Source organism: Lepus europaeus, chromosome 3 (assembly GCF_033115175.1).
Source record: "Lepus europaeus isolate LE1 chromosome 3, mLepTim1.pri, whole genome shotgun sequence".
Classification (NCBI taxonomy): Eukaryota; Metazoa; Chordata; class Mammalia; order Lagomorpha; family Leporidae; genus Lepus; species Lepus europaeus.
In genome coordinates, this window is record NC_084829.1 from 36360200 (window position 1) to 36471753 (window position 111554).

General features: G+C 47.2%; 3 protein-coding genes across 3 annotated transcripts; 1 reads left to right on the plus strand and 2 right to left on the minus strand.

The window, feature by feature from the left end:
• Positions 1–6506: 6506 nt before the first annotated feature.
• On the minus strand, positions 6507–8003 carry CLPS (colipase). Its single transcript, XM_062187466.1, has 3 exons — positions 7920–8003; positions 7086–7208; positions 6507–6623 (listed from the first exon to the last, which is right to left on the minus strand). The coding sequence occupies exons 1-3, from the start codon at positions 8001–8003 to the stop codon at positions 6507–6509; spliced, it is 324 nt and encodes a 107-aa protein (XP_062043450.1).
• Positions 8004–18375: 10372 nt separating this feature from the next.
• Positions 18376–31307, plus strand: LHFPL5 (LHFPL tetraspan subfamily member 5). Its single transcript, XM_062187467.1, has 3 exons — positions 18376–18787; positions 24687–24923; positions 31274–31307. The coding sequence occupies exons 1-3, from the start codon at positions 18376–18378 to the stop codon at positions 31282–31284; spliced, it is 660 nt and encodes a 219-aa protein (XP_062043451.1). The 3' UTR covers positions 31285–31307.
• A 10258-nt stretch (positions 31308–41565) lies between these two features.
• SRPK1 (SRSF protein kinase 1) lies at positions 41566–109878 on the minus strand. The gene is given in 16 exon segments (XM_062186017.1): positions 41566–43982; positions 45712–45804; positions 49547–49616; positions 59389–59496; positions 61709–61809; positions 62193–62621; positions 62982–63195; positions 63625–63650; positions 65309–65474; positions 66678–66784; positions 75204–75291; positions 75842–75929; positions 78566–78674; positions 79471–79589; positions 109293–109770; positions 109773–109878. Coding segments are annotated over 16 exon segments (2487 nt in total). The 3' UTR covers positions 41566–43797.
• Positions 109879–111554: the final 1676 nt, after the last annotated feature.

Below are 111554 nucleotides of genomic sequence, written 5' to 3' on the forward strand. Positions count from 1 at the left end.
GCCAAATGAAGCTAGGGAGGGGCTACCGGCATGGAGGTGGGAGGAGAGGCCGCAGGTTCCATCAGGGTGCTCTGGGGTACCCAGGAAAGGTCCCAGGAGGGGCAGAGGAGAATGGCAATGCCAGGACACGGGGTCCTCGCGTGCTCTGCCCTTCTGTGTGCAGCACCTACGACACGCGAGGACTTCAGCCCTAGGACTGTGAATAGCATCTGTCAAAGAGAGCAGAAAGATCCCTGCGTTCCCAGAAGCGAGGCTGCAGCAGGGTGGGAGAGACAATCACAGACAACAGAGAAGGGAACTGCAGAGCCAGGAGGAAGCAGCTCCTGGGCACTGCTCTCGCTGGCGCTCAGGAAGGCTTCAGCCTGAGGCAGGAGGTGGCAGGGAGCTCTGGACAGATGGCCAGGTGCACATGCCCTGGCCCAGGTGAGCTGTCAGTTCAAGGCAGCCGGGGAGTGACATTGTGGGAACTACCTTTCTAAAAGTTCTGATAGGAAGGGGTGGGGGTGGGGTGACAGTGGGGAGGTGAGGGGGCTGGCGGTGGTCCTGGCCAGGGTGGAGGCAAGGGGGCTGGGGCAGGCCATTGCCAATCCAGTCCGCCTTTATTTTCCTTAAAATCTTGTGTAATAGACATAAATAGTATGAAGAATCGGCCTGAATAATACCATACATATAATAGGTAAAAATTACCTAAAGCAGCCACATCTCGAGTCCTGGTAGAAATCACTGACTTGATGCAAATAGCCTCATTACCAGCACCAGAACAAGCCACAGTGTGTTTCCAGAAGGCCCCCCCCAGGCTGGCCCCAGTCGCCGGCCGAGGTGACACTCTCCTGGCCCCCTCTGGACTGTGACTCTCAAGTTCATAGAGTGGAATCTCACAGTTCGTCTTTCTTGACTCTAGTTTCTTGTGCTCAACTTTTTGTCCGTGTCTCCCTCTCCTCTCCCTAGAGCGAGGCTTGTCTAACAGCACAGGCACTAGCCAAGTGCAGTGGCTTACGTTGGAATGAATTAAAATCCAACAGCGCTTAAAATTCAGCTCCCCAGCGGCAGGTGGGGGCCGGATGATCGTAGCAGGGAATGGCCCTCGGGATTCTGTCTGCCGCCGGCTCTGCAGTCAGCTCCCGCCAGCGCCCTCTTTGTTCCCGCCTGCACCTCCGTGCCTGGAACAGCGCCTGCCACACAATAGGTGCGCGGTGCTTGCTGGCTGGGTGACAGGGACACGAGCGGGGCCTTTGGCGTTGCGCTGGGTGTGCGGGGCTTTGAGGGAGAGAAGACCAATTTCCGCAGCACCAAGAACGGTGTAAGTGCCCTGGGCGTGCCAGAAGGACTCTCTCTCTCGGAGACTCGGAGGGCTAACCTCTGAGACATGGTTAGTGCTCTTCCCCACCCGTACCGACGCCGCCGGGTCCCCGGCTAGAGGCGGCCGAGGCCAGCGGGACTGGGGGCGCGGGTGTGGGCGCGGGCGTGCGGGCTGGCGGTGGAACCCGGCTTCGCGGTCTCCCTCCAGAACATCAATCAGATCTGCGTCCGGAGCAGCAGGTGCAAGAGCGGGTGCTGCCGCCGGGCGCCCGAATTCTGCGAGTCGTACTGCAGCAGGAGGGGGTCCGAGGGCAACCTGTGCCACACGCAGGTGGGTGGCGGCCTCTGCGGGGACCCGGGCAGGAAGGGCGGGCAGGCGGCGGGACCCGGAGCCAGGAGCGTTCTGCGGGGCTGCCCGGCTCTGACTGCGCGGCCGGGGAGTGGTGCGCCCCTTCTCCTTGTGGGTTCCCGTCCTCTAGGAGGCGTCCTGGCCGCTCAGTAAACGGGCGCCTCTGGCCCTGCGGCAGCCTCGACCCCCTCAACCAGGCCCTGGAGCGCTGCGTGGCCCCAGGTGGTCCCACCTGCAGATGCACCCGGGCCACCTGCCAGTTCTGAGCTCCGAGCTGGATGTGCAGAGTGGAGCTAGTGTTTGTTTGGAAGTAGCTTATCAACTTGGGAACACAGCAGGTCGGGTAGAGGGAGGGAGCTGGCAGTGCCCTGAGCCGTGCTAGGGGTCAGCCTGGGGGGTTGAACAGGGCCAGAGCTGGGCAAGGGATAGCGGAGGCCTTTATCCCGAAGCTGCGCACTGTGGGCCAATAGATAGGCCTTGGGACTGGGCTAAGGTGGACACAAGCGCTGCCCCTAGGGCTGAGGGGAGAGCAGCTGGCAAGGTCAAGGTGAAGGTCAACGTGCTGTGTTTGCCCAGATGTTCTCAGGCCTCTATAACGAGTGCCCCTGCCAGCTCAACCTGACTTGCGTATTTCCGAAGAATCAGAAATCCTTTCACATCATCTACGGCCGTTGTCAGAAGATGGCAAAGAAGAAGCAGACTAAGAGAGGGTTCTTCTAATGCCCCACCCAGAACTGCGGTTCCTGTCCCTGGCCCCCAGGATCTCTGCCAATGGGGAGGGATGGTGCTGTCATTGAAATAAAGAGTTCTCAACGTTTGCTGCCGGCAGAGCTGGGGCCTGGGGCTGGGCTGGGCATGGTACAGGCAGCTGGGGAGCGGGGGCGGGGGCAGGGAGGGGGCTGCGGCTGGAAGGTGGAGGGAAGATGACGCAAGAGGGACAGCACCGTTGGGCTCGGGGTCTTTCTCCTGTTGGGCATGAGTGAGAGTGCCCCAGAGGAGGATGGGGTCCAAACCCATCTCTGGGTCCCTCTCACTCCATCCGCCGCCTCTGAAAGCCGGGTTTACACCCAATCTCTCGGTTTCCCTGACCATAAATTTCAGAAATGTGCAAGAAGATCATAAACCCAGAGAACTGCTGCTGTTTACTGGGCACTTGGAGATGCTGGGGCATTCTCCACTACACACACACACACACACACACACGATTGCATGTACTCCATTCCGTACCACACACACACACACACACAGACGCACGATCGCATGTACTCCGCAGTGGCCCTGTGAGGGCAGCCATTGTGGTCTCGGTTTTCACGGGGAAGCTGAGAGATGGAGCAGCTTGCTCGAGCTCCCACCGCTCAGGAACGATGAGTCTGACTGTTCTGGCCGGGCAGGAAGAGCAGGAAGGGATGAGACGGAAAGAAGAGCCACGGAAAGAGAGGTCGGTGCCTGCCGCTGCAAACTGGGTATCTGTTTGGGGGATTGCATCTGAAATATACGAGGAACTCACACAACACAACAGCGAGAAAAAAAAAGGGAATAACCAGATTTAAAAACGGGCAAAAGACATTTCTCCAAAAGACATGAAAGTAGTCAACAGATCAATTCAAAGGAGCCCAACATCACTAATCATTGGGGAAATGCAAATCAAAACCACAGTGAGATGTCAACTTAGACTCATTGGGATGACTTTTTAAAAATTTATTTATTTATTTGAAAGTCAGAGTAACAGAGACAAATGGAAGGAGAGAGAGAGAGAGAGAGAGCGAGCGTTTCCAACCTCTGGTTCCCTCGGTTCACTCTTACCTGGCTACATTCTTCTGGGTATGTACCCAGAAGAGGGATTGCTGACTCATGGGCAGTCCTTTTTATTTTTTAAAGATTTATTTATTTATTTGAGAGGCAGAGTTACAGAGACAGCGAGGGAGACACAGAGAGAGATCTTCCATCTGTTGGTTCACTCCCCAAATGCCCAGAATGGTCGGAGCTCAGCTGACCTGAAGCCGGAATCAAGAACTTTTTTCTGGGTCTCCTCCATGGATGCAGGGGCCCAAGCACTTGGACCCTCCTCTGCTGCTTTCCCAGGCCATTAGCAGGGAGCTGGAATGGAAGAGGAGCAGCTGGGACACGAACCAGTGCCCCTATGGGATGCTGGTGCTGCAGGCGGAGGCTTAGCTCACTGTGCCACAGTGCCGGCCCCACAAGCTTTTTTTGAAGTACCCTTGGATGACCCATCCTTGCCTCAGAGCCCGAGACCTCTGCTAGGTCGAGGCAGTAAAGGCTGTCCTGGGTGACGGACACTGCCGCCTGCTCTCCCAACAGCCACTGCCCCTTCCTTGCCAACTAAACCCCAATGGTGTTTGGGCGGCAGCATGCCCAGCCACTAGATGGGGTCATAGTCAGTCTCAGCCACCGTGCCATCCCATTCCATGGCTTTCCCAGCCTCCCTTGTGGCTGGCAGTGGGGAGATGACCCAGATCTAGCCACTGAGATCTGGAGCGAGGTGTGCCTGGAGGTTTTGGGAAATGAGGAAGACCTGCAGGAGGACCGCTCTGCTCCCCCTCCTCCTGCCCTCCCTGTCCCACTGCAGGCTTCCTTAGAACATGGTGGGAAGACAGGCTACGCGGGGACATGCTGCTAAGGCCAAGGATACTGCAGAACCAAACCGCCAGCACTTCCTAGCTGTGGACATCATGATTCATGAGAAATACACGGCCCTATTTGTTTAAGTTGTAATTCTTTGGGTTTTCTGCTCTGTACCGCTGACTACAGTCCTAACTCATAAAGCCGTGGTTACTCGGTTGACTCACTGCTCACAGAACTACGGAATCTCGGGGCTGCTGTGTGGCGTAGTGGGTGCAACTGTCGCCTGAGACGCCGGCATCCTATATGGGTGCCAGTTCATGTCCTGGCTGCTTCACTTCCCATCCAGCTCCCTGCTAATGCACCTGGGAAAGCGGTAGAAGGTGGCCCAAGTGCTTGGGCCCCAGCACCCATATGGGAGACCCAGATGGAGTTCCTGGCTCCTGGCTTTGGCCTGGCCCAACCCTGGCTGTTGTGGCCAATTGGGGAGTAAATCAACAGATGGAAAACTTCTCTTTATGTCTCTCCCTCTGTAACTCTGCCTTTCAAATAAATAAATTAATTTTTTTTTAATTTTTTTATTTTTGACAGGCAGAGTGGACAGTGAGAGAGAGACAGAGAGAAAGGTCTTCCTTTTTGCCATTGGTTCACCCTCCAATGGCCGCCGCTGTAGTGCGCTGCGGCCGGCGCACCGCGCTGATCCGATGGCAGGAGCCAGGTGCTTATCCTGGTCTCCCCTGGGGTGCAGAGCCCAAACACTTGGGCCATCCTCCACTGCACTCCCTGGCCACAGCAGAGAGCTGGCCTGGAAGAGGGGCAACCGGGACAGGATCGGTGCCCCGACCGGGACTAGAACCCGGTGTGCCGGCGCCGCAAGGCGGAGGATTAGCCTGTTGAGCCACGGCGCCGGCCCTAAATTAATTAAATATTTTTTAAAAAGGAAAAAACTACTGAATCCTGAGTGGGAAGGCATACAGGTTTCATTCAATCCACTAGCCCCACTCCTGTGTGATCTCTGCCCCAGCACTCCCCGCCGAGGGGTCAGCAGGCTTCTGCTTGCACACCATGATGACGGGGACCTTAGTACTGCCACAGGGGGTATGCAAATTCTGCATAAGCCCAAATTAACGTCAATTTAATTTCCACCCACTTTTCCTCGTGTGAATAATTGGGAAAGAACAGAGAATCATGTGAGGTACAGGAGATGGAGTTGGATGGCTGTAGTACCAACTTTTTATTTTTTTAAAGATTTGTTTTACTTATTTGAAAGGGAAAGTTAGAGAGACAAAGAGAGACAAAGAGAAAGAGAGATCTTCCATCTGCTGGTTCACTCCCCAAATGGCCACAATGGCCAGGACTAGGGCAGGCTGAAGCCCAGAGCCTGCAACTCCAGCTGGGTTTCCCACATGGGTGGCAGGGGACCAAGCACTTGGGCCACTTTCTACTGCTTTAGCAGGTGGTTAGCAGGGAGCTGGACCACAAGTGGAGCAGCCGGGACTCAAGTTGGTGCCCATGTGGGATGCTGGTGGCACAGGCGGAGGTTTAGCCCACTGTGCCACAGTGCCACCCCAGACTTTTTCTAGTTATACAGCGTAAGCAGATTCCCTACCCTCTCTGAAACTTAGTCTTTATCTATAAAATTGACATGGTAAATCCTCCCTCCTGGGATCATTGTGAGGCTACCTGCCGAGTGAGTAAACCCACAGCAATTGTGAGTGAGTGGTACAACCCTGTAACTTAGACTGTGTCGTCTCTCCATCACACCCAACAGCTGGGCCCAGCAAAGAGATCCAGGACAGGGCCCTGGTAAGTTCTCATGCACATGATGACCGTGGCCATTATGACTCCATGACGACAGACAGGTGTGTGTGTGTGTACGTGTGCGTGCACACCTGCTTGTCTTCCTGAGAACTCAGAGGGCCAGGGGCCATCCTAGGGGGAGGGGCTGCTCCCCAGAATTGGAGAGGCTCCCAGCCCTGCCTGGCCTGCCCAGCAACCTGGTCTCCAGTCTCCCACCTGTTTGGCCACATCCTCTGGCCCAGGTGCATCCGTCATTTGCGTGTGGCCTGCCCAGGCGGGCAAGGTGCGGTGGAGCAAGAAGGAAGACACTGGCTCACAAGAACCACAGGAGGCTGGAGGGTTTGCACGAGGACTTTAATCGCCAGCAGCTCGATTTGGTCTTGGAGGTGCTGGTTAGGGAGGTGGCCAGTTGTGAGCCGAGGTGCCCTGGCTAGATGCAGGGGGCCTCTGGGGGCGGGCGGGGCTCAGTCTCTGGAGGTCAAACATCAAGGCAGACGCCAAAGTTGGTGTTGGTGATGGAGCCCACGATGGACTTGTCTGCCTCGCAGGTCAGGCCGCGCTCACAGGGACACTTGTAGTAGACGCCGTAGATGGTCTGCGCAGGCGCAGGTGGAGCCCCGGAGCCCCGAGTCAGGGCTGGGTCACCTGCCCGCCCCACCCCACCCCACCCTGCTCACCTCCCCTAGCTGCTGGGCTCCTCAGCGCTGCTTCTCCTGGCCTCCTCTCTTGAGGGGCAGTGTGGTTCTGGGCTCCTCTCCGTGGCTCGGGTGCCCTTACTAATGTAGTCTCTCTGGGGTGCCTCTCTCTGCCCACCCATGAAATGGGGATAGCAAAGCCCTGCCCACTCCCATCTCACCGGCCAGCTGTGAGGGCGAGGGGAGATGATGGCATGGGACAGGGCTGTGACGCCGGTGGACAGTCCTGCCTTTCGTCCCCTCAACATCTGGGGTCCAGGTGGACTGTCCTCCCTGATCCCGACCCCAGGCCTCCAGGGCCGTCATCCTTGGTGGGGGGCGCCCGCCTGCCACCGCATGCCTCCCAGCCTCCCGGCACGCACCTGGGGCGAACACTCGCTGTTTTCGCTGGCCTTGGGTGCGCAGCGGGCCAGACCCAGAGCGCTCGAGTGGTGGCAGCAGCCGCTCTTGCACTGGGCGCTGTTCAAGCAGAGCTCACCCTCCTCCTGCGGGGCGGGTGACAGTCAGCCCAGGACCCCCGCCCCGCACTCCCGAGGCCAGCCGCAGACTGGGGCCAGTGTTCCCAGCAGTGTGACCCAGGGGCGGAGGAGCAGCCCTGGGCTGGGAGGGGGACCCGGCAGTTCCAGTAGCGGCTGCACTACCAAATGCTGACCCCGCGTAAGCCACTGCCCCGAGGCCTCTCGCGAACGTGCGTGGGGACCTCTCCGGGACCCACAGTCCTTGAGGAATTGGGGAAAGCTGAGGATCCCCCTCCGCCCCCACAGCCTTGCATGTGGAACTCAGGGGGTCCTGGGCCCTCCAAGCTCGGATGTCAAGAACCTTTGGACTCGGTGGGTGACCCCGCAGGGCTTCTTTCTCTGTGACCTTGACCTCCGTGGCTAGGGCCCTGGGAAGGGCAGGATCTGGAGCTTGCTGGCCTGGGTTCCAGTCCCAGCTATGTGGCTCCAGGCAGGCTGCTTGACCTCCTGGCCCTGTCCAGGACGGGTTGGTGATAACTGTCTCTATGGCACTTGGAAGATCAGATGAATCCACCTTCCTGGGCACCGAGAACTGTGTCTGGTGCCCCTGCAGTACAGGCGCCCCTGCAGGCCAGCAGCTGGGGCCATTGGCGGAGCTTTTTAAACCCCTTGACTTCCTGAGCTTGTGAATTCCTTACCTGGGGACTGAGATGGCTCCTCCCCTAAAGACCCTCTTACCAGGTTGATAATGATTCCCCGGGGGCCAGGGGCTGCGTAGGCCACTGCGAGGGCCACAAGCAGCAGGACAAGGACCTTCTCCATGGTGAGTGGGACAGCGTGTGTGAGCCGCAGCTGGCAGGTCAGATGGCTGAAGACCTTGCCAGCTGGGGTGTTGGGGCCTTAAAAGGGGCCCTGCCCCCATGTGACCCACCTTCTGCATCCCATAGGGCCCTCCGTGAGCAGAGACACAGCTGTGGCCAATCTGCTCGGGTCCTGATAAGGTCCCAGACCGACCCCTGGTGGCGTGTGTGTGCATGTGTGATTGCTGAGTGCGTGAACCCTCGACACTTCTGCCTGTTGTCAGCTCTGAGAGTTACCAGCCGGGCAAATCGTCTACCTGTCAGGCTCTCGGTCTCCTTGTCACTCAGCTAAGGAGACTTTCAGGAGCTGTGAGGGCAGAATTAGCATGCATGTATTGCCACTGTGAGTGTTATACATAGAGAACTGTAAAATTCTGTTTCTATTCTGTATCGCCGTACCTATAATGTTTGGAAGACGGACTGGTCCACGTAAGCATGGGGTAACTTCTAGCTGCCCCAGCGCTGTGCTAGGCAGGGCAGAGACTGGGGAGAGACAAGGTGCCAAGGCCTCCTTACATTTCGTGTCCTAGCACCTCTCTTGTCTCACGCTGGTGCAAGCCCTGGCTTTGGCCCCATGCACACCCAGGTGAGGAGTCCAGCCTCCCCCAGCCTTCTCTGCAGCCCCCTTGAGGGATTCTAGGGCAGCCCCGGGTCCTGGGGCTGCCCAGCTCTGCAACCCGTGGCCAGGGTGTGTGTGTTCTCACTCTGGTGTACCTGTTGCTACCTGCACGAGTGATTTGGGAGTCTTAGAGGGGCCTTCTTGGAACTTCTCTCCCCTTTCCTTCCTGCCTCACTTAATACCAGCAATTCCAGCATCAAGCCTCATCCCTTCAGGTAAGCTTCCCCCCCTCGTGTCCTCACCCAAGGCCACGTGTGGGCAGGAGCAGGCTGAGAGTGAGGTCTCGTGAGCCTCGGGGGCACCAGGGGCTGAAGGCTGGGAAGGGCACAGGTGTCTGAGTGTGTTTAGGCGTGGGAACAGAGCAGCTTTCGCTGAAGCATTGGTCCTGGCAGCCAGAGGCCTCCCATTCTTCCTCTCCTAGCCCAGGTGGTGCAAGATAGCTCCACGCTGAGGCCCCAGAGGGGTTACCTTGAATACAGCTTTGATCCAGACCAATCTGTCTTCCACACTTGGCATTCAGTCTCTCCAGGGCCTTGGACAAGTTATTTAAGCCTTGTAAGCTCCTGGAGCCCCAGTTTCCTTATCTTCTTGGCGGGGGGAAGGGGGAATGAAAGCTTCTGCTTGGTAAGATTAGAATTGAGTGAGACTACATGTGTGGGGCCCCGTGGCAGCGCCTGCATGAAGTAGGTGCTTAGCCACGTGATCACACCCCCAGCTCCTCACCCTCACTTCCCCAGAGTGTGGAATAGGAGGGAATAGCTGGAGATCGTCAGAAAGCAAGAAACCCATCTGGTTCCAGACCTGCAGAAATACCATAGGTACAGGAACACCCTCCTCTCTCTTTTAGGGAACTCAGTGTTTGTAATCATTTCCCCTCTGAGCTCCTTCTACTCCCTCATTCTCTTTCCTGGACCTGCTGCCCCTCCTGGGAGGTGAGCTGCAGAGAGGGCCATCACTGCCCCTTCCCACAGTCAAGACAAGCAGTGGGGGAAGGCTGTTCCCACCTGTGAGTGGCGCCTTGATCATGCATCCGTCCTATCCAGCTTCCCAGAGGAGAAAGACTGGGGTTTTCTTCCCTGCAAACAAAGAGTGCAGCAAAAATGGACAGGTCTACATAATCGCAAGATATAAGCAAGAATTAAGTACTTGTTTCAAAACCTGATAAGGTTTAACCAACCCCTCCCCAAACTAAAGAGAGATTTGCTTTGGATTCTTTTCCTTAAAAGAGAGAGAGAGAGAGAGAGAGAGAGAGAGAGAGAGAGAGCGCCACGGTTTGATTCCAGCATGCAACCATCTGAGTTGAACACAGGTTGTGACTCCATTTACATGAAGCTCAAGATGGAGCAAAACTAACACAGATGGGGCCAGCGCTGTAGTGGGGCATAGTGGGCTAAGCTCTGCCTGCAGCACCCATCCCATATGGACACTGGTTCAAGTCGTTGCTGCTCCTCTTCTGATCCAGCTCTCTGCTATGGCCTGGGAAAGCAGTAGAAGATGGCCCAAGTCCTTGGGCCCCTGCACCCATGTGGGAGACCTGGAAGAAGCTCCTGGCTCCAGGCTTCGGATACACTCAGCTCCGGCCATTGTAGCTATTTGGGGATTGAACCAGAGGATGGAAGACCTTTCTCTCTGTCTCTCCTCCTCTCTGTCTGTAACTCTACCTCTCAGATAAATAAATAAAATCTTAAAAAAAAAACTAACACAGGTGATGTGATGGAGTCTGGGGAGTGGTGACCCCCGGGAGGGATACTGGTGAAGAGGGTGCAGGAGGGAGCCTTCTAGAATGCTGGTGATGTTCTGAATCTTGATCTGGAGAATTGATAACTTCTATAAGAGCCCATCTAGCTGTGCTGTTGAGATTTGAGTGTCTTACTCTAGGTCGTGCAGTTACTGTGCCTCAAAAGGAAAGAGCAAGGTTCTCCCTGGGGTGTGTGGTATCATGCGCCTTGCTGAGCGGCACAAAGGCCCAGTGGCTAGGGAGCCCCATCTGCCTTCTTCAAAATCTGCCCCAGATGCACAGGGCGAGCCTCTTGCAGCCATCTGTGCATCTGAGCTCACGCTAAATGAGCCGTCTGCACTCCCCACCGGCGTGGACTGGACAAGGGGCAGACATCTGACCAAGGCGCCTCTCCCGGGACACAGTCTTGTGTGCAACAGGCCTCCTTCAAGTTCACCTGAAACTTGGGGCCAGGTTTTCTGCATGCTGATGCAGACAGAGAAAGCGGCTGTGCAGAGAGGAGGGAGGACGGGCCGGCAGTCACGGAGAAGCACCAGCAGCCAGGCCCGATGTCTTGGGTGGCTTTGCAGAACTTGGTTGTACCCACGCAGCCTCCCCTCCCCCTGGCTGGAAGCCTTCCTGCCTTTTGGGGGCCAGAAACCCTCCCATATTCCTCCAGTATCTCTCCTGTGTTAAGTCACAAACACAGACATCTCAGTTCAGGCTCACAGCCCTGAGCCAGGGTCAAATGTGTGACAAGACTGAGATCAAAGCCGAGAGCAGACCGGCAGTCCACTCCAGGTTCAAGTTCCCCCCTTGGCAGGCTCAAGCTGATGCACCATGTGTTCTCCAACCCCTGCCCGTGGCCTGCACTGGCTGCGGCTCTGGGATGGACGGCGCCACCTGCGCCTCGTAGAACGGGCACTTTTCCAAACACAGGTCAGGTTTCTTTACCAAAGGAGTGGGAACGGCTCTGGGCAGACAGCAGTCAATTCATTTTAGTTGCCCAGCTCACTAACGCCCTTCTTCCCAGCTACAGGTTGGATTCCAGCTACAGGTTGACTTGGGTAACTGTAGGACCCCCAGATCTCCCTTGCTGTGTCTGTCACCAAAAATCACAGAACGCTGTGGCCACTCTCACTCAGCCAGGTGAAGACTTTTCCTGGCGGGATTGAGTCTGAGCCAGGGGCCTGGAACATTCCTGGACATTGATATGGATGTTTCTGCTATTGTCCAAAAACACTAGAAGAAACTGGCCCAGGCTCTTACACCCTCATATAAATTCCACGCTCTGCCGGCCTTGTTACAGACACACCTGGGAGGAGCACCCTTTTCTCCCACTATGCATCACGGCGATGAGCCAAGGCACCCTGGGTGTAGGTTCTCCTGATAAATGCTTTGGGCAGCTGGATCAGCTTGGCATTTAGTACTTCTTTCTCTGAGATGCCAACCGGCCCCATCTTGGGAAGGTTTGGGTCACTCCTTTGTGCAATTCTCCTGCCACTGCTGTTGGGCAATTTCAGGCCCAGGTTAGGGGGCCATGAAACCATCACAACACCTTCCAGGCGCTCTGAAGATCCAGCCTCCGTCGGCTTGGGCAAGGGTGGGAAGCGAGGCAGTGACTCTCAGATCATCATCCTCAACACTCAGCTTCAAAGCCTCCCGTGCCCCCTGCCACTGTCCTGACCTGGACCGGGTCCAGTGAGGAGTAGAGCTCTGTGGCTTCAAGGCCGTGGTGGGAGGATCTCGACAATCTTCTGGGCCCTTGATGCCTGCTTGTCCTGCCTCATCCTCTGTTCCTGCTGAAACTATGGCTGCTGAAACCGGCGCTCTGTTCTCTTGGTACCGTGCATCCTTGCAGCTGGCCGACCTCTGCTTGAAGTCCGTTTTTCTGTATGGACCATCCCTACTCTCTCCCAGTTTCCCTTCAAAGACATTGCAGATTTTTGTAAGGTCAAAACCACCAGGTTTGTAAGACCAATATGATAGGGCAATGGCCCGAAGTCTCATCTGTCACTGCCCCAGCTCGAAGCCCAGGATCTCTGTGTCACATCACAGAGTTTGCTCACATAGCTCAGTAACCTTAGCCTTGGGGCTGGCGTTTGGCACAGCAGCTAAGCTGCTTGTATCCCATATTTGAGTCCCTGCTACTCCACTTCTGATCCAGGTTTCTGTTAACATTCACCCTGCAAGGCAGCAGATGATGGTCCAAGCAGGCAAATTCCTGCCACTCTGGTGGGAGACTCTGAATGAGTTCCAGGTTCCTGACTTGGCCTGGCCCAGCCCCTGTTGTTGCTGGTATTTGGGGGAGTGACTCGGTGGCTGGAAGATCTCCTTATGTCTCTCTTCCTTTCAAATTAAATTAAACATTTTTTACCTTAGAGGCTAAATTGGAAAGTTATTGACCGTCAAAGAGAGAAGAAAAGAGAGTAAGATATATAAATGTAAACATGACACAGCGATGAAGACAATATGCGTAGATGCCAGAGTCCTCGTGCCCGCACACAAGGTCTGGCTGTGGAACGGACTTGGGACCCTCCCCTCTTTCCCCCATCCCACGTTCCCTTTGCCCTGGGCCTCCGTCTCTGTTGGTTAGCATTCTTCGTGCCATACAGTGACCCACACCTTTCCCGAGCTATCTGAGCCCCTCATGGTCCTACTCCTGTGTTGGGATACTGAAGTCGTCCATTCATTTTTCCTTCCTTCCATTATTTTTCGCTCTGGACATGGTGGTAATGAGAGGCAGCTCAGGTAACTCCTGAGTCCCACACATACTCCTCCGTGCCCCCTCTGCATGACAGCTCCCCACCAACATTCGTAACCCCTCCTTCTAAGGCTAGAATCTATTCGACACAGTGAATTCGTTCTTCTGAGAACACAGTTCTATGTGCTTTGACGAATATACACATTGTGTAGCCACCATCACAATCAAGGTGCAGAGCACACCGTAACCCTAAGAAATCCCTTCATACTGCCCCTTTGCAGTCCATCTCACCACCCTGTGGTTTAGCCTTTTCCATATGTAACACAGATTCAATCACAGTGTGCAGGTTCTTTGACGGTGTGGCTTCTTTTACTTAGCGTAATACATTTGGGATCAGGGAACTGCATGATGCTGCAGTTACTCAGTAGTTTGTTACTTCTGTATTTAAAGAATGATTTCGTTGTTTGAAAGACAGAGTGACAGAGAGAGGAAGATACAGAGAGAAAGATCTCCCATCACTGCTTCACTCCCCAAGTGGCCACAACAACCAGCTCTGAGCCAGGCTGAAGCCAGGAGCCATGAACTCCATCCAGGTCTCCCACGTGAGTGGCAGGGGCTCACTACGTGGGCCATCTTCTGCTGTCTTCCCAGACACATTAGCAGGAAGCTGGACCACAGCAGAGTAGCCGAACTCAAATTGGCACTCCAAATACAGGATGCTGGTGCTGGAAGCGGTAGCTTATCCCATTGCGCCACAACACCTGCCCCAGTTTGTTACTTTATGCTGCTCAGTAGTACTCCACTGTATCAAAGGAACCGCAGTATTTTTATCCCTTCACTAGCTGAAGGATAGTCAGATTGTTGCTGTAAAGTTTTGGGAAATTAGGAAGAAAGCTGCTATACACATTAGTGTGTGCACAATCCATGTTTTTCTGTGAACATAAGTTCTCATTTCTCTGAGACAAACAGGTAGGAGAGAAAAGGCTGAGCCGTACGACAAATGTTTGTTTTGATTTCCAAGAGACAATCACAAAGCGTTCTAAGGTGACTGAGCCGATATGTATTGATACCAGCAACATTAGCAATATAGGAGTTCCAGTTGTTCCATGTCAGTTGTTTTAAGTTAGCCTTTTTAGGTAGACATAATAATGTATCATTGTGGCTTAATTTGCATTTCCCTACTGGCTAATGTTGAGTATTTTTTCATATTTGCCATCCAAATATTTTCCTTGATAAAGTATTTGTACAGATCTTTTGCCCATTAAATAATTGGTTTTTTCCCCTTTATTTGAGTTTCGAGAGCTAAGAATATTATATGGGTGGACTCCAGGTTTGTCTGTGTTGGGGTACTGACTGAGGCTCACCAGCACTCAGAGTGAGTTGTCCTGTTCCACGGACAACCCCCTCCACAGCAGCAGCTCTCTGGAGAACACTCCCATGGGACCCAAGGACCCAAATACTCTGGTTTTGCCCCTAATCTTTGGGCTCCGTCCACGTGCCTTGTTCCCCAACTCACCTAATGCGCCAAACTTGCTTTGTCCGAGGTGCTGATCATCCTGCTGGTCCATGAGCCGCTGCCGACAAAGTGGGATAGCAGGTGTATTAGTTTCCTAAGGCTGCTGTAATGAATTACTCCAAACTCAGTGGCTTGAACAACAAAAATCTGCTCTCTTACAACCTGGAGACAAGAAGTAGGAATCAAGGTGTCAGCAGGGCTTTGCTCCCTACAGAGGACCTAGGGGAGAATCCATCCCATGCCTCTTTTGGTTTCTGGTGGTTGCTGGCTTCCTTGGCTATGGACACCTCCCTCCAATCGCTGCCTTCATGGTTCTGTCTCCTTTTCTTCTATGTCTGTCTTCTCTGTGGATCTCTTATAAGAACACTTGTCATTGGGTTTAGCGCACACTCAGATAATCTGGTAGGATCTCCTTATCGAAAGATCTTTAGCTTAATTACATTCTCAAATAATTTTTCCAAAGAGTTACAGGTCCTGGGATTTAGGGTGTATATCTTTTGGGGCTAGATCGTCATAACACCTGAAGTTCTGCCTTCCAGGCCATAGCAGAGAACTAGATCAGAAGTGGAGCAGCCAGGACTCAAACCTGCGGCCATATGGGATGTCGGCATTGCAGGAGGTGGCTTTACCTGCTATGCCACAGCGCTGGTCCCATAATATTGTTTATATTTATTATTTGTGGGGTTTGAGGGAGAACAGAGACTTTGGCTTAGCTCTTTCTAGCATTGTATACTTTTAGCTCAAGAGTCATGGACCTGAGGTGAGGATTTTACCAGTTACTGAGGTGATCTTATGCAATCACTTGGGAACGTGGGATGGTTTCAAGACCTTGCAGTTCATCAATCTCATACTCTCTGAATCTTTGTAAAAATGATCCTATGGGGGCTGGCACTGTGACACAGTGGGTTAATCCACTGCCAGCTGTGCCAGAATCCCATATGGGTGCTCGTTCGAGTCCCGGCTGCCTCACTTCTGATCCAGCTCCCTGCTAATGCACCTGGGAGAGTGGCAGAAGATGGTCCAAGTGCTTGGGCCCCTGCACCCATGTGGGAGACCTGGATGAAGCTCCTGGCTCCTGGCTTCGGACTGACCCAGCCCCGGCTGATGTGGCCATTTGAGGAGTGAACCAGCAGATGGAAGCTGTCTCTCTCAGTCTCTGTCTCTCCATCTCTCTCTCTGTAACTCTGTCTGTTGAATAAAATAAATAAATATTTAAAAATAAAAAATGGTCCTATGTCCATAGCAACCAGGCTTCACAGACGCTTTGCGGCAGATCACATCAGGGTCTGGAATTTCATTTTATTCCTTGAATAAATCCAGACACTGGAGCTTATCTGGGCCATCGTAAGCAGGCATCCCATTCAGTGTTCCTGATTTCTTCATTCCCTTTAAGGCTATCTAGAGCCCAAACCACTCAGTTCCCCAAACTTGACCTTCAGATGGCTCGTGGTCCTTTGTTCACAGCTGATACCTGATGAGCTGTTTCTGCTCTGGGTACCATGCATAGGCTGCTGTCTTCCCAGTTCTGAACATAAACAGGAGTCTTAAAGCTCTTTGCATAGCCTGGAACCCCCTTTCTGGTGCCAATATATGGGTTAGAGAGGGCTTTTTGGTGCCAACAGCCAAAGCCCACTTAGGCTAATGAAAGCAAAAGGAAAGGAAATAGAAGGCTATTGAGTGGGTCACAGAGCTGTCTGAGGTGGGACAGGAATCAAGGTGGCTGAGTGGAAGGAGCACATGGATTGTTTCTTGATAAGCAACACCCTCCCCCCATGTCAATTCAGATTCCCTAGGGAGACAGGGATGCCCCAGCTAGGATCACGCACCCAGTCCTTTCTCTAGGGTCTGCCTGTCCTGAGACTGTCTTCTCCCCACAACCTTGGGGAAGCTATACCAGGCAAACAAATAAGCATTGTCCACCCACTCTTAAGAGGAAGATTCAGGCCCTGCTCTGGGGGAGCTCCCAGTCTGATGGTGGAGACAAGGCTTTGTTCTGGATGAACTTCCGGGCTGATGGTGAGGGTTGGTCACAAAGCTAAAGAGGAGACTGAAAAGGAGGAGCAAACACAGGAAATGGTACAAATATGTTCAAGGCAGGGTTGTTTTTAAAGACTGGAAATGCCAAAAACACATCAAGGAAGAAGTTGTTAGATAATTATGGTATGTTCCTACTCTGCATCACTCTACAACATCGTTATACAATAGCTAAAATCATGTTTTTGAAAAGAATAATGTGAAAAAATACTGATGGTATAATGCTAAGTGAAAAAAATTGTATACAAAATTTATAGACATTAACATCCAACTGTGTAAAGCAGTGTGCATAGAAGAATGAAGATGCAACAAAATGTTAACACAAGTCATAAAAATAAAAATCGACATTTTAAAATGCTTTGATATGTGAAACCCTGGGTTCAACATTTTACATGTTCTGTTACCTAACCTTATATGATAGATACTCTTATCACCCTCAAAAGAGAAAGAAATGAGGCTCTGGAAAATTATGTCCATGGATGGTTACTTAGCTAGCAACTGCTTGGCCCAAACTCAGCTCTGGCTAAGGCCTAAGTCCATATTTGTGAGATGATCTTGTCTCTCTTTCACTCTTAATGTTATGAAAAATTTTCATTTTTTTAATGTATACATTCCTCAATTTTTCTAGCTCTCTATTGTAGGCATATATTTGTAAAATCAAGAGAAATATGTATCTTTCAAAGTGACAAAGGGAATTACTCAACAAAGACATATAAACCAGGGGAGAAAGGCATTGTATTGACGAAGAGTGTGTGCTCAGGCCCAGGAGGGCTCGGACAGGATGTTCTTTGCTGTGCTTTGTAGTTGCTTCTGGCGTCAGGATCAGAATGCATATCTTACTTGTACTACATGCCCAAGGTTTTCACAAAGGTCCCGGAAATGTGTGTTATGAAAAAAAATGCATGAACTGCAAAGGGTTTTTTTTGCAGCAAAACAAACCTGGGTTGTAATCCATTTCCCATGACTTGTTTGCATGCTATTCGTGCTATATACATAAACAGCTCGCTGTCTTTGAAGGCAGGGGCCCTGTGCTTTGGGATTCAATAGTTCTAGCTTGGGTAACCTATGAGTGACAGGTAAGGATGCGAAAGCAGGGAACCGCAAGGGACAACCAGCAAAGAGTTTGCAGGCCTCGCGGGTGGTGGGGTGGGGGCGAGAAAGGGCGAGAGGGAGCCCCGGAGAGCGAGGCGGGGATGTGGGCGGCGCTTCTGTGCGGGGGATGTGGTTTTGCGGCTGGGAGGAGCCGAGAGGGGGAAATGTGACAGCCGCAGCCCCGCCTTGAGAAGCAAGGTCCGGACTCCCAGGGCACAGGGCGGGCGGCTGGAGGGCGACGTTCAGGTCTTGACGGCCGCACGCCCCACCCCTGCCGTCCACCCCGGCCCCGCCCCGGCGCCCAAGCGCTGGCCGCGGTGCTGAAACTCGGTCTCCGCGCTGGGCGGCCGAGGGGGCGGGGCTCCCCGGAGCGCTGAGCTGGGAAAGGGGAGGGGGCAGGGCGGCGCCTCTGGCCGGAAACCTTGGCGGTTGCAGAGAAGGCCGGAGGCACCAGACAGGCCTGGCTAGAGCCGGCGCAGGCCACCGGCCAACGTTCCCCGACGAAGCCAAGGTTGTCCGTGTCCCTGGCCAACCTCTTCCTCCCACTTTGGAGAGACCTTCCCCTTGGGCCCTGACCTCAGCCTTCTCCCCAAAACTCGGTTGAGGAGCCACCCACCGTGGGGGCCTCCAACAGCAAAGGCGCGCCCACACGATGGTGAAGCTACTGCCGGCCCAGGAGGCAGCCAAGATCTACCACACCAACTACGTGCGCAACGCGCGCGCCGTGGGCGTGATGTGGGGCACGCTCACCATCTGCTTCTCGGTGCTGGTCATGGCCCTGTTCATCCAGCCCTACTGGATCGGAGACAGCGTCAGCACACCGCAGGCAGGCTACTTCGGACTCTTCTCCTACTGCGTGGGCAACGTGCTGTCCTCCGAGCTCATCTGCAAGGGAGGCCCGCTGGATTTCTCCTCCATCCCCTCCAGAGCCTTCAAGACCGCCATGTTCTTTGTGGCCTTGGCCATGTTCCTCATCATTGGCTCTATCATCTGCTTCAGCTTGTTCTTCGTCTGCAACACGGCCACTGTGTACAAAATCTGCGCGTGGATGCAGCTGGCTGCGGGTGAGCGGGGCTGGGGGGCTGGGGGAAGGCAGGGGCCCCCATGGTGCTCCTCTGTCTTGTAGCCTAGCCGTGCTCCGTGCTTTATGGGAGATTCTGAGGAGCAGAGGATCTTGGGATGGCTGAGACAGAAAGGACCCTAGAGATCAAACTGTTCCACCCGCTCATCTTACCGATGAAGTTCAGAGCCCAGAGGGGGAAAGCGACTTGCCTGGGAGTACAGGCCATCTAGGCCACCACACCAGGGGTTCTTGCAGCTCTGAGAGTGAGGAAGAGGGAAGCTCCGTGGTCCGCTATGTGGGCAGAGGACCAAACCCCAGGTGAACAGAGATGTCAAACCCTGTCTCAGTGCCCTCATCTGTCACTTCTGGGCGATATTCTTTCTCCTTGAACAGTGCCCGGACACCGGTTCCCACTCCTTCCTTTCCACCCCGAACTGCTCTTCGGGAAGGTGCCAAGGTTAGCCTTGATTTTGAAGTGTGACTTCACGCCGAGTGTGGCTTCTGCTGCGGGAACTTGTGTCTGAAGTCTGCTCACTCTCTGTGGAGTCTTGAGTCTGTGTTCCCTGCTCCGAGGATTCCATACTTGAGGCGGCAAATGCAGTGATGCTCGGAGCTGCAGGGAGGCTGTGCAGGTTATTTAAAACTCCACAGACTAGGAGGTCATTGTGGTGCTCTGGGCAAGGCCTTTCCTACCCTTCTTCCTGTTTCTGGCCCCAGGCAGGCCTCTTGGTCCTTGGGCCAGCTAGTCTTGCTCTCCTCTGGGGCCCAAGGAGAGGCCCAAGACCTTGTCCTGCAGTCTTTGGTTTCTCAGTCCTTGCCCACCCCGGTTTTTCACAGATTGTCCATGCTGGTGACAGGAGCAGTGCTGGGGCCTGGAGGCTACAGGGAAACCATCACAAGGGCACTGGGTAGAGTGAGAAGCTGAGTAATAGGTGGGAAAAAAACCCGAATCTGAATCCCAGACCACCAAGCACACAGGACCAGGCTGCAGAGTTGGAGGGGACCCTGGAGAGCTGCTCCCTGACTCTAGATGAGGACTCTGGGGGCTAAGAGAGAGGATCTGACTTGGCCAAGGCTGTGTCAGAGCAGCTGGCAACGGAGGACGCCGTGGTGCGGGTCCTGGGAAACTCGATGTATTCCGTGCGCGAACCTGATGAGGAGGAGCCTCATCCCAGCGCAGCGAGGTGCCGGCTCCTGTGTTTGACCGAGGCGGCTTCTGGGGGCTGAGACGAGCGACAGACTTGATTCCCACACTTGCACTAAGGCCACTCCCCTGGCTTCAGAGCTGCCCCCAGACCCTCCCACTATCTCCTCCTCCTCTCTAGTTTCCTTGTGGATTACAAGAGGTCAGGGCAGGTGTGAGTCAAGTCATGGTGGGCAGAGAGGAGAAAGAAGGGGGAATAAAGATTGAAGAGCAGTGGCCGGCGCCGTGGCTTAACAGGCTAATCTTCTACCTTGCGGCGCCGGCACACCGGGTTCTAGTCCCGGTTGGGGCGCCGGATTCTATCCCGGTTGCCCCTCTTCCAGGCCAGCTCTCTGCTATGGCCCGGGAAGGCAGTGGAGGATGGCCCAAGTCCTTGGGCCCTGCACCCGCATGGGAGACCAGGAGAAGCACCTGGCTCCTGGCTTTGGATCAGCAAGATGCGCCGGCTGCAGCGGCCATTGGAGGGTGAACCAACGGCAAAAAGGAAGACCTTTCTCTCTGTCTCTCTCTCTCACTATCCACTCTGCCTGTCAAAAATAAATAAAATAAAAAAATAAAAGATTGAAGAGCAGAATGGATCCTGCCGCACTGGACAGCTGGCCCTCCCATCAGGGCCCTCACACCACGGCTGTGGGGTGCTGGAGACTCACCCTCCCATCCTCAATGCTGTGCCCCTGCTCCCCACCCCACCTCCGAACATTCTGCAACAGGTGTCATTGCTGAGCAGGCCTGGGTCATTTGAGTCAGACCTATCTGGGTCACGGACCTGGAGACACTGATAACAGAGGTGGCCAGGTGCCATCCCATGAAACATTTATACCGGGGGCAGGCAAAGGTGGTGTCACGTTCCATCGCGCTGAGCTGGGAAGGGAGGATGAGCCCGAGGGAGGAAGAGGGGGGGTGTGCCCCACAGCCAGCAGCTGGGAGAGGCATCCACCTGAGGAGCCCCAGACCGGTTAGCTCAGGTTAGCTCATCGTTGTCAAGAAGCCCAGGAGCGAGGAGGGGGTGGGGCGGGGCGGAGAGTAGGCCTGGTGACGGGAGCATCACTGTGGGGCTGTTGCTAACAATATGAATAGAGGTTCTGGAAGCCGGGGGGTGCTCTCAGCCCCTCGCAGCAGAGGGAGAGCAAAATTACCTGTGATCTCTGGGTCTTGGTGACCTCAGGTGTTAGTCACTTTGGGCTGCTGGAACGAACTATCATCAACAGGGGGCTTAAGCAACAGAGCCTAATTTCTCACAGTTCTAGAAGCAGGGAGCCCGAGACCAGGCTGCCAGCTGTCGGGCTCTGGTGAGAGCCTCCGTCCCGGTTGCAGACTGCTGACGTCTTACATGGTGGCAAGAGGGTGAGAAGGCTCCCGGGGTCCCTTCTATGAAGCCACAGTCCCACCCTCCGAAGGCCTCGTCCTCTGATGCCATCGCAGGGGCCGTTAGGATGTCAACGTCAGAATTTTGGCGGATGTAGGCCGGCGCCGTGGCCCAACAGGCTAATCCTCCGCCTTGCGGTGCCGGCACACCGGGTTCTAGTCCCGGTTGGGGCGCCAGATTCTATCCCGGTTGCCCCTCTTCCAGGCCAGCTCTCTGCTGTGGCCAGGGAGTGCAGTGGAGGATGGCCCAAGTGCTTGGGCCCTGCACCCCATGGGAGACCAGGATAAGCCCCTGGCTCCTGCCATCGGATCAGCGCAGTGCGCCGGCCGCAGCGCACCAGCCACGGCAGCCATTGGAGGGTGAACCAACGGCAAAGGAAGACCTTTCTCTCTGTCTCTCTCTCTCTCTCACTGTCCACTCTGCCTGTCAAAAAAAAAAAAAAAAAAAAAAAAAAAGAATTTTGGCGGGTGAAACACTGAGTCTATCGTACGTCCTCTACAGGATGTGGCAGCTCTCTGCCTTCTCCCTAGGATCCTTATGAGGTCATGCGTGTCAAACCCCTTGCCCGGCACATAGTAGGTGCTCAGTTAATGTGAAAAACACAGAACATGCTTGAGCATTCAGGCTGGGAAGCGACGCCACGGTAGCGAACAGCTCCCAAGCTCCCAAGCTCCAAGGGGCTTAAAGCACAGGCCTGCCTCGTGTTTATGGCACACAACCACTAGCATTAGCTGTCCTGGGCTACAGTCATTGCAGAGGACATTCCAGAAGGTCTCCTGCCAGCAGTTAAAGGAGGCCAGGAAGTCCCCATATTTCTGCTCATGCCTTATTGGCAAAGGAAGTCATGTGGCTGTGCCCAACCCCAAGGGAAGGGGTGGGGAGCACCATCCTGCCAAGCACCTGGTGTGCTTGTGAGCAGGGCTAGTGATACCCACACCCTCTGAGGTGGCTTCTCTCTGACTACTGTGCCGGTAATAATAGCAAGGACTGACACTGCTTGGCTGCTCGTGGTGTGCGAGACACCGCAGTAAATGTTTTCTACACAGGCTCACACTCAGTTCTCACAAGCCTGCTGGGAGTTAGGCACTGGTCTGTCTTACAGATGAGAGAATGGGGATCAGAAAGGATGCGTGAATTGGCCCCAGAACACCACGCTGGTCTCTATTGAGAGCCCTGAGGGACCCCAGTGTGCCCAGAGCCAGGGTTGGGGGGATGGGTGGGCTGCTCACAGGGGCTGTGGCGCCCCCAGGGACAGCTTGTCTCCAAGCCAGAGGCCCTGGGCCTTTTTGGGAAGCCCTACGGGGAGATGCTATGAAAGGGGAAAGGAGCAGAGGGTGGGGGATGTGCATGGTGGGCCGGTGGGCTGACATGAAGGGCGGCTCCTGCGCCTGCACCTGCTTGGAGCCCCTGCAGATGCGAGGCGCCATGCCTGCCCTGGGGGGCTGGTCTCACACCACGTGGGGAAGCGCCTGGCTATATAGGTCTACCGAAAAGCTGTGGGAAGGGTCCCTTTCGCTCACCCTGCTTATCTTCCTGAAACTCTTCTCAGTTTGTCAAGAAGTCAGATGTCGCTCCTGAACACACCCAGCCCTTTGGAGCGATGTCACTCTGGGTGTGGCAGAATAAACTTGAACATCAGGGAAGTCAGAGGGGGCTCAAGCCTCGGCTCTGCTTAGCTGAAGGACTGAGTGAGTTGCTTGGTTTCTCGGAGCTCTCAGTTTTCTACTCTGTAAAGTGAGGACATTAGAATCTGCCTTACTTTGCAGGACTGTTGACCGGTCCAGATGGTACATGAAGTAGTTTTTTTCTTTTAAAGGTTTATTTATTTATTTGAGAGGTAGAGTTAGAGACTAAGAGAGGGAGAGACAGAGAGAAAGGTCTTCCATCCGCTGGTTCACTCCCCAGGTGGACACAACAGCTGGGGCTGAGCCCATCTGAAGCCAGGAGCCAGGAGCTTCTTCCGGTCTCTCACGTGGGTACAGGGGCCCTTGTACTTGGGCCATCCTCTGCTGCTTTCCCAGGCCATCAGCAGGGAGCTGCATTGGAAGTGGAGCAATTGGGACACAAACCAGCACCCACATGGGATGCCAGAACCACAAGCAGAGGCTTAACCTACTACTCCACAGCGCCCCCGAGGCATTCCCAGGGCCAGAGCTGTGGCCTATCAGGTAAAGCTGCCACCTGCGGTGCTGGCATGTCACATGGGCACCGGTTCGAGTTCCAGCTGCTCCACTTCCAATACAGCTCTCTGCTGTGGCCTGGGAAAGCAGTAGAGGATGACCCAAGTCCTTGGGTCCCTGCACCTGCATGGAAAACCCAGAAGAGGGGCTGGCGCTGTGGCGTAGCAGGTAAAGCCGCCACCTGCAGTGCCACCTATGGGCACTGGTTGGAGTCCCAGCTGCTCCTCTTCCAATCCAGCTCTCTGTTATAGCCTGGGAAAGCAGTGGAAGATGGCTCAAATGCTTGGACCCCTGCACCCACATGGGAGACCCGGAGGAAGCTCCTGGCTCCTGGCTTCAGATCGGCGCAGCTCCGGCCATTGCAGCCAACTGGGGAGTGAACCAGCAGATGGAAGACCTCTCTCTCTCTCTCTCTCTCTCTCTCTCCCTCTCTGTAACTCTGCCTTTCAAATAATAAATAAATAAATCTTAGGGGAAAAAAGGGCATTCCCAACCCTGACCTGAGAATAAGGATTTTAAATTTTGCCAGAGCTTCTTAGCTTCAAGGAAGTGTGGGCAGTGGCTCTGCACTGCACTGAGGGGGGGGGGGGGGGACCTGCTTGAGTGAAAAGCTCAGGAAGGCGGCAGCCAGGGGCGGGGCTGGAGAGCCTTCCCGTGTCCCCTGACTCCAAGATGCCTGAGTTCTAGAGCATCTCCTGTGCTATGTACCGGGAAAAGGCAAAATACAGCTACTCCAACCACGGCCTGATGCTTTCTTATTATGCTTACTTCTGAGATGTTGGACCAGGACCAAATGTACATCGAGAGACAATGTCCCAGGGCTGGGACCAGAGTCTGGGGGGCTTGGAAGCCAGGCGAGGCAGTGCCTCACTGAGTCCAGGGTGAAGAACATGGCCAGCGGCCTGCCAGGCCACCCTGCTGTCACAGCAGATCCGCCCTGGGCCACGGAGCTCAGCTCTCCGCACCTGCCCCTAACTGCTGGGTCCCAGGGCCCCCCTGGGAGTCTCCCTACTGTGTTCTATGGAAGGCCAGTAGGAGCCGCATCTTATGCGCGTCCAGGCTGTTAACGCGCGATACAGCAGTCCAGGGTGGACGGGGAGCTGGGTGTAACCAGCCTTCATAGCAGCTGCCACCCCTCTTGTCCCCTCAGCCACGGGCCTGATGATTGGCTGTCTGGTCTACCCCGACGGCTGGGACTCCAGCGAGGTGCGGCGCATGTGTGGAGAACAGACGGGCAAGTACACGCTGGGCCACTGCACCATCCGCTGGGCCTTCATGCTGGCCATCCTCAGTATCGGCGACGCCCTCATCCTCTCCTTCCTGGCGTTCGTGCTGGGCTACCGGCAGGACAAGCTCCTCCCCGACGACTACAAGGCAGATGGGAAAGGTAATCCGCCCTCTTCCACGGCAGGGTCCCTGCGTGCCGACGGGCATGCGGGGAGAGCTCTCGGGCAGTCCCCTGTGTCTCCTGGCTGCGGGCTGGAGACACCAGAACCAACCAGTTACAGCCCTGTGCTTCCCGAGGATAAAGACCAGGGGTGGTTGGCCGGCGCCATGGCTCAACAGGCTAATCCTCCGCCTTGCGGTGCCGGCACACCGGGTTCTAGTCCCGGTCGGGGCACCGATCCTGTCCCGGTTGCCCCTCTTCCAGGCCAGCTCTCTGCTGTGGCCTGGGAAGGCAGTGGAGGATGGCCCAAGTCCTTGGGCCCTGCACCCCATGGGAGACCAGGAGAAGCACCTGGCTCCTGCCATCGGATCAGCGCGGTGCGCTGGCCCCAGCGCGCGGGCCGCGGCGGCCATTGGAGGGTGAACCAACAGCAATGGAAGACCTTTCTCTCTGTCTCTCTCTCTCACTGTCCACTCTGCCTGTCAAAAAAAAAGAAAGAAAGAAAGAAAGAAAGACCAGGGGTGGGGGGCTGCAGGCAGTGGATGACAGGGTGCCAGGAGGCCTGTGTGTGCCCCAGGGGGGTCCGCCCAGCCCTGCTCTCTCAGAGTCTTCAGGGGCAAGAGCCCTCACCCAGCCTGGGGAGGAAGCAGGCGCTGGGGTGGGCCTTGAAGTAGAATGGGGAGTTTGCCCAGAGGGGACAGCAGGGGTGCGTTGTTGGGGGAGGGAGAGGAAGCCCAGTGGGCACACCCAGGGAAGGTGCAGAAGTGGCAGCTCCTGGAGTGCATGGTGGGGGCCTGAGCGCCCCTGTGGATTCCTGGGGGTCCGCCCTGTTTCAATTCCCTTTCATCCAAAACCCAAGCCACCAGTCAGAAAGGCCAACTCCAGCCGACCCTCCCGGCACCGCCCTGCCTGCTCCCTGTTGACTCCCTTTTTCTAGGTCAGTGGCAAAGGAATTGCCTGAAGGAGCTGGGGCAAGAAGTCTCATCAACAGAGTTTCTGGAGCATCTGCACGAGCAGAGTGACAGGAAGCTGGTTCTCAGGGGCCCCTTCTGTTTAATCCTTCCGGCTCCCTGTGAGGTCCGGTTGGAGCTGGGGGTTCCAGGACCCAGCAGGAGCTCTCAGAGGCATTTTGTCTTGCTGTCAGGCCCAAGGCAGGACCACCCCTGAATCTGTCTGGATGCCTGCATGGGGCATTTTCTACCTATTTGAAGTCTTTCTTTTTTCATTTTTTAGTTTTTCTTTAGAGACAGAGAACGCAAGCACTCCCATCCATTGGTGACTCCCTTAAATGTTCACGGTAGCTGGGGCTGGGCTGGGTGGAAACTGGCCGGAAGCTAGAAGCAGGGAGCTGGGAAATTGCAGGAACCCAAGCGCTTGAGTCATCCCTGCTGCCTCCCAGGGTCTGCATTAACAGAAAGCTGGCGTCAGGAGCCAGGGCTGGCACTTTGATGTGGTGCCTTAGCCACTGTGTTAAATGTCTACCACATCTTTATTTATTGAAAGGCAGAATTACAGACAAAGTGGGGGAGAGGGGCTGGTGCTGTGGCATAGCAGGTTAATGCCCAGGCCTGAAGCTCTGGCATCTCATATGGGCACCAATTCTAGTCCTGGCTGCTCCACTTCCGATCCAGCTCTCTGCTATGGCCTGGGAAAGCAGTGGAAGATGGCCCAAGTCCTTGGCCCCTGCTCCCATGTGGGAGACCCGGAGGAAGCTCCTGGCTCCTGGCTTCGGATCGGCGCAGCTCTGGCCGTTGCGGCCAATTGGGGAGTGAGCCATCAGATGGAAGACCTCTCTCTCTCTCTCTCTCTCTCTCTACCTCTCCTCTCTCTGTGTAACTATTTAAAATAAATAATCTTTTTTTTTTTAAGAGTGTGGGGGGGAGAGAGAGAGACAGATTCTCTCTTTGCTGGTTCGCCTCTTCCCCCCACCCCTCCAATGGCTGCAATGGTCTGAAGTCAGGAGCCAGGAGCTTCCTCTAGGTCTCCCACGTGGGTGCAGAGGTCCAAGCACTTGGGCCATCATCCACTGCTTTCCCAGGCCATAGCAGAGAGCTGGATTGGAAGTGGAGCAGCTGGGGCTTGAACCACACCTTATGGGATGCCAGCATTGAAGGAGGCGGCTTTACCAGCTATGCCACAGTGCTGGACCCCATGTAAATCCTCTTTAAGATGCATTTACATAAAGAGATGGTTTTGTTCCTTTGACGTTCTCTGTATTTGTCAGTGCATTTTCCCTCTGCCTTCATCTCCCATGCACTCTGTCCTGTCTTCTCTGGAAGGAAATCCTTTCTCTGTGTACTTTAGTTCCTTCCCTGTTGTACAGCGCTTGTTCTATTATTTTTTGCTTGTGACCTTTAAGGAAACACCTACATAACCTTTTTGCAGCCAGAAAGTTACTAAGTACAGGTTGCTTTTCTTCTCTCAAAGAACACAGTTGGTTTCAGGAAAGTCAGTTGGAGTCTGACTTTCAGGAAAGTCCGATGAGGGGACTCACACTTGTACCTGTGAGCAAGGCTCTGCTCTCGCATTCATTGCTTCGAGCTACAATAGTGGAAGTGACAGAGCAGGGCCAGGGTTCCCCTTTGCACAGGAAAGAACCCAGAGGTAAAGTGACTTGGAAGAACACCACAGTACCAGCCCCAACTTCAGAAATTTTCTAGAAAGAAATCAAAGATGTTAACAAATGGGAAGACATCCCATGTTCATGGATAGCAAGACTTAATATTGTTAAGTTGGCCATCACTCCTCAAACTGATCTACAGATTCTACATAAGCCCTATCAAAATCCCAGCTGGATTTTTGGAGAAATTAACAAGATGACCCTAGAATAAAACAGAGACACAAGAGACCCAGAAGAGTTCAAACAATTTTGAAAGGCAAAGTTGGAGAACTCATATTTTTTCAGTTTCAAAACTTACTACAAAGCTACGGTAATCAAGATAATATGTTGCCAGCATCAAGATAGACATCCAGCTCAGTGCAATAGAACTGAGAGTCCAGAAATCAACTCAAACAATTGTGGTCAATTGATTTTCTTTCCTTTTTTATTTAGTTGAGAGGCAGAGAGAAAAAGAGAGGTCCTTTATCCACTGGTTCACTCCACAGATGGCTGCAACATCTCGGCTGGAGCTGAGCCCATCTGAGGCCAGGAACTAAGAGCTTCTGCTGGGTCTCCCATGTGGGTGCAGGGGCCTAAGGACTTGGGCCATCCTCCACTGCTTTCACAGGCCATAGCAGAGAGCTGGATCAGAAATGGAGTAGCTGGGACTCAAACCGGCGCCCATATGGAATGCTGGCACTGCAGGCAGCGGCTTTACCTGCCATGCCACAGTGCCAGCCGCCCCCCCGCCCCGGTTGATTTTCAAAAAGGGTATCAAGTTTGTTCAATGAGGTAAGAGTAGTCTTTTCAATAACCATATTGTACAAGTGGAAGAATGTAGTTGGGGGTGCTGGTACTGTGGCGTAGCAGGTAAAGCTACCGCCTGCAATGCTTGTTTCCCATATGGGTGTCAGTTCCAGACCCGGCTGTTCCACTTCTGATCCAGCTCCTGCTAATGTGCCTGGGAAAGCAGTGCACCCTAAAGCCCCTGCACCCACGTGGGAGACCTGAAAGAAGCGCCAGGCTCTTGGCACAGCCCCATATGTTGCAGCCATTTAGGGAGTGAAACAGTGGATAGAAGGTACCCCTCTCTCTGTCTCTGTTTCTCTCTTTCTGTAACTCTGCCTTCAAAAAAAAAAAAATCTTAAGAAAAAAAATGAAATTGGACTCTTAACCAAACCACATACAAAAATTAACTCAAAATTGATCAAAGACCTAAATATAAGATATGCTACTATAAAAATCTTTGAAAGAAACAGCTGTATAAATATTTGTGAACTTGAATTGGGAAATTGTTTTTTAATTTATTTATTTGAAAGGCAGAGTTACAGAGAGGCAGAGAGAGAGAGAGAGAGAGAGAGAGGTCTCTCATCTACAGGTTCACTCCCCAAATGGCCACAATGGCCAGAGCTGGGCCAATCTGAAGCCAGGAGCCAGGAACTTCTTCCAGGTCTCCCATGTGGACACAGGGTCCCAAGGACTTGGGCCATCATCCGCTGATTTCCCAGGTCATAGCAGAGAGCTGGATCAGAAGTGGAGCAGACGGGACTCAAACCAGTGCCCATATGGGATGCCGGCACTATAGGTGGTGGCTTTACCTGCTAAGCCACAGCGCTGGCCCCAGGCAAAGTCTTAGATATGACACCTACTGCACAGACAACCAAAGGAAAAAATAGATAAACTGAATTTCATCAAAATTTTAAAAATTGTATTACAAAGAACACCAAAAAAGAAAGTGAAAAGAGAATTGTATCTATGGAATACATGAAATCTATTCTCTTTATAGTAATAAAAATTTTCAGAAAATAACTCACAGGTTGGGAAAATTTTCAAATAGTAATCTGATAAGGTACTAGTACTCAGAAAATACTAAGGACTATGGTCCGGGGGGTGGGTGTTGTGGTGCAGCAGGGGAAGCTGCCACTTGGGGTGCTCGCACCCCACGCATATCAGAGTGCCTGGTCCAAGTCCTGGCTGCCCTGCTTCAGTCCAGCTTCCTCCTAAGGTGCCTCCTGGGGGGCAGCAGTGATGGCTCAAGTCCTTGAGACCCTGCCACACACATGGGAGACCCAGAGGGAGTTCCAGCTTTTGTCCTCCACCTGGCCCAGCCCTGATTCTTGTAGGCATTTGGAAAGTGAACCAGTGTGTGGAAGATCTCTCTCTCTAGTTCTCTTTCACCCTCTGTCTGCCTTTTCAGTGAGATGAAAATAAGTAATTTTATAAAAGAACTACACCTTTACCATAAAGATGAATACTCCAATTTTAAAACCAGGCAAAGGATTGGAATAGATATTTCTCCAAAGAAGATATAAATGGCCCAAATAGCACATGAAAGAATGTTCAATAGCATTCATCATTAGGAAGAAGCTGATCGAAACCACATTGAGCTACAACTTCACACCCACCAGGTTGACTGGAATGAAACGGTGAACAGTAACAAGTGCTTGTGAGCACCTGGAAAAACAAACCTTAAAGAAAAGCAGCCCTGGAGTCCCTCAGAGCTAATCACAGAGTTATTATGTGACCCAGTACTTCCATTCCGCTGCACAAAAACTGCTACACCAATGTCCACAGCAACGTAATAGCCAAAAAGGGAAAACAACGCCAAGGCCATCATCTGCCGAACGGATACACGACGTGTGTGCAGAGATAGTCCAGAAGTTCCTCATCTTTTTTTTTTTTTTAAGATTTATTTGTTTATTTATTTATTTGAAAGTCAGAGTTAAACACAGAGAAAAGGAGAGGCAGAGAGAGAGAGAGAGAGAGAGAGAGAGAGAGAGAGAGGTCTTCAATCTGTTGGTTCACTCCCCAGTTGGCCACAACAGTCGGAGCTGTGCTGATCCGAAGCCAGGAGCTTCTTCCGGGTCTCCCACGTGGGTGCAGGGGCCCAAGGGCTTGGGCCATCTTCTACTGCTTTCCCAGGCCATAGCAGAGAGCTGGAACGGAAGTAGGGCAGCTGGGACTCGAACCGGTGCCAGTGTGGGATGCTGGCACTGTAGGTGGTGGCTTTACCCGCTATGCCACAGCACCGGCCCAAGTTCCTCATCTTTTATTTCTGTTTGTGATCTTTTTGAAGAACCTTTGTGTATCCACTCGATGAAGACTATTTATTCCTAAGCAGTAAAGAGGAATGAAATGCTGACAATTTCCTACAATGTAGATGAGCCTTGAAAACAAGGTAAAGAAGCCAGATACAACAGACTGGTTTCCATTTGTGTGCCTTGGATTCCGTTTACTTAAAATGTCCAGGACAGACCAGGACATGGAGCCGGAGGGCAGATCACTCAGGAGTTCCTGGCTGGGAGGAGGGCGCAGTTGAGGGGGACCGCTGATGGGCACAGGGCTTCTTTTGTGTATGTGTGGGACGGATGAAGATGTTTCAGGAGCGCGCAGTAGTACATGTGCTGGAAACTGCGGAGTGGCTCACTTTAAATGGGTAAAAGTGATGTTGGGGAAGTAGATTTATGTGAAGGAAACATGAAAGACTGTGTTGGGAACTTGCCAACGCGTGCATGCTCCGGGTGAGTGGGTGAGTAACGAGGTACTTCTGGGCAGGCGGCCACTCCACCCCCTGCCCCGGGGCAGGTGCCCACAGCACTGGCGGCACAACTTGGGTTAAAGATGGCCCCCTTGGAGCAGTCACACCGCACAGGATTTCAAGCCGATAAAAGGAAGAAGTGCAAGGAATGTGATGGCGCTGGGGGATGGGCAGGCTTGGTTATAAACACACACGTGTTCTCTTTCCTTACAGAGGAAGTGTGAAGCCGCTGGAGCTGGAGGGCGGTGAGTGATCCCACTGCAGGGTGGGCTGCGCGCCTGTGGGAGGCCGGGCTCGCCCCTCCCTGAGGGACCCTGTCCCCCGGGCTGGGCTGCAGGGGACAGCATCTCCAGGAGGGCGGAGCCTGGAGTTCTGTGACCTCTGGATGCAGCTCCTGAGCCTTGAGGGGTGGAGGGCAGAGGGGAGGGAGGAAGTAACGGACAGCGGGGCAGGGAGTTGGGTTTCAGAAGCTCATCTTCTGAGGGGCCCTGCGCAAGTGGGGCAGCACCGTCTGTGGGTGGCAGCGTTGTCATCTGGACCCTGGTGTTCAGAAAGAATGTTATGTGATTTGCAAGAAACATACCAGAAACCCCGGTAAAGCAGCAGATAAACGTGCTAGAGAGGAAAACAGTCAGCAAAGGCAGGCTAGGATGACTGTGCTGAGCGGGACGTTTCAGCCCCTGCGTCCTAGGTCTCGGGGTGGGGGCAGGAAGGAGAACGGTGCGTCCAGGTTTAATGTCCGCTTCCGCAGAAAGCACAGCGTGTTCATTTCTTTATTATCCCTTAGTTGCTGAAAAGTGGTTTAACAGGAACGATAAGGAATACATTAAGAAGAAAAGAGCCCCCCCACCCCACAGCGTCCCTTCCCTGGGGCTGGCACTCCGCAGGGGGGAGGGGTGTGTTAGCTCCACTCCAACCATTTTCTTTCTTTTTTTTTTTTTTTTTTTTTTGACAGATAGAGATAGACAGTGAGAGAGAGAGAGAGAGAGAGAGAGACAGAGGGAGACAGAGAGACAGAGAGAAAGGTCTTCCTTCCGTTGGTTCACCTCCCAAATGGCCGCTACAGCCAGCGCTGCACCGATCTGAAGCCAGGAGCCAGGTGCTTCTCCTGGTCTCCCATGGGGTGCAGGGCCCAAGCACTTGGGCCATCCTCCACTGCCCTCCCGGGCCACAGCAGAGAGCTGGACTGGAAGAGGAGCAACCGGGACTAGAACCCAGCGCCCATGTGGGATGCCGGCGCTGCAGGCTGAGGATTAACCCAGTGAGCCATGGCGCTGGCCCAATGCCCCACGTTTATTGGAGCTGGCGCCCAGGCTCCCGTGTGCAGGCATCTGGGCGTCTTGTCAAAGGCGGATTCTGATTCAGTCACTAGAGCGCTTTCCCGGGCGTTGCGCTTCTAACCAGCTCCCAGGAGCAAAGGGAAAAACTGAGTAGCAAAGGAAAAAACTTTCCCCCTCAAGCTTCTGCAGTGCTCCTTGTGAATATTTTTTTAAAAAATAATTTTTTGAGAGGCAGAGAGAGAGTGAGGTCCGTCTGTTGGTTCCCTCCCCAAATGCTCACAACATCTATGCTTGGCTCTAGATGAAGTCAGGAGCCCAGGCATTCAATTCAGGCCTTCCATGGGGTGGCAGGGAGCCAATCACTTGAGCCATGGCCTGCTGCCCCCTGGCCTGCATGAGCAGGAAGCTGGAGCCAGGTATGGAACCAGGCACTCTGATGGCAATGAGGGCATCCTAACCCCCAGGCGATGTCTGTCTCTACTAAAGTTTTGTAAATCCACACGTTCCATAGCCTGGTATATTCTCAGCCCCTAAGCAAGCCCTTGGCTATTTGATGTTTAGGATTGTTGTCGTGGACGGTAACTTTTCCACTCAGAAGTGGAACTGCTGAATCAGAGGGCAGCCACATCTCTGTGGCTGCCTTTTGTTTTTCCTCGCTGTTTTAGGAGACACGGAGACACGGGCTGTGAATACTCTTGCACATGAATGGGGAAATTGCCATAGCTTGGTAGAATGTGAGCATATATGGCTTTTTCTGTTAAACATCATTATTGGCTTTTTTAAAAGATTTATTTATTTACTTGACAGGTAGAGTTACAGACAGTGAGAGAGAGGACAGAGGGAAAGGTTTTCCATCGTTGTTCACCCCCCAAATGGCCACAACGGCAAGTGGCAATGGTTCAAGTCCTCGCACCTCAAGTTTTTTTTTTTTTTTTTTAATATTCTAAAAATTTATTTGAAAGGCAGAGTTACAGAAAGGCAGAGGCAGAGAGAGGGAGAGAGAGAGGGAGAGATAGAGATAGAGATAGTGAGAGTGTCTTCCATCTGCTGGTTCACTCCCCAAATGGCCTCAATGGCTGGAGCTACTATGATCTGAAGCCAGGAGCCAGGAGCTTCTTCTGGGTCTTCCCATGTAGGTGCAGGGCCCCAAGCACTTAGGCCATCTTCCACTGCTTTCCCAGGCCATAGCAGAGAGCTGGAGCAGAAGCGGAGCAGCCGGGACCTGAATTGGCACCCATACGGGATGCTGGCTCTGAGGCATCGGCTTTACCCACTACACCACAATACCAGCCCCGACACCTCCACTTCTGATCCAGCTCCCTGCTAATGCTCCTGGGAGTGGTAGATGATGGCCCAAGTACTTGGACCCCTGCCACTCACATGGGAGACCTCGATGGAGTTCCTGGCCTCTGGGTTCATTGCGGTCTAGCCATGGCTGTGGCAGGCACGTGGGGGTGTGAATCAGTGGATGAAAGAGTCTCTCTCTCTGCCTTTCAAATAAATGACTAAATCTGTTTTTCAAACGTCAAATTGTATAATCTTGCCATCTGTTGTTTTCTCTTAAACCACAGGTCACCCATGTTTCGGACAATGGAAAATTCGGGAATGTAGCTCATCAGAGGTCAGCAGCTTCCTTCCAAGCCTCCTCTTCCTGCGGTCGGCAGCTCGGCCTGACGTGTGAAGCCTTTCATTCCAGGCTTCGAGCGTGCGGGATCCCGGGACCCCTCCCGGGGCAGCAGTCTCTCCTAGCCCCTCACCCAGCAAGTCGCTTCATCCTCAGGTGGCCTGTCCTCTATAAAGAGAGGGTTGGATGGGGGCCTTCCTGACAGACTGGCCAGGGCGGCGCCCCTGACAGCTTGCGGAAGTCCCCGCCGGCTCCACGAGGGCTGCCGTGGACAGAGGCGGTGAGGAGTAAGGAGCGCCATCGCTTCTCCCTTCTCACACTGTTTTCTCATTGCTGCTCAGAGAGGGGGAAGGAGTGGAGAGGCTACTGGAATCTGAACCCGTGCACGTATTTGGGAGTCTAACAAAGCCCGGGTGAACGTGGGGTCTGCTGCCTCTTGAGGGGTGGGCGTTTGGCTCCGTGGGTAAGAAGCATCCATGGGTGTGATACTTGAGACGACAGCATCACATACGGGAGCGCCTGGGTTCAAATCCTGGCTCTGCTTCTGGCTCCAGCTCCCTGCCACTGCGCTCCCTGGGGGGCAGCAGGTGCCGGCTCGCGTACTTGGGTCCCCGTCATCCTCATGTGACACCCAGATTGAGTTCTTGGCTCCTGGTTTCAGCCTGGCCCAGGCCAGCTGCTGTGGGCATCTGGGGAATGAACCAGCAGATGGCAGATGTCTGTACATCTGCTTCTGTCTCTCTGCCTTGGAAGTAAATAAATACTTTTAAAAAACTCTAACAAGGGGCTTGCGCTGTGGCGTAGAGGGTAAAGCCGCCACCTGCAGTGCCAGCATCCCATGTGGGCGCTGGTTTGAGTCCCAGCCGCTCCACTTCCAATACAGCTCTCTGCTGTGGCCTGGGAAAGCAGTAGAAGATGGTCTAAGTGCTTGGGCTCCTGTACCCGCTTGGGAGACCCAGAAGAAGCTCCTGGCTCCTGGCTTCGGATCGGCACAGCTGTGGCCATTGCGGCCAACTGGGGAGTGAACCAGTGGATGGAAGACCTCTCTTTCTCTCTGCCTCTCCTTCTCTTTCTGTATAACTCTGACTTTCAAATAAATAAATCTTTAAAAAAAAAAAAAACTAACAAAACTCTCGAGACTAATTTGACTTTTCTCCCTGGGAACCCAGAATCACAGTTCCTTGTCATATCCAAGGACTTAACCAGCACTGGCTCCCAGCTTCCGAAACTTGTGACTTCCGGCTGAGTAATTCGTGATAGGAATAGATGGCCTTTCTTGTCTCGAGCTTTTTGGATAATGCATGTTCAATGGTGAGTACTTGGGCAGCCTCAGTTTAGGTAACAAATGCCAAGACAATGACAGGGACCTCAGGCGATCCCCTGACTGGGAGATGGCCGCTGGAGACAGGCTCTTGTTGGTGATCTCTGAGATACAAGATCCAGCCGTTGTGTGTGTCCAGCTACAGTTGGTAAAGGACAAAACCGTCATGAATTCTGCTGCTTGTTCCAGCCATGATCAGTGTGACGTGGAAGTTCTCTTATTCTTGCTGGTGGGCCTTTATTTAACCACTGCACCCCCACAACCTGCCAGTCACTGTGCTGTTTAATCTTCAGATAGGCCAGGAACGTGCTTCAGAATCGTCCCAGTTGAATTGTTGGCGATGGAAATTGTTATAATGGGATTTAACTTTGACTCTTGGTTCATAGTATCTTTTAATTTTTCCCCCTGAAAATTTATTTATTTGAAAGGCAGAGAGAGGGGCTGGCACTGTGGCATGGTGGGTAAAGCCGCTGCCTTTGGCACTGGCATCCCATGTGGGTACTGGTTCGAGTCCTGGCTGCTCTACTTCCAATCCAGCTCCCTGCTAATGTGCCTGGGAAGGCAGCGGAACCTGGAAGAAGCTCCTGCCTCCTGGCTGTGATCTGGCCCAGCCCTGGCCATGTGGTCATTTGGGGTTTCTGAACCAGAGGATGGATCGAATAAATAAATCTTGAAAAAAAGAAAGGGAGAGAGATTGTGAGAGAAAGCAAGGAATCTTCCATCTTTCATCTGCTGGTTCACTCCCTAAATGGCTGCAACGGCTGGGGCAGGGCCAGGCTGAAGACAGGGGCTCCATGCAGGTCTCCCATGTGGGTGGCAAGGACCCACATACTTGAGCCGCCGTCCATTGCTTCCGAGGTACATTAGCAGGAAGCTCCCCTTGAATTATTTCACCAAAGTAGAAACTCTAGTAGTCCACAGAAACTACTGGAGTTCAGGTGCCTCTACCTGAACTCAGGTGCCCGCACCTGCTGTTGCTGGGACTCGTGAGTTTGAGCAAAGCTGCAGACGTCTTGATCAGTGACCAGGACTAGAGAAGGCCTTGCCAATCTGTGAGCCCTGCGACCCGGATTTCATAGCTTGCGTTGTCTTCAGGGAAAACAAGAATTCAGCCTAGTAGTAACCGTGACTACCGTTCAGACACCTACTACTTAACCACTCCTTCCAAGACGCTTCCCTTTCTATTCTTAAAGGAGACGTCCAACCTCCTTCATCTTTGAGAGTTTAAAGAGTAAAATGAGGCCTCTTACCAAGTCACTTTACTCCGTTCTTGTTTCTGGCTAGCCCTGCCTTTGGCTGGGGGCAGAGAGATGATTTCGGCGCCCTTGCTTTCTCCACAATGACTAGCCCTGAGCAAGGAAGCTTGAGGGAGGAAGGACCAGACATGGATAGCCGTGAACTTGCGTATCTTAAATGCTTTCATTGACTTACGATCTGTTATTACCATTACACAAGCTTCTCTAGACCTTATTGACTTAAAACCCCATGTTATTTCTCTGTGTCTGAGGGCTAGGAGTCCTGGCCAAGTCCCACTAGATGTCTCTGCCTCACGGTTTCTCACAGGCAGCAATTATGTTGGGTCCAGTCCCAAGCTCTGTGGTTGTTTCTCGTAGGTCCTTGGAGCATAGTGTTGCAGGGTTCTTGCTATCGGCCTCTCCACAGGGCAACTCACGCGGCACCAATGCTTTGCTCGACAGGAGCTCCCAAAGAGAGCGAGACAGCAAGAGACGGTGCACAAAGCCACAGCCCTTTGTAACCCAGTCTCAGAAGTGACATCACCATCACTTTCGCCCTATGGTTAGAACACACAGTCCACACTCAAGACCCATGACCACAAAACTGCCTGCACGCCAGGAGGCAGCACTCCCTGGGCCCTTCTAAAAGTTGCTTCTCATGGTTATTCAGTAATATTCTGCTGCAACAGGCATTTATCGGAAGGCTTCATGGGGACAAAGACCGGATTCTGGTCACCTTACATGCTGATGGACACGTTGGGTTCGTAAGAGGTTGACAAAGATGACAGAAGAGCTCCAACCCTGAAAACTTCTCTCACCTGTCCTCTAAGCGATTTCTAACACCGCCCTCTCTCCTCTATACCTAGTAGACCTGAACAAGGTCTTAGCGGAACAATACGAATACAGCTCAAACTGTGGGCAGCTCAAGCACTTCTGTGAACAATCCAGGTATGCTATTTGGAGGGCAAGGTTGTTTAAATGGGTAAAAACTAGAACTGAACCAAGGACAGAAAGAAGACATTATGCTAAAATTGGCTTGAAATCAAATAGATATCAGTTAGAAACCCTCCTCCCTTGACATGGATGGTATAGTCCCTAACCAGAGTAAGATAAAGGTAAACTTAAGGCCGTGGCTAAAATGTCTTCTTTTCTCATTTTGAAAGGGGGAGAATCTACCATCTGCTGGAAGTTGTCTCCAACAGGTGGGCCAAGTCGAAACTCAATCCAGGTCTCCCATATAGGTGTCAGGGACCTAAGTACTTAAGCCATTACCTGCTGCCTCTCAGAGTGAGCACTGGCAAGAGACTGAAATTGGAAGTGGAGCTGGGCCTCATACCCCAGGCACTCCATATGGGATGCAGGAGTCCCATGTGGTGGCTTAACTGCTAGACCGAAAGCCCATACCCCACCTTGGTTAAGATTTCTAAACACAGGGTTGGGGCTGTGGTGCAGCACGCTAAACCATGGCCTGCTGCGCTGGCATCCTATATGGGTGCCAGTTCAAGTCCTGGCTGTTCCACTTCTGATCCAGCTCTCTGCTATGGCCTGGGAAAGCAACGAAGATATCCCAAGTGCTTGGGCCCCTGCACCCATGTGGGAGACCTGGAAGAAGCTCCTGGCTCCAGCCTGGCCCAGCCCCAGTCGTTGTGGCCATTTGGAGTGAAGCAGTGGATGGAAGATCTACGTGTCTCCCCTTCTCTCTGCCTTTCAAATAAATAAATCTTTTTTTTTTTTTTTAAATCCCTAACCACATAACACACATTTTTCTGGCTTTTTAACTGGACTATTTCTCTGGTCTCACGAGAACCTGGTTTATGGGCTGGCACTGTTGCAGTGGGTAAAGCCACCACCTGTGACACCAGCATCCCATATGGATGCTGGTTCATGTCTTGGCTGCTCTACTTCTGCTCCAGCTAATGGCCTTGGGAAAAGCAGCAGATGGCTCAAGTGCTTGGGCCCCTGCTACCCTCATGGGAGACCAGAAGCAGCTCCTGGCTTCAGTGGCCTGGCTCAGCAGTAGTCATTGTGGCCACGTGGGGAGGGAATGAGCAGATGAACAATCTGTCTCCCTCTCCCTGTAGCTCTTTCATACACACACATACATATGTGATTTAGTGCCCCCATAAGGGCAAAAATACATGTAGTTTTTAACTCCCAACTTTTTTTTTTTTTTTTTTTTTTTTACAGGCAGAGTTAAGAGAGATAAAGGTCTTCCTTTCGTTGGTTCACCCCCCAAATGGCTGCTACGGCCGGCGTGCTGCGCTGATCCGAAGCCAGGAGCCAGGTGCTTCTCCTGGTCTCCCATGTGGGTGCAGGGCCCAAGCACTTGGGCCATCCTCCACTGCCCTCCCGGGCCACAGCAGAGAGCTGGACTGGAAGAGGAGCAACTGGGACAGAATCCGGCACCCCGACTGGGACTAGAACCCGGTGTGCCAGTGCCACAAGGCGGAGGATTAGCCTGTTAAGCCACGGCGCCGGCCTAAACTCCCAACTTTTAAAACTTGTGATACAAAAGCAAATGTCCTTGTTAATGAGGTTCAAGGTTTATCCTTTCTATACTAAAAAATTTTGAAGGGCTTTGGGGCCGGCGCCGTGTTTTTGTCCCAGTTGCTCCTCTTCCAGTCCAGCTCTCTGCTGTGGCCCGGGAGTGCAGTGGAGGATGGCCCAAGTGCTTGGGCCCTGCACCCGCATGGAGACCAGGAGGAAGCACCTGGCTCCTGGCTTCGGATCAGCATAGCACCAGTTGTAGCGGCCATTTGGGGAGTGAACCAATGGAAGACCTTTTTCTGTCTCTGTCTTATAACTCTGTCATAAACAACTTTTTTTGAAGGGCTCTATATTACCAGTGCTTTGCCAGCTCCCAAGACATTTGCTAAAGTTTCTCTGGTGTCATTAAGGCCTTATTTTTCAATGTAAATCTAGATTCCATTATCAGTAAAGTCACCCATTTGGCATTTTCCTCCTAAGGTTGAACTGGAAAATCCTAGAGGATCCAAAAGTAAAAGAGCGGACAACACTGACGTCCACTTATAACCTGTGACTCCTTCCGGGAAGCTGTGAACAACTTGCTGGGTCTTTCGAGGTAGATGCAAGGTCTTCTACAACAGCACTAAGGCCTCCCAAGACCCTGGGAAGTCTGGGTCTACAGCTTTCACATCAATCGGAGAGACTGCATAGGCTGCTGTGGGAAACAAATTGGTTCAATGAATCCCAATGGGTTACATTCTAGTCAACAGTGTGAACACACTACATGTCTGAAGTATTGCATACTTAAAACAAACCACATAGAACAGTTTACATACTTCAGGGGTAGGGAGGGAAGAACTTTGTAACATTAAAAAAACCGTCACAAGGGGCCAGCGCTGTGACGCAGCGGCTTGAAGCCCTGGCATCCCATGTGGGTACTGGTTCTAGTCCCAGCTGCTCCTCTTCTGATCCAGCTCTCTGCTGTGGCCTGGGATAGCAGTGGAAGATGGTCCAAGTGCTTGGGTCCCTGCACCCACGTGGGAGACCTGGAGGAAGCTCCTGGCTTCCGACTGGCGCAGCTCCGGCGTTGCGGCCATCTGGGGAGTGAACCAGCGGATTGAGGACCTCTCTGTCTCTACCTCTGTCACTCTTTCAAATAAATAAAATAAATCTTAAAAACTGTCACAAATAAAAGTGAAATGTTAATAAAAAACCTGGCAGGGGCAGATGTTGATAAGCAAATGCTTGGGACTCTTGCATCTCGAATCAGAGTGCCTGGTGAGGGTCCTGGCCACTCCACTCATCATCCAGCCACTTGTTCACAGTTACCCTAGGAGATGCCAGGTGATGGCCCAAGTACTTGGGTCCTTGCTACTCCTGTGGGAGACCTGGATGGAGCTCCTGGCTTTGGCCTGGCCCAGCACTGGCTGTGGCAGGCATTTGGGAAGTGAGCCAGCAGCTGGAAGATCTTTGTCTTTCAAATAAAGTAGAGATAACTTAAAAAAATTAAAAACTGGGCAAGTACATGAAGCAAAACTGATCACTTTTAATATGTAAGTCCTGAGCAAGTCATCAAAACAGGGGAGCATTCCAAAAGAAAGCTGGGTAATTTAGACAAATAAAAAGCACAAATGGCCAGTAAAACCCTGAGACAAATATTTCACCTCACTAGGGATCCAATAGGCAAATTAAAACAAGATTCTCCTTTTTGGGAGGCAAACTATCAAAAATAAAATGAGTACAACTGGTCCATTAAAACTGTTGGTGCATAGGAATATAGTCTGTTAGACATGTTAAGTCAGGCAGTATTTACTGAAAGCCTTAAAAATGTGCTGCTTCTTTGGTCCAGATATGCCCTTCCTAAGAATTTATCCTCAGGCATGAATCAGACTAGTGCAGGAAAGTGTTCACCATGTCAGGCCTCAGGACGGGTTTACAGTTCCGCCTCCTGCATTCTGCACATGCTGCATGTTAATTGGAAAGGAACAAAATCCTGCAATGCTATGGGAACATGCCAGAGGAAATAACAACTTCCCAAGGTATGCTTTGCTAATTCCACCCCACCATAATTTATATTTTTATTATTTTTATTATTTGAAAGGCAGAGTTATGGAGAGAGGAAACACACACACACAGAGAAAGGTCTTCCATCCACTGGTTCACTCCCCAGATGGCCGCAACAGTTGGGGCTGAGCCAGGCTGAAGCTAGGAGCCAGGAGCTTCATATGGGTCTCTTGTGTGGGTGCCGAGGCCCAAGGATCTGGGCCATCCTCTGCTGCTTTCCCACACATCAATGGGAAGCTGGATCCGAAGTCGAGAAGCTTGGACTCGAATTGACACCCACATGGGATGCTGGCACTGCAGACGGCATCTTAACCCGATGTGCCACAGCGTCAGCCCCAGCCCTATCCATAATTTAAAGATAGAAGTAAAAACTCTAAACCCCACAAACTGCAAGTGTTCAAATTGCAGTCTCACTGCAAATTCAAGTTCAAAAAGCATTCTCAACCATTCCTTTCCTCCATTTGGGTCAGACTAACCTGAGCAACAGATGAACAGAAATGTTCTAGAAACATGTAGGTTATTAAATAATTTGTTTATTGTACTGCATTTATAAAGAAAACAGACAATGCACTCAGTAGAAAGAATAAAAATGTATTCAGGGTTTTATTTTAACTAACAGCAAATAGAAATCCTTTAGTAAGATCTTGGCAATTTGACAGCATGTGGTTAAGCTCAGTACAGGTACACGGGGTACTCAGGAGATTAAGTTCTACAGCTGCCTCTTTCTGAATCTTCTAATTCACTTGGCTGCTTAAATGACAGGAGAAAAAAGCCCTTATTTCCAAAACGAAGCCATAGGTTTTCTCTCCTACTAGTTTCCTGTCAATTGTTAAAATGAAGCCTTCAGTCTGTTTATGTGTTATTATCTCACCTTTATAGCCTCACCAGAATTCCTGTTGTCCACAACTGTGGTTTTACAATGTAGAAAAGAATTCAGTGCTAGTCTGCTATTGCTGTAGATGTAAAACCCAAAGTGGATTGGGGTCGCTGAAGGATTTCCCTGCCGTTGTTTGATGCAATCTACTCTCTTTATTCTTGATTGGTGCATAGACAGTCTGACTTCAATTCTTTCTACAGGAACACGTCTGATTTCAGGAGTACCCAGTCAAGGATCCAACACACGGCTGACCAGTTACTTGCAGTATTGTTTTTGAGTTAAGGGGATGGCTCAATGCCACCACTTTTTCCTGGTAGATAGGCTCTCACACGGAAAGATGGCTACCCAATTTTCTCCCTGGTAGCTTGCTGGTAGAGCTTCAAGTTGCACCCCCTTGGCTTTCTGGAAATTAGTCCAATAGCCGCTTCCAGAGGATGCTGTAATCCAAGGCCCATTTGGTCCGTGCTGAGTAAGCGGCTGTGACCCCAGTTTTGCCCCCTCTTTTGCTTCTCATATTACTTGAGGAATATGTAACGTCTAGGGCAAGTCTAGGAGAAGCCAACCCTAAATAAAATTCTAAAAGCCTCTTCTCATTAAAAAAAAAAAAAAAAAAAAAGGCCTGAAGTACATCTTAATTATCTCAAAATTGTGATTACAAACTTACATTATACAAAGAAATAGCAGCAGAGAATGGCTAACCTTAAAAACTAACAGGAAGAAAAGCCAACAAAAAGTGCCATCCCACCCCCCTCCCCCCCATGGTTCTTTTAAATTGGTTTTCGTTCAACACCTCATGCCGCTGAGAAAAGGAGAAAGGCAGAGCCACAGAGAGAAACTGCTTCAAGGCCAGAATCTCAGGCAAGGCAAAGAAAGAAAAAGCTGTTTGGGAACAAACCAAATAAAACAAAAACCAAAAACAAGCACAGGACTGTGTGGGAAAGATCTGAGGCCAGATCTCCTTTCCAGAGTCATCCTGATTCTTTAGTTGTAGGCCATTAAACTCAAGGGCACTGAGTAAAGTTAGCCAGAGATGATCTAAAAAAAAAAAAAAAAAAAAATGGAAACAAAGTAGCCAATCAAAACCAACTCTGCTCTTAGGGTAGCGGACAGCACATAGGAGAGGACTGTTTGCAGAACACCTGAGGGCCTAAGAAATTACTAATCAATGGTTCCGCTTCATTTATATTAAAAATCAGACTGAAGATTCAAAGATCTTAGTTATTAAAGGATGAGAGGAATCTGACAGTGCTTTGAACAGTGATACAATGGTACCTAAATTCAATGTTTACATAGCTCATTTCAAAAGGAAGTGGAGTTGGAACTTGGAAGTTGCAGGAAAAAATGTGAACGTGGGGAACAACAGAACAATCCAGGAAGACCATGCAGCCTGGATCCAGCAAGTTTAATGTCTCTGCTGTACAGAGCGCACACCCTTCCCCTCCTGGTCGCTATGCTGGCAATAGGACGTGTGCTAGGAAATGTGACTCTAGAGTCAGAGAATAAAGGGTGGGCTCACACATCTTCATGGCTCTAGAGTCAGAATAAAGGGTGGGCTCACACATCTTCATGGCTCTTTTGAAAAAGGATGCTTATTCCTAGAGGAGAGGCGAGAGTACAGGGCGAAAGGTTGTTTCACATTTCAGTCCGTTAGTCTTTGGCAGAGCCCAACCAAGGCCAAATTCACCTAGGATGCCCAACGGGTATGGGGACCTCCACAGGGTCAACTAAGCAAACCCAAATGAACACGTGGATTAAAAAAAAAAAATCTAGAATCCCCTGAAGAGCTTCACCCTGAGAAGGGAAGCGAGAAATGCCTGGAGGGAGGGGCGGGGGCAGTGTGGTGCTCGATGCTGCAGCGCTGGCCAGGGGCTTAGGAGTTGAGCCACGGATGCCGGAGACACTCCGCGGCGGTGGCTCTCTTCTCGGGGATCAGCTCCAGCATGGGCAGTAAGAAATCCGTGAAGCCAGCTGCCTCTTCCTGAGACCACTCATACTTCTCCACCAGAACCTCAAAAAGGCCCCAGGGCTTCAGCTTCGTGATGTGTTTCAGGTCACCTGTGGTGAAGACAATACAAAAGAAACTGACCAACACTGACAAGTGCCAAGATTCTCTTGTGGGAACCCAGGAACGAATTCGGGTAGTGTACAAAGAATCAAATTAATCTTCTACTCACAAAGTACTTGTCTAAAGCATTCTGTAAGATCCTAACAGTTTAAGATAATTTATTTTCTCCCCTATTCCAACATTATTTTTGGTTTCAAACTGGGTATGCATGATTAGGAAGGTTTTCCCTAAAATAAAGATTCAATGTTACATACTCAACATGGTCTCACATGGTCCCCCAAAGGCAGTCTATCCACACACACCAAGAACACTTTGTACCTTTTGCTCAACAATCCAGCAAAAGTTGCTTCAAAATGAAGCAAAAATTTCAAAAGAAAGAGTTCACATCAGGTCAAACATGTACGAAAGCAGCAAAAGAACAAATTCAATATAGACTGAAGGCAGAGTAGCATATACTCTGGAACCTCTGTTTCTTTGAAGTGGTAATTTAAGATAGTCAATTATTAATGGCTTACTAAGGAAAATGTTGTTTTCACATATGACACATATTTGAAATCTCTGTGTACAATGAGTGCCTATGTAATCACCTACTCGGTACACGTACATATCTTAACCTGACTTCGCGCAACATGGAAGAACTCTTATGAGACAACTTTACCACCTTTCTGCCTGATAAGAGGCTTAAGAAGGTGCTGTGGCATAGTGGGTAAAGCCGCCGCCTGCAGTGCCGGCATCCCATATGGGCACCGGTTCAAGTTCCGGCTGCTCCACTTCCGATCCAGCTCTCTGCTATGGCCTGGGAAAGCAGTGGAAGATGCCAAGTCCTTGGGCCCCTGCACCCGCATGGGAAGACCTAGAGGAAGCTCCTTGCTCCTGGCTTCGGATGGGCACAGCACCAGCCGTTGTGGCCAATTGGGGAGTGAACAAGCAGATGGAAGCTTGCTCTCTCTCTGCGTAACTCTTTCAAATAAACCTTTTTTTTTTTTTAAAGGAGCAGTAACATTTCTGGGGATGTCTCCTGTCACAAGGAGTAAAATCAATTTTTCACAGCACTTGTGTAGAAGTTGTAAGGAAAAGGGGAATCACAATTCGGGAAAAAAAGTTTTCTAGATCCTTTTAAGTCAGTTTTTGACATTTCAGTTGTATTTGAAATGTGTAAGAAATACACTATCAAGTCAAAAATTTGAAATCAGTTTTATTTTTGTTCCAGTCTTTAACAGTAACATAAACTTATAAAACTGAAGAATGTAAAGTTAGTCTGATGTTTAAGTGATTGTTTTGGGCATCACTGGGATATGAGATGAGTGAAACGTAGTTGTTGCCTGGAAGAAGCTGAAACTAAACTACTTGTCCTGTGGTAGGGGTGGTTTAACACCGACAAAAATTTGCATTTTTCTTAAGTGCTGAAGTAGGAACAACCAGAACCATCAACCATGTCCCAGGCACTTACAGCCATGAACTACCTACCATCCTCATTTAGAAATTCAGACGGATGCACAGTGAGCTTGTGTGGAAGGTCACATAGCTGTGGAGCAGCAGGGATTGGACACTCTGCCTTCCGGTCTCTGCTCTTGGCCAGCGCTGTTTTACCCTTCTGCTAAGTCACAGCTCAGCACTCAAGGCCCACCTTTCTCTAAGAACATGCACCCAGCTGTACTTACCTCTTCATATTTAAACCCTTTGCCGCCTTAAGTCTGGGAAAAAACAAACGCATTTTACCTTTTTTGGTGAAAAATTCCTTGGAATATTTTCCTGCCACAATGAGCTTGCGCGGTACCTTCCCCAGAAGTTCTATGATCAATGCAATGTGATCTGTATGTTTCAAACATTACAAGAGGGAGAAAAAAAGACATACATAACAGGGGTAACACCGGCAGCAGAAAGCACAGCGTGCACAGCTCTCTGGAAAGCATTTCAGCCTTGCTTTCTGTCCTGTGCGGGAAGAGGACCAACCCATCCAATGGGGAATCCAGGAAACCGTCCAGTGTGACCTGACTGACAGCTATCGGCTATCTTGGTGTGAACGCTCTGCTTCCTGAATTGCGTCCCTGTGGCCTACAGGAACAGTCATGGTCACCAAACCGCTTCTGCAACTGGAGTCCTTGTGACTCGTTCACCGAGGGCAAAGCTTCCTGGAACTCTGCCTATCGGTTCTATAATGTGTGCAATGTAGTCGAAAATAGAAGGGCAAGATAGCAGGAAGATCAAGGACAAGCTGTGATACAGGTTTTTCTATGAACAGGTTTTTCAAGGACTAACCGTTCAAATGCAGCTACAAATAAAACCAAGGATACAAGGGGGAGACTGGGAAGGCTGAGAGTTATTTCAGGTGGCTGATCACCTGGCAGTAGTTGGCAAGTCCTGTTTTGGATTTTGGAGGCTTTTTTTTGTCTAACTGTCTGGGTTCAGGTGGGTTCTTCAGTTAAGGTAAAAAACCATACAAATACACTTTAATCACTCTACAACTGTATTTATTTGTTTACTCTAATTCTCTGGGTTTCAAGAGTAAAAGTATCACCTTCTATATAGAACATTCACAGTGAAACCCTCACATCTGGTAAATTCTATGAGTTTTTATGATCACCCTGTACAACAGGTCAAAGATCAGTACCTCATTACAAAGACAAGAAAACAGAACCTCAGAGAAAATCAATGGCCTACTTGAAGCTTCAGGGCCAAGAGAGCTAAAATGCAATTGAAAACCCTCATCTTGTCTTGCTAGAGCTTTACATTTTCTTCCTAAAACTCATACTTTTTAATTAGAAAGTAGCACAAACATTTTAAAATACAGCTGCAGGACCAGGCTACTTAAATGTCCAAGTCAAATAGGGACTCATAATAGTCATGGCATGCAGGTGGACCTGAGACCAGCCACAACTCATTGCCTTTTAATGCTTTAGGTAACAAAACTAAGAATATGAAGAGGTGTTCAAAAAATGATGGCTTCCAGCCAAAAGCTTTATAAATGACTCTAAACTCACAGAATCATTGAAGGCTCAAAGGAGGCACTTAACATTTTCCACTTCTGCATCTGACAGGGGAGACAACATGTCTGGGATTCTGTGAAAGTCTCACATAATATCTCTTTCACATGGACAGATCAGCACGGTCGTTTTAAAAGGACTTTACATTCATGAATTCATTGCAACCTTTGTGCAGTTTTGTCAGAATACATGGTTTGGTAATAAGCACCTCGGTGCCAAGAAATTCCTGCCAATTTTAGGCAGGACTTGCAAATAAGTATCTTTTTATACATTACCATTAACAATAATCAAAGTGAGAATATCAAAGAAAAAAATGAGACTACAGTTTCTCTTACTGTAAACTTTCCAGAGAAGTACTGATTTGCTTAATATTTTCCTAGGGCCAGTGTTATGGTATAGCAGGTAAAACGCCGCCCCATGCAGCACTGGCATCCCATATGGGCACCAGTTCGAGTCCTGGCAGCTCCACTTCTGATCCAGCTTGCTGCTGTGGTGCTTGGGAAAGCAGCAGAGGACTGCCCACGTGCTCCAGGAGAAGCTCTGGGCTGCTGCTTCAGCCCTGGCTGTTGCAGCCATCTAGGGAGTGAATCAGTGGATGGAAGATCTTTCTCTGTCTCTTCCTCTCTCTAACTCTGCCTTTCAAATAAATAAAATCTTTAAAAAAAAGTTTGTTTCCTATAATAAAGGTTTATTTTACCCCTTGAAATTGTTATTTATATATAATTGCAGCAATTTATCTCTGGCTTTTCAATTAAATACAGGATTGATATACTTGGATGGGAAAAATGATCAAGTATTACCCCAGAGTTAGGACTATGGAATGTCAACAGCAGAGCCATGCTACATAGGCCCCCGTCCCACCATGACTTGTAACGATCATGAATACACGGCCAGGGGATAAGGGTTTGCCTTTCCCCACTCTCACAGGCCACACTGCAGTGGAACAGTACAGAGGGGCTGGGGCTGATCTAAGGATGATTAGTATTGGCTAGCACAGGAGGAATAAATTAGGATCTAAGTATCTGGGGAAGATGGTTCCCCTGTTCCCTTACTTTTCATATATATTTCAATTTTCAGGTTTGTCAGTTATGGTCCTTAGTATGATTCTGTTCTACATACTAATATCTGTGGAGAAAAACTGATTATTTTCCTGAGCAGATTATGGTAGGGTACTTCTAAAACACTATAAACTTGCAACACGAACTTAGGACCCAGAAAAAAAAAGCAAGCGGAGGACAGGGAAAATTATGAGTATATATGGGTAGTAATTATAGTATCTTCCAACAATGAGTACACACACAGACACACACACACAAAAATATGTGACATGTCTAAACTTCCCAAATCTGCCAAAATAGGCACTTGGCTATGGAAAGTAGTTAGTATACCATTTTCTCAACAGCCCTTGTTAGTAATCTTAGCAGGCCCAGCATTGCCTGTTACTATCCCAGGGGACCATGCTTTGAGAAACAGCAAACATTCTTTGCTCTGCAGAAAACAAAAACCCAATTTCCCAAAGCCTGGAAGCAAACGCAGAGAGCAGAGACTTCTGCACTCTGGGAGGAGTCACCAGTGCTCGCTCTCAGCATCCTCACTCATCCTGCAAGCAAAACAAAAAGTTGCCTAGACTGTAAAAGGGAATCATTTCTTCATTCGACTTACTAACTCCTTTACTCAGCTGGGTGCTATCATGATGGGAAAATCAGACATACATGGCTGTCTACCTCCACAGCCTCTCAGATGGAGAGCCTGGGCCTTTTCCATTGGCTACCGCAAAATGTAAATCCATTATATTTCGTTTTACAGTGGAATTCTAAATATATCATTTAAGAAGAAAATATTGGGGCTGGTGCTGTGGCGCAGTGGGTTAACGCCCTGGCCTGAAGCGCCAGATTCCCATATGGGCACTGGTTCAAGTCCCAGCTACTCCACTTCCAATCCAGCTCTCTGCTATGGCCTGGGAAAGCAGGCCTTGGCCCCTGCACCTGCGTGGAAGACCCGGAAGAAGCTCCTGGCTCCTGATTGGCGCAGCTCTGGCCGTTGCGGCCAACTGGGAAGTGAACTCTGACTTTCAAATAAATAAATAAATCTTAAAAAAATTTAAAAAGAATAAAACATAACTTTAGCTTTCAGAAAACAGAGTAAGAATGCTAAATGTTGCAGAATTTATACAAACAGGACACAGTTTCTATACCCTATTCAGGTAGTGTGTTTCATATTAAAAGCACTGACTCCCAAATAAGGGAGGAGGCATAACTGAGTAACAGGTTGCTGGACAGGTAAATTCAAACTGGATAAAGAATAAATCACTATAAATACAGCAAAGAAGATAAACAGATGTTGGAGAAAAATTTACCTGGCAACAGAAATTTTAACCAATTGTGGCCTTAAAATAATGTACTATGTCTGATGTCTAAGGTAAAGTATTTCCATATTTCTGTCTTTCTGGGATTCCCATAGACTGAGCACACTACTAGGAAGAGCACGGCTGCTCACTGCTAACGAATGACGTTAACCCCACGTGGAGAATCTGACTGCTCTGTGCAGACATCCTCAGCTCAGGCACTCACCTTCATCTCGAGTATATTCTTCCCCTGAGTGGGGCTCAAACAAATAGTCACCCGTGGCCAGTTCAAAGGCCTAAGAGAAAAAAATATGAAAACATCAGAGGAAAAGGTCTTTGGCAAGTTATTGACTTTGACTCAGTATTAAGTAGTATTTCATCCATGCAAAAAATCACAACATTGGATGAGAAAATTAACAGGAGCTCTAACTTGGAGATGATCATTTTATTTTTTAATTTTTAAACATTTTCTATTTTAATAGTCTGAAAGGCAGGATAAGAGGCGGACAGAAAGGAAAAGAAACCTCCCACCTACTTGCTACACTCCCAAATGCCCACAACAATCAGGATTAGGCCAGGCCTAAGCCAGGAGCCAGAAACTCAATCCAGGTCTCAACATGGGCGGCAGAGACCCAAGTACTTGAGCCATCACCTGCCGCTTCCCAGGGAGAGCATTAACAGGAAGCTAGAATGGAGAAAGGTACTGGGCCTTGAACCTGGGGACTCTGCTATGGGATGTAGGCTTCTCAAGAGACATCTTAACCATAGTGCCAAACACTCACCCCTTTAAAAAAAAGTCTAAGGTTATTCCTAAAGTTTTTCCTTCCATACCCGTACTTTACTAAAATGGAGAAAATAGGAAAAGTTCAGTTAAACTAAATCAGCACATGAATTATTCCATGGCAAAAAACAAAGCCCAAACCAACACAAACAAACAAACAAAAACACCCAGCAAGGGATGAGGAGAGACTGGGCAATGGGTTCATTCGAACCCTTCCCTTCCTCAACTTCAGGTTTCAGTAGAGCAGGACCCCCCCAAGGCCGCTGCTGCCTTCCACCCTTCAGATTCAAGGATCCTGGAGCCCAGGCGTGGAATCTGCACAAGCAGGGGAAGGGATGAATTAGCTCGTGTGGAACACACAGCTGTGCTCTGACTCCCAGCCGAAACCATCTCCGAAACTTAGTTTAGACAGCACCTTTCTATAACTCGAGGGGTCCATTTTAGCAGGGTCACTAATTTACTTTGAATAAGTGATGTTTTATGCAACTAGAAGCAGCAGATTTTTTATCAATTTGTTTTTATTGACAAACAATAATTGTATAGATTTTGATGATCAAATTAGGACTATTAGCATCTATTTCTTCATATATTCAAGATTTCTTTGTAGTGTGAACATTCCAAAAGTCTTTCAGGGCCAGCACTGTGGCAAAGCGGGTAAAGCTGCTGCCTACAGTGCTGGCATCCCATATGGGCACCGGTTCAAATCCCAGCTGCTCCACTTCCAATCCAGCTCTCTGCTATGGCCTGGGGCAGCAGTAGAAGATGGCCCAAATCCTTGGGCCCCTGCACCCGTGTGGGAGACCCAGAAGAGACTCCTGGCTCCTGGCTTTGATTCAGCCCAGCTCCAGCCATTTGGGGAATTAACCAACAGGTACAAGACCTCTCTCTCTCTACCTCTGCCTCTCAAATAAATAAATATTAAAAAAAAAAAACAAAAAACAAAAACGGTGTTGGGAAAACTGGACATCGACATGCAAAAGAATGAAACAAGACACTAATCTCACATCATATACAAAAATTATCTCAAAACAAATTAATGACTTAGACATTAAGACCAGAAACTGTAAACTACTAGAATAAAACTCAGGGGAAAAACTATACCACGTTAGTCTGGATAATGATTTTCCGGGTTTGACCCCAAAAATGGAGATGTTGAAAGCAGAAATAGATCAATGGGATTACATCAAACTAAAGTGCTTCTGCATAGCAAATAACTAACAGTGTGAAAAGACAATCAATAATTGGGAGAAAATATTTGTAAGCCATGCATCTGGTAACAGCACATGCAACGATCTGAATGTTTCCTCTAAAGTTCATGTGTTGGAAACTCAATCCATAATGTACAAATGGTGGGAAGAGGAACTTGATAGGAGACAGACACAGAGAAAAGAGCAATCTCCCAGTTTCTGGTTCACTCCCCAAATGGCTGCAACGGCCAGTGCTGGGATGGGCCAGTCAGGAGTTCCATCTACGTCTTCTATGTGAGTGTGGGAAGCCAAATACTTGGGACATCTGCTGCTTTCCCAGGAGCATCAGCAGGGAACTAGACAGGAAGTAGAGCAACGGGGACTTCAAGTGGCTTCCATATGGGCAGCACAGGTGCTGGCTTAACCTGCTACGCCACAATGCCGGCCACCCAAAAAGTTTTTGAAATACCCTTGTATGTGTGAAATCTAAAAAAGCTGAATTCAGGGCTGGTTGTGGTGTAGTGGGTAAAGCTGCTGCCTGTGACGGTGTTACACCACGTGGGTGCCTTTTTGTGTCCTGGCTGCTTCACTTCTGATCCAGTTCCTTGCTAACGGCCTGGGAAAAGCAGCAGAAAAATGACCCAAGTTTTGGAGCACTTGCCACCCATGTGGAGGACCTGGATGAAGCTCCTGGCTTCAAAGAGTGCTGGCCATTATGGTCATCTGGGAGTGAACCAGTGGATGGAAGGTCTCCCTATCATGTAACTCTTTCAAAATAAATTAATCTACAAAAAAAAAAAAAAGTTGACTCCTAAGAAAGAACAGGTAGATAGGTTGAACATGGCTTTGAAACTTATTTGAAACCAGAAATGCTATCTTGTTAATTTTTGTTTAGTCATCAACTTACTGCCTCTTTTTTTTTTTTTAACTTTTATTTAATGAATATAAATTTCCAAAGTACAGCTTATGGATTACAATGGCTTCCCCCCCATAACTTCCCTCCCACCTGCAACCCTCCCCTTTCCCGCTCCCTCTCCGCTTCCATTCACATCAAGATTCATGTTCAATTCTCTTTATATACAGAAGATCAGTTCAGTGTAACTTATTGCCTCTTAGGCATGGAGAAGTGATATCATTAAAGATCTAGTGTTTGGGGCTCTAACCCCGAGAGTGTGAAGCAAAATAAATCTGCGTTAACAGGCAGGAAAAATGTTCTGAGACTAGAGAGGCGGAAGATAACAACAGTAGTCAGAGGCAGAAGAAAAAGCCAGCATCACCTGATATAAACTCCACAGAACAAAAGGAATGCTGGGGAAACTGCAGAGGATGCTTCAAAAAGGTCACAGAATTCAAAGGTTTTTTTGGTGTAAAAATTTTGAAATGCATGCATAGTTTTTCCATACTACACACCTTCTATGAACTTTTTGAAGACTCCTTGTATTCTACCACTTGCTTACTGCTTTAAATGTAATTTCTCTCTTTGATCTTACCTTAGTAAAAGCAAATAAATGGTTCTAAATCAGGGGTACACATAAAGATGGCTGAGGAACATTTCCAAAATGCCGTGTCTACTGCACAACCCCCTCTCCTGTCTACAAATCATAGACAAAAGTCCCTGCCTCACACAAAAAGCACCAAGAAAAACAACATGTATTTCAGGAGGTGACAGGTTGCATGAAAAAAATGATAAAGTGGGGACTATTTTAAAGGCTTCTCTGAAGAGGTTATATTTGGGCCAAGATCTGAATAACTTGAAGGGGAAGGTACACCTAAAGGTTCCAGAGTGAGAATGAACTTGGCCTGAGCAGGAAAAGAAAACAGGAATCTGAGCAACCAGATACAATTAAAGAATACAAAAGAGGGGAGGTAATGTGATTTAAGATTTATGACTATTCAGGCTGCAATGTGAAAATGTACCACAGAGAGAAAAGCAGACATAGAGAGAAATTGGGTGGCCACTGTAGTGATCCATGTGCAACAAGATGATGTCTTGGGCCACAACAGCCTAACAGAGAACTAGGAACTGGCTGCTGTAGGACAGCCCCCAAAGGAAGGACACACAGAACTTGTGGATCCACTAGGTGTAGAGCCTGAGAAGAAAAAGAAGGAAAAAAAAAAAAAAAGACTTAAGGTTTAAGATTTTGGTCTGAGTGACTGGGTGGTCATTACAAAAACAGGGTCTGTGGGATGAACCAAGCATTCTATTTTGAAAAAGCTGGATAAAGAGCAGAAGAGAGCTGAGGATGTCATGGGACTTGATGAGATCACCCAGGAAAGGAGGTTTCCATTAACTGGTATAAATTAAAAGTAAATGAGGGGCCGGTGCCGCGGCTCACTAGGCTAATCCTCCGCCTGTGGCGCCGGCACACAGGGTTCTAGTCCCAGTCAGGGCGTTGGATTCTGTCCCGGTTGCCCCTCTTCCAGGCCAGCTCTCTGCTGTGGCCCGGGAGTGCAGTGGAGGATGGCCCAAACTGCTTGGGCCCTGCACCCCATGGGAGACCAGGAGAAGCACCTGGCTCCTGGCTTCGGATCAGCGCGGTGCGCCGGCCGCAGCGGCCATTGGAGGGTGAACCAATAGCAAAGGAAGACCTTTCTGTCTCTCTCTCTCTCTCATTGTCCACTCTGCCTGTCAAAAAAAAAAAAAAAAAAAAAAAAGTAAATGAGGGAGAGGGTGGCATTGTGGTATAATGGGTAAAGTCACTGCCTGCAGTGCGGCATTCCATATGGGCGCTGGTTCAAGTCCCGGCTGCTTCACTTCTGATTCAGCTCTCTGCTAAGCCTGGGAAAGCAACAGAAGATGGCCCAGGGGGCTGGCGCTGTGGCGCAGTGGGTTAATGCCCTGGCTTGAAGCGCCAGCACCCTATGTGGGCACCGGTTCAAGACCTGGCTGTTCCACTTCTGATCCAGCTCTCTGCCGATGGCCTGGGAAAGCAGAAGATGGCCCAAGCCCTTGGGCCCCTACACTCGTGTGGGAGACCCAAAAGAAGCTCCATGGCTTCGGATCGGCCAATTGAGGAGTGAACCATTGGATGGAAGACCTCTCTCTCTCTGTGAAATTCTTTCAAATAAATAAAATAAATCTTAAAAAAAAAAAAAAAGATGGCCCAGGTCCTTGGGCCCCTGCACCCACATGGGAAACCCGAAGAAGCTCCTGGCTTCGGATCTTTCAGCTCTGGCCATTGCAGCTATTTGGGGAGTGAACCAGAGGATGGATGACTTCTCTTTGCCTCTGCGTCTCTGTAACTCTTTCAAATCAATTGAAATAAATCGTAAAAAAAAAAAAAAAGAAAAGAAAAAAAAAAAAGGCCTAAAAACACTCTGGGAAGCAACCTGCTTTAAGTTCCTGCTAGCGTGAAAAAAAAAAAGTAAACAACCAGGGCAAGGGATTGCTGTAGGCTTTGAGTTCAGGCTTCACTTTTCATTTGGTAATCAAAGTATTCCTAAAATACTACGCGAGCTGACACACAGAAGTCACATAGGATGAAAAGAGATCTAGGACATGCTAGCTGGTGGCAGCACAGTCTTCCTTCTCACTTATGTGCTGTTCACTGGGTTTATAATGAAGGTCCTGTGGACAGCCAGCTACAAATCACCCTTGGGGAGCAACTATTTGCTCCCTCAATTCATCCTGCATCTTTCTCTGCTTAGAAGACTTTAGAACAGGTTGAGGGCTGTGCATGTCATCACCTCGATCTCAAGTGCAGCAAATGCTCCACTCTCCTCCACCTTCACTCATGGCAATATTGGGGAATTCAGATACTACAGCACACACCAATGGCAGGGATCTACACAAAAGACATAAACCCTAACAACTATATCAGAGAAACCGACTGTGAACAAGATTATATACCTTTTTTTGGTGGTTATATGAACTGTGGCAGCAACAACAAAAAGTCAAAAACAAAAGCAGACCTATGGGCTTCACTGTGTGGGGTAAGGAAACTGCATGAAAAGAACTCAAAATATTACTTATTAAAACAGTATCATAGGCCGGTGCTGCGGCTCACTAAGCTAATCCTCCGCCTGTGGCGCCAGCACCCCAGGTTCTAGTCCCGGTTGCTTCTCTTCCAGTCCAGCTCTCTGCTGTGGCCCGGGAGTGCAGTGGAGGATGGCCCAGGTCCTTGGGCCCTGCACCCCCACGGGAGACCAGGAGGAAGCACCTGGCTCCTGGCTTCGGATCGGCGCAGCACACCGGCCACAATGCGCCGGCCATAGCAGCCACTTGGGGGGTGAGCCAACGGAAAAAGGAAGACCTTTCTCTCTGTCTCTCTCTCTCACTGTCTAACTCTGCCTGTCAAAAAAAATTTTTTTTAATTAAAAATAAAAAAAAATTTTAAAAATGGTATCATATCTCTACCTCCAGTGTCTTACTATTACTGAATAAAGGTGCAATCTTCACTGGTTCACTGCCCAAATGCCCTCAATGGCTGGGGTCTCCTACATGGGTGGCATCAGCCAATTTCTTGGGTTTTTAACCCCATCTCCTAGGGTTTGCATTAGTGGGAAGCTGGAGTCAGGAATCAAACCCAGGTACTTCTATGTGGGATGCTGGTGCCTTAACCACTGGGCTAAAAAATGCTTGCTGCTGTCTTCCTCCCACCCTCACACCTTGGTAACATTTAAGTAGCTTCTGTGCACAGTGCTAGATGTAATCATAAGGCAAACATTTCAGGCAGCTCAGTGTGGGGATCGGTGATGGTGCAAGAACAGCTCCATGGGTCAAGGTACAGTCCTTTCCCACGTGGAAGCTTGATCAGCAGAGCATCTGTGACTTGAACTGGCACTCAGACAGGGGACGTGGGTGTCCCAAGCAGCAGCTTAACCTGCTGTGCCACAACATCCGCCCCACTAAACATATTCTATTAGTCATGGGCCAGCTTTGGGGGTGGACAAGGATATCAACTTTATCCCATTTCCTAAATATCTATCTAGCTGCACTGACGGAGGCTCTCATAAGTGCCTCAAATCTTGCTCTGAATTTCATACAGGAGCAGTTTCCAGAAAGCAATCACTTCGAGAGAGGAATACAAAGGTACTACAGAGTCCACAGAGCGGCTGGCGTTGTGGCATAGCAAGGTAAGCTGATACTTGCGATGCCAAAAGGCAGCCCTCATTGGAGTGCTGGTTTGAGTCCCCACTGCTTCGCTTCTGATTCAGCTCCCTGCTTATGCACCTGAGAAGGCGGCAGAAGACCCACGTACTTGAGCCCTAGCAACCCATGAGATGCGAGAGCCAGATGGAGTTCTTAGCATTGCAGAGCGAACCAGCAGAATGAAAAGATCTGTCACTCTGCCTTTAAAAAAAAAATGTTCATGGCAAAATGGAATTATAACATGTTTATTTTAGAGGAAAACATTCTGAAATCCATGCACTTTTTCATAACATACATTTTTACATGCAATTTTTTTTGAAGACTCCTTATGTTTTCCCCATAGGGAGAGGAGGGAATACGTCCAAGGCCTGGGGAGGAAGGTAACGTCCTCCTGCAAGTCATGGTCTCCCATACTTTGACCCCAGTGTGTGGAGACTGTTACTTTTTATCCTTCCCAGATACTTCCTCTTTCCCTTTTTATAACTGCCCTTCTAACTCAATCACAACATGGCAGGTCATCTCTCAATTTGTCTTTTTACTATAAAGGTCCCAATCTCTCTAGCAATCAGTTGCACTGTATACCAGATGATCTATCTTTTCAGGCATTTCTGAGATTCCAAGATTTATTTATTTATTTTTTCCTGAGTACAACCAAATTTAAAGCAGCATTTTCTATACTTTTTTCTATCATTTTCTATTGTCAAAATGATAAATTTGGAGAACAAATGTGGCTCAGGTTTGCTTTCCATCCCCTGGCCAAGTAAGTTCTGACATATGAGCAGATCCAGAACTTTGGGACAAAGTTAATACCCCCTTTATCTTCTTCCCTCACTTATTTATTTATTTGAGAGGTAGAGTTACATTGAGAGGGAGAGATAGAGAGAAAGGTCTTCTGTCTGCTGGTTCAGCTTCCCAGAGCTGTGCCAATCTGAAGCCAGGAGCCAGAAGCCTCCTCCGGGTCTCCCATGCAGGTGTAGGGGCCCAAGGACCTGGGCCATCCTCCACTGCTATCCCAGGTCATAACTGAGAGCGGGATGCTTCCCTCACTTCTTAAATGTGACATTGTCTATGTTAAATAGTTATCAGGAGGGAGCTCTTGCTCTCTGACAAAACTGGAATGTAGAATTAGAAAAAGAAACCAAGGTCCTCATTTTCTTGTAGCAAATAACTAACCCATTACTAAGAACCACATCACAATAAAGTCATGTTTTAATAAATGAGATGCTCTATAAGCTAGCTATATTTCTCAGCTAGCAGCATCTTTACCACTTAAGAGTTTTCTATAGCAAATCAGCTCAAATAAAATCTCTCCAAACACAAAGCTTTGAAATGTGGCAAGAAAGATGTTTGAGATTTTATTCCAATTCTCTTTCATCTCATGCAGTCACATCAAACCTTTATAGCCCTCCACTTTCAAAGACCACTGATAAGCCACGACAAAGGACTTTCGTAAGTCATGCCACATTAACAACATGATTTTAACTCTACTCTTTTGATGACAGTTTCTCAGGAATGTAGGTGTCAAGGTATCTATGACTTAAAATAGATCAGAACTATCTGTTCTCAAGTGTTTCTGAGATGCCTGTGAATACTAAATGCTATCTGCAGTGAGAAATAATATATCTTCTGTCCACTTATTTGATGGCCCACAGATATTTATTAAGCACTGTTGTAAATAAAAAGGAAACTATTTGGTCGTTGTCTCTGTTTCCTGGGAGGAAACTTCTAAGTCCTTAGTGCTTTGGTATGAACTGTGGGCTTCACAGATCACACCTAAGTTGTTATTAATGAAGTGACTCATGGTGGGCTCCCCGTTTCAGTTGGGGGCTGGCCATGCTCTAAGAGGGCTGGTGCATTCTAAATGCTCCAGGGAAGGGAAGAGGGTAGACCACATGGTCAGTGATTCAATCAGCCGTGGTTGATTAGTGAGATCTCAAGACACTGGACACCTGAAGCTTGGGTATCTTCCCTGGGTTAGTGACACATATCAATGTACCAGGAGGGACACTGATTCTGAGTCCTGAGGACAAGGAAGCTCCACATTCAATACCATATCAGACCTCACCCTATTTATTTTGCTTTGATTTGTATTCTTTGTAATAAAACTTCATAATAATAGCAGTTTTAACACTTCCTGAGGAGGAAGTAGGAGCCCCAGTTTGTAGCCATTCAGTTAGCAGTGTAGGCAGCTGGCAGACCCTGGGGCTTGTGGTTGGTGTTTGAAGTGAGGGCACTCTTGTGGAGTTATGCTCTTACCCTGCGAAGTCTATACTACAGGTAGGTAGCATCAGAAATGAATTGCGAGCACCCACTCAAGGTGTGCCACACTGAACCAGACCCTTAACTATACATAACAGACATGATTCTTGCCAAAACGGTGCTTATAAACCTATGGGAGGAGAAACCCCTCAGCAAATAAACATACAATTATAAATTATAAATTGTGATAAAAGGAGGAAGGATCTTGAGGTGCTTACTCTGTTTTAGGAAACAATACTCACAGAACACATTCCAATGTGATGTTATCTGTGAGAAATGATTTGCTATCAACCAGATCTGATCATTTGAATTGTCAGGGACCAAGCAGCAACCTATCTATCTGTGGATGACTGGCTTCCTATCTTGTGAGCTGCAAAGTGAGGAGCTGCTGAATTTTGCAGCTTAAAGCAGTTTCCAGGGGTTTCCTTGGTCTATAGAGATCAGTGCTGAGTCAGGGTACCTGTCATCTTCCGGTGAAAACCAACAATGCTTCACAGTCATTGTTTCCAATGTCTCCTCCACCCCTGCACCTGTTGGTTCCTTGTCTTTAGTAAGAATCTGGCAGTCACCAAATAGAATGCCAGATGTTTACTTTTTGAATTCAGACTTCTCTAGACACAGGTATCTGTGATCAGTTACTTATAAGTTGTTTTTTTGTTTATAATTTGCTGGTCTACTAAAACTAGCAAACAGGACAAGGTACGTAACTATCAGGTAGTCCGTGAAGGCCAGCAGGGGAACAACATTACCATGCACGCTGTGCTCCAAATGTCAGCAGGGGTATTATATCCAGATCCTATTAGAACTTCCAGGGAGCGATATTGCCTTGTTTGAATGTCTTCGGTGAAATGTTTGTGCTAAGTAAATGGATAAGGAAACAGTTATTTTAAAATTCATTTACTCTAAGAGGCATAATACTGCTTAATAATGGAGATTAAAATAAATTATCTGAAATTTCCCAAAGTTGCTGTTAAGTCAATTTCTTAGGTATCATTTTGAGGCTATTAGCTCCAAATAATCCCTCTGCCTTACACACAGCTTTAGTCCAAGTTATCTTTGTAAATGGATGAGTGCAAACTTAACATAGACATACAGATCTAGGGAACAACTGGTGCCTGCTATGTGCAAGGTACTTCCCTAAGTACTACAGATACAGCAGTGAATAAAAAGTTTTTGTGAAAGGATATATGTTCTAAGGAGAGGGAAATTAGGTAAATAAACACAAGTTATCAGATTATGACTAGTGCTGTGTAGAAAATAAAAGGAGGTGAGAGGGAGGGATATAGTGAGAAAATACATGAATGACTATGATAAAAGTATATGTGTTTGGAGAATGGAGGCTTGCAAATTATTTAGGTGTTCAGGGGAAGCACTCTCTGATTAAGATGACATCTGAAGAGTAACTTAAAGAGGAGGAGCAAGTGGGTTGAACACACTACTTTGGGAAGTTCCAGGCAGAAAATAACTGCTTCGTGCTGTATGAACCATGATGAGAACTTTGGCATTCATTTTGAGAGGAGTCAATACAAGGTAAAGAGTATCTGACTTGACTCCCATTTACAAAGGATCACTCTGACAGACAAGTTGACAATAATCTATGGGGGGACAAGGACAGAAGGGATGAAAGTGAGCAGTCTATTACAAGTATTACCGCAGTCATCTGAGTCAAAGTATCTGGTGGCCTGAACCACACAGTAGTATGGCAGACTAATTCTACCTACTTGGAAAGCTGTTCCACATCCCTGCAATTTAGTGCTTAGTTCAGACTTCATTTTTGCTAACAGTTTATCACAATGTTCTAGAATATTGGGAATGAGATCCTGCTGGGGTCTGAACCATTTGTTGTTTACAAAGCATATGGCTCTGAGATTTATGTAACAGATAAAATGATGTCCATTAAAAATAACCCAAATCTTCTACGTATCTAGTAAAAAGTTATAATAATTAATAAAATAATTAGTCATTTAGAGTAAGATTTTTATGATTTAACCTGAAGACTGGAGAAGAAAAACACCTCTTTGAGTTGTTAAAATATCCTTTCAGGAGAAAAATATGGCACTATACATCAAAAAGCCCTTAAAAAAAAACCACCCAACTTTTGACTTCAAAATTCCATGGGTAGGATATTTCCTTAGGGCGATTATGCATTGATTCATGTGCAAAGATTTGCATCACAAAGAGCTATCAAAAACATGTTAAAGATTATAGTATACCAGGGAATAGTATGTAATCAATGGAATCTTACATAAATTCTTGGTTGACAAAGAAGTCTCCATAATGTAAGTAAATTTTTAAAAGTATTCACTTATTTATTTGAAAGGCAGAGTAGAAGAGAAAGTGGGGAAGAGAGAGATCAAGATCTTCCATGCTCATAACAGCTAGGGCTGGCCAGGAGCCAGGAACTCCATCCAGGTCTCTCACATGGGTAGCAGGAACTCAATTTCTTGGGCCATCATCTGCTGCCTCCCAGGTATACCAGCAAAGTATGAAAGTTAGTGAGAGGGCTGGTGCTGTGGTGTACAGGGTTAAGCCATTGTCCGCAGGGCAATGCACATGGATTCAAGTCCTGGCTGCTCCACTTCCTGCTGGTAGCCTGAGAAAGCAGAGAGGATGGCCTGGGTGCTTGGACCCCTGTACCCACACGGGAAACCCAGAGAAAGCTCCTGGTTCTGGCATGGCCCAGCCCTGGCTGTTGCGACCATTTGGGGAGTGAACCAGTGGATGGAAGACCCCTCTCTCTTTCTCTGTGTAATTCTGCCTTTCAAATAAAAAAACAAAACAAAACAAACAAAAAAACAGAAAGTGAGTGAAGCTATGGATAAAACAAGACAGGCCAGGAGTTGACATTACTGAATCTGGGTGATGCTGAGGACGACTGGGGTGGATCATTTGTACTCCAACCTTCTTTCTACTTTCATAAATACATTTGAATATCTCCATAATTAAAGGTTAGAAGAAAAAGTGAAAAACACTTTAAGTGTTAAGTGGCACTTTTATTTCAGTGTAGGTCTAAATTCTCATTTATTCTCAGTTACTTCAAAACATAGCACTGAGACAAGTCCAACTTACCACCCAACATGCATTTCCAAGATCAGCAATCTTCACTTTGAGCTTTTCTGCATTTTTTGGCTCAAGGGGATTAACAAGAAAATTCCCAGCAGCAGATTTTCCTACAGACAACAGGCACCATCAATATAACTATTTAATGAACACAGAAATATCCACAAAAGATAATAAAGGTTTCCAAGGTAAGAGTTGCATAGTTAGGTCTCCAACTGGAAACCTACAATACATTTTCTACATTAAATTAAAAAGAGCACACAGCAGCACCTTGAGTTTCTAGAATCAAAAATCTTTGTCCTCATGACAAGTGAAATGATGTGCCCGCAGTACACAAGAGTAAAATTTAAAATCAGTTGCAACACTTACACATTGAAGTAACCTGGATACCTGCTATAAACCTACAGTCAAAACACATTAGCACTTTCAGTGTAGACATCATGAATGTGTCGTGCAGGGAAGGGATGCTGGGGGAGTGTTATCTCTTGGGTACCTTTGTTGTCCAGTGGTCCATTATGTTCTTGCTCTTGTTCATCATGTTCATCATCACAGGGTATCTCTGCCCGAATACTTTCTTGCAGTTGGCTGATGTCCTGTTCATTGAATGACTGATCTACAGTTGAGGAAGACTGGCAAAGCATGGTATCTGACACCTCAGAGGCTACAGGTGTACAAGAGTCTGTTTCTTGAGATGTGCTGCTGTCTCCATTTTGGGAGCTTAGGAAACTAGGTTCCTGCTTCAAATTTTGGACATCACAGTCATTAGCATTATGCAGATCCTCTTTAAGCCTCAATGTTTCTTTATTACTGTTCTCAGTATAATTAATGATTTCAATTACTCCATTGCAATTAATTTCTGCTGCACCACCCTCTACACCACGTTCCATAAGTGTTTGATCCTGGCCAATGGTACTTGACTCTTCTAAGGAATAAACAAACAAAAAAGGATCTTTGTGTATGTGGGAAAGAACAGAAAAATCTCTTATAAGATCAAAACATTTTCTAGAACTCATGCCGAGTGACATAAAACATAACTTAATATCTAAGACCTATCTATGGAAGGACAAAGATCTTCTCATCCTTACCAAATTGTTAAACTTTTCCTGAGAAAAGCTAGAAATTACATTTGAATATTACCTGCCTAACATTCATGATAAAATCTGTATTCTTGCAAGGACACCCCCAGAGATGTGTTGTATGTATAAAACTATTAATTATATAACAATGATAAATTAATGTCAAAGTGTGCCATAAAGTAATTTTTGTGATGCTCTATTTATACCAAGTTTTTCTTGGGTCATTTTATTAGGTGGGTTCTCTTTCAAGGGTCTTTCAACAGGACTCTCTGATTCTTCTTGCTTGTTAGGTCTTTTTTGCCCAGGGCCCGACTCTTTCTCCATTTCCTCAATTTCCTGCATTCGCTTCTCTAGTAATTCTGCCTGGCGCTTCTGCTTCTTCTTCAATTTCTTCTTCTTATTCTTTGACATTTTGTCAGCCTGGGCGGAGATTACAAACAAATAAAGCCTTCAGGTGGCTAATCCATTACCCCTAGTTGGAGATAACTGTTAATTTTAATCACTTCCTAATTAAATTTTACTCTTTCCCTAACATAGAACTTTAAGCTTTCATTTAACTTAAAAAGATACAGATAGTGTTATGAAACCAAGTAAAAACACAATTAACAGCAATCTTGGCCTTCTGAGCCATCTGTGGTGCTAACGTACTGAGACATTCAGATTCATAGATGCCTCACCATTACAAACCTGCTTAAGACTGCATGGAAATAAACTGGAGAAAATCATGAAGTGCAGGGATTTTTTTTTTTCCCTTTGATTCCCAACCAAAAAACTATGACCATCCAAACAGAAGAACCCATGCCCACAGCCCACAGATCAGAATTAAACATAGAAACACCTTATACTTACTGGTTTAGGTTGGGGAGCAGTACTGACTGAAAAAAAAAGAAAACTAAGTAAGAATCCTGGCATATAGTAGGCAATATAACCTAACCTCAGATCACTCCCCTATGAGAAATAAGTCTTTCTTGTATAGCCTACATTGTAGGGAAGACTATTGTTTTTAAGTGACTTTGGGGAAAACCACATTATTATTGTTGTATTTAAGGGATGCATAGAAAAGTTGCCAAATTTAAAGTTAAATAAATTGAATTCTTCCCCAGTAGCTCTGATCTATGCAAAGGTACAAAGTTCTTACTTCTAGGTTCCACTGCACATGCTGTTGAAATCACCTGCTCCCTATTTCCTTGTTCTGCTTCCAGCAGAAAGTAACAGGCGACCACCTCCTTACCCTCACATGTTTCATCTCCAATTCTTCCTTCTCGGCTCTTGTCAGTTTTAAAAGGGGAGTCTAGGTGACATCAAGGTCTACAGTAATTTGATACATAAAATAACATCTTATGGAAAACAGTTTAGCTTAGGTGGGATCTTCAATCTTCCCTTTTAAAATATTGTAATCATGGTTTTAAAAAACAACCTGTAGTATACAATTTAGTGCCTCTTAAGTGTATGGTTCAGTAGCATTAACTATGTTCACATTATTGTACAATAGTTTAACAGATTCCTAGAAATTTTTTATCTTGCAAACTGAAACTATACCCAAAGAACTCCATTTCTCTCATCTCCAAGCTTGTTTTTTAAAAGAAGTCTATAGGGGCCAGTGCTGTAGCACAGTGGGTTAAGCTGCTGCCTGCAGTGCCAGCATCTCATAGGAGTGCTGGTTCAATTCTCGGCTGCTCCACTTCTGATTCAGCTCCCTGCTAATGGCCTGGGAATAGCAGTGGAGGATGGCCCAAGTCCTTGGGTCCCTGCACCTACATGAGAAACTCAAAAGAAGCCCCTGGCTCCTTGCTTTAGTATGCTCCAGCTCTAGCCATTAGGGCCATTTGGGGAGTGAACCAGCGAATGGAAGATCTCTTTCTCTCTTTTTGTAACTCTGCCTTTCAAATAAAATTTTTAAAAAATTTAAAAGTCTATAACTGATATTTCAATTTGTAATAATAAAGTTCTTCAAGTATGTTTAAACTACTAAAATTAAAATTTGTACCTCAAGTGGGAAAAAAAATTATAACCATAATTTATTTACACAACATAATTCTGAGGCTTACTACTAACTGCTTTAACCTGAAATTTAATCCCAATAACTGGTGCAGGCGAGTAAATGAAACCAAGGAACTCAGTCAAGGTTTCCCAGACAACAGTGAAGGCAAGATTCAAACCAGTCATGCTCTGAATAACAATACTATTTTTCCCCTCTGCAGAACACAGATCCATAGGTGAGCATGTGGGATTAAGGCAAGAGGTGATTATGTTAAGAAGTAAGCATGACCAACAAATCACGAGAAAAATAATTTATAAACAAGAATACGAATTAGCTTTTATAATAGACAACATAAATCTACGTAAGACAACAATCTCAAGCCTTCTTCCCATATGGGAGTAATAATGAGAATAAAATAAGTCTCTTGAAGGCTGATACTATTTCTTAATATTTTATTGTTAAATAATAGAGTGGTGTTTAACTCCCTGGTATTAGAATAAAAATGGACACTTAGCTTCTAAAGAGAACAAAAATCCTTCTAAGAAAACACACCTGCTGATCCGGAAGGTGGAGGCGCTCCAGATCGCTGCCACTCTGTTGCTTCTGCAGCCAGTCTCCGAATGTAGTGCTCGTTCACTGACAACAAGATGTTCTCTGGTTTAATGTCAGTGTGGATGATACGGCACTTGGTGTGTAAATAATCCAGGCCCTGTAACACCTGAATGGGAAAGAGCAGATCTGTAAATACAAATACAAGTCTTTCTGGAGAAGGAAGAAATCACAACATTGGGTTTAAAAAAAAAAAAAAAAAAAAGACATGACAGTGCTTTCTACAAATAACACTTAAAAAAAAAAAAAAAAAAAAAAGCACCAATGGCCAGCGCCGTGGCTTAACAGGCTAATCCTCCGCCTTGTGGCGCCGGCACACCAGGTTCTAGTCCCGGTTGGGGCGCCGGATTCTATCCCGGTTGCCCCTCTTCCAGGCCAGCTCTCTGCTATGGCCTGGGAAGGCAGTGGAGGATGGCCCAAGTCCTTGGGCCCTGCACCCCATGGGAGACCAGGAGAAGCACCTGGCTCCTGCCTTCGGATCAGCGAGATGCGCAGGCCGCAGCAGCCATTGGAGGGTGAACCAACGGCAAAAAGGAAGACCTTTCTCTCTGTCTCTCTCTCACTATCCACTCTGCCTGTCCAAAAAAAAAAAAAAAAAAAAAAAAAGCACCAAGAAATTTCCCCAGAAAGACTGTGAACTGCCCAAGTTTTATAAAGCTAATTCTATTTGGAGACTTTAAATATAGACATTAAAAGACTGAGAAAAATGTTCACAATAAACAATTTAAAGTGTTGAAATGTAGGTGATAAAAGAGATTTTGGTATCTTATCTCATATTTCCTCACTGATAAAAAACAGATCTCTTTCTTCCCAATTTGGAGTTCCTTCAAAGGTATGCTACCCAAAACAAATTATCTGCCTCTTGAAATATTAGTACTTTGCTTTCCAAATGATAAAATTCTATAATGTACATCAAAGGCTATTTAGAGAATGCCAACGAATGTTATATAAAAAGATGCTAACAGCAAATCTGTTAAAATATAAGTAATATTTACAACCAAAACTTATAGGTAAGGGCTCCAATATTCCAAAGTCAGGTACATACACAGAGCCCTTCACCCCTAACAATTACAGCAGATGAACCTGGGGGGAAAAGTTATGCTAACACATTTAAAGAGAGAAATAAAACATAATAAACCCCCAGGGATGAATAAAATATTTAATTCTAACAATTAAAAAAAATCTAGTTTCTAAAATGAAAATTCTATTGGAAATTGGAGACTCCTTAACACATTGAGAAAAAAATATATATACATACATACACACACATACAAAGCCATCACTATCATATAACCAAGATGAAGATACATACTTGCTGAATAATTTTTTTGACACAAGGCAGTGGAAGCCCCTGATAGTTGGACTTGATGATCCACTTGAGCAGATGATGCCCTAAAACTTCAAACACCATACAGATATCTGGAAGTTCTTTAAGGAGGAAAACAGGCACAAGCAAACAACAGGGCGAGACAAGATGTGGATTCCACCCCAAGGGGAACGTTCTATATTATTTTTTCTCAAAACATAACAAAAAGTTATGGAGCTTAACTGAAAAAAATATATGGTTGTCAATATTATAAAATTCCACAGTTTAATGCTGTAGTTAATGAAAATACCCATGAAACAGAAAATTGTGAGGGGCTGGCTTACTGGTAAAATCATGCACATTGAAATTCTCAAAAGCCTCAGCCTGCAGTGCTGGCATCCCATATGGGTGCCAATTCAAGTCCTGGCTGCTCCACTTCCGATCCAGTTCTCTGCTATGGCCTGGGAAAGCAGAAGATGTCCCAAGTGCTTGGGCCTCTGCACCCGCATGAGACCTGGAGGAGGATGCTCCCAGCTCCTGGCTTTGGAACAGCCCAGCTCTGGCCCTTGCAGCCAACTGAGGAGTGAACCAGCGGATAGAAGACTCACTCTCTCTGCCTCTGTACCTCTGCCTTTCAAATAAATTAATTAATTTAAAAAATTCTCAGCGGTAAAAGAAAAAAATGAAACCTATCCATGTAAGAAATGAGAGTACTAGGCTCAGGCTCTTGATCAGTTTCAGGTAAAAGTCAACTAATGTCCAGCCTAACCACCACCACTCCTTCACACTCAAAGCAAGGGAAACAAATTCTTCCTTAACAAAAGACAGCACGTAAAACTTGGCCTAAAAAATGAAAGCACCAATATTTTGTAAAAATAGCAAACAGACTTGCTTTATGCTCTGCAGTTTACAAAGTTAATCTTGATTCTAGCGCCACCAAGTGTTCTCCTTGCATACAAACATCCCAATCACACCATAAGCAGGAAGTCTTAAGCTGACTGGTTGTGCAGGCTCACTGCAGGGATCTTAGCAGTATGTTGATGTCGTCTACCCCCAGGAACTCTACATATATTGGAACGTTTAAGCACACATATATAGTAATCACCTACTGCCCAGAATTTTGGTCTAAATAGGATTCCCCACTAAAACAAAGCTTAGGCTCCTTGGAAAAAATGGTCAAATTCAAGGCTACTGGAAAGGCTAAGCTTGGAATACGTTGCTGATGCTGTACCACTAAATAAGGGAAAAAGTCACAAAGATATAAGCCGCCATTTTAAAGAGGGTGTCACTGACCAAGAATGACGTTTGAGTTAATATAGTAATTAAAAATAGAAAGACGGGCCAGTGTGGGGGTGCAGAGGTTCAGCTACTGCTTGTGATGCCAGCATCCTACACTCGAGTGCCAGTTGGAATCCTGATTGTTCTGCTTCAGACCCAGTCTCCTGCTAATGCACTGCACCTGGGAAGGCAGCAGATGACCACATACTTGGGTCCCTGTTATCTACTAGGAGATATGGATGGAGTTTCTGGCTTCTGGCTTTGGCCTGCCCAACCCAGGCTGTTCCAGGCATTTGGAAAGTGAACCAGTGGATGGCAGATCTGTCACTCTCCCTTTTGAATAAATAAGTAAATCTTAAAAAAATAAAAAAGAGGGGCCAGTGCTGTGGCATGGGTTAAGCCACTGTCTGCAGTTCTAGTATCACCTGTGGCCGTTGGTTCAAGTCCTAGCTGCTCCAGTTCCAATCCAGCTCCCTGCTAATGTTCCTGGCCCAGTGCTGGCTGTTGTGGCCATTTGGGAAGTGAACCAAATGGAAGATTTCTCTATCTCTCCCTCTCTCTGTAATTCTAACTTTCAAATAAAATTAATAAATCTTTAAAAATTAAAATTAAAACGTAAAAAGTAAATCCATACTATTATTAAAGTAAACATGAAGGACATGAAGGGAAGGAAGTGACTTATTTATTTATTTGAGAAGTAGAGTTATAGACAGAAAAAGGGAAAGACAGAAAGGTCTTCCATCTGCTAGTACATTCCCCAAATAATTGTAAAGGCTAGAGCTAAGCCAAGCCAAAGCCAGGAGTCAGGGGTTTCTTCTGGGTCTCCCACATGGGTACAGGGGTCCATACACTTGGGCCATCCTCCGCTGCTTTCCCAGGACATCAACAGGGAGCTGGATCGGAAGTGGAGCAGCCAAGACATGAACCAGTGCCTGTAGGGGATACCAGCACCACCAGCAAACTACTACGCCACAGCATCAGTCTCACATGAAGTACTTTGTGATCTGTAAGAACTATACAAATGAGCTCTTCCTATGAAAATCAGAGGAAGATCGATCCACTTAGATAGGGAGGTAGGACTCCGAGCTATACATCTTACTGCACATTTGAAAAACTGATTGAGGCAGGTGTTGCGGCACAGCAGGTTAAGCTGGATTGGAAGAAGAGCAGCTGGGACATGAACCGGCACCCATATGGGATGCTGGCACTGCAGGCAGAGGTTTAGCCTACTATGCCACAGGACTGGCCTCAGGAAGTGACTTCTCTAAAGAAGAATACCAAGTAATAATCTCCATTTTATTATCACTACAGCAATCACTAAGTAAGAATCAATGAACACTAATCTGCTGGGTAAAAGGACTGTCACAGCACCAAAGCATCACTCCACTGATGGCTTAATTATTATAAAACAAACAAGGAACTTTTACAACAGAGAAATCTGGAAGGGACTGTGGTTAAACTTATCACCAGCGATGACAAGCACAAAGATGGCTCAAGTACTTGGGCCCCTGCCACCTATGAGAGAGAACCAGTTGCAGCTCTAAGCTCTGGCTTTCCCCTGACCCAGCCTCAACCATTGTAGACATTTGGGGAGTGAATCAGTCAGTGGATGGACAATTTCTCTCTCCCTCTCTCGTCACTCTGGCTTTCAAATAAATAAATCTAAAAAAACGAGACAAATAATCAAATGTAGTTGAGAATGTGGTGTAATTAAAACTCGCATACTATGCTAGTGGAAGTGAAAAATGATACAAGCACTTTGGAAAACTGGTTGACAGAAGACCCATCAGTTGGTTATGGAGCAAAATGGAAAAACTAGATAGCTTGATAGTAAAAGACTGACAGAGACATCATAAGAAAATTTACAGGGAGCGTCACTGTAGTATATCAGGATAAACCACTGGCTATGATGGTGGCATCCCATATGGACACCAGTTTGAGTCTTGGCTGCACCACTTCTGATTCAGCTCCGGCTGTTGTGCCTAGGAAAGCAGAGGAAGATGGCTCAGGTGTTTGGGCCCCTGAACCCACATGGGAAACCCATAAGAAGCTCCTGGCTTTGCCTTGGCCCAGCCCTGGACGTGTGGCCATTTGGGAAATGAACCAGTGCATGATAGAGCCTACTATCTCTGTAACTCAGCCTTTCAATAAATAAATTAATTAATCTGAAAAGAAAATTCTAAGATCAGAAGGATAACCAAATCCAACTAAAAACTGATCCCTGTTAAAAATGAGTGGGAATAAGAGAGGTACAGTTTAGCACACGTTCCCTCGGATTTACCCCTAAGGGTGAAGCTAAAAACTTGCTATGGGAATCCAAATCCCATTATGCTGGCAGGTACCAATGCTATCTTACTAGTTAAAATGATCAGTTTAAGTTCTTAACTGATCATAAAGATAGCATTAAGTGTCAAAGGGATCACATAAATAAAACCAAATGTCTGCTAATAACAGGTAGATAGAATTAAAAAGGAGAGAAGGATACAACATGGGAAGCAAGATACACAGCAGACTCATAGAATTTCAAATGCCCTAAACAGCACTCTGGCCTCAGAATCAGCCCTTAAGGCATTCGGATCTGACTAAAAAAGCCCAGGAGAGCATGTCAGGCATGGAAAGCCAAAACACTGGCAAAAAATGACCTAAATGAAAGATCTCTATGAGTGAGATCCCGGTGGAAAAAAGGAGCCATCAAAGAAGGAGGTACCTTTCTCTGAAGGGAGGAGAGAGCTTCCACTTTGATTATGGCCCTGTCTAAATAAGGTCGGATTTGTGGACTCAAGAGGCTTCCATAGCCTTGGCAGCTCATTACAAGAGCCTCGGTTGATTACTGATGTCATAAATAAGAGTGCCAATTGTGCTGGCACCATGGCTCAATAGGCTAATCCTCCACCTGCGGCACCGGCACACCGGGTTCTAGTCCTGGTCAGGGTGCCAGATTCTGTCCCGGTTGCCCCTCTTCCAGGCCAGCTCTCTGCTATGGCCCGGGAGGGCAGTGAGGATGGCCCAAGTGCTTGGGCCCTGCACCTGCATGGGAGACAAGGAGAAGCACCTGGCTCCTGGCTTAGGATCAGCACGATGCGCCGGCCGCAGCAGCATTGGAGGGTGAACCAATGGCAAAAAAGGGAAGACCTTTCTCTCTGTCTCTCACTGTCCACTCTGCCTGTCAACAAATAAATAAATAAATAAATAAGAGTGCCAATTGTTAAATAAACAACAGGAGTCACTGTGCACTTGCTCCCCATGTAGGACCTCTGTCCTTAAAGTGTTGTACTATGAGAAGTAACGGTAAAACTAGTCTTCAAGCAGTACTTTATACTTTGTGTGTCTGTGTGGGTGCAAACTGTTGAAATCTTTACTCAGTATAGAGTTGCTCTTCTGTATATAAAGATAATTAAAAATGAATCTTAATGAAGAATGGAATGGGAGAGGGAGTAGGAGGTGGGACAGTTTGGGGGTGGAGGGCAGAACCGCTATAATAAGTTGTACTTATGAAATTTATATTAAATAAAAGCTTTCTATAAAAAAAAGGATAACTGAAATGAAAGGGAAACATAAAAAGAAAAAAAACTCTCAGAGAGCTGATGTAAAGGAAACACCAAAGGAATGAAAAAACTGAGTAAGGGTTGTATTGCAGGGTACATTATGAATAAGAGGTATCAGCAAGAAACAAAGTACACAGTGAAAAAAAAAAGTACCCTAAATACAGAGGTGGTCATACTGATAGCCAATGACTCACTAATGAATTTCTTTTCTTTTTTTTTAATTTTTGACAGGCAGAGTGGATAGTGAGAGAGAGAGAGACAGAGGGAAAGGTCTTCCTTTGCCCGTTGGTTCACCCTCCAATGGCCGCTGCGCTGCAGCCGGTGCACCGCACTGATCCGAAGGCAGGAACCAGGTACTTACCCTGATCTCCCATGGGGTTTAGGGCCCAAGCACTTGGGCCATCCTCCACTGCACTCCCGGGCCACAGCAGAGAGCTGGCCTGGAAGAGGGGCAACCGGGACAGAATCCAGCGCCCCAACTGGGACTAGAACCTGGTGTGCTGGCGCCACTAGGCGGAGGATTAGCCTATTGAGCCACAGCGCCGGCCAATGAATTTCAATATCATAGAGAGGCCAGCTGTCCCTTCTCAATCACTCTTTTCCCTCAACCTTGAAGGACATAGATTTAGCCAATTTATGTTGAAATCAAAAGTAACCAACATTAATGTGAGAAAGGACAGCAATCCAGAAAAAAAGCAGTATGCCCAGACATAGAAAAAAGTACGATACATACCTCTGTGCAGGTATGTTGTGATATGAAAGTGAATAGAGGCAGAAGCAAGATATAACTCCTTAATCTTTATCACTGTGCTTCTAGTTATACCCTTTGCAATTTTTAATAGCAAATAAACAGAGATATGACAATTGGGAGATAAGTAGGAGGAAGAGCAGACAGAGAAATGGCTAAGGACAAGGGAAGAATAAAACAAGGCTTCAGTAGTGAACAACTACAGAAACCACCTAGTAATGTTTGGAAAATATCTTAGAATTTGAAATTTCAACAAAGACATCTAAAAAAAATTCTTGCTTAGGCCTAAATAAACATACTCAACATTACTGAGAACATAAAATATCTTATAATTTTACTTGTACTTTTCCAACTTATAAAGAAATGTGGCAAATGACAAGGCTACTATGACATCGATGTAAGCTTTACATACACACATGATGCTGTTTTAAGATGGATATAGTAGCTTTCCTTAGAGATCTGGGGATCTTTGATTTTTATTTCCTCCAGGAAATGACTAAGAACTAACTTCAAGGGCCAGTGCTATGATACAATGGGTTTAGCTGCCGCCTGCAGACCAGCATCCCACATGGTCACTGGTTCAGGTCCCGGCTGCTCCACTTCTGATCTAGCTCCTTGCCAATGTGTCTGGGAAAGCAGTGAAAGACGGCCCGAGTGCTCTGGCCCCTGCACCCAGGGGTACAGCTCCTGGGTTTGACCTGGCCCAACCCTGACTGTTAAGGCGGCCATTTAGGGAGTGAACAGCAGATGGAAGATCTCTCTCCTTCTCTGTAACTCCCCTTTCAAATAAACAAATCTTTTTTTTTTTAAAAGGAACATCACATTGATATTTTTCACATTATCACTTTGTTCTTTTTCTCACTTTCTTCATTTCTTCCCATAGTCCACATGAAACCAGTCATATGCACCTCATTTTCCTTAAAAAAAAAAAAAAAAAAAAAAAAAAGTGGCAATTAAGAATGTGTTACAAAAAGCACAGAAAGTAAAATGACAGATGAAATGTCATTCCTTAGATTTTTTTTTTTTTTTTTAATTAGACAGGCAGAGTTAGACAGTGAGAGAGAGAGAGAGAGAGAGAAAGGTCTTCCTTCCATTGGCTCACCCCCCAAATGGCCACCATGGCCGGTGCACTGCGCCGATCCGAAGCCAGGAGTCAGGTGCTTCCCCCTGGTCTCTCATGTGGGTACAGGGCCCAAGCACTTGGGCCATCCTCCACTGCACTCCCTGGCCACAGCAGAGAGCTGGCCTGGAAGAGGAGCAACCGGGACCAGAACCCGGCGCCCATACGGGATGCCGGCGCTGCAGGTGGATGATTAACCAAGTGAGCCACGGCGCTGGCTCCATTTAGATTTTAAAATAGTTTTGGATTGGTAATTTTAGATTTTGCAATCTGAGAAAAATAATACTTCACTGTTTATTCTGACAGATCTAGACATTTATAAACATAGCTGTTGCAACCTTTCAATGAAGATCACTTCGATTGTAACTTGTCAAGAAAATCAGCCAAGGTTTCTTCTAACTCTAAAATTCTAAAAATATAAATAAAAACATAAACAAGTCAGTTTTGGAGGCCTGTACTGTGGCCCAGCGGGTTAAGATGCTGCCTGTAATGCTGGCTACCACAGCACCGGTTTTGTCCCTAACGCTCTGCTTTGGATCCAGCTCACTCCTGATGTGCCTGGGAAAGCAGTGGAAGATGGTTCCCGGCTTCAGCCTGACCCAGCCCTGGCCATTGTAGCCATTTGGGGGAGTGAACCAGTGAATAGATCTCTTTTTCTCTCTCTCTGCCTTTCAAATAAATAAATATGATAGAATGTTAACAATCATAGTTGTTTAATTCTAAACACAACCTACATATAGTCTCTTAAATAGTGAGCCCTGGGGGCTGGCCCTGTGGCACAGTGGGTAGGGCCGCTGCCTACAGTGCTGGCATCCCATGTGGGCGCTGGTTTGAGTTCGGCTGTTCCACTTCCACCCGGCTCTCTGCTGTGGCCTGGGAGAGCAATAGAGAATGGCCCAGGTTCTTGAACCCCTACACCCATAGGGGAGACCTGGAAGAGGCTCCTGGCTCCTGTCTTCAGATTGGCCCAGCTCTGTCCGCTGTGGCCAGTTGGGGAGTGAATTGGCGGATGAAAGACTTCTCTCTCTGCCTCTCCTCTTTCTGTGTAACTCTGACTTTCAAATAAATAAATAAATCTTTAAAAAAAATTAGTAAGGCCTGGTGGGTAATAAATAAATCTACCTTAAATTCTTGTTTACTCATTATTTTTCCTAGAAAATCACTTCCTTTAAAATGTCTGTCCTAGTGGCCAGCACTGTGGTGCAGTGGGTTAAAGCCCCAGCCTGCAGCACCAGCCTCTCATATGGGTGCCAGTTTGAGTTCTGGCTGCTCCACTTCTGATCCAGCTCCCTGCTAATGTGCCTGGGGAAAGCAGTAGAAGATGGCCCAACTCCTTGGGCCCCTGCACCCACGTGGGAGACCCGGAAGGAGCTTCTGGCTCCTGGCTTCAGATTGGCTCAGCTTTAGCCACCGTGGCCATTTAGGGAGTAAACCAGCAGATAGAAGACCTCTCTCTCTGTCTCTACCTCTCTCTGTAACTCTTTCAAATAAATAAAATAAATCTGTTTTAAAAAAACGTCTGTGCCAACTTGATAAAGCTTATAGAACCTTTATTTAGTAATACAAGGTTATTCACTTAAAATATTTCTTTTCATGCTAGTTTACTTTGCTTGAAACGGGGGGGGGGGGGGGGGGGGACGACGACCAGAAGCAATATCCTGAAAAGATGATCCCTAGAAACAGACACAATTCAGATGCGTGTTTCTAAGTATACAGTGAAAGGTAGCTTTACTGTAGTTTGCCTTGAGAAAAGACATCTTCGCTACTTACACAAATCTTGTTCCTTTCTTAGGGATAGTTATTTCACAATTTATTAAGAATAGGTTCTTAAAAAAGGATACGAGTTCCATTAACTCCTGATATTTTAAAGTCATCTAGCAGCTGAACAACCATTTCTCTGTTGGGATCATTAGGGTCCGAATTGCGAACCTGTAGTGGGGAAGAGGCAGCATTTAGTCAAAAGGAGAGTAAAGAAATAAACCAAGAGTTTGGGCAGCAACACCTGCAACAAATCAACTCCAGACTATGTTTCTAATTCAACCATTTTGTTGCTCAAAATGTGGCCTCCAAACTGACTATTGGTTTCCAGGTTATGAGGAATCAAGGGATCAACTGTTGACCTAATCACACTGTAAAAGATATATTTACTCAAACATTGTTCCTTTTAATCATAATAAGAGAGAAAAACATTTATGACAGTGCTACCTGGTACATAAAAACATATTCAATGAATATTTTTATTTCAAAGTATTTTGAAAGTATTGAAAGTATTGTTTAGGAAGAATTCTAATCAAACCAAATACCACCACTTCCCCTCCACATGCACAGAAAAGTGTAAATAGCATCATCTTCCTCCATCTCTTTAAGGATGTAGCAATTTTATAGTAAAATTAGGCATGCTAAAGAGTCTACCACTTGTGTCTTAATTCAGTAAGACTTTATAATGCTTTGCACTTCACATATATGATCTAATACTCACTGATTTCAGCAACCGGATTTCATCTAGTGCCGTTTCAGTATAATGTTCAGCACTTTTAACAACTTTCATTGCCACAAACTTCTTCCCCCTAAGAAACAAAACAGAGGCAATTAAGATGAAATATCCCACTCTTTTTTTTTTTAAAGCTTTTTTAAAAAATGCTTTTCAAAGAAGATTTATTTAAAAAAGGGGGAGAGACAGAAAGGCAAAAGAGATAGAGAATCCAATCTACTGGCTGACTCCCTTAAATGCCTACAACAGCTGGAGCTGGACCAGGATAAACCTGAGTGCCAGGAACTCAATCCAGGTCTCCCATGTGGTGACAGGGACCCAATTATTTGAGCCCTCACTGCTGTCTCCCTCCTAACCTCCATGGTCTACATCAGCAGGCAGCTGGAACCGAGAGCAGAGCCGGACTCTAACCCAGGCCCTGGTAAGGCACATGGGCATCCCAAGTGGTTGTTAACCACTGCACTAAATGTCTGCCCCAGGAAGCTAACACTAAACCGTAACTGTGAGGAGACAGAGTACAAATACTGATGTGATGTTTGCCTAGAGTCAAACACGAGGTATGTCTATCGATCTGTTGTATCTTTTAGTGGCACTAATTGGCCAGACCTCATTTAGAGTCAGAAAATCTATTTTCAGATAATCTCAGTCATTAAACATTTCCTGTAAGTTAAAAATCCAACTTCTGGCCAGCGCTGTGGCTCACTAGGCTAATCCTCTGCCTTGCGGCGCCGGCACACCGGGTTCTAGTCCCGGTCGGGGCACCGATCCTGTCCCGGTTGCCCCTCTTCCAGGCCAGCTCTCTGCTGTGGCCAGGGAGTGCAGTGGAGGATGGCCCAAGTCTTTGGGCCCTGCACCCCATGGGAGACCAGGAGAAGCACCTGGCTCCTGCCATAGGAACAGCGCGCGCGCCTACCGCGGCGGCCATTGGAGGTTGAACCAACGGCAAAAAGGAAGACCTTTCTCTCTATCTCTCTCTCACTGTCCACTCTGCCTGTCAAAAAAAAAAAAAAAAAAAAAAAAAAAAATCCAACTTCGGAACATCTTCCTGAAACAAGTAAAACCAAGAAATGGGGATAAATTAAGAGGGAAAATCCCACCAGATCAGAAGCATTCTCTGTATCTTTTAGGCAAAGTTAAAAAGTAAATACTTTGTTATAAGAAGACAGAAGTATCTGCATGAAAAGAAAATGAGGAATATCATAAAAACTCCAATAACAAAAAAGTACATAAATAGCAATCACTGTCTCATCAAAGACATTACTTTTTTTTTTTTTTTTTTGACAGGCAGAGTGGATAGTGAGAGAGAGAGAGACAGAGAGAAAGGTCTTCCTTTTTGCCGTTGGTTCACCCTCCAACGGCCGCCGCGGCCAGCACATCTCGCTGATCCGAAGCCAGGAGCCAGGTGCTTCTCCTGGTCTCCCATATGGGTGCAGGGCCCAAGCACTTGGGCCATCCTCCACTGCACTCCTTGGCCACAGCAGAGAGCTGGCCTGGAAGAGGGGCAGCCGGGACAGAATCCGGCGCCCCAACCAGGACTAGAACCCGGTGTGCCGGCGCTGCAAGGCGGAGGATTAGCCTGTTAAGCCACGGTGCCGGCCAACTTTTTTTTTTTTTTTTTTTAAAGATTTATTTATTTATTTGAAAGGCAGAGCTACAGAGAGGCAGAGACAGAGAGAGAGGTCTTCCATCCGCTGCTTCACTCCCCAAATGACTGCAATGGCCAGAGCTGTGCCGATACAAAGCCAGGAGCTATGAGCTTCTTCCAGGTCTCCCACATGGGTACAGGGCCCAAGTGCTTGGGCCATCTTCTACTGCTTTCCCAGGCCACAGCAGAGAGCTGGATCGGAAGAGGGGCAGCCGGGATTAGAACTGGCGCCCATCTGAGATGCCGACGCCACAAGCAGAGGATTAACCTGCTATACTACAGAACTGGCCCTGATAATATACTTTTAAATACTCAAAATTCAGTAAATCTGTAGCAGGGGGCCAGTACTGTGGCGTAGTGGGTAAGGCCGCCGCATCCAACGCCAGCATCCAATATGGGCACTGGTTTGAGATCTGGCTGTTCCATTTCCAAATCATCTCCCTGATAATGTGCCTGGGAAAGTAGTGGAGGATGGCCCAAGTGCTTGGGCCCCTGCACCCACATGGGAGATCCAGAAGAAGATCCTGACTCCTGGCTTTGGCCTGGCTTAGCCCCAGCCATTGCAGCCATTTGGGGAGTAAACCATCAGATGAAAGATCTTTCTCTGTCTCTTCCTCTGTGTAACTGACTTTCAAATAAAAAAATAAAATTTGTAGTTGGCTAACTTTTAAGTTGATAATCTTGTATGCCTGCTAATGATGTAATAAATATCTAAATGGTCCTTGGCAGAAAAAAGGTTCCCCACCCCTTGACCATTATCTAAAAATTTAACCCTGCTCCAATGAGAAGACACTTATTTAAAATAACTTTGAATTTGAGAGCTACAACTGCTTTACTGACACTAATCAACCTTTTGTCTCTAAGGCAGAGAGGCAGAGATATATTACTGATTCTTCATGAGAGGAAAGTGATTTGTCCAAAATCATAAAGATGATATTAGCAACAACAAAATGCTGATCAGGAAATCAGCATAGAGATAAGACTGAAGCCTGAATCATCCTTGGAAAAATCAGATGAAAACATACATGTCATCTCACTGATTCTTTTACAGGACCACTGAAACTTACTGAATATCCCATGATAACCACACTGTAGAAAAGTGACCCCAGCCCAGCTTTCGGATCACATGGTATCTCCCATTGAATAGATCGCCGATTTTCACAAGATGATAACCTCCTGGAAGAAACAACAGAGGATATAATAAAAAAAAAACCAAGATGAGAAACAATTACAAATAGTAAGAAGTACCTCACAGCCATTTTTCAGCATCTATACAACTTTTATCAAATAAAGTTTCTGTACAATTTAACAGAAAAAAAAACTTTTTTTTTTTTTTTTTTTTGACAGGCAGAGTGGATAGTGAGAGAGAGAGACACAGAGAGAAAGGTCTTTCTTTTTGCCGTTGGTTCACCCTCCAATGGCCGCCGCTGCCGGCGTGCTGCGGCCGGCGCACCGTGCTGATCCAAAGGCAGGAGCCAGGTGCTTCTCCTGGTCTCCCATGCAGGTGCAGGGCCCAAGCACTTGGGCCATCCTCCACTGCCCTCCTGGGCCATAGCAGAGAGCTGGCCTGGAAGAGGGGCAACCAGGACAGAATTCGGCGCCCCGACTGGGACTAGAACTTGGTGTGCCGGTGCCGCAGGCGGAGGATTACACTATTGAGCCGCGGCGTCTGCCAACAGAACAAAATCTTAACAGTCAAATCAGCCACTCGGTATTACTGAGCTCCTGTTACAAAAAAAATTCCAGTGAATAAGAATAATGATTTAAACATGTGATACCCTGCAGAACAACCTCATCCTCAAATAAAAACAAATTTATGTGTCACAATATTCTTGTTCCTCTATAATCTATAAACTAAACATATAATTATAGTTGCAGCCTCAGGTTGTTTTCTCACGTATGCTCGACAGACCAAATATCCAAATGAGGAAGCACAAACAGTTGACGCCGTAGTACCTCCTTATGGAATTACCTTTACAGTAATCATTGGGATCTTCCTGCTCATCATCATCAGATCCCAGAATCTCCTCTTCCTGCTCTGGTAGGTCACTCTCAGAGTGGGGAGCAGAACCTCGGTGCTGAGTTTCAGATCTAAGAAATGATACAAACATGTTCATTCCATATGAACAGAAGAAAATAGTTTTTAGAAAATGTCATCAAAATTTTCCCTCACTAAACTTTCAGCCATGTAAGCAGAATATTACCAAGTGGCAGCCTAGGAAAATATTAGTTATAGCCTAATCTCATGTTAGGAAGACACTAGTTGGCCGGCGCTGCAGCTCACTAAGCTAATCCTCTGCCTGTCAAAAAAAAAAAAAAAAAAGGAAGACACTAGTCTCAAAAAAGTCACTGAGAAAGCTACTGGAATTTCTTCTACTATTTTGTTGTATCCTCATGAAAATATTCATCTGTAATCACAGAGTGTTTTAAAAAAATCGTTGTTTCCTGTTTTTCCAGTTATACTGTTTCTATGCAGTCTCTTGAATCTCAATGTTTCCTTTAGAATTATCACAACTTTGGCACATTCTGCGCAGCTGGACATGTAACACATAGATTTCACCAGTAAAATAAAGCTGTCAAGTATTTTTAGTAATATTTATTCTGTATTTAGAATTACTCCCCCGAAGTTAACTACTAGATACTGAGACATTCCCCATCTATAAAAATGTTAACTGTCGAAAACTTAGAAAACATTCATTTTCAGACACCTCAATCTGGAGAATTATTAACATTTTAGACTATTTCCCTCCAATCCGTGGTCAGGAATGCTTTTAAGGACTGTCGTGTAGTATGATAGTTTTCCAAAAGGGTTGCAGTAAGCTCCATCCCCATCAGCCCCAGCATAGAAAGCTTGGTTATCTGACAGGTAAAAACACTATCTCCACGAGCCATGCAACATTGCTAGAGCATAATGACTCATTATATCTGGGGCTCTTCAGCTCTCAACTGAACTGCTCTTTTAAAAACAAGGTACCTTTAATAAAAAAAAAAAAAAAAAAAAAAAACACAACACAACAACCTACCCCATTTTACAATGTTATCGATTCCTTTCACCATCACGTTATCAAGTTTTGTACACTGTGTGTCATTTTATAAAAAATGAACACATCATCACAAGTTTTCTACACTGGTAGGTTTAGGAGGCAGAAAGATTTGCATTTAGGTTCTGACACTTATCAGCTGCCTGCTTTACAGAGTTTTAAGGAAAAAATTAATAAAAATAAAGCAGTATATCTTTCATTAATTAAAGGTAAAGGAATTTTAATTTCCAGTTTTCAATATTTATCTTTTCATAAGACTGTTTGACCAGACTGTTTTTTCAAAAGATTCAATTTTACAAAAGAATTTTAATAGCAAAACCAATTACAGGGTATTACTGAGCTACTGAGACCTAACAATACCTTGGTGAGTATGACTAATGATTTAGATTTAGATTGTTAGTGGCCACTCCAACTTTCTCAATTTGTAATTTTTTTGTTCCCAGAGCACACAAAAGTAGCCATAAATCAGCATGATTCAATGTTCATTTTTAGTGAAGATATATCTTTGGGAAACCTTAGTAGTGAATTGGCTTCAAGTTCCTAAGTGGAAATAACAAGTATTCTGAAATGTGAGATTAAGATGGAAAAGCAAACAGATCTTTGATTTAAATTTAATGAAGGTAAATGTTACCTTTTACAATTTTCATAGTAGACATAATTGTAACTGAAAGTGGTAAAAATCGGATTTTACAATACTGAAGTACCCAAATTCCTCAAGTATCATGGGAATTTTAAAAAATCACTTTTTAAAGATTCAAACCATTTCTGGAAGCAAGTATTTCTGTTGAGTTGTTTTTCCACTCTAGAAGGTTATTTCTTTCAGGATCTTCCTTTCTTTCTTTTTCTTTTTTTTTTTTTTTTGACAGGCAGAGTTAGACAGTGAGAGAGAGAGAGAGAGAGAGAGAGAGAGAGAAAGGTCTTCCTTCTGTTGGTTCACCCCCCAAATGGCTGCTATAGCCAGCGTGCTGGGCCAATCCGAAGCCAGGAGCCAGGTGCTTCCTCCTCCTGGTCTCCCATGTGGATGCAGGGGCCCAAGCACTTGAGCCATCCTCCACTGCCTTCCCAGGCCACAGCAGAGAGCTGGACTGGAAGAGGAGCAACTGGGACAGAATCGGCACTCCAACCGGGACTAGAATCCAGAGTGCTGGCGCCGCAGGCAGAGATTAGCCTAGTGAGCCGCAGATCTTCCTTTCTATCCCCATGTTCTGAAATTTCCTGAATAGGTTTTTAGAAGTCTGTATTTCAGGGCTGGCGCTGTGGTATAGCAGGTAAAGTTGCTGCCTGCAGTTGAGGGCATCCCATATGGGCACTGATTTGAGCCTTAGCTGCTGCAATTCTGATTAGCACGGGAGTTTTGACCTGCTCTGTTTCTGACCTCGGCCGTTTCACCCCTCCTTAGGCAACCTGGTGGTCCCCTGCTCCCGGGAGGTCACCATATTGATGCTGAACTTAGTGCGGACACCTGATCGGCATAGCGCACGACAGCCCAGAACTCCGGCCTCAGCTTCCCGAGTAGCTGGGACTACAGGCACGCGCCACGGCACCTGGCCAGCTGCTGCAATTCTGAATCCAGCTCTGCTATGGTCTGGGAAAGCAGTGGAAGATGGCCCAAGTTCTTGGTCCCTGCACCCATGTGGGAGACCTGGAAGAAGCTCCTGGCTCCTGGGTTCAGATCAGCTCAGCTCTGGCTGTTGCAGCCATCTGGGGAACGAACCAGCGGATGGAAGACCTCTCTCTCTCTCTTCTTCTGCCTCTCTATAGCTCTGCCTTTCAAATAAATAAATCTCAAAAAAAAAAAAAAAAAAAAAAGTCTATCCTGCTATGTACTTTGTGTGTCCTGGCAAATTAGAGACTCAGCTCAAAAAAATTCCCTGCTGAATGTAATCTCCACTTTCTGGAACTACCAATTCAGATACTGGGGCCTCTGTACACTCCATTTATTTTATTCTATCTTGTCTCATTTTCTATCTCATGTAGTGTTTTCTTTCTTTTTATAGCTGAATAATATTCCATTATATGGATATGCCAGATTTACCCATATATCAATTTATGGGCTTTTGATGATCATGAATCATGCTTCTGTGAACATCCCAGAAGCAGCATCCGTGATCATGTTTACAGTAGCACTGTAATAGTCAAAAGCTAGAATCAACTACATGTCTAACAACAGAAGACTAGGTAAGTATGTTATGATACAAAGAAATATTCCCAACAGTGAGAAAGAATGCATCTGAATGAATAACTTCCACAAACATGAGATGGAGTAAAATAGCGAACTGCAAGATTTAGAAACATACAAATCTGTTGCTTGGGAATGGGCAACATATTTAAAATATAAATAAATTAAAAAAAAGACTTACTAATTCTACAGGGGAACTGTAATATAAGGAGGGGTACACATGGGCATTAGATATAAGGCAATTTATTTTTTAAGGTGGGTAGGAGCTACTTAAGTGCTTAAATTATCGTTTTTCCTTTTGGGTATCTGAAATTTCTTATTTTAAAAGTATCTGCTACGATAGTTTTCAGGTTCAAGTAGAATCTAGCATATGCCTGGCTTAAGGTTTCACACTTGGGTATCTTAGGGATCATACCCCTCAAGTTATCACAAGAAGTGACTTTGTACTCTGTAAGGTTAATTATGCAGTTATTATAAAATGAAAATGGGAGAGAATGCAACTGCATATTTTAGCTTATGAACAAATTTGTACACATGAAAAAACATTCTCATTACTTCTTTATTTTATGGAGAATTAACAGTTCAATAAATGAAAAATATAAATAGATAATTTGAATAGCAAACAAGCTTGATCTAAATTGATGTATTTCACATAACATCAAAGTTTCTAGATATTTTAGTTAAGCAGGAAATGAGGAGGAAAAGGTCATCACTTTATTGTTAGTGTGAAACAAATGAATTTAATTTGTACTCAACAGAAGCAGTTAAGTTTGGCACGTCTTCAAGGAAAGCTCCCTAACGGGCCAGCATTGTGGGATGGTGGGTAAAGTGCTGCCTAGGATGCCAACATCTCTTATGGTGCTGTTCATGCCCTGGCAGTTCCGCTTCTGATCCAGCTCCCTGCTAATGGCCTGGGGAAAGCAGTGGAAGAAGGCCTAAGTGCTTGGGCCCCTGCCACCCATGTGGGAGACCCAAATGAAGCTCCTGGCTTCATCCTGGCCTAGCACTAGCCACTGCAGTCATATGGGAAATGAACAAGCAGATGCAAGACCGAGCCTCCTCCCACCCCGTACCTCTTTGAAATAAATAAATCTTTAAGAAAAAAATAAACAAGATAAAAAGAAAGAAAGAAAGAAAGAACTACAATATACATAATTAAAATGAAAAAGACGGACAAGTGTTTAGCTTACTGGTTAAGAGATGACTGTGCTCCATACTAGAGTACTTGGATCCAATACCTGGCTCTGGCTCCTGACTCCAGAGTCAGACTTTGGGAGGCAGTGGTGATGGCTCAAGTCACTGGGTCCCTGCAACCCATGTGGAAGACCCAAACTAACTTCCCAGCTCCAAGCTTCAGGTCAACTCAATCCTGATCATTGTGGGCATTTGGAGAGTGAACCCGTGGATGAGAGCTTTCTCTGTTTTTCTCTCAATAATTTAAGTAAAAAAGAAAAATGGTTGAATGATATAGTATGATTCACTTATCATTTCTTAAAAATAAAGTATGTCTGTGCATGTATTCATATATAAACACAATGGAAGATTTTAAGGACACAAACAACTGTTAACAAGGGTCCCTTTTAGGAAAAAGTAAAGCATAAGAATGTGGGAGAATACAAAGCAAGTATCCTATTTATCCTTTTAAATACAATTCTGCAATTTTTCTCATAAGAACTACTCAGCCGGCAACGCGGCTCAATAGGCTAATCTTCCGCCTGCAGCGCCGGCACACAGGGTTCTAGTCCCGGTCGCTCCTCTTCCTGTCCAGCTCTCTGCTGTGGAGGATGGCCCAAGTCCTTGGGCCCTGCAGCTGCATGGGAGACCAGGAAAAGCACCTGGCTCCTGGCTTCGGATCAGCACGGTGCGCCGACCGCAGCGGCCATTGGGGGGGGGTGAACCAACGGAAAAGGAAGATTTTTCTCTCTCTGTCTCTCTCACTCACTGTCCACTCTGCCTGTCAAAAAAAACAAAAACAAAAAACAAAAAACAAAAAAAAAACAAAAAACAAAAACTACTTCTCATTCAAAAAATAAACACATTTTTAAAAATTACAACTCGTTGGATTGGAAAGATTTCAGAGACTAGATGCTACTCTCATAGAGCTTTATCTTCTGCTTGGTGTCATTTCCTTCAGGAACTGCCTCTCTACAATCTGGCAAGGCGGCCAACCACATGGCCCCACAGGAGTGGACAAATGATCCAATAAGATCAGGTAGAACCTCTCTAGGGGCAGAAGACAAATGCTGAGAGAAGCTCTATTTCTGAAAGCTTAAGCAATAGGGACCATGAGTTGGTAGGTGAGATAACTGCTGCCAAGCAGGGAGAGAAAATGTCCTAAAATGAAGTTAAAATACAAGAAAATAGAACTAAGATTTTTTAAGCTAGAAGTGGAGAATGACAGGCAAATCTTAAATGATGCTCATTTCCAAAGAGTAAGGTGCTCTGAAAGATGAGCAATTGGGGAAGGCGTTTGGTATAAGTTAGGTCTCTGCCACCCAGGTGGGAGACCCAGACTGAGTCCCAAGCTCCTGGATTCAGGCTGACCCAGCCCTGGCTGTTGTAGGCATATGTGGAACGAAGACCTTTCTCTCTCTCTCTCTCACTGTGTAACTCTGTCAAATATAAATACATACATACATACATCTAACTAAAGCACAGAGATAGCTGAGATGCAAAGTTGATTTTTTTTCCCATTTTTATTTGAGAGGCAGAAAGCAAAAAAGGAACACAGGTGGAGACATTCCATTTCATGGTTCACTCTCCGGATGTCTGTAAGACACCAGGTTAGGTCAGGCTGAAGCCATGAGCCAGGAACTCAATTTGTATCTCCTGTGAAGTGGGCAGGGAACCAAGCACTTGAGCCACCAACTGCTGCCTCCTAGAGTGTGTATACAGCATCAGTTGGGTAGGCAGCAGAGCAGCAGGACCTGAACCAGACACTCCAATACAGGATATGGGCATCACAAGTGGTGAAGGAACTGCCGCACTACACGCCCACCGCTTCGGCATTTACAGTGGCAGTCCTTCAACTTCTGACTGCTGGCTGTCTAGAGCCAGCATGGGGAGAGGGAAAACTGAATGCAAAAGGATACACACACCAAAGTTTCTAGAGTGATGAAAAAGTTCAGGGCCAGCACTGTGTATATATAGCGGGTAAAGCCGCCGCCTGCAGTGCCAGCATCCCACATGGACACCGGTTTGAGACCCAGCTGCTCCACTTCTGATCCAGCTCTCTGCTATGGCCTGGGAAAGCAGTAGAGGATGGCCCAAGTCCTTAGGCCCCTGCATCCGCGTGGGAGACACTGAAGAGGCTCCTGGATCCTGGCTTCGGATCAGATCAGCTCAGCTCTGGACATTGTGGTCATTTAGGAAGTGAACCAGCAGATGGAAAACCTCTCTCTCTCTCTGCCTCTCCTTTTCTCTCTGTGTGTAACTCTGACATTCAAATAAATAAATAAATCTTTTTAAAAAAAGTTCTAGCTTTGACGAGGGTGCTGCTTAAATGGATGAATATATTTGTCAAAATACAAATGAACTACACTCTTAAAGTAACTTTATTTTATTGTTCATAAATTTTGCCTCAACAGAAGTAATTTTAAATAACACACATTATTTCCTTACCCATTCCCCAAGTAGAAATTAAAAGCTTTTGGTTTTATCCAAAGCCAAAGAATTAAAGTATTCTCCTCTCTTACTGAGTATTCTTGCCATCAGGCCAATGATGGCAAACCAATAACAGCTCTTCACAAGGAAAGGTCCTGGAATAGAGCCAAGGACAGTAAGAAAGGCAATAGTTGCAGCAGATAATGGGGACAAGCACTTAATTTGCAAGGAACTCCTGGGAGAGTACAAACAATGGAACTCTGTAAGACCTGTGAAAGCAAAAATAGCAGTCCGCTTAAGCCCTGCAAAATGCACACCTTCAGGAGGATCCATCACAGAACAAGTTTTCATAATCTTATTAGAAAAATTCATGTTGGAAACTGAGTTTGTATTCCTTTTAATAAAATCTATTTGAAAAACTTCCTACACCTAATAATTAAAAACAAAAAATCTAAAATTTAATTTAGTGTCTTTTGGTCACTTGGAATCCCCTTGTTCTCAGATGAATACAAGCAGCCACAATTCAAAAAGTGATACAGGGGCCGAAGCTGTGGTGTATTGGGTAAAGCCGCCGCCTGCAGGGCTGGCATTCCATATGGGTGCCAGTTCAATTCCTGGCTGCTCCACTTCCAATCCAGCTCTCTGCTATGGCCTGGGAAAGCAGTGGAAGATGGCCTAAGTCCTTGGGCCCCTGCATCCATGAAGGAGACCCGAAAGAAACTCCTGGCTTTGGATTGGCAAAGGTTCAGCTGTTGCAGCCATCTGGGGAGTGAACCAGCGGATGGAAGACCTCTCTTTCTCAGCCTCTCTGCCTTTCAAATAAATAAATCTTAAAAAAAAAAGCCTGATAAATACATATGGACTTTAAAGGTAAACTAAGCTTATTAGTTAACTAAAATGATTTTGTCATTTAGCTTAATCTTTAGATTGAATAAAAAAGGCTGAGATGATCAGCATTTAATTGCTAATTACTTATTTTTGAATAGGTAATGCATATACAACAGAATCTTAAAAGCAGTACAGAAAGATTCTGTGGAAGAAACTGCTCCATGACTTTCCATTCTCCCTTTCTGCCATGGTAGTAACGTCTTTAAGTTGGGCACATGGAATACCAGTCCACAATTCCCAGGCTCTCTTGCAGGTATCCACAGCCATGTGATTAATAAGAGGGAAAGCTTCAAGAAAACAACTGACACTGGGCACCTTTTTCTTCTAACACTTAGTATACTGATACAACCTTATCTCTGAGGAAAAAACGGGTCACAACCCAGGACACTAGAGAAGCTAAAAAGACATTTCAAGGGCCAGAGTCACTATACACAGTTCAGAACATCCCCAGAGTTTGACACTGAGAAGAAATAAACTTCTATCTCCTTTGAGCCACTATTACTTTGGTTTATTTGTTATATACTCTAAAAATTAAGCCACTCATCCCAATTTACCAATCTCTTATTTATTTTCCTTTCCTCAAAGGAACCACAGCCAGTGTCTTCTATATCATCCCATAAAAGAATATAAACGGATGTCTCTATATATATTGTTCAAGCAACAGCTAGCAACAAAAACAATGTTCAAATGCATTTCTTACATATTGATATCACAAACTGAATTCTTAACAGAGGTGAGGGAAGGATGTATCTTAATTTTTAGAAATAGTTTATTCTATGTGGATACTTCCTTCCAATGTTGTGAAAAACAAGTATTATGAATGACCCTGTATTTGTATTTCTGAAACACATGTGCACGTATATCAGTGTAACAAATTCCTAGAAAAAAAATGCCAGAAAAAGCATATGTATAATTGACTTTCTGATACATATTGCTAAGCTGTCCTTCATAAGAGGTATGCCAATGTATCCTATTAGCAATGTATGACCATTTCCTTCTCAACTTGACAGAAAAATACAGAATTTCAAAGTATGGTAAAAGCCCTATAATTCAAAGTGATCACATTGGTAGCTGTGTTAAGTGAAAATGCTGGTTAAAGGAGGGATCATAAAAATTATGCCTGTTTTAACTATTTATGATAACCAAAACAAGATACATGCATGGGCCATTTCTTTCCATAGGCAATACAGATTCATGTTCCTAGTAAAACTTCCTTGCATCAATCACACCCTTGTTTAATGTATCAACTATAATTTCCAGTTGGGGGTTAAGTAGAGTAAGAACTTGAAAATACCCAGGAATCCATAAAGAAAGATTGAAAAAAAATTCTAAGAATTCATATGAAATGATTCCCAGGATACACTGTTTAGGGAGAAAAAAATCACTGTGCAAAAGAATGTATACACAGAATTCTTTCTACCTTATGCATAAGATGGAGAAATAATACACAATTGTTATTATTAAAAAAGGACAAATCAGAAATAAACAAAATGGTAACCTTTAGGGAGTGAATAGGAAAAGGGTAAAGGGGATAAAGAAGACCTCTTGAACCATGTACATTAAAAATATTTATTTATTTATTTAAGAGGCAGAGAGACAGACAGACAGGTAGACAGAACATTCATATGCTGGGTCACTCCCCAAATGCCCTCAACAGCCAGAATGGGGTCGGGACAATGCTGGCAGCTGGGAGCCAGGAACTCAATCCAGCTTCCCACATGGGTGGCAGGGGGCCCAGCTCCTTGAGAAATATTACCCGCTGCCTCCTACCAGGTACATTAGTAGGAAGCTGGAGTCGGGAGTGGAACTGTACTCAAACCTGTGCATCCAATTGACAGGCTCATTGCCAAGCCAACCTCTTGCCCTTGTATACATTTTAATAAAATAAAAGAAATAGTGAAAAAAGCAAATCCTAAAATCAAAAGGCAAAAAGACAAAAAAAAAAAAAAAAAAAAAAAAAAAAAAAACACACCCTGAATGAATACCAAATAAGCACCAAAGATTAATTCTGGACACAGGTCTCTGACTGTGTATCCCCAAGTGGAATATATCATGAGGACTTGAAGAACAACAAAGAAACCCTGAACTTATTAAATTTGCTGTTTATATTGCTATGTGATATTGAAACTATTTTGTGAATACTACAGGAAAGGAAAAGGAATATAGAGATGTTATTGAGGACCAGGAAAAAAATGGAATGGGGGAAGGTGAAGAAAATTTATGTTTTAAGTAGAAATAGTATGAACTACATATAGGTGAGGTGTGGGGAGAAGGAAATGGATTTATCCTCTAGGCCTATTAAAAGGGCCCAGAGCATTGGGCTGTAGAGGGTAAAGCATTGCCTGTAGTGCCAGCATCCTATACAGGAGGGAGTCAGTTCAAGTCCTGGCTGTTCCACTTCCGATCTTACTCTCTGTTATGGCCTGGAAAAGCAGTGGAAAATGGCCCAAGTCCTTGGGCCCCTGCACCCGCGTAGGAGACCCGGAAGAGGCTCCTGATCGGCTCAGCTCTACCTGTTGTGGCTATCTGGGGAGTGAACCAGCAGATGGAAGACCTCTCTCTCTCTCTCTCTCTCTCTCTCTCCCCACCTCTCCCTCTCCCTGCCTCTGCCTCTCTAACACTGCTTTTCAAATAAATAAATAAATCTTAAAAAAAAAAAAAAAAAAGGTGGGGGGAGGGAACAGAAACAATGGAATTCTAGCAGCAATGAGCAGATCTAGCACCCAGACAGATGTTGGTTTACAAACACCTCCTAAAAAACAAGGGAGCTTGGAGCCGGCGCCATGGTGCAGGTTAATCCTCTTCCTGTGACGCCAGCATCCCATATGGACACGGTTCTAGTCTCGGCTGCTCCTCTTCCAATCCAGCTCTCTGCTGTGGCCTGGGAAAGCAGTAGAACATGGCCCAAGCATGCACCCACGTGGGAGACCAGGAAGAAGCACCTGCTTCCTGGCTTTGGATCGGCGCAGCTCCAGCCATTGCGGCCATTTTAGGAGTGAACCAAAGGAAGGAAGAAATTTTCTCTGTCTCTCCCTCTCACTGTCTGTAACTCTAACTCCAAAAACAAACAAGGGAGCTCTTTGGAGAGATAGGTGGTTACAGTAGTTACAGTTTGCAACAGGGAAAACATGGAGATCCTGCAATAACTCCTTGTACAAAAAAGAGTTCAAAGGCAAAGAAAACAGAATCAAATTTAATGCTTGAATTCTATTAAATACTGGATCCAATAAAAAAGAAATTATAAAAGACATAATTCAGACACTAGGACAAATCAAACTATGCTCTTTTTTTTGGAGAGGCAGAGTGGACAGTGAGAGAGAGAGAGAGAAAGGTCTTCCTTTTTGCCACTGGTTCACCCTCCAATGGCCGCCACGGCCGGCGCATCGTGCTGATCTGAAGCCAGGAGCCAGGTGCTTCTCCTGGTCTCCCGTGGGGTGCAGGGCCCAAGCACGTGGACCATCCTCCACTGCGCTCCATGGCCCCAGCAGAGAGCTGGCCTGGAAGAGGGGCAACCGGGACAGAATCGGTGCCCCGACTGGGACTAGAACCCGGTGTGCCGGCGCTGCAAGGCGGAGGATTAGCCTGTTGAGCCGCGGCGCCGGCCTCAAACTATGCTCTTAATACTAGATATTGAAAAATGATCATTTTCTTAGTTATGACAGTGGTACTGTGGCTGTAAAGAAAAAGCCACTCTTAAAAGATATATGCTGAAGTATTTAGGGTGATATCTCATGGTCTCTGCAACAAAATAACTATGTAGACAGTTTTATTCCTAATGGCCCAAACCTGGAAGCAACCCAATGATCACCAACAGGTAAAGAGATAAATTATGATATATCCTCACACTAAAACACAGTAATCCCCCCCTTATCCATGGTTTTAGTTTCCCAGAGTCAACCAAAGACAACATTAAGGGGAAAATTCCAGAATAAGCAATTCATAAGTTTTAAATGATATGCCATTCTGAATAGTTATGATACAAATGCCTAAATCATTCATCTTTTTTTTTTTGACAGGTAGAGTTATAGACAGAGAGAGAGAGACAGAGAGAAAGGTCTTCCTTTTGTTGGTTCACCCCCCAAATGGCCGCTATGGATGGTGCTGCACCGATCTGAAGCCAGGAGCCAGGTGCTTCCTCCTGTTCTCTCATGTGGGTGCAGGGGCCCAAGCACTGCCTTCCCGGGCCACAGCAGAGAGCTGGACTGGGAGAGGAGCAATCGGGACTAGAACCCAGCGCCCATATGGGATGCCGGCGCCGCAGGCACAGGATTAACCAAGTGAGCCACAGCGCAGGCCCCTAAATCATTCATCTTGATTCTCTTCATCATGTAAGCATTGCATTGTCAGTCATCACCAAAAAAAGTGTGGTAGGTACAGTATATGATATTTGAGAAAGCAACAAGATAACGTTCATTTAATTTTTATTACAGTATAATTTTTTCTATTTTACCATTTGCTATTGTTTTTATCGGTTTCTATTGTTAATCTGGTACTGTGCCTAATTTATAAATTAAACTTTGGGGGCCGATGCTGTGGCATAGTGGGTAAAGCCACCACCCGCAGTGCCAGCATCCCATATGGGCGCCGGTTTAGACCTGGCTGCTCCACTTCCAATCCAGCTCTCTGCAATGGCCTGGGAAAGCAGTAGAAGATGGTCCAAGTCCTTGGGTCCCTGCACCTATGTGGGGAGACCTAGAAGAAGCTCCTGGCTCCTGGCTCCGGAGAGGCGCAGCTCTGGCTGTTGCGGCCAAGTGGGGAGTGAACCAGCAGATGGAAGACCTCTCTCTGTCTACTTCTCCTTCTCTATGTAACTCTGACTTTCCAATAAATAAATAAATCTTTAAAAAAAATTAAACTTTGTTGTAAGAATGCAGATATAGGAAAAAATATGTTTGCTACTATCTGTAGATTCAGGCATCTACTACGGATCCTGGAACACATCACCCATAGATAAGAAGCTACTACTATACTACGCAGCAATAAAAAGAAATAAGCTATTGGTACACACAAAACATGTTAGCATCTCAAAATCAGTATGTTGAATGAAATACGTCACGCAGGAAAGAAATCCTGGGAGTTAAATTTATATAAAATTCTAGAAAACGCAAATCAATCTGTAGTTTCACAAAGCAGCTAAGTCATTGTGTGAGGCCAGAGGTGTGGGAAGACATGGATTGCCAAGAGCATGAGGACACCTCTGGGAACTTTCTGGACTTTGATTATGGTGGTTGTTTCATGGGTGCATCATCAAACAGTGCACATTAAACGTATACAGAGAGATGGAAGAAAATATGGTAAAGCATCAGCAATTGTGAATAAAGGAAAAGAAAATTATGGTTACTATCCTTATACTTTTCAAGTGTTTCTTGAACACTTTTTATTTTTTTCAAAATAAAAAAGCTGAGTGTGAGAAGACAATTACAAAGAGACAAAAACGATCCCCAAACATGACAAAAAGTTCAAAGTCATTAAGTAGAGAAAGGTAAACTAAAATATTAAGACTTTTTTAAAATTTTACTTATCAGAGATCCAAAAATTGTTAACATTCTACTGGTGAAGCTGCTGGAAATATGGACTCTGCTATGATGGCTCTTGAGAATGCAAATAGCACAATCCCTCAAATAGTACAATCTCACTGGGAGAAAAGCTGGCAATACTTAACATATAAATCTGCTTGCTTTTCAACTCGGTGGTCCCGCTTCTAGGAATCTACCCTAAATTAGATACACCTACAACAATTTGACGATACATTTGCACAAGTCTGTTCATTGCAGCAATTTATAATTGCAAGATGTTGAAAACTGAAATGCCCACACATGGGAGTGGCTGAATAAACTGTGATTCAGCTACACAGTGGAGCACTATGTAGCTGTAAAAACAAAGAACTAGGAAGTTCTTTATGAACTTCTAAAGCAGACAATTGTCTTCAGGGGCTCATGTGATGGGTTTAAATATGACCCTCCCCAAGATATCTTGGGATCCCAACCGCCAATCAAAGGAAAATGAGGTTATTAGGACAAGCTCTAATCCAGTATGAATGGTGGCCTTATCAAAAGGGGCAATTTGGAGACAAGGAAAAGACAATGTGAAGGTGAAGACCCACAAGGAGAATATGGCCATCTACAATACAAGGAAAGAGGCCTTAAATATTTTCGCCTCACAGGGCCAGCGCTGTGGCACAGCGAGTTAACGCCCTGGCCTGAAGTACCGCCAACCCATACTGCCGCCAATTCGAGACCCGGCTGCTCCACTTCCGATCCAGCTCTCTGCTTGGCCTGGGAAAGCAACAGGAGATGGCCCAAGTCCTTGGGCCCCTGCACCCACGTGGAAGACTCAGAAGAAGCTCCTGGCTCCTGGCTTCAGATCGGTGCAGCTCCGGCTGTTGCAGCCAATTGAGGAGTAAACCATTGGATGGGAGACACCCCCTCACCCCCGCCGCCTCTTCTCTGTGTAACTCTGACTTTCAAATAAATAAATAATCTTTACCAAAAAAACTTTCCCTCAGTCTTCTAAAACCAAGATGCTGATTTCAGACTTCTAGCTTCCAAAACAGAGACAACCATTTTCTGTTGCTGAAGCCACCCACTCTGTGGTGGTTTATTATGGCAGACTGTGGAGAATCATATTTGCATAGCTAAGAAATCATGAGCCCCTTGAGGAGGGGCTGTGTCCTAGTTGTCCTGGTCTTCATTTCACAGTGCTGCATTTACTTATATTGATGCAAAGATTTAACAAGATGCTAATTTAAGTTCTAGCACCTACACACAATGAAACTCAATAAATGCTAACTTTCTCCCACTACCTTTTCCATATATACTTTCCCTGATGTTTCCTTTTGTAAAGTGACATAATCCCTTACATTATCTAATTTTATCTGAATTTAACTTGAAAACTGTAATGAATATGTATGAAGACATATTCAAGTAGTTGAGTTTCTCAACTCAAATTCTAACTGGAGGGGCAAGCGCTTGCTGCAGCGGTTAAGCAGCTGCTTGGAATGCCCACATCCTATATTGGATTGCCTGGTTCAAGCCTCAGCTACTCTGCTTTCGATCCAGCTTCCTAATGCACATCCTGGGAAGGCAACAGATGATGGTTCAAGTACTTACATTGCTACTAACCACATGGGAGACCTGGATGGAGTTCTGGGCTCCACTTTGGCTTAGCCCAGTCATGGCTGTTGTAAACAGGGAGGAAACCAGCAGATGGAAGATCTCTGTCTCTCTGCTTTTCAAATAAAAATGGAAATAAATATTAAGAAATTCTAAACTAGAGCTAGGGTTTGCCAGTATCAAAATAAAAATTTGGAGGACTGGTGTTTCAGCCTGCCACCTGTGATGTTAGCATCCCATATGGGTGCCAGTCTGTGTCTCAGTTGCTCTGCTTCCAATCTAGCTCCCTGTTAATGCTCCTGGGAAAGCTCCCTGTTAATGCTCCTGGGAAAGCAGCAGAATCCTTGGACCCCTGCACCCATGTGGGAGACCAGGAAGAATCTCCTGGCTCCTGGCTTCTGTCTGGTCCAGTCTTAGCCATTGCGGCTACTTGGGGAGTGAACAAGCAGAAAGAAGATATTTGATCTCTCTCTCTCTCTCTCTGTAACTCTGCCTTTCAAATAAAAAAAAATTTTTTGAGTACTTAAGTTTATCAGGATTTATACACAAATAACTAAATATAATGGAGAGAGCATTGTGGCACACTTAAGCCACTGCTTGGTATGCCAGCATCACTTATCGAAGTGCTGGTTTGTGTCCTGGATGGCAGCCCAAGTATTTGGGTTCCTACAACCCATGTGGGAGACCCAGATGGAGTTCCAGGCTCCTGGTTTTCAACCCAGCCCAGCCCTATTTCAAGCCATCTAGGGAGTAATGCAGCATATGGAAGATCTCTGTCTCTCCCTGTCAATCTTTCAAATACATAAATCTTAAATAAATCAATATAATCCATTTCTAATCTTCAAGTGACTATACTCCAAATTAGACCTCACACACACATATGTAGGTACTTCAAAAAGTTCATGGAAAATAAAAACAATGAAAAGATTACACATGGATTTCAATTTTTTTGCACCCAAATTGTGCTTGTTGCTATTACTTGGGAGCAAGAGCTTAAGACAACAGGCCTACTTAATGCTCCATCTTCAACCCAGATTAAAAACTGAAGGCAACAAGCCAAATCCTGTCTCTTAACTTAGTTCATAATACTTAAAACTGTGAACTACTAAACAATCAGTAGGATTATATAAAGATTTTACAGGAGGATTTTATATAAAATTCCAGCTTTTCTGAAAAAAATCTGAAGATGTATACTTACATTCTCATAAGAGAACTTATCAGCAGGATCTGATAAGTCTTTTATTTTTAGATATAAAGGAGGAAGCCTACTCCATACATTATTCTAATAACCATCTTCTCTTTTGTCTTACTCATAGCATGCTTCACAAACCCTATTCTAAGAAGAAACCAATAAGCACAAATTACATAAAATATTCATTTCAAGCTTTGAACATAGATAACCCAAGTAATTCTGCAAGATTTGAAATTTGTAAAAAGCCAAATATGATGTAAAATGAAAGCAAACAAAAATGTATAACCAGGTGGTACTATAATTACACAGACAGGAACTGGTCCCCTCAACTATAGAACTCAATAATAGATTCTACATCCCTAGTGAAACATACCCTAAGAAAAACAATTGTTAACTTTCTTTAGTCATCATATTGTTGACAGTTGTATATATCTGTGGGGAAAAGAAAAGAAGTAACCACAGAGAAGCTGCGGAGAACTGGGGTTTTCAAGTGTGTGACAAGGGAAGCGAAATATAATCAAAGAAGTTAAGAAAAGCCTCTGGGTCCTATATTTTGACTTTTAAGTACAACTTGAAATTTTCTTTTTAAAGAAAAAACACTTATTTCCTATCTATAGTTCCAGAAAAGGCCCAAGACACAATGACTAACTCAGAACCAGGTTGTGATCTCCGAAACCATTTCCCACAAAAAGACTTTTTGGAGAAACAGCTAGTTCCTCGTCTGGTACTGAGAATGTACCAGATGAGACTGGACTTTCTGTCACACCAAACAGTAAAAGAGCTATCAAAGACGTCTCAGGAGTCACCCTGAAGAGAATATAATTGGACAAAAAAGGAGCAATCTATAAAAATAACAACTACACATGCTATTAACATGCATGAATATTTAAAATATTATGCCAAGTAAAAGAACCCAGTCAAAAGGACCTCACAGTGTGTGATTCCATTTATATGAACTGTCCAGGATAGGCAACTCCACAGGGACAGATCAGTGGCTGCCTGCAATTGGAGGGGCCGGGAGGAGGTCACGGAGAATGATTGCTAGTGGGTACATGGTTTCTTTGTGGAATAATGAAAACATTCTCAACCTATATTGTAGTGATGATGGTTACAAAACTGAACATACTAAAACTCATTAAAGACTTGATATGGGTGAGTTTTACGGTATATAAATTGTACTTTTTTTTTTTTTTAAATTTTTGACAGGCAGAGTGGACAGTAGAGGGAGACAGAGAGAAAGGTCTTCCTTTTTGCCATTGGTTCACCCTCCAATGGCCGCCGCAGTAGGCGCGCTGCGGCCTGCGCACCGCGCTGTTCCGATGGCAGGAGCCAGGTGCTTCTCCTGGTCTCCCATGGGGTGCAGGGCCCAAGCACTTGGGCCATCCTCCACTGCACTCCCGGGCCACAGCAGAGAGCTGGCCTGGAAGAGGGGCAACCGGGACAGGATCGGTGCCCCGACCGGGACTAGAACCTGGTGTGCCGGCGCAGCAAGGTGGAAGATTAACCTACTGAGCCACGGTGCCGGCCTATAAATTGTACTTTCATAAAGCTATGGGGGGGGGGGCAATTTTAATAGATTAAGCCACAAATGTTAAAATCTGTGCGTTTACAGCCAGGGTCCAGGACCCAGAACTTGAATAGAGGTCATGTCCACAGTGCATCTGCCTGGTTTGGCTGCCGGTCAGTATTGGCCCCTGAGAACTGGACAGGGATCGTTTACACAGCTCAGGCTGTGTACTCCCGGGGCTCCTGTGGCCTCCTTCCCTCCCCGACTCCAGCTCGCTTTATTTGTGATCTTAGCCATGTTCCAGTTGTGTCCTCCTTGCCAATGGTGGGCTGGGGGCGGAACTGGCATCCCCAGGACTGCCCCCTGCCCCAGCAGATGCCCTCAACCATATCTCATGCTGGTTGCCGAAGCCTGGGGTGTCTGTCCAAGTCCTTATTCACGCATGGTCCCTCTTCATCCCTGTCTCTCTGTGTCTTGCTTCCCAACCCTCAGTTCCTAAACCATTTCAAGGCTTTCAAATGATTATTATCGGTAAAAAGGATTGTGCAGCTTTTAGTTTTTATTTTCAAAGCCAAAGGGCCTTGTGATGCCCCTCTTGTCCACTCCCCCACTCACGCCCTGTGCCCTCCTCTACAACAATCAATGTAACCTTTCTTATAGGCTGCAGCTCCAACCCTGACCTTGCTGCTTCTACAAAGCTTGCCCCCCCAACTTCAGTTCTCTCTCCCTCAGATCTTCCCATTCCACACCCCCATCTTGGTGCTGAGAACTAGGTGGGGGGCAAGGGGGCAAAAGAGTGGGAGACGGGTCCTCCTCTAGTGAAGACTCTCGGGTGTCAGTCGTGTTGTCACTGCTTGGCAGTGACAGAAAACATCGGAGTGCTTGTCAGGAACCCCCTTGTTTGCTATGTGAGATTTCAGGGAGCTCTCTGCTCTCCACCACCTCCTTGGCACTCTGTTGGCAGTGCGGGGGGAGGCTGTGGAGAATCCCCGGGCCCTCCTCACATAACTGTGAGGAGGCTTGGGGGGCGAGTGGTCTCCTCTCCATATGCCAAAGGAAATCCCACCACCCCTCACCCATGGGCTCTTTGGTCCCTAGTGTTTTTTTGAAGCATTCTGACCATTCTCAAGGCTACTGTATATATATTTTAATGTTACAATTTTTTTTAAATCTCTGACATAAACGGGTATGGAGAAGTAAAAGAGGCAGAATGCCCCCCAATCTGCAGGGGTAGGGCGGGGAGGGAGCCTCTCCTTCCCTTCAGCCTCCCTCTGCCCTCTCTGCAGCTCTAAAGCACTTGCTTCAAGGAATAAGCACTTTGGTGGAAAGGCCTATTTTAAGTAAGGAGCTTGGGAGCAGCCCCAGGTCCCTGCAAAGCAGACAGAGTGAGGGCTACAGAGGAGACGGGGAAACAGAGGGTGAGATGAAAAGAGCCAGTTTTTAGTTTCTGACTTTTGGGGGATGTCTCTGCAAGGGCGGTGGCTTTGCTAGGGTTATGTTCTATCCTTCAGAAAAACGAAAAGGCACAAACTGTGGGCCCTGGGATGGATCAACAGACCCAGGTCACTGCCACTGTCCAGCTGAGACTGATGGGCCACCTGCCCCTGCCCGTGGCCCACTGAGGCAGAGGACTGCTAAAAACCACTGAATGTACAGCAGGGACAGGGAGAGGGGCGTGCAGGGAGGGCACTTCTCCTCTGGTGCTGTGGGGGGTGGGAGAGTTGATACAGAGGGACTGAGGAGGGTCTTCCTCCCTCTCCAGCACCAGCCATACCCCTCTTACTTCTTCATCCCTGTCCATCTTGACTGTAAGTCCAGCTCACCTTTGCCTTCAACATGTAACCAAAGGAAAACTTCCATGGCTGTCTCCCAACAAGCACCTTCCTGCTCCCTGGACTGGAAGAGAAGAGGCTGGGGGTAGGGTGGGTGAGGCCAGAGTGAACGTTTCTATAGCTATAACCCCCAAACCTCCTCCAGGGTCTGGAGAGATGGGCTTGGGGCCAGGCTGGCAGGGCTGGGAGTAGGCATACTCTGTTTCCTTTTTTTTTTTTTGGCAGGCAGAGTTAGTGAGAGAGAGACACACAGAGAGAAAGGTCTTCCTTCCATTGGTTCACTCCCCAAATGACCGCTACAGCCGGCACTGCGCAGATCCGAAGCCAGGATCCAGGTGCTTCCTCCTGGTCTCCCACGCGCGTGCAGGGCCCAAGCACTTGGGCCATCCTCCACTGCACTTCCGGGCCACAGCAGAGAGCTGGACTGGAAGAGAAGCAACTGGGACAGAACCGGCACCCCAACCGGGACCAGAAGCCGGGGTGCCGGTGCCGCAGGCAGAGGATTAGCCTAGTGAGCCACGGCGCCGGCCATACTCTGTTTCTTATGCACCGAGTTTCTTCGTCCAGAAGGCTCCAGCAACTGCACTCCAGTGGAGGGGCCTCTTCCTCCTTCCCCTCAGCCACTTCTCACCCCCTCCCCACACACTGTTCACCCCACCTCCCCTACCAATGGCAAAAGGAAACCCTACTCCTGGGGCCAGCCAGTATGCCCTTATCTCACCTAGTTTGAAACTCTACCTTTTAGGAAGGAGGGACAGAAACAAAGCAGCCTCTTCCCCTCTAATTGTGGTGGCTCAGGCCCTCCGTGGCCTCGGGCAAGAGCAGAGGTAAGGAATCTTTGAGGACCAAGCCCAGTGGTCTGGGAAGAGGGAGGTGGAGAGGAAAGGCTCTGATGTGGGGACTCCCTCTTCCCGATCCAACCCCTAGAGAAGCGACCCAATGCAGAGACAGGAGGAAGCCAGGGTGGGAAGACCTGCTTTTTGAATTACCTGAAGGTACTGACTCCGAGGCTGCTGTTGCCCACTTAGGTGTGAGGGGGACACCGTCACTGTATTTGGGAGGGCAGAGGGTGGCAGTGACAAAGGATCTGCTCTGGCCGTCAATCACCCCTGCTAGGCCCTTTCCCTGGGGAACCCAGAAGCTTGACTTTGCCCCCAGGAAGTTAGGGAGAGCCTTCCCTCCCATCCCCATCCCTCACTCTGGGAACCCTCTCCAACTGCACTTAAGTAGCTATTGCACCAGTCTTACCCCATGCTGGGGGGGGGGTGTCCCTCTGCTTCCAGTCACCCCCCCGCCCCATCTTCACACCCATCCCAGGCAATTTCCTTGTATTCTTGGATAACTCAGCTTTGTATGTGTGTTTTAAGGGGTGGGGAGGGTTCTGGCTGGAGTGGGTTTGGCAGGGGTTCGGGAAGGGTTAGAGGAAAGATGGAGGATGAAGTCTCCTGCCCCTTCCCCAGCTCCAAGCTCCAGAAGCCTGGCGGGGAGGTGCCTACTCTCACTGCCCTGTGTCTTGCAGATGTGGGGGGATGGGAAGGGGAATGCCTGGCAGAGCAGCCCCCAGGGTGGCTCTCTCAAAGCAATAGTTTCCCTGCCTGGAGGATGGCAAGACAGGAGAGAGGGTTGGGGTGGGGGGTGGGGGGGGACTGGGGAGGGAGGGGGTCACGTACAGCTGTGAATATTCAGGGGCATTCTCTGTCTGGCACCGGCTGTGGGCATCCACTTGTGTGTGAACCTCCCCTTCCCCACACCCTGCATGATCTGTGATGCTGCAGCACCACCATCATGTGTGCAGGTGTGTGCTGGGGGCACAGAGGGGCACGCTTGTGTCCTGCTGCACCCTCCACCCTGTGACCCATGTACTCGTTTGTAGGAAGTAAAGACAATTGAGCACAAGTCACTGGATTCTAGTTGAATCTTTCTATGCAATGTTGTTCCCATTCCTGCCCTTATCCCTGCAATGGATCCATCTGTGGTGCTAGTGCTGGGGTCGGGGGTGTTTAATGTTGGTGGGCAGCAATAAAGGGCAGATCTGCTCAGATGCCTGCAGCCTCAAGGTGCTAGGACAGCAGGAACAAGTGGGGACCTTGGTGCATTTATTTGCCCTTCTCCTCCCCCTCCTCCTTGGGCTAAAGCACAATGCTCTCTAGCAGCCTGATGTATCCTGCACCCTCCGGGCCCCTACTCATGTCCTCCCTTAACTTGCTTAGCACCCTCCCACCACAACCTGGTGATTTTGGTGCAAGCACAACTGTTGTAGTATTACAATCAATACATTAAGGAATAATGGTATGCTGTCATTTTGAAATCTTTTTTTTTTTTTGAGAGGCAGAGTGGACAGTGAGAGACAGAGAGAGGTCTTCCTTTACCGTTGGTTTACCCTCCAATGGCCGCTGCGGCCGGCGCATCTCACTGATCTGAAGCCAGGAGCCAGGTGCTTCTCCTGGTCTCCCATAGGGTGCAGGGCCCAAGGACTTGGGCCATCCTCCACTGCACTCCCGAGCTACAGCAGAGAGCTGGCCTGGAAGAGGGGCAACCGGGACAGAATCCGGCGCCCCAACCAGGACTAGAACCCGGTGTGCCGGCACCGCAGGCAGAGGATTAGCCTATGAGCTTCATTTTGAAATCTTAAAAAAAAAAAAAAAAAAAAAAAGATAGACTGCAATGCTCAACAGCCACTAACATTCAACAAAAAGACCAGACAGCAGAAACCTCCTGATGGAAAAACATACCACCACCTATGAAGTAGTGTTGCAAAAACAAATTTTCATAGAAAAGAACCACAAAGAACCAGACTAAAAGACTAGAGAGACTTTTCAAACAATGGCAATATAAGGACGTTATAGATCCTAATTCAAACAAAATTAGCAGGGAAATTGGAACACTGGATATTTGATACTAAGAATTTTTTAAAAATTAAGGTGTGATTATAGTACATTGTGGTTTTGAAAATTAATACCGCATGTATTCTGATGCCTGGGATTTGCTTCAAAAAAAGGTGAAGGGAAATGGAAGATCAAAAAACATTGGCCATAGTTGAATTGTTGAAGCTGAGAGATGAAAACAGTTTATTTTGCTGTTTTCTCTATATTCTGTATACTTGATTTTTCCATAACAACCTTACTAAAAGACAATAATGCTGCCAATTCCACACATCACTGGAATTCCTGCACCTCACTGATTCATATATGAATATCTCTGGCAATTTTACATCTCTGAAATTTAGACACATCTTAGTCAATGGTATCCCAGTTTAACTGACAGTATTTTTTTCTTAGTGGTACATAAAATGCTGTCTTTCAAAACTAATAGAGGAGCTGGCCCTGTGGCATAGCAGGTAAAGCTGCCGCCTGCAGTGCCGGCATCCCATATGGGAACCAGTTTGAATCTGGCTGCTCCACTTCTTTTTTATTTTTTTAAAGATTTATTTATTCATTTGAAAGTCAGAGTTACACAGAGAGAGAAGTAGAGGCAGAAAGAGAGAGAGAGAGAGAGAGATGTCTCCCATCCGCTGGTTCACTCCCCAGTTGGCTGCAATGGCCAGAGCTGCACCGATCTGAAGCCAGGAGCTTCTTCCGGGTCTCCACACAGGTGCAGGGGCCCAAAGACTTGGGCCATCTTCTACTGCTTTCCCGGCCATAGCAGAGAGCTGGATTCAAAGTGGAGTGGCTGAGTCTCGAACTGGCACCCATATGGGATGCTGGCACTGCAGGCAGCAGCTTTACTCGCTATGCCACAGTGCCGGCCCCTGCTCCACTTCTGATGCAGCTCTCTGCTGTGACCTGTGAAAGTAGTGGAAGACTGACCAAATTCTTGGGCCCCTGCACTCGCACGGAGACCTGGAAGAAGTTCCTGGCTCCAGATCGGCCCAGCTCCAGCCATTGAGGCCATCTGGGGAGTGAACCAGTGAATGGAAGACCCCTCTCTCTCTCTGCTTCTTTGTAACTCCACCTTTCAAATAATAAAAATATTCTTAAAAAACCTGATAGATTCTTAATTTCAATGAGAAATTATAAGATTATAAGCATAGCTAGATACTTGTTAACCATTTTTTGCACAGAGTTCGTTTTTTATTAAATATTTATTTATTTGAAAGGCAGAGTTGGGCTGGTGCTGTGGCATAGTGGGCAAAGCCACTGCCTGCAGTGCTGGCATCTTATAGGGCTGCCAGTTTGAGTCCCAGCTGCTCCCTTCCGATCCAGCTCTCTGCTATGGCCTGGGAAAGCAGTAGAAGATGGCCCAAGTGCTCAGGCCCCTGCACCCGTGTGGGAAACCCAGAAGCAGCTCCTGGATCTGGATCAACTCAGCTCTGGCCATTGTGGTCGTTTTTTTTTTTTTTTTTTTTAAGATTTAGTTATTTATTTGAAGGTCATAGTTACATACAGAGGGAAGGAGAGGTGGTGGGGGGAGGGAGAGAGGGAGAGAGACAAAGAGGTCTTCAATCCGCTGGTCCACTCCCCAGTTGGCTGCAACGGCTGAAGCTGCACCAATCTGAAGCCAGGAGCCAAGAGCTTCTTCCGGGTATCCCACATGGGTGCAGGGGTCCAAAGACTTGGGCCATCTTCCACTGCTTTCTCAGGCAATAGCAGAGAGCTTGGCTATAGAATAAGAGGGGCAGGATAACGCTTTGCCGTGGACAGACGACCTCTTTCTCTGCCTTTCAAATAATAAATAAATCATAAAAAGGAAGGAAGGAAGGAAGGGAGGAAGGGAGGGAGGGAGGGAGGCAGAGTTACAGAGAGATCTTCTATCCGCTCGTTGATTCCCCAAATGACTGCAACTGCCGGGACTGAGCCAAGATGAAGCCAGGAGCATGGAGCTCCTTCCAGATCTCCCACGTGGGTACAGGAGCCCAAGCAGTTGGGCTGTCCTCCACTGCTTTCCTAGGCACATTAGCAGAGAGGTGGTTTGGAAGTGGATCAGCCGTGTGGAATGATGCCGTCAAAGGCAGAGGCCTTACCTGCTGGGTAAAAAAAAAAAAAAAAAAAAAAAAAAAAACACCTCTCCCAGATACTAGTGTTATGGCACAGTGGGTAAACCTGCCACCTGTAATGCTGGGGTTATAATTCCAGATCAGTCTGGGTCTGAGTTAGTCCCAGGCACTCGGATATGGGATTGGGACATCCCAAGAAGTGTTTAAACTACTGTGCCAAACACTACCTTGATAAAAGAAATCTGAAAGGTCAACAACAAACTGAGAAATACAAATGTTAATTCCCCACAGGGACATGTTCTTAATAAAGAGCTCTTAAGTTTTTGTTTTTTTTTTTTTTTTTAAAAAAAGGATTATTATCCAATATAAAAAAATGGGTCAGTGGCTGGCACTGTGGCACAGTAGGCTAAGCCTCCACCTGTAGTGCCGGCATCCCATATAGACAGCGGTTCAAGTCCCAGCTGCTCCATTTCTGATTCTGCTCTCTGCCAATGGCCTGGGAAAGCAGTGGAAGATGGCCCAAGGCCGTGGCTCACTTGGTTAATCCTCCACCTGTGGCGCTGGCATCCCATATGGACACCGGGTTCTGTCCCGGTTGCCCCTCTTCCAGTGCAGCTCTCTGCTGTGGCCCAGGAAGGCAGTGGAGGATGGCCCAAGTGCTTGGGCCCCTGCACCCACATGGGAGACCAGGAGGAAGCACCTGGCTCCTGGCCTCGGATCGGCGCGCGCAGACCGTGACAGCCATTTTGGGGGTGAACCAACAAAAGGAAGACCTTTCTCTCTGTCTCTCTCTCTCACTGTCTAACTCTGCTTGTCAAAAAAAAATTAAGTTTAAAAACAAGAGGCCTTATATTACGAGACTTGGAAAGATTTGTCAATATTAGGGAGTTCTGGTCTCTCCATGTAGAGAATGAGGAACACTCCCACTCCCACTGCTCTGCCTGGAACAGTCCTCCTCCAAGTCTTTGTTCAACTGTCACCTTCTCAGTGCGGTCTCCATTAACCCCATTTAAAACTGCAACCCTATCCCCACTTCTCAACTGCTCTCATTGTCTTCCATGTTCCCACTCTATCTACTAATAAATTATGTAACTTACTTACCCTACTAAGGCTATTCTTTAGTCTGTCTCCCCTCCCACTAAAATAAACTCCCAAGGGGGCAGACTCCCTCCCCCTCCCTTCATTGCAGTATCCAAGGAAAGAAAATAGTGCTTGGGACATGGTAAGTGTTCAAAAAATATTTGTTTAATGAATAAGAGTTAAATTAGTTAAATCTTTCCAGAGTAAACTAACAATACGAATTAAAATCCTTAAAATGAACACATCGGGAGCATAATGTCTCCGAACTTACCCTAAAAGAAATAATCACTGATGTGAGCAATGACCCCTTCAAGATCATCCCCCTCAGCTGTGGAGTGCAATGCTGTGGAAACTGTTCACGATACCCCTCACTGGGGAAAGTACTCCCAGGGATCCTTTTCTTTGTCTTAAACACTATACATATATGGTTACTAATAAGAAATAAAATAAGTCATTATGGATTCACTTAATATAACACTAGTTGAGGTTACTCCCTGTATCCCTGTATTTCTAAGACTTAGTGAAAAGGATAGTTTTTTTAAAAAATATGTAAGGCTGCACTGTAACAACTACTACAGAACCAATTTTCAAGGTGCATCAGTGAAAAAAGCAAACGGTATCATTTAATTTTTAAAAATTATTTCAAGTTTAGTGGCCCTATTTCCAGCAAGACAGATGTGTTGGGAATTTTAAAGAATGCTTCCTTCTAAAGTTTCAATATAACAATTTACATTTTTTGGAAATTAAGAAAACCACCAACTCCCCTGACTCCACAAATTAGTGAATACTAGAATGGACAAAATATTTCACCAGCTCAATTAAACAATTTGACTACCTAATTTACCCTAAATCCATAAAATTGCTTAACTGCAAACAAAGTGAAAATTCTTGTCCAAACTAACTCCTTAAACTAAGAAAATTATAATACGTGAAATCCATTCTGGAATTACACTGCATAGAAACAATTTCAAAAGCAGTCTAAATTGCTAAATTAAAAAAGAAAAAAAAACTACGGTGAATAAGGGCACATGGCTATTGGTATACATATTGAAAACTGAATGCCTAGAGGGAGGTAGAGCAGGGTGCTCCTTCTGAAAGTAAGACAATGGGTGAAAGACTTGCCTCTACCTTACTTGTCCTCAGATACACCAACAGGCACTGTCACCTGGAGACACCACAGCCAATAACCAAGGCCTTAGGGTTTATCAGACTTGTCTTGGAGTCCTAGTTAATGCTAGTAAATAAAAGCATACGTCTGAAAAGATGAAATGGAAAATGATTTTCAGGCAATTGAAATTACCCAAAGTCAAAAAATTTTTTTTTTTTAAAGATTTATTTATTTGAAAGTCAGAGTTACACAGAGAGAGGAGAGAGGCGAGGCTGGGAGGCGGGGGGGGGGGGGGGCGGCGGGGAGAGGGAGAGAGAAGTCTTCCATCTGCTGGTTCACTCTCCAATTGGCTGCAATGGCCAGAGCTGGGCTGATCTGAAGCCAGAAGCCAGGAGCCAGGAGTTTCTTCCGGGTCTCCCACATGGGTGGGTGCAGGGGCCCAAGGACTTGGGCCATCTTCCTCTACTTTCCCAGGCCTTAGCAGAGAGCTGATCAGAAGTGGAGCAGCCGGGACTCAAACCATCGCAGGCAGCGGCTTTACCCGCTACACTACAGTGCCGGGCCCCCAAAGTCAAATCTTTCAGGACATGGGGCCATGGTTGTGGAGCAATGGGTAAAGCCTGTGCCTGCACATGGGCTCTGGTTCGGGTCCCGGCTGCTCCATTTCCAATCCAGCTCCCTGCCAATGGCCTAGGAGAAACAGCAGGGGATGGCCTGAGTACTTGGGTCCCTGACACCCAAGTGGGAGACCAGGAGGAAGCGCCTAGCTCCTGGCTTCGCCCTGGCACAGCCCCAGCTGTTGTGGCCACTTGGGGGAATGAATCAGTGGATAAAAGGCCTCTGTCTCCCCTTCTCTTTCAAATAAGTAAATAAATCATTAAACACACACACACACACACAAACTTTCAGGACAGAGAAAGAACCCAAAGCAAACATACCCTAAAGAACACAGCACTGGAAAGCAGGAGCCCTGGATTCCAGTTGGGCTCTGCTGCAACCAGCTCAGGACCCTGGACACATTATTTCATATGTGTGGGTTCTAGTTCTAAGACCTACAGAATGAGGGGACTGAAAGTCCTTTCCAGCTATGCCACGCCATGACTAAGTTACAAGGAATGCTTCTTAGTGTTACATACTTTCAAAATTTCCTAAATTTTTTCATTTAAATTCTTGTGTTTTGGACCATTAGGTCATAACAATATATACTGCTGTTTCCTTAACCAATTTGTCCAGCTATCAGAGTACTAAAAAGTAGCAAAATCAGAATTCAAAACCAGACAGTCTCACTCCCAAAGACCACACTATTGCATGCTTCCTCCTCAGGCCTTCTTCCTGACTATTCTCCCTGTAAGCAGCAGCTTGCCTTCTCAAAATAACTGGATGCCAGAAGGAAGGCAGTCAGGAGCTAGGGAAGAGTCAAGTTACCTGAACCAGGTGGGGCTTGAACTTCTGACTCAGTACTCTACCAACTTAATTAATTAGATATTCCAGCTACTTAAAAAGAAGCTGGAGAAACAAGAAAAGAAAAAGACATGGAAAATTACAAAGAAACATGAGTTAACTGAAGACAGAAACAAACACAAGCCCCTCCGCAATCACAGAAGACAGGGCAGCTTATTCATACACATCTTCAGGAGCCGAGAGTTGTGCAAGATGAACACCCAGTAAAATGACTGGTAGATTATCTGTAATCCGTCCTTGGATTTTTCAATGACTTAATTAAGAACACAAATAACTCGGGGTTACCTGGAGTAGTGAATGGAAGAGTAACAGATAACACGAAGTGCATCTGACTTTAGAAATAAACCACATCATAATCAAAATTCACGAATATCTGAAGTATATGATCATCTCTATACAGTTACCCACCAAATTACAGCTTGATTCAGGCTAATGAAATTTTCAAGAGACCAGGGCCTGTGGTGTAAGAGATCAGCACTTCTAAAAAATGCACTGAATAATAGAATCACTATCTCTCTTCATGAGTAGAATATGCAACGTAACACATTCATATCAGTTCTGCAAGAAATAACTAAGAAACAAAAAAAGCACATTTAAATTCCAACTGCATACTGCAACCAGGTTAGCTCCTTTCTGTTTCCATTAATCCAACCAATCAATGGATAATCAAGAGATAAACACACACACACACACACAAGCTCACACATGCCTTGGTAACCAAGCACTTACAAAATAAAAAATTTCATAAGACAGAGAATAGAAAATGGAGCAAGAGGTGAGGTCACCTCCACTTTAGTTCTATTGAAACAAAAGTTTTTATGTGCTCTCCCCAAACATCAGGTAGCCTCCAAAAACCACACACACACCCCGTGCTGTCTGGCACTGTCACGAGTGGGGTGACCTAGGGAAGACCTTTGAAATGTGGTGTGGTGCCCTGAGAGAATTAGACTTTACAACAAAAGAGCAAATAAATAGACAAGGGTGTCGAGGACAATGTATCTAAAAATAGCAACCAAGACAGGTAATTTATTAAAAAATACAAATTGCCCTAAGAGTTGCTCTCCAAGACCCTGTCCAATTAAGCCTTAGGACAAGATGTTAAGTTCTTAAGGCTAAGCCTCACTTGCTAAAAATCCCTCTGCACTGGCGGAGCCGCCACTAGGCTGTGACCAACTTTTGTTTCTGCCACAATAGCGCTAAACCGCTGCTATGCATCCCGCTGACAAAACTGGACATGTGGCGCTTAATACCCCGACCCAGAAGCGCCGACGCTGGCTGAAGCAGCAGCCGATAACCCAGAAGGGACACGGCGATCACCGCGGCGGTGCCGGGTCCAGGAGGTTTAGACACACACACGCACCCCGGACGTGTGCACGGCGCTCCGTCCGCCCGCCCGCACGCCGCAGGGGAGGCATGCGCCTTGCCCGCTCAGGAAGTTGACTAACTCCGGGGAAAGCTCCGTGCCCGCCTCTGGAAGAGGCAGCATGTGGCTGGCAGAAGCAAAAGTAAACACGCCAAAAGCCACTCGGGAATCTCCTGCAGGCCTACCGGAAGCAGGTAAGGACGCGCAGAGCAGGGCTCACAGACAATCATCTACCGGCTCCACGGGCTCCCGGACGACGGGAGCTCGCGCCCGCTCCGTGGAGTCGGGTCCTTTCCGGCAGGCCTGGGGCTGCTAAGATCCAGGCCCCGGCCTGCGGCTGCGGACGCGCCCTTGCACATGGTTCCTGGAGAGCGACCCTCCAGGCCGCCCCGAGGGCCACGCGTCTGCGACCGCAGGGGGTTCGAACCCGGCGCACGGTCAAGACACGGACCCGGAGGAAATCCAGAGAGTGGGATGTCGGGGTGCAAGACTCACTTCCTTTGGGCTTTGTCCTTCTTGGCCTTGGTCCTTTTCTTTCGGGCCTGGAGCGCAAGCACTGCAGGAGAGAGGGATGGATGAAGGGCGAATGCGGCGGACAGGAGGCGGCCAAGGTGAGGGTGGAGACCCAGCAGGGGCGCCAGGCCCGGCTGCGGGGCCTGCCGGAGGGGCGGCCGCGGGCCGGGCGCCGCAGCTTTGGCGAAGCGGCCGGCCGCGGAGCCGGCGGCCCACGGAGGGCAGAGCAGCGCCAAGGCGGGATGCGCCGGAGGGGGCTCGGGCCGGGCCGGGGGTCTGCGCCGCCCGCCCGGAGCCGAGCCCTGGAGCGGCCCCAGGGCGCGAGCCGGCCTGGCAGAGAACAAGGGGCAGTGACGGCCGGCGCCGGAGGACGCCGCGGCTGAGGGGCGCGGACCCGCAGCCCAGAGGCGGGGGGTGAGCGGCGGCGCCACCTCAGTGGAGGGGCGCCGCACGCCGGGGACCGGACGGCGGCGGTTAGGCGAAGCCCCCGGCGCTGACCCGGGCCTCGCCCCGGCAGCCGTTGCCCCTCGTGGCGGAGGCCGCTCCACCGCTCACCTTTCCGCTCCATGGCGAGACCGGTAACCGCCAGGCGCCTGCGCACTTGAGTGGCGGCGACTCCGGCTCCCGCCGCGGCCCAAAACGGAGCCCGCGCACGCCCCGCCCAGGCCCCGCCCCGCCCCACAGGGCCGCGCGCCTGCGCGTTGGGCGCGGAGCCTACCACCTCCGCCGGGGAGGGGGGCGGTGCGGAGCGGAGGGTCCGGGCGAGGAAGGAACGCCTGCAGGGGCCGCCTGGGGGCTGTCGGGGCCGCGAGCCCGGCGGGAAGCCCTCTGCGGTGGTGGCCGGGCGACAGCCGCTGAGCACAGGTGGAGCGGGCCTTGAGGGCTCCTGCGTGCTGAGTCAGAGCTCCGCAGTCCGCTGGGATCTGCCTCACTTTCCTGGTCTTTGAAATGGGCTAGTGAGGCATGTCCCAGTTCCTTCCCTCAGCTATTTTGAGGACAAGTTGAGATACTATTTAAGGAAAATAGGAGGGGAAAATTACATGTGAGAGAGAAAAAGAAGGCAGGAACCCGGCACCCTGTGGTCGCTAAAAGCAGGAAGTGCAGCCAAGGTTTTTGTTTTTGTTTTTTTTTTTTTAAACTCTTTGAGAGGTAGATCTGACAGAGCCCACAACCAGCTCAGAGCCAGGGACTCAATCCAGGTCTCCCTTGTGGGTGGCAGTTAGATTGATCTCTCACTCTGCCTTTCAAATTAATAAATAAAACTTAAAAAAAAAAAAAAAACAAAAACAGCCACATAAGCCCTCATCTGCTGCCTCTGCTCTCTAGCAGGAAGTTGGAGTCAGGACCACCACCCAGCATCTAACCCCGCTGCTCCCTGTGGGATGCAGACATTATAACTGCTGGGCCAAATGCCTGCCCCTAAAAATAAGAGCTTTAAAAGTCAATTTTCTCTTAAATTCCCAAGTTTAAACGAAAACTATAAAGGAAGGAAGACGTGAAAGGGAGAAATATGTTCAATGTTTCCTCATTGTATCATTTTATCTTTTCAGTACATGAAAAAGTTGACTTACAGAACGTTTAATACTTTAAAAAATCTTTTATTTATTTGAAAGGCAGAGTTTGAGAACAAGAGAGATCCTCCACTTGCTGGTTCATTCCCCAAATGGCTGCAACCGCTGGGGCTGGCCCAGGCTGAAGCCAGGAGCCAGGAGCTCCTTCTGTGTCTCCCATACAGGTGGCAGGAACCCAAGCCCCTGGGCCATTGTCCCCTGCTTTCCCAGGCACATTAGCAGGGAGCTGGATCAGAAGTGGAGCAGGCCAGCGCCGTGGCTTAACAGGCTAATCCTCCGGGTTCTAGTCCCGGTTGGGGCGCCGGATTCTATCCCAGTTGCCCCTCTTCCAGGCTAGCTCTCTGCTGTGGCCCGGGAAGGCAGTGGAGGATGGCCCAAGTCCTTGGGCCCTACACCTGCATGGGAGACCGGGAGAAGCACCTGGCTCCTGCCTTCGAATCAGCACGATGCACTGGCCGCAGCGGCCATTGGAGGGTGAACCAATGGCAAAAAGGAAGACCTTTCTCTCTGTCTCTCTCTCTCACTATCCACTCTGCTCGTCAAAAAAAAAAAAAAAAAAAAAAAAAAAAATGAAGTGGAGCAGCCAGCACTCCAACCAGCACTCAGATGGGATGCAGGCATTGCAGGCAGTAGCTTAACTTGTAGCGCCACAAGGCCAGCCCTGTTTTGTACT

Excerpts from the sequence above, each read along its gene's own strand:
- CLPS (XM_062187466.1), bottom strand. The coding sequence starts at position 8,003 with ATGGAGAAGGTCCTTGTCCTGCTGCTTGTGGCCCTCGCAGTGGCCTAC. Across the intron at positions 7,209-7,919 it reads GGGGAATCATTATCAACCTG|GAGGAGGGTGAGCTCTGCTT; the intron begins GTAAGAGGGTCT and ends CCCGCCCCGCAG. Across the intron at positions 6,624-7,085 it reads ACAGCGAGTGTTCGCCCCAG|ACCATCTACGGCGTCTACTA; the intron begins GTGCGTGCCGGG and ends GCGCCTGCGCAG.
- LHFPL5 (XM_062187467.1), top strand. The coding sequence starts at position 18,376 with ATGGTGAAGCTACTGCCGGCCCAGGAGGCAGCCAAGATCTACCACACC. Across the intron at positions 18,788-24,686 it reads GTGGATGCAGCTGGCTGCGG|CCACGGGCCTGATGATTGGC; the intron begins GTGAGCGGGGCT and ends TTGTCCCCTCAG.